This window comes from Callospermophilus lateralis, chromosome 4 (genome assembly GCF_048772815.1).
Source record: "Callospermophilus lateralis isolate mCalLat2 chromosome 4, mCalLat2.hap1, whole genome shotgun sequence".
In the NCBI taxonomy this organism is placed as follows: Eukaryota; Metazoa; Chordata; class Mammalia; order Rodentia; family Sciuridae; genus Callospermophilus; species Callospermophilus lateralis.
Genome location: NC_135308.1, coordinates 96,749,830 through 96,852,589, shown reverse-complemented (window position 1 = coordinate 96,852,589; position 102,760 = coordinate 96,749,830). Strand labels below are relative to the sequence as shown.

General features: G+C 36.1%; 1 protein-coding gene across 2 annotated transcripts; it reads left to right on the top strand.

The window, feature by feature from the left end:
* Positions 1-13,397: 13,397 nt before the first annotated feature.
* On the top strand, positions 13,398-84,759 carry Ipo8 (importin 8). Of its 2 annotated transcripts, none has more exons than XM_076854260.1 (25): positions 13,398-13,617; positions 19,910-19,991; positions 28,189-28,345; positions 32,491-32,649; positions 34,068-34,224; positions 37,372-37,461; positions 38,839-38,933; positions 39,846-39,930; positions 42,036-42,170; positions 44,711-44,810; positions 46,171-46,247; positions 46,625-46,741; positions 47,184-47,273; positions 47,545-47,710; positions 48,702-48,862; positions 49,472-49,597; positions 53,524-53,590; positions 57,948-58,073; positions 58,665-58,762; positions 62,468-62,563; positions 73,710-73,930; positions 76,669-76,874; positions 78,782-78,985; positions 81,372-81,488; positions 82,794-84,759. In XM_076854260.1, the coding sequence occupies exons 1-25, from the start codon at positions 13,534-13,536 to the stop codon at positions 82,889-82,891; spliced, it is 3,114 nt and encodes a 1,037-aa protein (XP_076710375.1). In that variant the 5' UTR covers positions 13,398-13,533; the 3' UTR covers positions 82,892-84,759. The 2 variants fall into 2 exon arrangements, with proteins under 2 accessions (XP_076710375.1, XP_076710376.1); XM_076854261.1 differs by lacking the exon at positions 13,398-13,617 and adding an exon at positions 16,296-16,362.
* The last annotated feature ends 18,001 nt before the right edge of the window (positions 84,760-102,760 follow it).

Below are 102,760 nucleotides of genomic sequence, written 5' to 3'. Positions count from 1 at the left end.
TTAAGCTTTATATCTTTCTCATTAATAATTAATATTTTATTTCTCAATTTTTTTTTTGCATTTAAAAATCATTAAATTAGTTCTATTCACTGAAGCTCTTAGAAGCAGTACTATTTCATTAGCAACAAGCACAGCAAGTACTCAGAACTTGATTTTTTTTTTCCTCCCACATTTTTTATTGGTGCATTAGTTGTACATTGTGATGGGATTTGTTATGCATTTGTACATGCACACATTGCAACAATGTAATTTGATCAGTATCACTCCCCAGGACTTCCCCCCTCCGGCCCTGTTTCCTACCTCTTGGTCCCTTCCTCTACTGATCTTGCTTTGATTTTTAGGAGATCTACTCCCACCTTTCTTTTCCTTTTTCTTCTCTAGCTTCCAATGTGAGAGAAAACATAAGATCCTTGACCTTCTGAGTTTGACTTATTTCATTTAATATAATGGTCTCTGATTCCATCCATTTTCCTGCAGATGCTGTAATTTATTTTTCTTTTTGGCTGAATAAAATTCATCAATACTATTTTGTTGCAATATGGAGAAATAGATGCAAGTCTTCTGCTAAAGCAGAAAGTTGTTTCAATTCTCTTTTCTGAGATGTTGAGTGAACTTGGGAAGCTGGTAAAAGGTTTTATATCTACAAAAGTTATTATTTTTGATCTGGGTCTGGGTTCAGCAGTTAAACCCTGCAGCCATGCAAAACTTTTTTTTATTTTCCAGGGGGGGGTTACTGGGGATTGAACTCGGGGACACTCATCCACTGAGCCACATCCCCAGCTCTGTTTAGTATATTACTTAGAGACAAGGTCTCACAGAGCTACTTAGCACCTTGCTTTTGGTGTGCCACCATTATCCGCTTTCTTTTTTCTTTTTTTTTTTGAGATGGGTTCTCATTGTATTTCCCACATTGGCCTTCAATTTGAACTCAATCCTCAATCCTCCCTCTGAGGTTGCTAGAATTAAAAACCATTCATAGAATATTCCAGCATACACGTGGCTTCTCTTTGTGGTTTTTAAATTTTAGTGTTCTCAGTAGAGAGGATTTGGGGTGAGTCACTATTTAACAGAATTTTTTTCAGTTCATGGTAGATACTTTGTAGGTTAGTATTTCAGTGAAATAAATTAGTTCATGGATTGGCGTTTATATCCAGAACACAAAGTATAATGATTGAAAGCAAAATTTGGTGTATAGGAATAGTGAGTCCTCAAGTTCAACAAGGCCTTTATCCATTATGCTTCCTACTACATTGGGATTTTTAGCTTAGTCTTATTTTTCTCCTGCACACAATAAATGCTTATTTAAATAGTGTGAGCATTTCTTGAGTTTTTAAAAATATAAATCCACCAATGGGGATTCATTAAACGGGATATCATAATATTTGTTTTAGGGGAGTTGTTTTCTTGTTTTGACACTAGGGATTGAACTCAGGTGTGCTTTACCACTGACCCATATGCCCACCTGTCGCAATATGCGTTGGAATCGGGGTCACTCTGGGTGAATTGGGCTGGCAACAAAAAACCACACAAACACAGAAAATGCCTTTTTTTTTTTTTTTTTTTAGAGTTCAGGACAGCTCTACAGCCTCAAGAATCAAGCTCCACACTGGAGGGCATGGGGAGCAAAGGAGGCAAGAGAGTGAGCAAACCTGAAGTACCCCTATTTACTGGGGAGAAACCATTCATAGAATATTCCAAATAAGGCAAGGGATCAGGTTTCAGGGGGTTGAGTCTAGCTTCATGATGTCTTGTGGACAGTAGATTGACATCTTGGCAAGTCACACCCATCTCAGAGAGGTGTGGGACACAGAGCGAGAGGAAAGGGCACGTGTGTGTCGCACAGCCCAAAGAGCACACAACAGCAGCCAGTCCTCTCATGATCAAATGCACATAGCTCATACACACAGCCCATGCATGGCTCGTGACACCCACCCCCTTTTATTATTTTGAGACAGGGTCTTGCTAAATTGGATAGGCTGACCTTGGACAATCCTGTTCTGCCTTATCCTTCCAAGTAGCTGGGATTAGAGGCATGTACTACCACAACTGGAGTTATGGGAGTGTTTGAAATTACTGTTTTGCCAAATATAAAGACTATGAATATAAATTAGACTTATGAAAATGAATGGATATGATCTTTCCTCCTGAAGCAGTATAACTTCTTGCAGTTCTGTGGATTGAACCCAGAACCTTGTGCATGTTCATAAGCAAGTGTTCTACCACTGAATCTAAATCATCAACCCTGCAGTATAAAATTTTAAAGATAGCTTTGGGATGTTTTAGGAGAAGCATAATATCTTACAGGAAGATTTGCATATGTACAGGTTTATACATTTGCAAGAGATGGAGTGAACATCCATAGAAATTGAAAGCCCCTTTAGTGGACCTTTTATAAAGAACTTATATTTTACTGGGAAGATCTTGTAAATAGAACAGAAGTACAAAGGCATTTCATAATTACCGGAACATATAAATGCTTCGTTGTCTTACTGAAGGAAATGGACAGGGTATAGTACATGTTTACCATATTCTCCCCCAAGTTCTTTTCCCTCACTTTAAGTCTTTTTGTTAAATGACTTCTTCTCACATCCACAATTGTTAGTTTTTGCATATTGTCTCTAGATTGGTTTGTGAGTAAATGCAGGCATTTAAAGCAAGAAGCTTAGAGGTTGCAGATTTGTCCCCTTTTTCAACTCCTTAACAGTTATAATCCTTTAACTGTATTTTAATCTTTTCTGATTGCAAATTAAACTTTTTAGCTTAAATGATCTGGTGTTATATTGTGGTCCTTGTGATAAATAGGATAATATCTTAAGTGTTTTAAAAGGTGAAAAAATTTAAATTTGTCTCTTGGTCCTCTACTTGCTACTTTATTTACCTTAGTAAAGGTATCTTTTTGACTACTTTAGTAATGAGGCTACAATGGCTCTGTCCTCATTTTTCAACTTTTGAGGGTTGACAACTGATAGGTACAGCTCATTTACTACCAGTGTATGACACCAAATGCCAGATTATAAAAAATTATCCATTATCAATACCAAGAGGATGTAGGCTCACTAATTCTAAGTTTCTTAATCATTATTGTTTCATTGACTATTTCAATATCATAATTTGCTAATTATTAGTCTTTTAAATATTGGGTAATCTCATTTGTACCTGACTCAGAGACTGCAAAGATGAATGGCAGTTAAATATTCATATACATCAGGTACATCACTTCCACCATGCGACCAGCGCACTGGTTTCATTAAAGAGGTTCTTGGCATAAAAGTTAACTAGTGAGATCGAAATAAACACACAGACTCAGTTACCTTTTTCTATGACCAGGTCCGAGATGGCTCCCCCTCTGGCTCTCACCTCGAACCACCAGTAGGGCAGCAAGGATTACTCAGGGCTAGCAGGAGAGAGAGAGAGGGAGCATGCCAGGGAGTAGCCTTTTATTGGGGAACAAGAAATTCAGGGGAGAATTCCATCCAATGAAGGTTGAGGGGGGCCGCACTCCAAGGTCAGGGTCAGTGATTGGCCCCCTGGGGTCAGTGGTCAGTCACACCCCCACACGGACAGGCTCTCGTACCAGGAAAGGGCTGGGAAAGCTCCGACACAGTTTAGCCAGAGCGCCTCACACCCAAACCGGGAGTTGCCCAGTCACGTGTGAGAATGGCTCCCCACACATCACTTTCTTCTACTGAGCAAATCTCAAGTTATTTCTCTGATTTCTGACACACCTCTTTTATTTAGAAGTGTTACTATTCAAAACTAGACCTCTTTGGACCTTTTGTTTAGAAGTTTCCTTATTGGGAGATTTTATTGATTTTTATATTTCTACCATTTCACAGTATTTTAAATTTCTGCTCACATTTAAAATTTCTAAATACACCTGTTATTAGAATGTTTCTTGTACATATCCTTATTTCACGATTGCATTTTCTCATTACTAAATGGCAAAGGAGTTTTGTTTTTGTTTTTTTTTTCAGGTTTTCTCCTCTCTGTGATCTATTCCTATACTTTTTACATCCACTTTCCTATCATTATATTTGCCCAGAATCTTGGTAGTTGGCTATTGTTCATACGAAGAACACAGTACAAAAAATGCGTTGGAAACTTTGAAACAGAGGTGGGGGCTTGTTGACTTTGGACTTTGTGGTAGTATGATGTTTCTTTTCCCCAGAGAGGAGGAAGAAACACCAATGTGGGGGTATGGAAGAGTTTTCTAAGTAGGACACAAAACCTAAACAGCATAAAGGATGGATCAATTTTTTTTTAATATTTATTTTTTAGTTTTAGGTGGACACAATATATTTTATTTTTATGTGGTGTTGAGGATCAAACCCAGTGCCTCATGCATGCTAGACAAGTGCGCTACCACTTGAGCCACATCCCCAGCCCCAAGGATGGATCAATTTGACACACAGAATTTATTCCCCCAAAACTTCTGTTTTCAGGAAAATATCAATGTCAAAAGATAGAAGACTACCTAGAGTGGGAAAAAATGAATTAAAAAGATGAGGTGAGTCACACACACACACACACACATGCATACTAAAGGTGATTAGTAAGCAAAAGGTAAAACTTTCAAATATGTATTTGAGCAAGCATGAGGGTGAAATGGAGGCTCAGATACAGCAGATGGGAATGAAATTGGCATGTTTTGGGAAGGTAAGTTGGCAGTAGCTGTCAAGATAAAAAAGCACATGCTTTTGACCTAGAAATCCCACTGCTGGAAATTTATTCCACAAATAGTTTTGGAATTATGCCAAGATACATGCACAAAGATATTTTGTACAGCACTAATTATACTAGCAAAAACTAGAGAAACAACACATATGCCCGCTAGTAGGGAATTAAATGAGTCAAAATGGAAGGCACAGATCAAATGCATAATATCTCATTTATGTGACAAAAATATGAAAGCATATATCTGATGACTTGATTTTTAAATTTTTCCCCTAGTAGGATAGACAAAGATTTTGATAGTTTTGGCCTTGTGTAAAGGCTTTGGGAGTTGCAAGTAGGAGGAAAGAAGACTGTTCATTCTGCATCTTACCATAAAAATGTATATCTCACTTTTAAAACACTTAAAAGATAAAATGGTAGATTGTATGCTATTGCCCAGCCTTGTCTTTCCTTTGGTGGAGTTTGGGTATCATCATCCAGCCTGAGATAAAACATGGAGGAGTTTTAACAGAAAAGCTGGAGTACCATCCCCACCCCCACTCTTCTTGCATTTTCCCCCAGGATTTGTCTTGAATACAATCTTATTTGATCCTCACAATGGCGTTGGTGAGATAGATCCTGTGTGGGAAATGAGAAAATGGGCACTCTTAGAGCCTTTGTAAGGGAGCAGAAGCACAGAGCCAATTGTCTCTCCCAAGTCTGAATAGTGCAGTGTTTTCTATCACCATATCTTCCACGGCTGTCTTGCACATGTTTTGGGGCACTGAATTTTCCTATGGCAGGCTACATCCTTCATGAACCACCCGAGCTGGATTCATTTGAGGTTGTCATAAAGTTGTTCTTCATAGGTGCTGAAGCTGAGGCAAGGGACATCTCCTTTCTCACTGTGGAATGAGGAAAGCTTGAGGCAATGAAGAAACAACATTTTGAACAACAACAACAACAACAAAACGACAAAAAAACTTAGTTGAAAATAGATATGTCATCTTTTTGTCCCAGTTAGTACTACTATCTTTAGTTTCAACCTTCCCACCACTACTACCATTGTAGTCTCTGGAAAAGTAAGTTTCTGGCTTCTGTTGAGAAACTGTAATGCTGCCCTACATATGTCACTCATTTTTTTCCTTTTTTTAAAAGTTTTCTTTAACTGGGAGGTTTGTCACATTCTTTTTAGAGAAGTCTACTTGGGTGCTATTTTAAAGGAGATTTCTGTTGACTTCCATTAACAAAATATTGAAGATCTTACATTTTTCAGGAGGTACCTGTGTGCACTTGCATATATGTCAGGTGCTATGACGTGGAGCTACGCCAAGATAGACACCTTGGGAATAGAGATGTTTTAAGAACCAACTTCACAGCACTCCCTTACAAACTGTTTAGTGTGGTCTAAAAGATGAATTATTGAATTTATAGATAGGATTTTTATACATTGTTTTAAAAACTTTTTTTTTTTTGGTAGTGGTGAATGGAGAGCATGCCTGTATTTATTTTTATATGTTGCTAAGGATCAAACCCAGTGCCTCACATGTGCTAGGCAAGTGCTGTGCCACTGAGCTACAGCCCCAGCCCTATGCATTGGTTTTGAACTCCTATTTCTCTTTTACTGTATGGACTAGATTGAAACCTACTAATATAGACCAACGGATGAGCTGCTGCCAGCAGATGGGGAGCACAGCTGTGTGATATTCCATTTAGATGACTAAAATGTTAAATCTCAAAAAAGGCCATAGTGGCTTTGCGTGGACTAACAATTGCTTTCTGTAATTTGAGCTGTAATCATGCCAGTTCTTCTCACGCTATGCTGTATTCTAGGGTAATGCCATCATGTCCTTGATGTCAACTACCCTATGTACACAAATGACTCATGTCTCTCTGTCCCTTTATTTCTTCCTCTTCTCCACCATCATTTCCTTCTTCCTCCCCCAGCTCTTTTATAAGTACAGATGTGGTTTCAGGTTGTTCACTGGAGTTCACCAGCTGTATAAACTATAAGCACTCCTACTTCGTAATGTCTGAAGTTAACCTCATCTTTCCTCCAAAATGTATTTTCCATTTCCCCTGGCTAATGACTTCCATAGGTCATCAAAGCTTAAAACTTTAGCATCATTCTTGACTTCCTTTAGCTTATTTTGTGTACCTAATCAGTCACACATTCTTGTTGATTCTACCTGCAAAGTGTCTCATATTTTTCTTACCGTCATTCCTACCGTGGACATTCTGTTTCAGACACATTGTTATCGCACATGCATGCATTTATGTATTCAACTAGTACTTACTGGTTGTTTATTTTGTGTCAGATAATATGAGGCTGTTTTATGTCGTATTCAGTGAAGTCTGAATAAGATGTCTTTTCTTCTTTTTTTTTGGTACCGGGAATTAAACTCAGGGGCACCACTGAGCCACATCCCCAGCCCTATTTTGTATTTTATTTACAGACATGGTCTTGCTAAGTTGCTTAACGCCTCTTTTTTGCTGAGGCTGGCTTTGAACTAGTGATCCTCCTGTCTCAGCCTCCCACCCTGCTGGGATTATAGGCATGAGCCACTGGACCCAGCATTCTTCCTTCCTTTTAAAGAGATGGCAATAGTGGTTAAGATTTATTGAGCATTTCCCATGGGCAGCAGGACTTAGTCTTCACAATAACTCTTAGAAGCAGATGAGGAAGCAAGTGCCAAGAGATGAGGCATATCTGCAAATTATAACAAGACAATATAGATGACTCAAGGTACTGAGACCAAAGTGAGGTCATCAGGAAATATAGAAATCCTTTCTTGCAAAGTAATACAAAAAGAAAGGACTCAGAACAATGAGCCACATGTAATGGGGAGCAAAACACACGTAAAGAAAATTTAGAGCAGAATCTGAGAGCCTATATCTTTATCCTGATTGATCTTTTCCTATTGCCTTGGTGGCCCTAGTTTTTGTTTGTTTGTTTGTTTGTTTGTTTTTTGGTCTTCACTGAGTGTGCACTAAAGCATAAAAGGTTTTCATGGGATGGCTGGGGCTGTAGTTCAGTGGCAGAATGCGTGCTTGAATGTGTGAGGCACTGGGTTCGATCCTCAGCACCACATAAAAGTAAACAAAAAATAAAGGTATCGTGTCCATCTACAACTACAAAAAATGTTTTTGAAAAGGTTTTCATGGGAACATTGACTTTTTGGTTATGTATTATTTTAATTAATTTAATATTTGAGTTGGGATCAAACTCAGGGCCTTCTGCATGCTAGGCAAGGTCTCTTCCAATAAGCTACATCCCAAGCTCTAGTTAAAAATTTTGTTTTGAGATAATTGAAGGTGCACATTCAGTTGTAGGAAATAATACAAATAGATCTCATGTATCCTTTTTCCAGTTTCTTTCATGGTAATATCTTGCAAAACTATAGTACAATATTACAACCAGGATACTAATAGATATAGTTAAGACACAGAACATGTCATATATAACTAAGAACTAATAAATTAAAAAAAATATACAGAACATTTCTATTATTACAAGAATCTCTCAAGTTGCCCTTCTTTAGTCACACCTACTTTTCTTTTAGCCTCCAGACACTACTGACTTGATCTTTCTATATTTTAACTTTAAGGATTTTATCTAAATGGAATTAGAAAATACACATTATTTTGCCCCCCTTTTTTGTGTGTAGTTCTGGGGATTCAGCTGAGGGCATCTCCTGTTGCTGTCAGTGCTTTACCCTTGAGCTTAATACATATCTTTTCGGCCTCTTTCGCTCAATAAAATTCTCTACAGATCATCCAGGTTGTTGCATGCATCATTCCTGTTTTTTGCTCAGTAGTGTTCCAAGGCATAGATGTATCACAGTTTAACCATTTTCCCATTGAAGGACATCTGGATTGTTTCTAGTTTTTAGCTATAATGAGGAGAACTGCTATTAATAGGTGCTTCTCCCTTCATCCCCCAGTGATTGAACCTAGGGCTTGAGTGTGGGCTCTGCCACTGAGCTACCCCAACTCTCTCAGTGAGATAGGGTCTCACTGTGTTGCCCAGGCTGGCCTCATGATCCTTTTGTCTCAGCCTCCCAACACAGGGCACCATTCCCAGCTTACCTGCAAGCTTTACGGTAGCACAAGCCTTTATTTCTCTGACAAATGCTCAGGAGTGCAATTTCTGGGTCATGTGGAAGTTGCATGTTTAGGTTTTTAATTTTTTTGGTGTGTTTGGGGGTACCAGGAATTGAACTCAGGGGCACTCGACCACTTAGCCACATCCCCAACCCTATTTTGTATTTTATTTAGAGACAGGGTCTCACTGAGTTGCTTAGCACCTCCTTTTTGCTGAGGCTGGTTTTGAACTTGCAATCCTCCTGCCTCAGCCTCCCGAGCAGCTGGGATTACAGGCCTGCACCAGTGCCCCCAACTACCCCCATTTTTTAATGCCAATGACTTTATTGATCTAAAAACTTTACAAGGACAGTGATTTGTGCCATAAAAGGCACCAAATGGAATCAAACAGACCAGAGGTGAAAGTTGGGGTGAGGGAAGGGGCCAGAAGCCCAATTAGAAAAGTTGGTTAACAGTTTCCATGGAACTAGCAGGGGAAGGAGGAAGGCAGATGCATGCAAGAGCAATAATTCCAAAAAGACTGAAATGGTGAGGGGAGAGAACCCTCAGAGACTCTGAAGTATAACAATAGGAATCTTTTCCTTTGTAGAGGACAAGGAACCCCCATTCAGCTGCCAACTCTGGACATTCAATGGGGTTGGGGACTGAGGATTCTCCAGAGCATATCACAAGAAGGCATCACACCATTCTTGAAAGCACCCAAAGCAATCCTGGGACTCTTTTTTGGCCTTGGAGCCCTCCACCATGCGGCCAGTGCAATGGTTTCATTAATGAGGTTCTTGGCATAAAAGTTAGCTAGCAGAGATCGAAATAAAACACACAGACTCAGTTACCTTTTTCTATGACCAGGTCTGAGACGGCTCCCCTCTCTGGTTTTCACCTCTAACCGCCCGGTAGGGCAGCAAGGATTACTCAGGGCTAGCAGGAGAGAGAGAGAGTGAACACGCCAGGGAGTAGCCTTTTATTGGGGAACAAGAAATTCAGGGGATAATTCCATCCAATGAAGGTTGAAGGGGGGCCGCACTCCAAGGTCAGGGTCAGTGATTGGGCCCCCGGGGTCAGTGGTCAGTCACACCCCCACATGGATGGGTTCTCTCATCAGGAGAGGGCCGGGAAAGCTCCACAACAGCCAAAGCACCTCAGACCCAAACTGGGAGTCACCCAGTCACGTGTGAGAATGGCTCCCGACAGAGCCCCGTTTCCTTCAGCCATTCTGGAAGAGATCTTCATCTTTCTTTAGCACCCAAAACTAGGACCACATATGTTTTATGAAAGTCCTTTTCCTCCAGCTTCTTGTCCAGGACTTACTCAATCCTGGCCAGGCTCCCCACTGGCATTCCCTCCATAGACTTTGACATGAAATCTCTGTGCTTTTGTGGTGCTGCCATCCTGATCAGGTTTAATAGGCAGCTCCTGCTCCCATAACGGCCTCTCTTACCACTCGGCTGCTCCAGCCAGTACTTCAAACCACTAGAATTTTTCTGTCTCCTCTCCTTTTATATTGTTGAAATAACTACATCCAGTCTCCCTACTCCCCACCATCTTCTTTAATGGTGTCAAAATTCATTTTCAGACATGGGCCGAAAAATTTTTGAGAGATGACATATCTTGGTATAAATGTAGTAGGCATTTGGATTCATCTAACTTAAAGAAAGAGACATTGGTTAGAACTTTTGTGAACTGTCTCTATTAAGTTTATGGTTAAAGTTATATAAGTAGATGAAATGACTCATGCAGTGTGGGTGGAAGAGAAAGAAAGGAACCGAGTCCAGAGTCCATTCATACTTAAGAGTTGGGTAACTGAGTAATCAAAGGGCTAGGATATACTTTGGAAAGTAAAACAAGAAGTGAGACATTAGCAAAAGAGCATATAATACAGTGTTATATGCCAGATGAGAGACAATTTAATTGGAAGACTAAAAATATATCTTGCATTTGGTAGCTAAAGGGATGAGTGTTCATTTTTGCTTGGCAGTTTCAGTAGAAATGCAGGCAGAAGACCAGGGATACCTACTTGAAGCATGAATGGGAAATAAAGTGGAGGTAATGAATGAAGCGATTCTTTGAATGTAAAGTGAAAAGAACAAGCAATAATTAGAGAGTATTAATGGAAAAAATGATTTTTTAAAAAAAACTGGAGGCCAATGTTTTAGGATAAAGTTGAATTACTGGGGAGAATACCCCAAAAATATAGGAAAAAATCTTATAATTAATTAGTCAACAAAGAGCATGTAATAATACCCCAAATTTATCTTAATGAAAAATTATACAAAAGAAAGGAGAGATTTAGGGAGAAAGGTTCTGGAAGAGATGGGAGAGAGGATTTGGTTCAGACTGGTGGGAGGGAGGTGGAGAGGGGTAAGCTGAGATTAATTTGTGTTTGGTGAGTTCAGCCTAATGGCTTTCCTCATCCTTGGGGTAGGGGGTTTGAGAAGAGTCCTGAGGGTTGGAACAGTCATTGAAGAAATGAGAGATGGTGCTGATTAATCACAAGGAATAGGATTGTTGAGTCTGAGGAAAAAAACACGTGTTTGTAGTGTTGTCAGTTTGTATAGTGGGGCCAGGGTGAGCTTGAGAAATTGAATTGGGAGTTTAATAGCAGAAGAGGATGTGGAGTCAGGAGTGGATAGTCTAAGAGAACTGAAGTAGTGATTGTGAAGCCAGAATTAGACAGGCAATCAACATAGATAGGTAAATTGAGTCAAGTTGCATCAAGGAGGCCAATTTTGAGTGAGTCCAGGAAGTTGGAGACTCCCCTGAAGGATTGAAATGTTAATTCCTACAGAGCCCTTCCATCACCCTTATCTAGAACCTGCCCCTGCTCCAACCTGTTGCCAAGGTAACCGCCCTACAGGGAGCTATAAGGTTGTTAATGTGTCCTCGGTTGCACCATTCTGTCCTTCCCCCTTCATCCCACCTGTTTCCACCTTTTGGCCATCCCACCAAGGATTTCCTAGGCCTAATCCTGTATGCGGAAAGGAGAGGGATAAGGGGAAGAGGGCAGAACAAAGGAAGCCTAGGACTTATAAAAAGGGCTTCCTTTAATTAATCAGCACCATCTCTCATTTCTTCAGATGTTCATCTGGCTTCTGGGGATACCAGGATATCGCTATGGCCCCCTTCTCCCTCCCTATGTTCCTCCTATGTTACCCCTTTCTAAATAAACCCTGCTTTATATGCTTGCCTCCAGAGTGCTTCTCCAATGTTCAAATATCAACATGTGGGGGAGCAGAATTCGTGGCAGATAACCAGTAGTATCAATTGGGTTAGAAAAAAGGTGTAGAATTATTGAGCAAGAGAAACATGGAACAACACTTTCTGACTAGAAAAGATGATATTGGAATTAAGATTTCAGATGTAAAGAAGCTTGAGATAAACATGAGGTCCAAGAGAGAGAGAGAATGCCACAATGAAAGAGATGAAAGCCATTGTTTCAAAGGACCCTGCAGTGTTAAGGAATTTGTTTTTTATCTTAGAATTTATGGAAAGTCAAAGAAGGGATAGGACCATATTAACCTTTCAGAAACCTTACTCTGAAGGTACTGTGGATAATGAATTAAAAGAGGGGCAACACTCAAAGCAATCAGAGACAAGTTCATTACTTCTGCACCCAGCTGAAGGGCCTTGTTTTAGATAAGTTTTCTGCCACATTTTCTACCTTCTTCATTAAACCCAGTTAATTGAACCAATCAATCTTGATTTTGTGCTCCTGGAAAGACCACCATCCCTCAATTGTATTTTGCTCACAGCCACCTTTACTGAATGTAAGTAAAACTCTCTTTTCTGGGCTAATTTCAGGAAAAATTGGCTCTATATTCTTATGTCATTAAAGTTGTGGGACCAGATATGTATGTTGTAATTGGAAATAGTGTCACCCTCTTCTTGCCATTCACTATTTTTCTGAGATCCTCTGGATTTTTTTTTCTGAAAAATCTCAGCCATAGACTTTCCCTGACCTGTGTTTCCTCACGCTGAAAATATACTTTGTATGTTTATATTTGTCTTTCCTAGCAGGTCCTGAATGTCTTTATATTAAACTGTATCGAATGCATCTTGTCATAACGTGGTACTTAGACATCCTAGAATTCTGGATCCGAAATATAAGTTTAACAAATGTTCGGTGAGTGAGTCAATGAATGAATGATGGCTCCCATAATAGACTGGGATGCAACTCTGTCCTCCTGGCGGCTACATAATCTTAAGGTCCCAACAAGTCTGTGATGGAATAGGTTTAGCTGCGATGCCCAAGCAGTTTTCGGAGTAACAGAAAGTGTCACTCTACTAGACCCGCTTCATTTGGAAGCGGCTGTAAGAAGGAAGATACAGGCAAGCTTGTTCCCCCCGACCCAGGCTGTTTTCCGTACAGCAGCATGGCAGCTGCCTTCCTGAACTCGGCCGCACGTTCCCTCTGCGGATAGAAGTCGAAAGCTCTGTCCGTACAGTATCATGGCGCCGCCCGTGGGAGCCGGTCACAGCATCACGCCCGGGGGAAGAGGCCGCCGTAAAGGAGGCGCCGCTTCCTCTTCTTACTTCTCCCGCCTCCCACCGGCTGTCGTAAAAGGGTGAATGGAGAGCGAGTTGTGGGGGGGAAAGAGGGAGGACAGGGGGCGCGGAGTCAGAGTGGCGCAGCAAGTGGCTGCAGGTGGCGACGGTGGCGGGGGTTGGGGAGTGAGGTAGTCTAGGCGTCGCGGAGGAGGAAGGTGAGAGGGTCCAAATAAAACTAAATCTGTAGTCTGGCCTACTGGTCCGGGGGCTGCGGAGCCCCCACCCGGGGAGATGGACCTCAACCGGATCATCCAGGCGCTGAAGGGCACCATCGACCCGAAGCTTCGGATTGCAGCAGAGAACGAGCTCAACCAGGTGAGAGCGGGCCTTCGGCGCCCCGCTGCCGCCGAAGCGGAGCCCCCAGCCGGATTGCCAGCTCTCCCCGCTCGACGCCCTTCGTCTCTACCCCCACCCGGGCTCGGGACCCCGGCGCTCCCTCGGCCTGTCCCGCCCCGGGTCCAGTGGAGCAGCATGGCACTCCCCCCGGGTCTTTGCGGAACAACTCACGCACCTGTTGGTCACCTTTGCATCTTTTCGAGTCGCCTTCCTTCCCAGTGCAGTTTGTCAACCCCACTTGGTCCAAATAGAGAAGCTTTTGCAACCTTTGCCGGTGTCTTCAGGGTGGGAAGCTTTTCTGTAAGCGCTCTGAAATTGGGGACGCGGTTGGGGGAAATTCACTTCATATTCAAAGCCGAGTTAGCTTTTCTCCAGACCCAACCCTTTTTAGGTGTTGCTGTGGGAAACCCTGCCCATCGCCTGCTTCTGTGGGGTTGGCACGGACTCTTTTGACAAAGAGTGGCAAGAGTTTTGTTGGAGCGCTGGGCATTGCTGTCGGGAGAGTGCTCTGGGAAGAAAGGGCAGTTTTCATGTGGTTTACCAAAGGCATATCCCCTAATCGGAGTTTGGAGGGATTTCTTTTAAATGCTAAGATGTGTAAGAATTTCTTCTTTTCGACTTCAGGTGTTCTTCCTACCTAACCAACCTTGGCTTTGTTACAGTGTTATCCCCAGTATTCCAAAAACTTAATGATCCCGGACTCTAACGTATTTCTTCCTTCATACCTGTAACACTGAACCATAGACCTGTTACTAAAAAGTACAAATGATACCTACTCCTCGGATGAGGTGACCATTGTTTGAAGTTCTAACAGTCCTTAAAATATAAAGGAATATTCTCAAATTAATTACTCCCAAGTTATTTACTCAGGACCAGCACATCAACATCCTCTGAGAATTTATTGAAAGTGCAAGTTATGGGGTTTCTTCCCAGACTTAAAGGGAAATTATGGGCGTGGGAACCAATTGTGTTTTAACTAACTCGCCAGGTGATTCTGTTCCTTCTAAAATGTGATAAAGTCTGTCCTAAGTAAATGTTTCTGTTGGGGTTAATTTTAAAAAGCAGATATGAGTTGTGAGTCTTTGAAAGGAATTATCTTAATGGGAAATCTGTGTGGAGTTCTGAGTAGACTGAAACCAGGATTCCCAAGCGATAAAAGGGATTGTGAAAGTACTATGAAGACGAGAGATTGTATTAAAACCCAAAGGGGATGTGTCAGGACCATCACTCAGGATAAAGTTAAAGTCAGCACCTGCTTTGCAGAGTAGAAGGACTGCTTGCTGATTAGCTGGAAGAATACTAATCCAGGGGTTGGTTAGGAAGAACAAAACAAGAGCTGAACTTGCAATTTTCTAATATGAACAGGAGAGTTAGCTTGTTTGTGACCCCCTTCTCCTCATTACAGACCATTTCCAGTGCAACTTCTTAAGGTACCTTATTCATGCTTGAGGCCCTTTGTTCATCCCCAGCACTGCAAAACCACTACCAACAACAAAAAACTCTATAAATAAATAAATAAATGTATGTATGTATGTATGTATGTATGTAGATTATTGCCCTGCCACTCATTTAGCATTTGTTTTGTATGGTGTTTTGCATTGCAATATATCCACACTAAGTTTTTTGGAGTTGTCTTTAAGTAGAAGGCCACCATATAATGTTACTTAACCTTATAGTAAAACACGGTTTAGCTAGACATGGTGACACACATGTGTAATCCCAGCTATTTGGGAGGCTGGGGGCAGAAGGATTGCATGTTTTAGGCCAGCCCGAGCAACTTAGTGAGACCTTGTCTTAAAATAACAAGGACTAGAGATGTAGTGCAGTGGTAGAGAATCCCTGGGTTCAGTCCCCAGTATGGAAAACAAAAACACACATAGTTTATGGTTTTTGGGTTTTGTATGCTTGTCCATTACCACCACTGTAACTTTCTGCTTTGCTGGATAATCTGGTGGGTAATTTATCATAAGTATTTATGGTTCTCCTCTTAAAATTTTGTGTTTTTAAAATTTTTATTTTCATAGTGCTGGGGATCCAACTCGGGGTTCCTGCACATGCTAGACAAATACTCTACCATGGAGCTACATTCTAGTCCCCAGCTCATTAATTTTAGTCTAGACTGCCCCACCTCAGCAAATATGCTTTGCATAGGAAATGGGGGTAGCTTCTACAGTGTGCTGATTGATCTGTCAATTGCTTTAAGAGTAAGTAGCTTCAGCATAACAGCCTAAGGTCTAAGGGATAAATTCTTTTTTTTTTTTAAATTTTTTAATATTTATTTTTCAGTCCTCGGTGGACACAACATCTTTGTTTGTATGTGGTGCTGAGGATCGAACCAGGGCCGCACGCATGCCAGGCGAGCGCGCTGCCGCTTGAGCCATATCCCCAGCCCAAGGGATAAATTCTTATTTGGAAGCTATGTTTTCTTAGGCCAGTTTTTTTCTCTTAGCAGTGACTGGTTCTCTGACTGTCTGTGATATTGTTTCTATGGAAAATGGATTTTTGAATCTTTTTTATTAAAAATGAATACTGTACACCTTCCTCACTGTCTCTCCACCAGAAGTCCCTTTAGCAGCAGCATAGAGGAGTAGCATTGGGTAGATGTCTTGCTTCTGTAACTCATTCAGAAAGATGTCGTCGTCTTTTTTTTTTTTTTTAATATCTTTGTTTTTATTTATTTTTATGTGGTGCTGAGGATCGAATCCAGGGCTTCACACGCGCTAGGTAAGCGCTCTACTGCTGAGCCACAACCCCGGCCCCAAGATGTCTTCTTTTGAACACGAGGCACTGGGTTTGATTCTCAGCACTACATTCAAATAAATAAATAAAATAAAGGTATTGTGTCCATCTATAACTAAACATTTTTTAAAAAGTTGTCTTTTTAAAATTATCCTCCACATATTTTCAATAGGGAAATAAAGATTATTACTTTAATTGCCAAAATTTGGAATCCCCATTTTCCATGGAAGTGTGTGCGTGTGTGCGCGTGCGCGCACGCGAGAGAGACAACCTGCATATTAGTTAATGGGGATCTACACCCAGTAGATCTCCAGTAACTAATCTACACCCAGTAGCTACACCCCTAGCCCTTTTTTTTTTTTTTTTTTTTTTTAAATATTTATTTTTTAGTATTTGGCGGACACAACATCTTTGTTTGTATGTGGTGCTGAGGATCGAACCCGGGCCGCATGCATGCCAGGCAAGCACGCTACCGCTTGAGCCACATCCCCAGCCCCCCTAGCCCATTTTTATTCCCCTTTTAGAGAGTTTGTTTATATGAATGACAGATATATTTATAGAGTTATATTGTAGGCATTGGTATAAGATTCTTCTCCCATGGAGCTTACATGCTAGTGAGAGATACAGGCAAGCAAATAATATAATTTCATGCTACTAAAGCCTGAGAAAGTGTGTTGGAATGTATGCATAGGGTAATCATTCTCTGAGGAATGACATTGAACAGATATAGATGTTGTGAATGAGCGAGCTAAGAGAATTGGGAGAGGAGCAGAGGGAATAGCAAGTTCAGAAAAGGCCCTCAACCTGTCATTTTAGAGGACTTGAAAGGTAAATGTAGTCAGAGCAGTGAATCAGAGAATGGGAAAATCAGGCTTTTGCTTTATAGGAGTTATCATAAAATGCAGAAGATAGGCAAGCAAGAAAACAGTTTTCAGTGAACTTAACAGATTCAAAATAAACATCCTTAAGAAATGGAGAAATCAGTTATCTCATTTATGTATTTATTTATTTAAATATTTATTTATTTTTTAGAAACTTGAAGCCCAAAGGAGGACAAAGAAATTGAGTAATATTTGTGAGGCAAATAGTATGAAAATATACCAGAATTTACTGCTGAATGTTTTATCTGGCCAAATTAACATACATTGAAACAAAACTAAAAGGAGAAGACAAAGTTCCTGAAGTTCTTTAAAATGTAAACAGTTGAAAAAAGAGAAGTTCCAACTGTGGCAACAATGCTGAAATTAATTTCAAATAAGTAGCATTATCTAAGTGTAAAGGTTATGTTGTTTTTATGTGTAGGAAGATTTTTTAAAAAGTAACCAATTAGTTTTATGATTAAAGTAACTGATATAGTTTTTTTTTTTTTTTTTTTGGACTGGGGATTTAACCCAGGGGCACTTAACCACTGGGCCACATCCTAAGCCCTCTTTTTATTTTTCATTTTGAGACAGGGTCTTGCTAAGTTGCTTTAGGGCTTCACTCTCAAAACTTCTGATCCTCCTGCTGTTGCCTCTTGAGCTGCTGGGATTACAGAAGTATGCCACTGTGCCCAGCACAAATGAATTATTTTATAACGTGTATGTAGAGAGATGTAGAAGATGGTGCTAAATCTATATTAATTTTGCCACTTGTAAATTATAGTTAAATATGTTTCTTTAAGAATTGAAATTTTGGGGCTGGCATTGTGGCTCAGTGGTAGTGCGCTTGCCTTGCAAGCACGAGGCCCTGCGTTCGATCCTCAGCACCACATAAAAACAAATAAAGGTAGTGTGTCCAACTACAACTTAAAAAAAAATTGAAATTTTGTAGTTTCAATTATGAAAATGAATTTCCCTTAAGTATGATATATTTAAGATTTTTTAAAAAATTTTTTAGTTATAGATGGACAATACCTTTATTTATTTATAAATCTTTCGAACCCAGTGCCTCTCACAAGCTAGGCAAGCACTCTACCACTGAGCCACAACCCCAACCCCAGATTTAAGATTTTAAAGACTATACAGGAGGGAAGAATAATTATAAGATAATACAAAATTTTACTGAAGTATTTGGGAAAGCACAGAAATGTACTTGAATGGAAAAGATGTTGTTTTTCTCCAAATTTATTTTTAATCATATTTACCTTAAATGCTACTTTATAAACAAAGTAATAGAAAAGGTTATTAAATGAGTGTATGCACAAACCTAGCTGTATCTTCAAAGGGATGATACCAGAGGTTCAGGCTCCCAGGAGAACGTAAGCTAGACAGACTCTCTGGGGCATTGTCTGGTTTGGCTTCAGTGAGAATTTACAAGTCTTTTCTGGGATTGTCAGTGGGCAAATCCATTTATGGGCTCTGGGAATGTACAGGGTTGTGAAGGTCCAGATACTAAACATCTATGTAGAGCATGGCCAGAAGGAACTGGCTGCTCTGTTTCTTTTCTTTGCTTCTAAGGTTACCAAGGCCAAACTCAGGAGCAGATTACTGGTGTAGGGCATGTCTGGGGCGTGAAGTGACTCAAGCAGCAGGGCAGAGAAGAAACTCCATCAGCATAGGCTCCCTTAGGCATTGTTAAGTTTAAAAGATGCTATAGCCGCAGAGGACAGCTGGCAATGACAGCTCTCAACCCTGTCTTGTGAGTCACCCTGTTCCAATCTGGACTGGCTCTTCTCCATAGTTTAGGCATTATTTAACATCGTCTGGTTCATGGTACTGGATATCCAGTTTTCTGTAGCTGATGTTTTCTTGATTTGCGTTTGTCAAAAATAACAAAATTAACGCACAAATAATCTGAGAATAAACACTTGTGATGAGTTATTCAGAGACTTCAAATCCATAAATAGCTTTTAGACTTTATTGAGAAAAAGTGAAAATTTCACCTACAAAAAGATAAATGGAGTAAGGAATTTGTGGAAGCAATTAGCACCCAAACAAAACAATAGCAACCACAAAAAGCCTCTTTAGTAATAGAGGAAATATAACTTAAAGTATTAAAAAGTATTAAAGTTTCAAAGAAATGGTTAATACTGTACCTACATTGCTTACATGGACACTTGTATACAACTGTTGAGTGTGTGATTTTGCATATTCTTTGTGGAAAGCATTTTGGCAGCATATGTCAAAAATCATAAGTGCCTGGCAGGGTGGTGCACATCTGTAATCCCAGTGGCTCGGGAGGCTGAGGCAGGAGGATCTTTAGTTCAAAGCCAGCCTCAGCAAAGGTGAGGCACTAAGCAACTCTGGAAGACCTTATCTCTAAACAAAATACAAAATAGGACTGAGGATGTGGCTCAGTGGCAGAGTGCCCCTAAGTTAAGTACCTAGTTTAAAAAAAAAAATCCTAAGTGTTCACACTTTTATTTATGAGCTTATTCTAAGAAATTGTCTTTTGACTTGAAGTATCTTAATAATCTTCATTTTGCCATGGAGAATTTGTTTTATATTAGCAGTTTTTCTTTTATCTGGATGATAAGGTATTCATTAACAGGTGCTAATAGATATTTATTGACATTTCCCTCTTTTTATAAAACTATTCTTTGTCATTTCAGTCTTACAAGATTATCAATTTTGCCCCCAGTTTACTTCGGATTATAGTCTCTGACCATGTGGAATTTCCAGTACGCCAGGCAGGTGAGTTTTTTTTTTTTTTTTTTTTTTTAAATACTTTATATGTGAAAATAGAATGAGAATTTTATTTTAATTCTAAATATAATTTCTTGAAAAAGTAGGAAGCACATCTACATATTTTTAAGGCATAAAAATTTACCTTTTTTCCCCCTGAAAACTTAAAGGTAAGTACTAAACTCTCAAATAGCTCCCCCAGCCCCTCTTGCTCTACCCATCAGTTCCTTGCCTTTGTTACAATGTCAGTTTCTCACTTAGTTTTCCCAGTTTTAATTGCTTATCTCCCTAATTTCTTATGATTCCTGATAGCCTCACCTTTGGACCCACAGATTAAGACCATGAGTTTATGTATCGGAATTCAAGCTCTAATTATGTGTCAATTGATGGTGGTAATTGTCACACAGATGTTCCTAACCAGATGTTTGGAGAGCTGGACTTTTTGTTTTAAACACAAATTTATTCTTTAGTCTGGGATTTTATGTAATTGCTTAATGCACTTTTTTTTTTTTTTTTTTTTTTTTTAGTGGGCTTATCATTAGAGCTCAAAGGTTAAATATTGAGAAAGCCTTGGAATATCACAAGTCCTTGGAATATCTGGAAAAGATAATAATTATAAATTAACAGGGGTAAAATGACAATAGCTAATTTAAAAAATAAGTGTATTTAAAAGCCTTATGTTAGTGATATATATAGATGTCCCGCCACTAATGATGAATTCCCTTCTGATAAACCTATTATAAGTTGAAAACATTGTTAGTTGAAAAATAATAAGTCAAAATTGCATTTGATTCAGGACATGGTGGTGCATGCCTGAAGTCCCAGTGACTCGGGAGGATGAGGCAGGAGGATCACAGGTTTGAGGCCAGTCTCAGCAACTTAGTGAGGCCCTAAGTAATTTAGTGAGACAATGTCTCAAAATAGAAAATGAAGGTGTCTGGGGATGTGGCTCAGTGGTTGAGCGCCCCTGGGTTCAATCCCTGGTACCAAAAAACAAACAAATTTCATTTGATGCACCTAATCTACTGAACACCATAGCTTAACAACACAGTATACTCTTGAGTTCTGTTGTTTACCCTCATGATCTCTTGACTGTGGTTGCTTAGCATCATGAGAAAGTATCTTGCAACATATTGCTAGCCCCAGAAAATATCAAAATTCAAAATTTCAAGTATGGGTTCTATTGAATGCATACTTCTTTTGCATCATTCTAAAGTTAAATAAGCATGCATCGAACCACGATAAGTCATCTCTATTCATTATAATTGTTCTGAGCAATGAAGAAGAATACAAAGAAGAAAAGTAAAATTATCCAATATTCATCATTCAGAAATGACCCTCATTGACATTAGGTGAACATTAGTCTTACATGTGTTCAGGTACAAGGGTAGAAGAATAGTTTCATAGAAATTGAATTATAATCTACATGCTGATCAAAGTATTTAATTTCACTTGGACAAAGAATAAAGAAGGAATAATTAAATTCTGGGACTGTGTTTATGAAAATATAGTTATGTGTTGCCTGATGATGGGGACATGTTCTGACAAATGTGTAGGCAGGCAAATCAGTGTTCAAATATCATAGCATCTACTTAAATAAACCTGGACAGGATGGCTTCCTACACATCTAGGCTTTGTGGTATTTACCTTTGGAAAAGTGGTTGATTGTCATAATGACTGAAATGTAATTATGTGGAACATAACTCTGTTATGATTTTCTACAAGATTGCTTTGTGGTTTAGATAAAAAAGAAAAACCTATGGAAAAACATTCATGTTGGAATTATTTATTTTAATAAGGTTTATAAGAATTCTGTAAATGCTTTTTGCAATTTTAGATCTCATTTGTTTAATCTTTCACTTTATAAAGTGGGGCTGTTCTAGGGCTGGGGATGTGGCTCAAGCGGTAGCATGCTCGCCTGCCATGAGTGCAGCCCAGGTTCGATCCTCAGCACCACATACAAAGATGTTGTATCCGCCGAAAACTAAAAAAAAATAAATATTAAAATTCTCTTAAAAAAAAAAAATAAAGTGGGTTTGTTCTGAAACAACATTTTACTAAATGAAACCTATTTTAATAATCCAAGTATTTGTAGGGACATTGTGATGTTCTTATGAAGCTTTTTAAGAATATTTTAAAATATATTGTTTTAGAAGATCTTAAAACAATTTATTACATTAATGTGTTGTTTATATAACATACAAACAAAACACAGAACTTTTACATTAGATTACACTTAATACCACTCTCAAAGATAGCTGCCATCAAATTTGGGGCAGTGCTTTAGTTTTTTCCATTTACATTACACATGCTATTTTCAAATTTCCTTTCTTTCATTAAACCATGTACCTTGGAGATTATTCCATGTTTGTGTACACAAGCATTCTTCATTCTTACAGTGATTCAATAGTATTTCATTGTGTAGAACTGTCATGGTTTATTTAAACAATTTGATATTGACAGACATTTCCCTCATTGTCCTTTTTTTGTTGTTAATAGAAGCAGTGCTTAATGAGCATCTTTGGAAATGTACCTCTAGGTATTTGGGAATTTTTATTTTTTAGAATGAATTATTAGGAATGAAATGCTAGGTTAATAGATGTTAAAGATATTAACAGTTATAATTTTGAATCTGATCACAAAATTACTTTTGCTTTCTTTCTTTTTTTAAATATTTATTTTTTAGTTGGATACTTATTCTGTTTATTTTTATGTGGTGCTGAAGATCGAACCCAGGGCCTTGAAAGTGGTAGCCAAGCGCTCTACCATTGAGCCACAGCCCAGCCCTTGCTTACTTTTTCTATCAATGTACCTAACAGGATTGGGTGTGTAGCTCAATGGCAGAGTCCTGGCAGGAGGCCCTGGATTTGATCCCCAGCACTGTGGAGGAAAAAATGTGCCTTAGAATGCTAGGTTCCCCATATCCTCACCAACTGTGTGCAACCTTTTTTTTTTTTGTGGTGCTGAAGATTGAACCCAGGGCCTTGTGCATGCAAGGCAAGCACTCCACCAACTGAGCTATATCCCCAGCCCTGTGTACAACTTTTTTTAAAAAATTATATTTTGTGGTGCTTGGAATCCAACCCAGGGCCTCCTATATATTAGGCAAGTGCTCTACCATTGAGCCATATCTCTAGCTCTACAACTTTGAATCTTAATAACTTAGGTAATGAAGTTTTCATATAAAATATAATCTGTGTGTAAAGGTGCTTGTTTTCTTTATAATGTATGTGAATTTTAAATCTTTTAGCTGCAGGACAGTTTGGCTTGGTGATTGATTATTTCCTAATGTATTGGAACAAACTTTCAATCTTAAAGCATCCATTTTTGACATCGAGTTTGAAATATATTGTATAACATTTTACAGCTATCCTAAAGAATAGTTTATAAATGTTCTTTTCTATTTAGTCTATTATTAAAATACAAGGATGCTTTATCACTTTAAGGTGACATCTAGTTAGCCTGTCATTTCATCATATTAAAAATAGAATGATGTGATCTTTGTTTTAAAGAAAGATCAGCCTATATAAACTGTTAAAATAAACAAACAAAAAGCAAACAACGAACCAACCAAAAAAAGAAAAATTAAGTGGAAAGATATAGCTCTACATAGCCCTGTTTTTGTAAGAAAACAAATTTATTTCCTTATGAATTGGATTAAGATGTTAGTGTTTTGTTTCTTAGTGCTGGAAAATTTTTTAAAAAATATTTATTTTTAAGTTTTAGGTGGATACAACATCTTTATTTTACATTTATGAGGTTCTGAGGATTGAACCCAGTGCCTTGTGCATGCTAGGCGAGCACTTTACCACTGAGCCACAACCCCAGGCCCCTGGGAAATTTTTTTTTTAAATTTTCATCTTTTTGGCAGACAATTCTAAAATATTCTTTCTATTATTAAGTAAACTTAGTAGTAAATGTTTGCTTTTAGCTTACTGTGAATTTTCAAGAAATAGGAAAAAAATTAATATTTTAATATTGCCATGTCAAAATAATTTTGGAGGTTTGCTCTATTGCTTTCCTTTCAAAGTATTGATAAGCATAATAATATTAATAATATAACCAGGTAATATGCAGAGAAGGAAGCCTTTTTTTTTTTTTTTTGGTACTGGGGCATTTGACCCCTGAGCCACTTCCCTATCCCTTTTTTTGTATTTAGAGATAGGGTCTCACTGAGTTGCTGAGGCTGGCTTTCATCTCTCAATCCTCCTGCCTCAGCCTCTCAAGCTGCTGGGATTACAGGAGTGCACCACCTTGCCTGGGAGGAAGCCTATTTTAAATATAGGATATTGAAGTTGTAGTTTGGAATCTTTCAAGACACTTTTGTTTTTAAGTGTTCAACTCCTTGTCTCTGAAGAGAAAGAGACCCTTTAGTAAAGTTCCTCTAGTAAATGTAAACTTGGCTTCAGAATGTACTTTTCTTTAATGCATTTTGCAGTTGCTGTGAGAAGAGTAGTTTGTATTTAAAAGTGGAGGTTGACAGGAATATTATATTGGACCTGAAGAAGTCATCTGCAGTGAATGGTGTAGGACCAATCAATTGAAAAAACAGAAAAAGCTTAACAGGACCTCCCTCCCCCACCTGCCTGGTTTTCATTCTTCTAGGTTGTTTTCCTTTTTGTATGTCAAAGGGATGGGGTGATGATATTACAATTTACAGTTTTTTATGTGTAATTTGTTTGTTAAGACTAAAATGAAGAAGCTAGTGATAAACAGAAAGATAATGTTTATCATTTCAGAAGCATTTCAAAAAGCTCTTTTCTTAAAACTGTTTTATTTGTGGGATGCTTCTCTGCTCTTACTAAAAATCTGTTTGATTTAATTTTATTTATAGCTTATACATTTGTTATCAGATCTAGCCTTTAACAGATTGAAGTAATAACAATGGAGAGAAGGGCTACCAAATTATGATAAAGAATGCAAAGGCTTCGAAAGATCACCTAAAAAGCATGGCATTCTGCCTCACCTAGTTTATAACAGCACTTTGAGGTTGTGGAGCCCAATTTATTTCTGTAGTTGTGTTTCTGAGTAGAGAGTGAAGTTTAAGTGATGATACATTGTGCTTGTGAAAGAGAGAGGCAGGCAACTGAAAGCCACAATTAGATATTATTTCACCCCAGTTAGAATGGTTATCATCAAAAAGACACAAAATGGGCTGGGGACATAGTTCAGTGGTAGAGCCCTTACCTAACCTGTGTGAGGCCTTGTGGGATTGATCCCCAGTATTGCAAACAAAGAATAACTAAAAAAGCAAATGCTTCCTTTTCTCTAAAAGGGAGTTCTTATACACTTTTGGTGGGAATGTAAATTTAGTATAATCACTATGGAAAACAGTATGGAAATTCCTCAGAAAACTAAAAATAGAACTCCATATGATCCAGCACTGTGCTTCTGGGTATATGTCCAAAGGTGATAAAATTCTTATTCCAAAAACATTTGTATTCTCCTGTTTATTTCAGTACTTTTCATAACAGCTAAAATATGAAATCAACTTAGATGCCCTTCAGTGGATGAGTGGATAAAGATCTCCCCCAAATGAAATATTATTCTTCCCTAAAAAGAATGAAATTCTGTCATTTGTAGCTACATGAACAAAACTGGGGGTCATTATGCTAAGTGAAATTAGGCAAACATAGAAGGTCACAAACCATATGTTCTCACTCATTTGTGGTAGTTAATAAGTCAGTTTTGTAGAAGAAGAGAATGGAATAGTGGTCATTAGACTTTTGAAAAGTTAGGGTGAAGGGGGGTTAGAAAGAATTTCATTAAAGGGCACCAAAACAGAGTAGAGGAATTATTTCTGGTTCTTCTTTAGCACAATAAGGTAATGATAGATCAAAACAATCTATGACATATTTCAAAATGATTAGAATAGTACAAAATTCCCAGCACGTAAAAGTGAATGTTTGAAGAGATGGAAATACTTATTAAAACATTATGATTAAGGGGCTGGGATTGTGGCTCAGTGGTAGAGCGCTTGCCTAGCATGGGTGGGACCTGGGTTCAATCCTCAGCACCACATAAAAATAAAGGCATTGTGTTGTGTCCATTAAAAAAATTATGATTAAGACATTACTTCAGTGTTTATAGCAGCAAAATTAAAAATAGTAAACTATGGAATCAACCCAGGTGCCTATAAATAAATGGGTTACTATAGGTATATAGATAGATAATAGACATAGATAGATTAGAGAGATATATAGATATATATATATGTCTATTATCTATCTATATCTATATATCTAGATGTGTGTATATATATATATATATATAGATAATAGATATAGATTGATAGATTAGATAGATAGAGTTCTTCTCAGCAACAATACAGAATGAAATTATGGCATTTGCTGGTAAACTTGTGGAAATGGAGAATATTATGCTAAATGAAATAAGCCAAACTGAGAATCACAAAGATCAAGTGTTTTCTTTCATATGCAGAAACTAGAGTAAAATAAAGGAAGAGGGAGAAAGTGATAGAATAACATAAAGACAATGCAAAGATTAGTAATGTAGAAGGAGATCTACAGAGTGAGAGGATGAATAAGCGGAGGCAATGAAAAATGATTTTAAGAAAATCATTTCATGTACCTATCTAAATATACCACAGGGAATTTCATATTTATAAGTAAAAAGGACCAGTGAAATATGAATAGATGAGTGATAGGAAGTTCAGTGGAGTAGAAGAGGTAGATCATGAAATGAAATCAATTATTGGGGACTAGGGATTTAGCTCAAAAACCAAAGAAACCATGATTGGATTATTAAAGATTGTGTACATGTATATAATATGTGAGTTGAATTACCACAATCATTCAAATATTTGTTCCAACAAAAAATAATTTTAAACTTAAGATACATAAATAGTAAGTGGATTTGGTGAGAAAATGAAGTATAACACTATGAATTAGATTAAGATGATATTAGTCTTTTATTTCTGAGATCTGACCATTAACTATTAAATACTTAAATGATTAAAGGGAGGTTTTAAGATTGTTAATATGAATATCTTTAGTATTTTTCCTTCATTCAGTGTTCAATTGGAACAGTTGGAAAACTTAACATTTTCTCTTAAAATCCCTTGATAGTATTTCATCTTCTTTGAAAAGCTTATTGTAAAAGTTGAGGGTTGTTAAAAAGAATAGGAATAAGTGGTACATACACACAATGGACTATTACTTAGTCATAAAGAAGAATGAAATTATGGCATTTGCTGGTAAATGGTTGGAACTGGAGACTCTCAAGCTAAGTGAAATAAACCAATCCCCAAAAAACAAAGACCAGATGTTCTCTTTGATATATGGATGCTGACTCACAATGGGGTTGAAGGGAGTGGAGGTTCACTGGATTGGAATGGCGACAAAGGAAGGGGGATGGGAATGGGAAAGAATATATGTATTCATATATGAATACATGACCAGTGTAGTCTACATCATGTAAACCACAACAATAGGAAGTTATACTCCAGTATCTATGATAAGTCAAATGCATTCTACGGTGTCATGGATAACTAAAAAGAACAAATAAAGACATCTCTTATTAAAAAAAAAAAAAAAAGAGTGGGAACAAAATAATTGATAGAAATAAATAGAAAAATTTCCTGAGATTTTCCAAAAATATTTGAAAGATAGAAATGATGCCCAATTACCCTATTAGTTATAAGTAATAAATATCTCAAAAGGGTTAAATAAAAATTACCAGTGCTTTAAAAAGCATAAATATTCTAAGATGGTAGTACTAGATAGTAGCCAGTGAAAGAAAATAAACGGAAATACCAGCCTGTGTAAAGGAAAGCAGAGCTTTACCTGTTGTCAGTTCAGTATTAGGCATTATGAAAAGTGTGATTTTGTGATCTTAGTGTGTGTTTTGTATGGCCTCATTTGGACCACTTTGTGTTTTGTCTAAGGAGATACACACACACACACACACACACACACACACACACGATTCCTAGATCATTTTTTTTTCTGGCTTTTAAGCTCTGGAGTTTGATTTGGCAAAATATTTTCTGCTTTGGCTACCTAAAGTGAAACCTTTAAATTCTTACCCATTTCCCCTTCCTAACTTGGCTTTATTCCTGCAAGATTTGCCTTTTCTGCTGAGTGTCACGTTCGGCACTGAAGGGCTTAGCCTTTCATGCCCTATTCAGCTGAATTAAAGCATTTCTTTTGATACTAACACATTAACATTATTTTCCCAAACACAGCTGCCATCTACCTAAAGAATATGGTGACCCAGTATTGGCCAGATCGAGAACCTCCACCAGGAGAAGCAATATTTCCCTTCAATATTCATGAAAATGACCGCCAGCAAATACGTGATAACATTGTGGAAGGGATAATTCGATCACCAGATTTAGTGAGGTATGTTGTGTTTTATCTGTGTAATTACTAGAGAACATGAAATATTTGGATCTGGGGATGAGAGCGGTGAGTTTGTTTTTTTTCTTAAAAAAGGTAAATAAGAAAGGTGGACTCTCAAGGAGCATTATCTAACTTATGTCTTTGCATTTATAATTCTTTGCCTCAAAATATTTTGGAAAAGATTTAGTTGTCGTAAGTTGCCTCAAAAAAAAGTAAGGTAAAAATCAAACTTAACTAAAATGATTGTGTAAATTCTTGTGAAGTAAATAACATATGTTGTTAGTAATAATCTCTTCTTTCTTTTATATTTGCTTTCCTTTTCTTTAATATGAGGGATTGATTCTGGGAATTTTCTTTTTTTCCTTTTCTTTTTGGTACTTGGGATTGAAGCCAGGAGTGCTGAACTACATCCCCAGCTTTTTAAAATATTTTATTTAGAGACAAGATCTCACTAAGTTGCTTAGTGCCTTGCTAAGTTGCTGAGGCTGTCTTTGAATTTGTGATCTTCCTGCCTCAGCCTACCAAGCCGCTGGGGTTACACTGTGCCCAGCCAATTCTGGGAATTTTAATCTACTGTTATTTTAATTCTTTACCTATGTTTTTATTCATGTTTTAAATCAACTAAATGTCTTTTCCTGCAGCAAAGAAAGAATAGTCAATATAAACTACAAAAGTTAATGCCAGTTTTTTAGATTCATAGATTAGTTTAGATGCTGTAGAGAGCACTGCCCAATAGAACTTTCTGTAGTGATAGAAGTGTTCTTTGTCCAAACTTTCCAGTATTTAGCCATGTGACTTGCCTTTTGAGCACTTGAAAATGTGGCTAGTGTAACTGAGGAACTGCATTTTAAATTTCATTTAATTTTGATGCATTTAAAGTGTGTATATGTAGTGACTGTTCTGTTAAGCAACAAAGCCAATGAGTCATACAGATTTTGCAGTCTTAGGTTGAGATTTTTTTCTTTTTTCTTACAGTGCTAGAGATTGAACCCAGAGCCTTGTGCATGCTAACTCTATCACTGAGTTACACTCCCAGCCCCAAGATTTGCAGTCTTAACCCATAAAGTCCCAAGTTTCCAATTCTGCAAATATAGTAAATATTCAAATATCATTTACCATAGTGTTGTATTTGTTGCTGAATTTATTAGTTTTTATAGTTTCACATTTGGAATAATGGAACAAAAATGGATTAAAGTAGTAGAAACAGATTTACTCCAACATATGAGCTGGTTATTTTCTTTTAAAAATGGTGGGCAAGGGGTTGAGATTGTAGCTCAGTGGTAAAGTGCTTGCCTCGCATGTGTGAGGCACTGGGTTCAATTCTCAGTGCCACATAAAAATACATAAAGATACTATGTGTTCATCTACATGTAAATAAATATTAAAAAAAAAAATGTTGGGCAAGCCAGATGTAGTGGTGCATGCCTGTAATCCAAGCTGTTGGGGAGCCTGAGGCAAGAGGATTGTAAGTTTGAGGCCAACCTTGGTCACTTAGAGATTCTATCTCAAAGTGAAAAATAAGGGGTGCAGGTGTAGCTCAGTGGTAAAAGGTTTCTGGGTTCAGTCTCCAGTACAAAAGAGAGAAAAAAAAAAAAAAAAAAAAAAAGAAAAAAAGAAGCAAACAGATTAAACAGTGGTAAGGGAATGAAATTGTTTAATTTTAACTTTAGCCCTGAGCGTCTAACAGAAATTATGATATAGGCAATGGGAAAGGAGGTAAATAAGAGAGTAACAGTAACAGGAAGAACAAAGATTGAACCATTTCTGCAGTTATTTTGTTAAGAGGAGAAAATAGATGTGCTAATTGATGAAAATCATCATGATTCTCACTGGTTGCCAGTCATGGCCCTGATAACCCTGCAGTATCATCACGTATCCTTTTTTTTGTCAAAATGCTTACATTTTCTGATCTACCTGAATCTTCTAATGGTTTTACATAGTAACATGAAGGATGGCCTTTTATAGTCATTCTTTGGCTTGGAATGAGAAAGAACTGAGAGGTCAACCAAAGATGATTTTTTTTTCTTGTTTTGTGGTGTTGCTGGTTGAATCCAGGGCCCTTGCCTGCTAGGCAAGCTCTCTCTCTGAGCTACAACCCCAGCTCTGAAGATGAAATTTTTTGGAGGTGGGGCCGTACCAGGGATTGAACTCAGGGGGTACTCAACCATTGAGCCCCATCCCCAGCCCTATTTTGTATTTTATGAGACAGGGTCCCATTGAGTTGCTTAGTGCCTTGGCTGGCTTTGAACTCAACAATGCTCCTGCCTCAGCCTCCCCAGCTGCTGGGATTACAGGCATGCCCCGTTGTGCCTGGCTCCTTGAAGATGAGATTTTTAAGAAATTAAAAGTGTCAGTTTTATTACATACAAATATGACCTATTTGTAAGGACTGTTGCTGGTGACATGAGAAGACCTCCTGTTATGAAAGTTCTTTGTGGCTTTGCTTTTTCTGTCTTTAAGGCTTAATTGTAATCACCCTGAAGACATATTTTCTTCCAGTTCTCCAGTTTTATTTAAAAGTATTGCAAAGAAAATTTCAAATAGATTTGGTAGCAAAAGAAAAAGCCTTTTTTTGTTTTTTAAATTTACTGGTTTCTAGGAATCCAAGTTAGCAGATATTGAACTGAACATTTTTTCTTTTGTATCATAGAATCCTAATTTGCCAGACCAATTTTTTAACCATTTGCAAATTGTATGTAAGAACAAATTCAGTGATAATGTTGATAGTTTCTAGAAGCCACATTTTTTTCCTTATTTTAAATCTCTATTATGATTGAGAGCCTATTGAGGAAGTGATCACTGAACTAAATGTTGAGACAACATCTTTTATCACTTAACTTTGTGGTTTCATCAAAGGGATAGTCTTTTTTTCTGTTTTGTATCTTTTCTGTTGCTTTCTAAATTTATTTATTTGGAGACGGCTCTTAGCTTTCCTCTTCAGAAATTGCCTGGCTAATGCATGTTTTTTTCTTATACTCAGAGTACAAAAATTAGTATCTCAGCTGCTTTGACGAGTGCAGCACTCACTGCTGGTTGTTAACTGATGAGGGATGAGTGTTCAGTGTTTTGGTTCATTGAGATGCTTCCCATAGTTTTGTAAACCTCCATTTAACTTACTTTTACCGTCTGCAAACTAAGTCTGTCTAGTTGAAATGATGAACTATTTTCTCTCCTCATTTCTTTTAGGATTTGGTAACCAAAATATAAAATACAGCATGCTGAGAAATCTTACAAAGCTGAGGTAGATTCATTGTTTTGAAATTTTTATGAGTTCTTTTTTTTTTTTTTTCTGGTATTGGGATTTAACCCAGGGATACTTTACTACTGAGCTACATACCCAGCCCTTTTTTATTTTTTATTTTGAGGCAGGGTCTCACTAAATTGCTGAGGCTGTTCTCGAACTTGTAATTCCCCTATCTTAGCCTCCTGAGTTGCTGGGATTACAGGCATGTACTACTGTGCTTGGCCTTACAAATTTATTTTTAAGTTCATATTTTAAAAAGCTGTCTTTAAAATAAGACACTTTGAAAGGCTTCATTCATTTTCGTTCTGTTTATTTTTGGTAAATTGAGCTACTGAGGAATTTTTTTTTTTTTAAAAAACAACCCTATTTTATTGATTCTCTGCCAGCACATAGAGTATCTTTTATTTATTATTATTATTTTTTGTTTTAGGTAGACACAGTATCTTTATTTTACATTTATATGGTGCTGAGGATCTAACCCAGTGCCTTGTGCATGCTAGGTGAGCACTCTACCACTGAGCCACAACCCCAGCCCCAGGAATTTTTTTTTTTTTTAAGGACTATTGTTTTCCTTCCTACTCCACATATAATGCAGCCTCATGCCACATTACAGCATTTTGGTCAACCGTATATATGATGATAGGTCCCATAAAATTACATTATCTAGTGATATAGCCGTCTTAAGTTTATAAAAAGTTCACTCTGTGTTGTTCCCAAAGCTGTGAATTTGCTAATTTATGCATTTTTCATAACGTTATCCATGGTGGTAAGTTATGTGTGACTGTGACTACATAATGGGCAAATAGGAGCTGGAGAACTTTTATGTAAAATATTAGCGGTCCTTGATACATTATACTTCTAACTACTTGTATTTTTTACCTTTTTCCCTCTCACCTTACAGAATCCAGTTAACAATGTGTCTCCGTGTCATCATTAAGCATGATTTTCCTGGTCACTGGCCAGCGGTAGTGGACAAGATAAACTTTTACTTACAATCGCAGAACAGTGGAAGCTGGCTTGGCAGTTTGTTATGTCTTTACCAACTGGTGAAGACTTATGAGTAAGTTGATTTCTCTTGGCTGAAGAGAATAGTCTTGTGTCACTTTGGGATTAATTTGCGTAGAGAGGTCTGCTGTGGGTGTTCTGTAAAACCAGGTTAATTTGGAAAATGTTGGGTTAAATATAGTTAAGCATGTTAATTTACTGCAGTTATTCAAAGCCACTTTAGTCTTTTAATGTATATGGCTAATTTCTAATGCAGATATAATATGCAGTGCTTCTCAAACATTTATTAACAGTTTTACTTGGAGACTCTAAATGTTTTACCTTAACATTTGTCTTCTCAGGAGCATATTATGAAATAAGTCAAATCAGATACCTTTTTGGATGTAAGAATGAAAATGTTAAAGTTTTTTTGCTGGAGATATTCTTCTCCCATAAAAGTTGTTTGAGAGGTAGAGGACTAGGATCACATTTAATAGTATTTTCTGATTTAAAAGAGGATTTCTGCTTTTGCATTCAAAATCTTATTATTTCCCTTCTTTTAAAATATTTAATGTGCCTCAACACACAACTAAATCAGTCAGGGTCACTCCAGGTAAATTGGTTTGGCACTGAATAATCCCACAGACACAGAAAGTATGTTTTTCTGATTGCTCCTTGGCCCTAGCTCCCACAGAGGAAGCAATAGAGGCAGACAAAAGAAAGAGAGTACTCCTGAGACCATCCTGTTTATTGAGGGGAAGACAGTCAAGAAAGTTGAACCCAAATAAGGTATGGGATTGGGTTTCAGGAGGTTGCTTGGTGATGTCTTATGGTCAGCAGATTGACATCTTGGAAGACCACACACATGTCAGGTGCTGTGTGGGATCAAAGGCGGAGCAAGTGAAAAGGACACATATGTCACACAACCCATTCAGAACAGCAGCATCAGTCCAGTCCCCTCCAGTGCTCAAATGCTCATAGCTCACATACACAGCCCATGGCTGACTCATGAAATTAGTGCAGACTCTTATTTGTACAATTTTTATAGAATATTTTAGATTTTTAGCAATTAAAGTGAACTAAGAGCAGCTAAATTTGTAAGTTATTTTTACTTCTCAATTTAGGATAATAAGAAAAAATTTCCCCACATTATGAGTGCCTATATAAACTAGCTTTTCAACTTGTATTTTATAGAATTGTGATTTAATAAAAATGGCTGTAGATACTAGAAAAATTTAAGAAAGCTGCAGTCTTGGATGCTTTTATTAAAAATTAGCCTAATTTTTTTTTTAGAAAGATTTTAGGTATTTTGCTTAGAACAGGGACATACTCCCAAAGTTTATTCCAACAATCTGAACAGAAAGTGTAAGCCAAAAAAATTTTGGGGGGAGGGGTTTGTTTTATGTTGTTAACAAATATTTTTCATTCATTGTTTATAGTTCTTTGGGGAAGAGGGGACATTATTTTTCATTCTTTTTGTCTTTGCTCATGTAGATATAAGAAAGCAGAAGAAAGAGAACCTCTTATAGCAGCGATGCAGATATTTCTGCCACGTATTCAGCAGCAAATCATGCAGCTCCTTCCTGATTCCTCCCATTATTCTGTATTACTACAGAAACAGATTCTCAAAATCTTTTATGCTCTTGTTCAGGTAAGTTTCTACTGCAGAAGCCAAAAATGAGGTCTTGTATTTCTTCCTCACGTGTGGAAAATGCTCAGAGTCAGTTATTATTAAAAATTATTATATATTTCTTTTAAAAAGAAATATGAGAAACAGGATCACAGAAGTTAACAGAGGTGAGATTCAGTGTCTGTGCTTCCATTCCAGTGTCTGAAGCTCCAGGTCAGTAAGAACCAACACATTACTTTCCCCGAAACTTTTTTTTTTTTTTTTTTTAAATTAATTTTTATTGTAGGTTGTTCAAAACATTACATAGTTCTTGATATATCATATTTCACACTTTGATTCAAGTGGGATATGAGCTCCCATTTTTACCCCATATACAGATTGCAGAATCACATCAGTTGCACAACCATTGATTTACATATTGCCATTCTGGTGTCTGTTGTATTCTGCTGCCTTTCCTATCCTCTACTATCCCCCCTCCCCCCTCCCCTCCCCTCTTCTCTCAATACCCCCTCTACTGTAATTCATTTCTCCCCCTTATATTTTTCCTCCTTTCCCCTCACTTCCTCAAATATGAGTATTTCTCATGAAAGTGATTAGACTAATTCTTTGGGGGTTTTTTGGGGAGGGAGGGGTACTAAGGATTTAACTCAGGAGCATTCGATCACTGAGCCACATCCCAGCCCTATTTTGCATTTTATTTAGAGACAATGTCTCACTGAGGTGATTAGCACCTCGCTTTTGTTGAGCCTGGCTTTGAACTTGCAGCCCTCCTGCCTCAGCCCCTGGAGCCACTGGGATTACAGGCATGCACCACCACGCCCCGCCCCGCTAGACTAGCTCTGTCCCGAAACTTTTAGTAGACATTTCTGTCCAAAGCATAGTTATGATTATAAGAAAAGAGTAAGGAAAATAAGAATAGGGTCCTTCTTTTATTGGAAAATCATATTTATGATAATTTCTCTGTCTTCTACCAACCTAAAGCTAACCAAGATTTGATGGCTCATTTTTCTTTCTTTCTTTTTTTTTAATATTTATTTTTTAGTTTTCGGCGGACACAACATCTTTGTTTGTATGTGGTGCTGAGGATCGAACCCGGGCCGCACGCATGCCAGGCGAGCACGCTACAGCTTGAGCCATATCCCCAGCCCAAGGCTCATTTTTCTTGATTCAAAATTTTCTTTTTTCATATCTGAAAGCTATAAGGGCTACTAATGTGGGAATGAAAAAAAAATTATAAGACAGACATGTAATGTGTATAAAATATAAAAGTATTTAACAATAAATCCTTGAAAGGCTTGGGTAAATGAGGTCTGGTTGGGGGAAGAATCCTTGTTGTCACCCTAAATAATGTAATGATTAGTGAATTGAAGCTCTAATACATGTTTTTAGTTAAATTCCTCATGATACTAGGATAGTTTTGTTGAACTTGAAAGGCAGGACAGTTTGTTCTTGGCATTGTTTCAGAACATTTCATTTCAATATAGATTTATAGTTATATTGAAGTCTCATCTTTAAAACTGTCTGTGTAGGGGGTATTACTGGCAATTGAACCCAGGACCTTGGGTATGCCAGGCAAGCACTCTACCACTTAGCTACACCCTCAGCCTTACATCTTTTAAACTTTTACTAAAGACAGTCTGAGCCAGACTTTTGTTTTTCAGATCAGCCTTTTTGAGGGATTGAGAGAGGAGAGAAAAGGAGGGAAATCTGAGAAGAGAGAAAAACTAGAATATTAGAAAAGTATATTCCTCTACCTTTTTTTTTTAATAGAATAGGGAAGGAAGATGCATGATGCCTCTACTTATCGAAGCACTGTTTAGAAATCTTCCTCAGGAGGATCACTTTACTTTGAGGCAAATTTTTTGTTCAGTGAGACATTTTAGATTTGGTAATAACCCTTTTGTTTAGGACCAGACTTGACTTTCTTATTGGGAGAAACATAGCTAGGAATTAAGCAGTAAGATAAAGACTGACCAAATCATTTTTTTTTTGAGGCCTGTTGTTATTGTTGATTTGCCAATGGGGCAAAATCTAAATTTTTTTTCTCTCAACCTATACATGCTAAAAACCTAAAAAATAGGTAAATACCCTCAACACTTTTAACCATTTTGGTAATCTGTTAATGTACTAATATAATATATTCCTTTGAAAGCAAAAAATTTCAAAGCATTGAGGGACACAGTTGCAATAATAATTGCAATGTAACTAAAAAGTGACTGACAATATGGAAAGAGGCAGAGGAATATTTTTTAAAAGTCTGTACAATGAGATTGATTTTGTCTGAGTAGCATTTATTTGTATGGGTATTTGGATATTTCATACATTCCAGAGAAATCACCATTCTTTGCTTAACTCTCAGCCTGGTCCTCGTCTGCACCCTAATTCAAGTCTGAATGCATCACCAGGGCATTTTGAATAAAGTGTGAACTGATGTAGCCTATAAAACTTATCATCCCTCCACCTTTATCTTTACCACTTCTGTGTGTATGTGTGTGTGTGTGTGTGTGTGTGTGTGTGTGTGTGTTTACTCCAATTAGACTGTAAGCTTGTGAAGGCAATGACTATCTTACTTACTATGTCCTTAGCACATTTTGGAATAAACATAGAGGCATTGTCCCTCCTCTTCTACAGCTCACAATGTAGCAGGAAGACAAGTGCTTGCTTCAAAGTGGACTGTGGTTATTATGTCACAGTGTAGATGAGAGTAACTAAAAAATAGTTTCATGAGTGTTCAGTAAGGTAAAGATTATCATTAAAGTGGTTGAAATTAAAAGTTTGACATGCAAAGGGATAAACAGTAAAAATCACTTACCTGGAATATCAATTTGAAATGATATAGTGTTGCTGAATAAATAAGAGCTTAATTAAAATTTTTTTCAAAATTATACATAATTTAAAAGTTTACTTTTTCTTTTTGCTGGTGCTGGGTATTGAACCCAGGGCCTTTTGCATGCTAGTCAAGCACTCTACCAACTGAGCTATATCCCTAGCCTAGACATATACTTACACATCTAATTCAAGTTAATTTTAGGTTGAATCATATGAAATTGCTATTTTAATGCTTAAAAATTAGCTATTTTACATATTTTAACCTTTTAGAATAGATAAAATTGCTGATTTTTATGGTAAATGGGAATTCTTCTTTATGTTGTTGTTCTGTTTTTCCAGTATGCATTGCCTCTTCAGTTGGTGAATAACCAAACCATGACAACATGGATGGAGATCTTCCGAACTATTATTGACAGGACAGTCCCTCCTGTAAGATAGGGGTGTTCTGAGAAAAAAATGGGCAATCTTGGGTTTGGAGTACTTGTGTTGGGCTAATTCATTATCCTATCCTGCTATTTGAAAAAAGAAAATTGCTACTGTAATAATATTAATTAATAAAATAATTCATAATCACTTTTAGAAAGCTCAGAAGCAAAAATAATGAAATAGCTAATTCTACTAAATATGGTAAAAACCATTTTTAAAACTCTGTATTCCTCTAGCCTTTTTTCTCTGCATCTATATACAATAGTTTATGAATAAAAAATAGTACTTGTATATACTATTTTGAAGTTCATTTTGGCCTAAAATTTAATATATATATATATATTTTGATTATGAATGTTTTATACTTCATTTTTGTCAGATGCTTTTAGTGTTTTAAATATGAGAACACAGTTAAATTTTTGTGCACGTGCACAATTATTTTCTCTAGAAAAATTTCTAAAAGTGTTTAGGCTTTTGACACATCTTACGGAATGATTTCCAGAAAGGGCACCCTGATTTATACTTTAATAAACAGTGGCTGAAGATGCCTATTATGAGTATACACTGAATTCTAAGTTTGCCTATTTCATATGTCTCTTCTTTTGATCTGCAGTGAGAGTATTTCTGCATCTGTCAAATTAATCCCTCACTCCCCAATATATATATATATATATTTTTTGCTGTTCTTAGGGTTGAACTCAGGGGTCCTTTACAGTGAGACACATCCCCAGCCCTTTTTAAATTTTGAAACAAGGTCTCACTAAGTTGCCTAGGCTGGCCTCAAACTTGTGATACTTCTGCCTTAGCTTCCTGAGTTGCTGGGATTACTATATTTGGCTTAACTTTTTGTATTTTTACATTTAAGCTGGTCTTAAAGTGTACAATATTCTTTCCATTGTTCTTATCTTTGTGTATGTGTGTGCTAGGAATAAACGTAGGTCTTACACATGCTAAGTATACTTTCTACCACTAAGCTATATCCCTAGTTTTATTCTCTTTAATTTGAAACATAGTATATAAAGGTTTAATGTACACATATAGATGCTCAAAATTTAGTATGTAAAATTTTGTGAGCATCACTCAGATTAAAGTGTAGAGGCTTTTTGTTATCTCAAGAGTTTTATCAAGGGATCATGATGTTTATATTTTGTTGTCTACTTTTTTGGCCCTATTGAAGATAGTAGATAATGTGAACAATGGCATTGACTATGAAATTTGCTTATTTAATTCCTACCTAGCAATCTATAAAGAATGCTTGTAGAGCAATCTAACTACACATTTAATATGATTTAATCTATACAAGACTTATTCTGTTTTTGTTAATCACATAAATCCTTCTATTATGCAGACATTTAATCTGGATGATTTTTGCCCTCTTAGGAGACTCTGCAAATTGATGAAGATGATAGACCAGAACTAGTATGGTGGAAGTGTAAAAAGTGGGCTCTGCATATTGTAGCTCGTCTCTTTGAACGGTAATTCTCTGTTTATTACATTTAGCTTGTACAGTCAGTATAATAAAAGTGGATACTTCCCTTCTTGCTCTGCAGTTTATAATTATATGTCTTCAAAACCACAGAGGGCAAAAAGTCACCCTTGGTTTAAAGTGGCTTAATTGCGATCATTGGCTTTGAGATCATAATGAGGTAGGGAGCCTTCTCTGGCTCTTTTCTTTTATTCTGTGAAAAACATGGAAAAATAACATTATTCAGTCCATTAGAAATATCCAGGAATTATGTAAGAAGGTGCATGGCTATCAACTTCCATTAGAAAGTAAAATTTAATTTTAAGAGCATTTATTGGGGAGATAGGGAAGAATGAAGGAACTTTGGATTGTGCAGAGGGCAATGAGGGGAGGGAAAGGACTGTGGGGATGGGAAGGATGGTGTAATGAGATGGACATTATTACCGTACATACATGTATGATTACACTACTGGAGTGACTCTGCACCATGTACAGCCAGACGGATGAAAAGTTGTACTTCATTTGTGTACAGTGTGTCAAAATGCATTCTACTGTAATGTATAAATCATTAGAACAAATTAAAAAATTTTTAAAAAAGAACATTTATTGAGAGAAATTTATTACATGTCAGATAAACATTTTATGGAAAGAAAATTATTACACGTCAGATAAGCATTTTTTAGTCTTACCATTAGCTCTGTAAGAACTCTTTTGATTTAGAAAGTAAAAGCTTACATGTGAAATCTTAAGTATGGCTCAGAGTTTGAGCACAGCTCTTTGATTTCATTTTGTGCCTTCTGAAAAAGAGGAATGTGTTAGTTTTGTTACAATATAATGCATCTTTCAATGACTATATTTAAGCTAGTGAGCTTGCTTTGTTTTTAAACTTCATAGTATTTGAAAATTTTCTTTGAATTTTAAGGTATGGAAGCCCAGGAAATGTCACAAAGGAATATTTTGAATTTTCTGAATTCTTCTTGAAAACCTATGCAGTGGGAATTCAGCAGGTAATAAGCCTTCACTTTTAAAACAGAAAATTATTTCCATCTACTCAAAGGTGAATTATAGACATACTAATTCATTACATTATTTTTATGGTAGTGGGGATTGAAGCTAGGGTGCTCTACCACTGAGCTGCATTTTTCTTAAAATAGAAGTCTTAATTTATTTCAAAGAGTCAACAGTGGAATAGAAATTAGACTTAGTCTGAGTATTTCTGCAGGTTAGAAGTAGGACGAATGCCTGGGAGTCACAGCAAGTCAGCCTTTGATTCAGTGTAACGCGGATGTAACTAATAATTATAACTGCCTATGTGAGCTTTCTCACAAAATATTGATTTCCTCCTAAATCTATTATTTTTAATCTTTATGTATTTTGGATTTTGTTATGCCTAAAGTGCCCCATCTCTTTTAATTTTAAAGTTGTTTTCCCATATATTTTTTTTATTAGTTGTTCAAAACATTACATAATTCTTGACACATCATATTTCATACATTTGATTCAAGCGGATTATGAACTCCCATTTTTACCCTATATACATAATGCAGATTCACATTGGTTACACATCCACTTTTTTACCTACTGCCATACTAGTGTATGTTGTATTCTGCTGCCTTTCCTAACCTCTACTATCCCCCCTCCCCTTCCCTTCCCTCCCCTCCCATGCCCTTCCTTCCCGTCTTCTTTCCCTACCCCATCTGCTGTAATTCATTTCTCTTGTTTTTTTTCCCCCCTTTCCCCTCACTTCCTCTTATATGTAATTTTGTGTAACAATGAGGGTCTTCCTCCTTTACCATGCAATTTCCCTTCTCTCTCTCTTTCCCTCCCCCCCTCTCATCCCTGTTTAGTGGTGATCTTCTCATGCTCTTCCTCTCTATTCTGTTCTTAGTTGCTCTCCTTATATAAAAGAAGACATTTGGCATTTATTTTTTAGGAATTGGCTAGCTTCACTTAGCATAATCTGCTCTAGTGCCATCCATTTCCCTGCAGATTCCATGATTTTATCATTTTTTAGTGCAGAGTAATACTCCATTGTGTATAAATGCCACATTTTTTTTTATCCATTCATCTGTTGAAGGGCATCTAGGTTGGTTCCACAGTCTAGCTATTGTGAATTGTGCTGCTATGAACATTGTTGTAGCAGTGTCCCTATAGCATGCTCTTTTAAGGTCTTTAGGGAATAGTCCAAGAAGGGGAATAGCTGGGTCAAATGGTGGTTCCATTCCCAGTTTTCCCAGGAATCTCCATACTGCTTTCCAAATTGGCTGCACCAATTTGCAGTCCCACCAGCAATGTACAAGTGTACCCTTTTCCCCACATCCTCGCCAGCACTTGTTGTTGTTTGACTTCATAATGGCTGCCAATCTTACTGGAGTGAGATGGTATCTTAGAGTGGTTTTGATTTGCATATCTCTGACTGCTAGAGATGGTGAGCATTTTTTCATGTACTTGTTGATTAATTGTGTGTCCTTCTCTGAGAAGTGTCTGTTCAGGTCCTTGGCCCATTTGTTGATTGGGTTATTTGTTATCTTATTGTTTAACTTTTTGAGTTCTTTGTATACTCTGGATATTAGGGCTCTATCTGAAGTGTGAAGAGTAAAGATTTGTTCCCAGGATGTAGGCTCTCTATTTACCTCTCTTATTGTTTCTCTTGCTGAGAAAAAACTTTTTAGTTTAAGTAAGTCCCATTTGTTGATTCTAGTTATTAACTCTTGTGCTATGGGTGTCCTATTAAGAAATTTGGAGCCCGACCCCACAGTCTGTAGGTCGGAGCCAACTTTTTCTTCTATCAGATGCAGAGTCTCTGATTTGATATTGAGCTCCTTGATCCATTTTGAGTTAACTTTTGTGCATGGTGAGAGAAAGGGACTCAGTTTCATTTTGTTGCATATGGATTTCCAGTTTTCCCAGCACCATTTGTTGAAGATGCTATCCTTTGTTCATTGCATGCTTTTAGCTCCTTTATCAAATATAAGATAGTTGTAACTTTGTGGATTAGTTTCTGTGTCCTCTATTCTGTACCATTGGTCCACCCTCCTGTTTTGGTACCAGTACCATGCTGTTTTTGTTACTATTGCTCTGTACCATATTTTCTCTTCCTATTTTCCTGTAGGTACTACTAAAAATTTTAGATCAATATAGACAGAAAGAGTATGTAGCCCCTCGTATTCTTCAGCAAGCATTCAACTATCTCAACCAAGGCGTTGTTCATTCTGTAACCTGGAAGCAAATGAAGCCACACATACAGGTAAGTGTCATAGAGCAGCTCTCCAGAATCGTTCTCCAGTAAACTTAGGTTTCCCAGGTAAAATTAGTGTTATTAATCCTGTATTTATATTTAGTATCTATTTCCATTAATAACTTCTAATAAGCACAATCTTACATCTGTTATGGACTTGAAAAATTTAGTCATTTGAAAAGAGCGAGGCCTTTCATTTTGAGAGTTGAAAGACTTGGATTGAAAGTTGACTTTGTTTAAAATCTCATTTATCTTAGTTTCTCTTCTGTTGAGGCTCATAACATTTCTTATCTAAAGGTTACTAGGATCAAATGAGGCATTTTGTGAGAAAGTATTTTGAAAACTCAGTTGGGCTCTACTAAGACAGTATTATTTTATAGAAAATAAAATCTGATATGTGGACCGTTTTTCTTTTATAGGTCTGAGCAGAAAAGTTTTTTATTTTCTTTAGATTAAGTTCTTCAATAGAAGTTAACATTTTCTGTTTTTATACCAATTGTTTACTTCAGGTAGAATTCAGCATTATTACTTAAACTACAAACGAGAATAAAACATTATGGGCCATTAATAAATAACTCACACATAAATAATCCTGGCTAATTCAAAAACATTAGGAGCTGAATCACCACTTCCCAACTATGAGTTCTTAAGTTCTGTAAGTTGGTATGTAATAAGAAAATAAATTATTTCACTTTTCCTTTGTGTCCAGCATAGGATTTGGTTAGCATTCTGTTACTACTAGTTTTAAAAATATAGTATCTTGGGGCTGGGATTGTGGCTAAGTGGCAGAGTGCTTGCCTAGCATGTGTGAGGCACTGGGTTCGATCCTCAGCACCATATATAAATAAACAAAATAGATGTCCATTGAGAACTGAGAAGTACTTTTAAAAAAATATATAGTATCTTGTAGAACTTGGCTGAGGATCTGTTTTGTCCTGGGCTTTTCTTGATTGGTAGGCTTTTGATGGCATTTTCTATTTCTTTTTTTTTTTTTTAAACTATTTTTTTTTTTTTGGTTGATGAACCTTCATTATTTATTTATTTATAAGTGGTGCTGAGAATTGAACCCAGTGCCTCACACATGCTTGGCAATTGCTCTACCACTGAGCTACAACCCCAGCCTGAGCTACAGCCCCAGCCTGGCATTTTCTAATTCATTACTTGTAATTGATCCTTGATTTAAATTGTGTATGTTCTACTGATTCAGTTTGGGTAGGTCTCTAGAAATTTGTCGATTGTCGATGTCTTCTAAGTTTTCTATTTTATTGGAGTATAAATTTCAAAATAGTTTCTAATTATCTTCTGTATTTTAGTTGTGTTTGTTGTGATATTTCTTTTTTCCTCATATGTTTAGTAATTTGAGTTTTCTCTCTTTTTCTCTTTATTTTTTCAAAGAACCAACTTTTTGTTTTTTCAGTTTTTTCAATTGTTTCTTTCGTTTCAATTTCATTATTTTTTGCTCTGATTTTAGTTACTTTCCTGTCTTCTATTTTTGGTGTTGAATTGTTCTTTTTCTGTGGCTTTGAGTTGTAATGTTAGGTAATTTATATGTTGACTTATTATTCTTTTAATGAATGAGCTCAATGCAATGAACTTTCCTCTTAGTACTGCCTTCATGGTGTCCCAGAGATTTTGATACATTGTATTACTATTCTTATTTACCGCTAAGTATTTTTTAATTTCATCTCTGATTTCTGCTATTATCCATTCATCATTCAATAGCATATTATTTAGTCTCCAGGTATTACAGTAGCTTCTATTTTTTATTCTATCATTGATTTCTAATTTTTTCCATTATGATCTGATAGGATGCAGGTTATTACCTTTATTCTTCGTATTTGGTAACAGTTGCCTTATGGCATAAGATATGGTCTGTTTTAGAGAAGGATCCATTCTTGAATTATTCAGTTTTGTATAAGTAGTTGTTAGAGCAGTGCAAGAGAGACCGCTAGTTTAGGCCTAACACTAAACATGCCATTTTTTTTGTGGGAAAGGTACTGGGGATTGAACCCAGGGCCTTGTGCATGCAAGGCAAGCACTCTACCAGCTTAGCTATATTCCCAGCCGTAAACATGCAGTTTTGAGGTTGAAAATTAGTCTTTTGAAAGTGGAAGAAAAAAAAGAAAATTATAATATTGTTGATCAGTGGACCATTTAGGACCAATGTGGAAATGTTAAGAATTTCAACATAAGAAATAGAAATATATCCCTGACTTGACATTTTTCTTCCTTAAAGAAATCAAAGTCTGTTTAATGTCAATTTGTTAGTAAAATTTCATTGTCCCTGTTGTTGCTTCAAAGAGTAGTTTATATTTGTTTCTTTCTCTGTGTTTTTACTCGTTGTTCAAAAGCAATCTTACCTGTAATTCTAACCCCTATGCCTGTTTGGGGACTTTTGCTTACTTGCTTTCACCATAGTGAATGCAGGCTTAAAAGAAGAATTACTATAATTGGAAGAATACTATCATAGAGACTGTCAATGAATACACTATTGGTATTCCCCAAATTTGAATAGCCCATACCCATTTGTTGCTTTGTTTGTTTCTCAGAATATCTCTGAAGATGTGATTTTTTCTGTGATGTGCTATAAAGATGAGGATGAAGAGCTGTGGCAAGAAGATCCATATGAGTATATAAGGATGAAATTTGGTACTTGAGATATTTTTTCCTTAATAGTTCCTGGATATGTAAAATAATATAACTATATTTACATTTTAAGCAGTTTTTTTTTTAAATCACTTTGTTAAATTCCCAAAGTTTCACTTTGTTTGTTTAACTGAAGCTCATGAGAGTTTGGTGTCCTTTTGAACAAGAGAATTTGAGGCCTTTGGGTGTGGGAGATGAAAATCCTCTGTATTTCTCTTAGGAGTGCTGAAATACTCATGAAGCCATCTATTACTTAGGCTGTGTCCCGTGGATTTGCAGGGACCATCTTTTTCTTTGTTCTCACCTATGGATTGGGTTGTTCTCAACTCTGAGACAGCCTTTAGATTTCTGCATGTTTTGGGGGCACCGTATTTCACCTGTCTCCTTTCCCTATGACTAAGTACTCCACAGGGAATAGGATTTCTTTTAGACATACTGCATGTGCACAATTCTCTGGGGTTCTTTTCAATTTGATCTTCCTGGAAGCTGTTGAACTGTGTAGGTTGCCTAAGTTGTTTCCCTTTATCCTCCTTTAAGCACTTAACATAGTAAAATATTAATTTGTGTGTTTCTGTCTCTCCCACAAGTTAGAAGCTATCTGAAGTCAGGAGCTTTGTCTTATTTGTTTTATTTTATACTTTTTATCCTTTCTTCTTCTGTATTCCTCTACTAGTGTGTGGCCTTAATATGTCTTCAGTAAATGTTGAAATCAACTACTAGAACTAACACAAAGATGCCAAATGTGCCATGACAAAGCTGTACTGTCATCTGTTCAGCCAGGTGTCTCTAGCTATCTGAGTTAAACTTACTGGTATGAGCATTAGATTATCAGACTCTGGTGTTTTTACAGGGCTTTGTAAGTGAGGAGGCACTTTTTCTCTTGGAGACAAAGTTCAGGAAGAGCAAATGAAACATTTACCACCTGCTTTGTTTCTTTGTTTTTTTGAAACTCATGTGTAGAATTTATTACTTCCCCTTCCTTATGTATTTGTTTTCCTAGTTTGCTTTGACAAAATGATTAGCTAATTTTCTCTTCTTTTTTTCCCCCCGACTTGGTACCAGGGATTGAACCCTAGGGTGTTTTACCACTGAGCTATACTCCTAAGCCCTTTTTGTTGAGATGGGATCTCACTAAGTTGCTGAGGCTGATGTCAAACTCGTGTTCCTCCTGCCTCAGTCTCTACAGTTGCTGGGATTATAGGCGTGTACTACTGCACCTGTTCTTCTTAGCTTCTTTATGCTGTGAATGGCATTATGTGGATTATTTTATTTTCTGGTCTGAATTATTGGTTCGTCAGATTTAAAATCTGTATCATAAGTCACTACATTTTTACTAATATGGTTTGACCTTTTGAAATCTTAGATATTTTCGAAGATTATGCTTCTCCTACCACAGCAGCCCAGACTCTCTTATATACTGCTGCAAAGAAAAGGAAAGAGGTATATAATTATTCTTTTTAATGTACCCATTGTATTTTAAAATTATCTTGCATTAGTTATAACCTAGTTTAAGAATATTTTTGCTCTAGTAAGGAAAAAGTATATTCTAATATACCCCTAGTATTCAAAAATAATATTATCATTAGTTGTAACTTGTCAGTTTAAGAATATTCTTTGTTCTAGTAGGGGAAAAGAGTGAAGTACTTTGCTTAGGTTTTTTTTTTTTTTAATAAATTGTACCTTTCTTATTGAGCTTAAGGTTATTTGGTAAAACACAATAAAATGGCTTTTATTTTTGAAAATTTATATCATATTTAATACTTTATTAAGATAATGAAAGTTCTTGTAGACTAAAATGGATTCTTCTGTTTCTTTAGGTGTTGCCAAAAATGATGGCATTCTGTTATCAAATCCTAACAGACCCGAACTTTGACCCTAGGAAGAAAGATGGAGCCCTGCATGTGATTGGTTCCCTAGCTGAGATTTTATTGAAGGTTAAGATTATCAAAATTTAATTTACTTAATAAAATTGCAAAGCACAGACTAATAAGATAGTATGAAAGTTATGGATAATTTAAAAATTATGACTTCCTCTGGGTGATTGAGTCAACGATACAGATCCTTCTTTTTGTAACCTATTTCTTTATTAAGAGAAAATTTGACTTTCGTCAGTTTTTCCTTATGAAACTGCTCTATAAAAAAGGATACGAAGTGATTTTAGTGTTATTATTTCTACAAAAATCCATCAATATCTAATTGACCTAAAGTACTATTATTGTGTTTTAAAATATGCAGTATGTAGGTCAGACAATTTTACAAAATTGTGAATAGAAGTGTATACATGCAAGTCATAATAAACATGCTTTATCAGGAAGTGATTCTTACATATGAGAAAAGCCACTGATAAATTGAAATTTAATTTCTATTTCCTAACAGAAGAGTTTATTCAAGGACCAAATCGAGCTATTCCTACAGAATCATGTATTTCCTTTATTATTGTCTAACCTGGGATATCTTCGAGCTAGAGTAAGTTTTCTGTGTATCTATTTTATACCTTAAAATCCTCGTCTGTAAGAAAATTATTGAAATAAATGTGATATTTTAATAAGAAGTTCTTGTGTGAGGGATGCAGGTGTAGCTTATAGTTATAGTGCCTGCCTAGCATGTGTGAGACCTTGGATTCAATCCCTAGCACCACCACCAAAAAAAAAAAAAAAAAAAGTTCTTGTGTATGTGACATTATTGCTCAGTGCCATAATCCTAATAGCTTTCTGTTTACTTTCTGCTCATACTATAGTCATGTTGGGTGCTTCATGCATTTAGTTCTTTGAAGTTTCACAATGAACTCAACCTCAGAAATGCAGTTGAATTAGCAAAGAAGAGCCTGATTGAAGATAAGGAGATGCCAGTCAAAGTTGAAGCTGCCCTTGCTCTTCAGTCATTAATTTCTAATCAGATACAAGGTAAAACCAAAAATGCCTTTTAGAAGGGTAATTTTTCATTCACTTCCTTCCCTAATAAAGGGGGTTCTTTAGGTTCCAGGGGTTCAGAGTTTGGATTACTGGGCTTTTGCTCCCTCAGAATTTTGTAGGGGATTATTCTTGTCCCTTTTTTAGGAGTTCCTATTGATTGTGGTTTCTGGAAAAGTTTTACATGAGGAACAAGTTAATAATTGCTGGGCACTAAGGTAGACTGGGAAGAGAGGCTTGGGTTCAGTTTTGATTTTGCTACTAACTTGTCGTGGAAAGCTGGGTGAGACATATGATCTGTCAAGGCTTAGATTCCACATATTTAAACTTGAGGGGGTTAGATTAGATGGCTTCAGGATTTTTTTCAACTTTAGAATTCTTTGGTTCTACCAGTTCTAGCAAGTAATATTTCTAGGGAGTGATAAAACAAATATTTCATTAGTTTGTTTAGAAGAATGTTCTGTTCAAAGTTCAAATAAACCTTTACAAATTCAGCTTTATGAAAAACATGAACCTTGTTTACCTTTATTTAACGTGTTTTAATAGGAGGACTGGATTTTGTATGAGGATTTTCCAGAGATCTGGGGGTAGAAATGGATTAGGGTAGGGAATGGGCCCCATCAGTGTTGGGATAGTCTTTATGTACATGAGTTTTTATACTTGACATCAAGACTGGTGTAATATTTATGTTCTCCAAGTTATGCTGATGACAATATGTGTAGTTAGAATTTTTCAGTGGGAACTATTAGCATTTGGAATAGGACAGTCCTTTCTTATGTAGAACTGCTTATCCCTTTTATATTCTTGAAGTTGGTATAGTGGTGAACATTATTTGATTCAACTCTGTAACTTATTCACCATAGAGCATGAGTGCATCTAGAACCTTATCTAGGTATTACCTTGTGTCACTTGACCTATTACCAAGTTAATTCCTTTTACTATCTGTGAATGGCTAACTTTTACTAATTTTGTTTTGTTGCATTAGCTAAGGAATATATGAAGCCACATGTGAGGCCTATTATGCAGGAGCTGTTGCACATTGTTAGAGAGACAGAAAATGATGATGTTACTAATGTAATCCAGAAGATGATATGTGAATACAGTCAAGAGGTAGCCTCGATTGCTATTGATATGACCCAACACTTGGTAAGACGTGACAGTTTTTTGTTAGTTTGGCTTGGAATCCTTGAGTAATCTAAATTAAACCCCATAATTTCAAGTTCAGTTTTATTTGTAACTGAAATACTAATATAAAAATATTTGCTCTGATAATTCTGATATTCCTTCAAGCAGACTTGAAGCTAATAACATGTAGGATAATCTCTCTTCATCTGTAGTATCCTGAGATTTCGTAATGTGCCTTGATGTGAACATTCTAAATTTTTACTTTCTTAACTTTGATTCTGGTATCTCAATTCCTTTACATTGGGGCATTTTTGTTTTTGTTTTACCACTTGGATAAATTTCTCTGTTTTTTTAAAGTCATTTTGCTTAATGACAACCAATAAAATTAGTTAACGGTTGTAATGGCTAATGAATATTCCACATTGATAACTATATGGGGGAAATGGCTATATTTAAAATATGACAGATTATATTTTTGTAAGAAAAAAGGTGATTTATTCACAAAGTGCAGAAATTAACGTTTGAGTGATGCTGATATTTTAATGTGTGACATTACCCTTTTGCTAATTTTTATAATGAGGGGAGTTGTAACAGTACCAACTGTTGAATATTTTAATATGTTTTTCCTAGGCTGAGATATTTGGCAAAGTTCTTCAAAGTGATGAATATGAAGAAGTTGAAGACAAAACAGTAATGGCTATGGGAATTTTACATACTATTGATACTATCTTAACAGTTGTAGAAGATCATAAAGAGGTGGGATTTCTTTGTGTTTTATTATGACATAATAGTGACTGAAATTTTTATGACTGGTGGGCATGAGTTTTAAAGTCTTGACCTTGAAGTTGCTATTTAGTTATGTTGCTAGGCTTTAAAAATTGCCCTCAAATTTTAAAGAAACATTGAGAGGAACTATTACCTGTGCACTTAAAGTATATAGTATATCTCTCTGTATTAAAGAGTTTAGTTCATCATATCTGCTATGTGCCAGGCTAGGTTTTGTATAAGACATGAGCCCTGTTTTCTGGGAACCCACAGTTCGGTCATTGTGGTAGAGAAAAACAGATAGCTATTCAATCACAGTGGCAAATGTTAAGTAAAGGAATAGAATTCTGATGTTACTAGTATTGTAAGAATAGAAGAGTGACAAGAACTTAGACATTTTTCATAAATCAATTTCTAGAATAGTATTGGGATAAGAATTTACAAAGACATGTATCCCGTGTCTTCATATCATTAGCTCTTGTAGTCTTATTGATGCCATGTGAGAGAGAGAGAAAGAGAGAGAGCAGGTGTTGGTAATCTCTTTTTGCTGAAACAGGACAACAAGTTCAGGTAGGTTCAGGAGACTTGTTCATGGTTACAGAGCTAATAAGTTGTGCATTTAGGTTTGTAGTCAGATCATTCTGATAATGTATTGTTTTTTCCCCACCACTTAAAACCTGCAGTTCTCCTTCTGAATTATAATGTGGACTCACCTCAAATTAGATTTTTACTCATTATTTCTGTGAGCACAAGTTGATTGGTTTGTCAGGGATGGAGCTCTTGTTTTATACAGTGAGGACTTAGGGAGTAGGTGCCAGTTCTTTAAATAGCATGTTTTAGTCAGCTTTTTTTTTTTTTTTTTTTTTTTGCTGCTGTGACTACAATACCTGCCAAAAACAGTTTTGGGGAGGAAAAGTTTATTTATGGGTTCAGTTTCAGAGGTCTCAGTCCATAGACAGTTGGCTCCATTCCTTGGGGCTTGAGTTGAGGCAGAACAACATGGCAGAAGAGTGTGTTGGAGTGAAGCAGCTGACATGATGATTAGAAAACAGAGACTCTACTCATCAGATACAAAAACGTATACCCCAAAGTCACGCCCCTGCCCTCAGGGACCTACCTCCTCCAGACACACCCAACCCACCTTCAGTTACCATTCAGTTAATCCCATTAGGGGAATTAATTCACTGATTGGGTTAAGGCTCCTTTTTTCTCTAAACCTTCTTGCATTGTCTCACGTTTGAGCTTTTGGGGGACACCTCACATCTAAACCATAACAGCATTATTATTGTTAAACCTTGTGACTGTTGATTTATCCTGTGTTTATCAGATATTAATGAGAGCTTGCTAGTGTCTTAAAAATGGTTCAGTATTCTCTCTTGGATGCATCTTCTTAATTGAAGGGCTTAATGTGAATTTTTATTTTCATATTCATCATTTTATTTTTTTGTTCATGTTGAAACTCTATGGTCCTCTTGTAACAGTGAGATATTCCAAGTTAAGTTACAATATGTATTGTAAAGATAGTTTTTTCATCATAAATTTGGAACTTATGCTTTAAATTTTAAGAGACCTTAGAAATCACCTATTCCAGTTTTTCTGAGTGTGGGTGAGGGTGTAAGAAGTAGGAGAATTAGCTTTAGGATTAGTTTGAAAACAAAATAGCATTTTGTCTTTTTGTTTTAATTTTTCACTATTGATATTAAATTTATTTTGAATTTGAAATAATGTTAAAGGAGCTGTGAACTCTGGTTTTCAAAGGAAGAGTGGGTTAAAACTGAGAAACATAAATCTAACTTCCTTACCTATCCTATAGAGCAAAGCCTTAATGATTTAGCTAAATGGCTTTACTGAGGTCATGGGTAGTTAGAGACAAAACACCAACTGAAATCTTGGTCTCTAGGTCACTTGCCCTTTAATTTTGAACTTTGCCTTGTTAAAAGCAAACTTTGAAAGCAGTATTTCCTTAAAAGGGAAAAACTCATATCTGTACAAATACTTAATGCATGAAGAGCAAAATTGGAAATCTGAAATAGGTGCTTAAGCATGTACATTTTTATTTAATGGTTTTAAGTATATTGGCAACTTTTAAACTGGGACATTTTGGATCATTTGAACTTTAGATAATAGTTTAACATGTATCGGGTTACTAAACTGTATCCCACAAAAATGCACCATTATTATGTGAAAATTAAAAATAAAAACACAGCTGGATGTAGTGGTATAGATCTATAATCCCAGCTACTTGGGAAGTTGAGGCAGGAGGATTAGAAGGCCAGCCTAGCTAACTTAGACTATCTCAAAACAAAAACAAACAAACAAAAAAACTGGGAATATAGGGCAGTGCTAGAGCATTCTTGGGTTCAGGAGTTTAATCTGTGTTCAATCCCCAATACTTCACAAACAACAATGAAGAAAATAATTGAGTATTAGAAAGTGCTTAAAAGATGAAATTGTATATTTACAGTAAAAATCTAACATGATGGATTTTAATTGTAACTTATTTAAAAAATATTTAAAACAAATATGTTCAATGATTTAAAAGGTCTGAAAAGATTACTCAGTGAAATTTTAATTTCTTACTCAGTTCTCTAGTTGTCTTAATTTTATCCCTTGCAGAAGATAGCAAAGTTTTTTCAGGTTTTTTTGGTATTCTTCCAGAGGTTTTTCTACTGTCATACAAACAAAAAGTGTACATATTTTTTTCTTTTATGAACACAGTAACATACTATGCACAATTTTTAGCTACCATTTTCTATTTAATTCATCTTGGTGATCCTTCTATACCAGTCAGTAAACTTACACATTTTTAATGGTTGCCTACTATTCTCTTGTATGATGTGTCAAATTTATATAACAGATTTCTAGTTAATAGAAATAATTTAGATGTCCCTTGTTTAAATGAACATTGGTGAGAAATCACAAATATTGTTGCAATGAATGCTTTTTGCATGTCATTTTGTGCACATAACAATGTCTGGAGGGTAATTTCTTGACGTGGAATTGTTGGGTTAAATGGTATGTATATGAGTTAGTTCTAAGGATGTTGCTAATTTGTCCTAAATAGAGTGTGCCCATTTATAGTGCACGAATCAATGTATCACAATGTCTTTCTTTCCAGTCTCATACTTTTTGATCATTGGCAGTCTGATAGGTCAAAAGTATTAATACTGCACTTTGAATTTATAATTTTCTCATATATTAAACATCTTTTTTTAATAAGCTTAAGGCTTGTTTAGATTTATTTTTCATAACCTTTGCCTGTTTTTCTGTTGATTTCATATAATGGGAATTTGATTTTTGTAATACCATTTGATAGTATTTCACTCAAATTTTTATTTTTGGCTCCATGCAGAAAATTTTAATTTTTGCAATCAGATGGTTCAGCTTTTTTTTTTTTTTTTTTTTAAATTTCTGGGCTTTGATTCACTTTCCCACTTCAGGATTACATGAGAATTCTTTTTTTTTATTCTAGTATTTTTGTTTGTTTGTTTTAATTCTTTGCATCTGAAATCTTTATCCATTATAAATTTATTTTGGTATAAAACAGGTAAGGAACTAATCTAATTCACAGATTTACTATGGATTTATTCTTATCCCCATCTTTGGTCTACTTTTTGGAATTTCCTTGCATTTTTTAAAAATTTATTTTTTAGTTGGACACAATACCTTTATTTTATTTATATGTGTTGCTGAGGGCCTTGGACGTGCTAGGTGAGCACTCTACTGCTGAGCCACAACCCCATTCCCTTCCTTGCATTTTTGCATGGTTAATTTTTCACATGAAAATTAGAATTAATTTATCAAGTTCCCCTCAGAAATGTCTTATAGGTATTTTTATTGGGATAATATTAATTTATATATTAACTTAAAGGTTATCATGATGAATTTTAAAGTAAACATTTAAAATTTGTTTTCAGATCACACAGCAATTAGAGAATATCTGTCTACGGATCATTGACCTTGTTTTACAGAAGCATGTAATTGGTAAGTTCAGAGTTAAATAAAAATCGGCAGTGGTGGTGTATGCCTGTAATCCCAGCGGCTCAGGAGGCTGATGCAGGAGGATCGAGAGTTCAAAGCCTGCCTCGGCAACTTAGTGACGCCCTAAGCAACTCAGTGAAATCCTGTCTCTAATTAAATATAAAAACAGTCCGGGGATATAGCTTAGCCGTTAAGTGTCCCTGGGATCAATTCCCTGTACCACCACCCCACTCCCAAAAAAGGTTAGTTGAAGATTGAGGATATAACTTAATGGTAGAGCACTTGCCTAGCATGTGCAAGGCCCTAGGTTCAAAACCCCTTCCCCCCAAAGAAAGATAATCGAGACTTTATTTTTTCAATTTGATGAACTTAAAGTACATTTTTAGCCCTTCAATTTGACAGATGGACAATTTAGAGAGGGAGTAACTTATATAATATATCCAGTGAGAATTTTTGGCTTTGAAAAGTATAAAGGACTGAGAATGTTGTATTTTACATTTTCAGAAATGAACTGAGGTGAGGTTTTGGTGAGATTCTTTAATCTGGGATTGAAAAATGTTTAAAAATAGAAATATTTATTACTGGCAGTGTGAATGGTCCTGTTTTCTGTTAAAAGTGCCTGACTTGTGAGTAGAATCAGTAACTGATGCTAGATATTATGAGCTGATGGGTATTTTTGATAGAGGAGGCTACTTTCTGTAGTTTCAAGCATTTTGAAGATGCCAATGCCAAGACATGTGGGCATGAGAAAGACACAAGTTATTTAGTACTGACGTAGAAAGATGTAAGAAAAGTATGTTATGGCTTAAGAGTAGTTGTCTCCAAACTTTTTATTGTTTACTAATTAGTAAAAAATTGAGCATGCATGTCTAATATATATTAATAGTATTTGAGATTATTTATTCAATAAGTATTGGTCTCACTCAAATACTTATAGCATTTGAGATTATTTGAATAAAATGAATAAAATATGATACATGTACATACACACACAGTATTTACACAGCCTTTAAAAAGAAGGAACTTTGGTCATTTGCAAAAATGTGGATGAACCTAAAGGAAATTATATGAAGTGAAATATATCGTGGGTGCCAGCTCCTCACCAGGAAACCCTTTTCTGCTCAGAGGGATAAGCCTCTAAAGAACTTAAAGTCTGAAATAATTAGTAAAGAACAAAATACAGAGACAGAATTATAGTTTTGAAGGATGGAGGATCTGATAGGTTCAGCCCTCACAGGAGCTGGAGCTGGACAATTAGAAAATGGTTCCCGTGGTTTATCTAAGGGGGTATATATCAAAGGCAGTGATAAGGTTTTGAGGGTGGAATCTTGCTTTTGATGTCTTGCAGTCAACAGGTTGGCATCTTGGCAGGTTTTACCCATCTCTGAGAGGCTGTGGTGACAATAGCAGGTCACCCCATCTCTGGTGCTGTATGAGACCTTTTTGAGCAGAGCTGAGAGGGAGTTCACATGTATTTGGGTGATCTTACTCTGTGGGATTGCCACGGGAAGTTCCCAATACCAGACTTTCCCACTCCCTGGCTGCAATGCTGAACATACAGTTCAAGGATGGCTGTCGATAGAAATAAGTCAGAAACAGACAAGTACTGTGAGATCTCATGTGAAATCTAAAAAACGTTGAACTCTTGGAAAGAGACACTAGAATGGTGGTTTCTAAGGGTGGGAGTGGATTGAGATGTGGAGATGTTGGTCAAAATGGTGACTATAGTTAATGTATTATATACTTGGAAATTGCTAAGAGAGTCGTTTTTGTGTTTTCACAACAAAAAATAAGTATGTGAAGTAATGGATACCTTAATTAGATGATTTAACTATTCCAGAAAACATGTATATTTCAAAACATTTTGTTGTACACTATAAAATGCACATTTTTAATTTGGCCAATTAAAAAATACGTAAAAGATAATTTTTAAAAAGTATGTGTTTCAGTAAAATGATCAATACTTGCTAGGGGCTAGGAATGGGAGAAAGGGAAGGATGAATATGTGGGAGTATGGGATGTTTAGGACATTGAAACTCTTCTGCATGATACAGTATTGATAGACATATGTCATTATATACATTTGTCAAAATGCATAGAATGTGCAGTATAAAGAATTAACTCTAAATATTTGTAATAGTAGTAGTAGTAGTAGTACTACTACTACTACTAATAGAATAGAATTTCCAAAATACTGGATAGTATTCTATCCTGGATATGTACCACATTTTCTTTATTTATTCATCTGTCAATGGGCACTTAGCTTTTTCATTTCTAACTATTACATCTCTTCAAGATCCTGATTTCAGTTCCTTTGGATATGTATCCATTAGTGGTTTTGCTGAATCATATGGTAGTTCTGGTTTTTCTTTTTTGAGGAACCTCTACATTGTTGTCCATGTGGCTGCATGACTAACAGATGTTTGCTCAACATCCTCTCCAGCATTTATCTTTTTGATAATAAACGTTCTAACAGATGTGAGTTTTAATCTGCTTTAATATGCATTTCCCTGATGATTAGTTATACTGAGCATTTTTTTCATATACTTATGGGCCATTTACATGTTTTCTTTTGAAAATATCTATTCTTCTTTTTATTTTTTGAGATGAGGGTCTAACTGTGGCTTGGACTGAAGCAATCATCTTGCCTAAGCCTCCTGAGTAGCTTGGACTATGGGAACATGCCAGATTGCCTGATTCCAGTTTTAAAATTATATTTTGTATTTTCTTGCTGTTGAATTAAGTTCCTAATGTATTTTGGATAGTAATTCTTTATTAGACATATGATTTTTTCCCTCAGATGTATGGTGTACAAATATTGTCTTGCATTCTGTAGATTGTCTCCTCACTCTATTGTTTCCTTTGCTATGCAGAAAAATTTTAGGTTGACATAATTCTGTTTGTCTATTTTTTGCTTTTGTTTTCTGTACTTTTGGGATCATAAAAAAATTGCTCCCCAGAGCAATGGCACAGAACTTTTCCTTCTGTTTTCTTCTAGTAGTGTTATAATTTCAGGTCTTAATGTTCAAGTGTTTAATTCATTTTGAGTTGATTTTTGTATATGGTATGAGATGAAGATCTAATTTCATTTTTCAGTATGTGGATATCCAGTTTTATCAGCACCATTTATTGAAGAGACTGTCTTTTTCCCTATATGTGTTCTTGTGCTTTTTTTTTTTGTAGAAAATGAATTGAATGTGAATACATGGATTTATTTCTAGGTTTTCCATTCTATTTTACTGATTTTATGCCATGTTGAAACTTTCAGAAATCCTTTATTCAGACAATTTGTTGGTTTTCAAGTGATTACCTTATATAGCAGATTATTTCCCAAAATTTATACTTTCTATCTTATTTTACTTTTAATAAGGCAAATGTCTGTTTTAGTAGCTTCTGAATATGTTCTTTTAAGTAAGACAAAGAATATATTATTCAGGCTTTCAGGGTAAGTATTAGTTATCTTTCTGAGACAAAAATAAAACTTTCTAGTTAGACTTCTTGGCTCAGTGACATGGTAGGAATTATTTGAAACTTACAGTGAGGCTTGTCTTTTCTGATTATATATTTAGCTATAATTTACTTTTGATTGAGGGTGATGGTATTAAATATGTGTGAATGTAAGAACATTTCTTTTGGACTCTTCTACTTTACAGTGGGTATAAATTTTTTTTTTTTTGTACTGGGGATTGAACTCAGGCACTCGACCACTGAGTGATATCCCAGCCCTATTTTGTGTTTTATTTAGAGACAGGGTCTTACTGAGTTGCTTAGCACCTCACCTTTGCTGAGGCTGGCTTTGAACTCAAGATCCTCCTGCCTCAGCCTCCTGAGCCACTGGGATTACAGGTGTGTGCTACTGTGCCCCGTGGGTATAATTGTTTTGAGGTAAATTGAAGAATACTGTGCAAATCTTTAAGTTTTATGGATTGAAAAATACTGGTAGCAACAATTGCTTTTAAAAATATAAATGTGAAATAGGTAGATATTTTAATCCCTATGTAATTAAGCTCTTCAAAGAATATTATTATTTGTAAGTTTAAAATCCTCTACGTGAAAGAGGTATGATAATCTATTCCTTTTCTCATGCATTCTAATATAACTTTATAAAAATAAATTATATTTTGTTATAAAATAGAAAAACTTATATTTTTTCCAGTATTAAAAGAAAGTTTAGTAAAAACAAATTTTTGCCTTGCCTCAAGTTGAGGACAAGTCTTGAAGGGTGAAAGTGCTGATGCTGAGAAAGGGATGCTGGTAAGCACATTAGATATAGGAAGAACATGTGTTGCTCCTCTGCGTGGTCTTTGCGTTTAATTTTTGCTATTTCTGATATTCTAATGAGAGATTTTCTTCCTTCTAGAATTCTATGAAGAAATTCTTTCACTGGCATATAGTTTAACCTGTCACACAATTTCCCCTCAAATGTGGCAACTTCTAGGTATTTTATATGAAGTTTTCCAGCAGGATTGCTTTGAATACTTTACAGGTAAGGCTTTGACCGTATAGCCTTTTAACTTTCTGGTTCAGGATATTTATTCCTTTGACACTTCAAATATCACACATGATTCTAGCACTAATTAGAAAATGTTCTTATTTTTCTGTCATGAATAGGGTGGAGCTGTTGTAGCAGTGTTTTATATAATCAAAAGAATTAGGCTGTGTTTCTTGTTGTGTTAAGTTACTTTGCAACCAGAGCACATGTCCTTATGTTAATTCAATAAATATTTTCTGAATGTCAGCTATGTTCCATATGGTCTTCTAAACTCAGTAATATGGCAGTGAACTTCAGAAACCCTTTTGAAGCTTGCATTCTGGTGGGGAATGGGAGAGGGCAGGGAAGTATTCAGGTGAATAAGCAAAAATTCAGGACAATCACTACAATAAATGGTAAGCATCTTAATCTTTCAAATTCACATTTTCTTCATTTACAAAAAGGGCAGACCACCTTCATTTCTAGCATTTTGTAGTTGCTAGGTAAAAGAGTTATATTGGGCATTACGGAAGTGTGGTTTCACTAGGAATAATTATTTCTACTCCTGTTGCTCAAATCTCATTGGGATTTTGAATTTTTTCTTAGACATGATGCCTCTCCTGCATAATTATGTGACAATAGATACAAATACTTTACTATCAAATCCAAAGCATTTAGAAGTACTTTTTACAATGTGTAGAAAGGTAAGCATATCCTAATCAATTGTCAGTGTTTCTTACTAATACTTGAATATTTATATCCTTTATCAACATGTATTTGTCAATTTGCATTTTCAAAATGAATTTGGGATTGTTGTAATTTGAAAGTTTCATGATATATGTTGTGCTTTACTACTTTAATATCTACATTATAATTTTAAAGATAAATATAGTTGTTCCTTAGAATTAAAAAAAAAATATTTTTAGCAGTAGATGAACAACTTTATTTTTATGTGATGCTGAGGATCGAACCCAGTGCCTCCCATATGCTAGGCAAGTGCTCTACCACTGAGCCATAACCCCAGCCCTGTTCCTTAGTATTAATGAAGAATTGATTTCATGATCCCCGTGGATGCCAAACTCCACGAATGCTCAAGCCCATTGAGTAATGGGGCATAGTATTTGCATATGATCTATGCACATACTTTCTATATACTTTAAGTCATCTCTACTTATAATAACTGATACAATGTAAATATTGTATAAATAATTGTTATATGATAAGTCATCTCTACTTATAATAACTGATACAATGTAAATATTGTATAAATAATTGTTATATGATAAGACTATGTATGTGTTCAATACAGATGTAGTTCTTCTAAAAAGTATTTTTGATATTTTGGTTGAATCTGGATAGGTAACCTATGGAGGACCAACCGTACTTCTCTACTTTTTTCTTCCTAAAATATAAACTCATTACTTAATTAAAGAAATGTGCTAAGAAAAGCTAGGAAAACTGGCCACACAATTTCCCATTCTGTCATTGATCTTTTCTCTTTTGATTGAATGTGTATATTGGAAATCACTAGGTATAGGTAATTTGAACACAAACAATATAAGACATATATATATATATTTTTTAAGCAGTACTTGGAATTGAATCTAGGACCTCATGTATGCTAGACAAGAGCTCTACCACTTAGCTCTAAACGCAGCCCCAAACAATTATAGTAGTTAGAAAAACAGCATCATTTAGCTCAGGACAAGATAATTTATAATCCCTATAATGGCAATCCTTTTTTTTTTTCCTTATTTTTTCTTTTATTTGTTTATTTATGTGGTGTTGAGGATGGAACCCAGTGCCTCACATGTGCTAGCCAAGTACTCTACCACTGAACCACAGCCCCTGTGTCCTAATTTATTCTTTATTTTATTATTATTTTTTATAGCTATTCTTATCTTTATGCACAAACATGATTGTCTACTGTGTTGTCTTTATAGATTAGATTTAGGCCTCTGTTGGTTATGTCTTGGAATCTTTAATGGCTAAATAATGTTTTCCTTCTCATTTAGATAATTATTGGCATATATATAAATTTAAAACTATATTGCTTAAAGCCATCAGGCAGATTTTAGAAAGCTTAACTAGCCTGAAAACAAAAAGTTTGATTCTGGAGTAGGGAATAAAATAGCAAGTGTGTAATCTCACTGAAAGAGATGTGTACCAGAATCTGGTAAGAGCTGTGAACTGAAAATCAGTCTGTCTCTTTTAGGTTCCAGTTCATTATTAAAAGCCTGGGAGATTTTGGGAAGTCATTAAACTTCACATCTAAGCTGTGATATTTAAAAACCTCAGTTAGCACTGCGATAGCCCATCTTGTTAAATCAAAATCACTGGCATCTTCAGTTTTCCCATTATGGAGACAGAAAGGGAGAAAGAAAACAAGTAGAAAACAGCAATCCTGTATGTTCCATTAGTAACTCAGGTGATCTGTGTTAAAGCATGTACACTAAAACTGATACTCATAATGTCCTTATACTTACCAAGTAGTTAAAATATATTTCATATTCTTGATTTTAATATCAAATTATATTTACTTAATTCTCAATATATCAGGTATTTTCTGAGCACTTTATACGTATTGACTTTTTAAATCTTTGTAATATTATGAAGAAGGTGTCACATTTTTATTAATGAGAGAACTAGAGCATAATTTAATTTCTTTTGCTGTGGCTAGAGTTTAGTAAATTGTTTTAAATCAGATAGCTACTATGTGTTGGAGGCAGATTTGAAGCCCAGGTAGTCTAGTTCCAGAGCCCTCTCTACCTGTTTAGTGGTTCTGGGGAGTGACTCTAGTGGCACTCTCCCATCAACATACACCCTCTTCCTTTAAAAATTTTTTTTTGAGACAGGACTTCACTAAGTTGCTGAGGCTGGCCTAAAACTTGCCATCCTCCTGCCTCAGCCTCCTGAGTTGCTGAGATTACAGGTGTGTGCTACCATTCCTTGCCTCCATTTTTAAAATTACAGGATGTATCTTGTTTCTTTCCCTTTGAGAAAACAGAAATCAATTAAGCAAACAAGTTTCCATGTGAGTGCAATTTTGGGAAATGTTTTTTTTTTTTTTTTTTTTCCCATATCATACAAATCCCTGAGGTAGGTACTATTATTATCCTCATTTTATAGCTGGAAAGTAAGACACAGGGGTTAAGTGGCTTTTAAAAGTACAAGTAATGAGTGGCAGAGCTGTACTTGTTCCAGAGCTGTTTTAGAAGCTGGATTTTGTACATTGTCCTGGAGGGAGAGATTTAAACTTATGTAAGTAGCCCTCACTCTTAGCTCTGCTGTCATCTGCTTATGAATCAGCTCACTATTTTCCAGCTTCCAAAATTTTTACTGGTGTATCTTTCCTTTTCTCTTTGTTGAATATATTAAAAACTCTTCACTGTTACTTTAGTAACCTCTTGGGAGGGAATGCAATTAAATAGGAATGTTCCTTCTGTGGTCTTTCTCAAATCAGTTTTTTAAAATTGTATTTTTCTAGGAAATAATTCAATTTGTTTAGATTTTCAAATATGGAAATAGTGTTCCCCATATTCTTATTTCTTATTTCTCTTTTATATTTGTCTTACATTTCTAATATATTTAAGTTTTTGCTTTGTAAACATTTGGCAAAAATTGTCTACTTAGTCTTTTTTTTCTTAGTGAATCTGCTTTTGGTTTCTCTTTGTAATCTCTTTGTATTTTAATTTTCTGCTCTCATTTTTTTTCTATTTTTTTTTGGTTAAGTCAGTTCATTTTCTTATGTTTTGTGTTTGGACTCATTATTATTTTTTGTCTTAATTTCTAATATAAGCATGTTCTACTCTAAGAACTTCTAGGGATCATAAGAAAATTATATTCCATATTTTACATATGAACATGTTTATTATAGAATCATTTATAATAGCAAAAATACAGAATTGACAATAGAGGAACAGTTTAGTAACTTTGTTATATTCATGTACTATGTCCTACGATATGTAACATAAATAGTTATAATAGCCAACAAAAATATTCTAATTATGAATTCCAGGTGGGAAAATTAAAAAATGTATAGTATCAAATTACAGTTATGAAAAAAATGGGCAAAAGAGACAGAAAAATAGTTTGCTTGAAAAGTTATTTTCTTTTCATTCCTTTGCTGCTTTAAAAGGGAATCTTTATTTATCTGGATAGTTAATGCAAATAGCTTACTTTATTAATTTACAGTCAAATCAGTGAATTATTATGCCTTATAAGGAATTAGAGTGGTACTAGAGAAGATAGATGGACTTTATTTTGACCTTTCCTTCTTTGGGTTGATAAGTAAACTTGGAAAGCTATAATCCCTATGATTGAGTTTGTATAGAATATTTAATTCAAGTGGTCTTGATTAATTTGCATGCAATACCACTCACTACTGAGGTAAATTGTAATTGCTGTAGGTACTATGTGGAGATGGAGGAGAAGATGCAGAATGTCATGCAGCCAAACTTCTTGAAGTCATTATTCTTCAGTGCAAAGGAAGGGGAATTGATCAGGTAATACAATTCTGAAAAGTGTCTAAACATTCAAATTTAAAATTTATATGCCTGATTGACATTTTTTTTTGATGCAAAATTTAAAAGATAGCCTATAATTTGTGCTTGTGGGTGCAAATTTTATTTAAATAACCAAACAATCATGCATTTTGGAGATTGTACCTTGCATCCTAGCTGAGAAGGATGCATAATAAATATATAATAATTTAAGTAGCTATGAAATAATGAAAGAAATAAGTGTGTAAGTAAATTTTACTTATTTGGAGCCCTAGTGTTTGCATGTTTCTCTTTCAGTTTTTGGCAGTGCTGAGGATTAAACTCAGGGCATCCCACACGCAAGCACTCAACCGCCGTGCTCTCTAGTACATTTCTTTGTTTTTGTGTATACTGTTTAAATACTCACCAAATATCTTTTCTAAATAGAAATGAAGATACTATGAAAAAATGAAAAGGAGAAAGTTTCTCTTGATAAATTTTAAAATTATAAATTTATATTTTCTTTTTTATAAGATAAATTTATAAATTTTCAATGAGATATTTTTTGGTACTATTATGATATTTAATGATTAAGTATACATATGGAGGCATTTGAGTAAAATTGTGAATTTCTCTTTAGTTTTGTATTTTTCTTTTATTTGTTATAATAGTAGTATGGATATAATTCACTTGATATACATTTTACCCATTTAAAGTGTACACCTTGATGATTTTCATTGTATTCACAGAATTGTGTATCTCTTGCCATGATTTTATAATGTTTCATCATCTGCCCCACCCAAAAAGAGTAACCCTTTCGTTTTCATGGGCAATCACTTTTCTCCAACACTCCTCTCACTCCCTCCAGCCCATGCAATCACTACTGTATTTCCCATCTTTATAGACTGGCCTATTCTGAACACTTCATGCAAATGGAATCACATTATATGTAATCCCATTATATGATACTTTGTAGCCTTCTTTCACTTAAGGTTCTCAAGGTTAATCCAAGTGGTAGTATATCAGTTCTTTATTTCTTTTTGTTGCCAAATAATATTCTATCATGTAGAAATATCACATTTTTCATTCATTCACCAATTGTTCATCATCTGAGTTATTTCCCTGTTGTGGTTATGATGAGTATGCTGTTATGAATGATTGTGTATATGTTTTTATGTGGACATATTTTCATTTCCTATGAGTGGAATTGCTGGATCATGTGGAATTCAGAGTTTAATCATTTGAGGAATTGTCAAACTGTTTCTATTCCCCAAAGGAGTGAAGGCGGTTTTCCATTTCTTCAAGTCCTTGACAACACTTGTTTCATCTTTTTGTGATAGTCATTGTAGTAGGTATTAAGTAGTGTCTCATTTTAGGTTTTTTTTTTAGTTGTAGATGGACACAATACCTTTCTTTTATTTTTTGTGTAGTGCTGAGAATTGAATCCAGTGCCTCGCTCTAGTTTTTTTTTTCTCTGATAGTTAAGGATGTTGAAGATCTTTTCAAGGATAATTGACTTTGTATACTTATTTTTTTTTTTTTTTTGAGAAATGTCTAATCAGATTCCACACTTATTTTTAATTTTTAATTTCGTTGTTTCTTTATTATGGAATTGTTAGAATTCATTATATATTCTAGATACAAGTCCCTTGCAGATAAATGATTTGCACAAATTTTCTCTCAATTTGTAGGCTGTCTTTTAACTTTCTTGATCATATCCTTTGAAGCACATCAGTTTTTAATTTTGATGCTGTTCAGTTTATTTTTTCTTTTATTGCCTGTGGTTGGTGTCATATGTAAGAAAAATTTCTAAATCCAAGATCACAAAGGTTTACCTGTTTCCTTCTAATAATTTTATAGTTTTAGCTCTTATACTTGGATCTTTGCTCCATTTTGAGTTAATTTCTTGCATATGAAGTGAGAGGAGCTCTAAATTACTCATTGCATGTGGATATTAAGTTGTTTCAGCACAGTATACTGAAAAGACTTTTCCCCCATTGAGTTTTCTTGGCATCCTTGTCAAATCAATTGACCTTAAATGTGAGGGTATTTTTTCTGGGCTGTCACTGTGATTTACTTATTTATCTGTTTTTGCTAGTAACTGCTCTATCTTTATTCCTGTAGCTTTGTGGTAAGTTTTGAAATCAGGAAATTTGAATCTTCCAACTTTATTGTTTTGCAATATCATTTTGGCGATTCAGGATCCCCTAAATTTCCACGTATAAATTTTAGAATCAGCTGACCAATTTTAGTAAAGAACCCAGCAAGGATTGGGATAGGCCTTGTTTGGAATTTGTAGATCAATTTGGGAGGTATTGCCATTTTAAGAATATTTAGTATTTTAATCCCTAAACATGGTATGTCTTTACTTTTATTAGATCATCTTTATGTTCTTTCAATATTTGATAGTTGTCAGAGTATATGCTTTACAATTCTATTCTTAAAATATTTCTATGTATTTTATTCTTTTTGATACTATTATAAGTAGAATTGTTTTCATATTTTTATTTTTAGATTCATTGCCTGTGTATAGAAAAACAAATGTGTTTTGTATGTTTATCTTCTACTACCTTGCTAAACTCATTTGTTTTAGTAATTAGGATGTTTTATATAAAAGATCATATCATCTACAAATAGTTTTACCTTTCTAATTTGGATGCTTTTTATTTCTTTCTCTTGACTAATTGCCTGACTAGAACTTTGTATCCTATGTTGACTGCCTTTGGTGGGAGGTGACATCTTGTCTTGTTCCTGGTCTTAGGAAGAGAAAACATCCTGTCTTTTACCATTAGATCTAGTGTTAATTGGGGTTTTTCAAAGATGCCCTTTATCAAGTTGAGGGAGGTTCTTGACTATTGCTAGTTATTGAATATTTTTATCATGAAGGGGGTTTGAATTTTTGTCAAATGCTTTTTTTTGGAGTCTATTGAGATGATGTGGTTTCCTCCCCTTCTTTCAGTTTTCAGATGTTAAATCAACTTTACAGCCCTGGTACAAACTTGGGCATAGAGTATAATTCATTTTATGTATTTCTAGACAAAGTTTGTTGATTTCCTCCCTCCCTCCCTCTCTTCCTTCCTTACTTTTTTTTTTTTCTCTTTTTCCCTTCAACTGGGATTATAGGTATGCACCATTATGTCTGGCTGTGTCTGTATTCAAAAGAGAGATTAATATAGAATTTTCATTTCTTGTGATGTCTTTGGCTGGCTTTGGTATCAGAGTAATGTTGGCCTCAGAAATTTGGAAGTTCTCCCTTATTCTCTTCTTTCCAAGAGTTTGTGAAGGATTGGTATTCTTCTATGTTTGGTAGACTTCAGTGGTTAGTTTTAAACTTACTATCACAGTCTCTTCATTTATTAGTCTATTAATATTTCCAATTTTTTTTGAAATCAATTTCATTATCTAGCATCTTTCTGGAATTTGGCCATTTCATCAAAGTTGTCTAGTTTGTTGACATGTGGTTGCTTATAGTGATTCTGTACAATTCTTTTTTTTTCTATAGGAGTGGCAATAATGACCTTATTTTGTTTCTGATTTTAGCAGTCTTCTCTTTTTTTTTTCCTTCAGTAATTGACTTAATGGTTTTGTCAATTTTGTCCATCTTTGGTTTCATTCTTTATTTTCTGTTTTCCATTTTTTAGTCTCCCCTCTAATCTTTATTTTTTTCTCCTTTGTTGATTTGTTATTCTTTTTCTAGTGTTTTAAGGTGGAAGTTTAGGTTATCAATTTGAGATCTTTCTTCTTTTTTAATATAAGAACCTACAGCTATAGATTTTCCTCTCAGCACTGATTTAGATAAATTCCATAAATTTTGATATGTGCTTGTTTTATTATCTCAAAATGTTTTCTAGTTTCCCTTGTGATTTATTCTGGACCCACCAATCATTTAGAAGTATTTCTTTTTTAATTTTTGTGAATTTGTAGATTTTCAGAAATTTCTGACTTCATTTTGAGTGGAGAACACATTTTGTGTGATCTCACTCCTTTTTAAGACCTTGGGGGTTGTTTTATGCTTCTCATCTAGTCTGTCTTAGTGTTCTGTGTGCACTTGTGAATAATGTATATTCTGCTGTTCTTTGATGTGTTCCGTAGGTGTTTGTTAGGTCTAGTTGTTGGTTTATAATGTTAAGTCCTGTATATCTTGATGGTCTGCCTACTTGATCTGTCCATTATTGAAAGTGAAGTATTTAAGTCGCCTGCAACTATTGTTGGATTGTCTACTTCTCTAATTTCTGTTCATTTTTGCTTCATAATTTTTTTGGCTCTGTTGTTAGGTTTGTGTATATTTATAATGGTTTTAGCTTTCTGATGGATTGACTCATTAGTCAAAATTTCTATTTCTAGAAACTGTTTTAATGTCTATTTTGTCTGATATTATCTTTTTTCATAGTTGTGTTCCCTGATATATTTTTTTCCTCTGGTTTTGCTTTTAATCTATTGTGTGTCTTGAATCTAAAGTGTTTTCTGTATATAGTTTATAATTGGATCTTGTTTTTTTAATCCAATCTGACATCCTGACATTCTCTGTTATTGTTACATGTGGATTTAGTCAATTTTTTATGTCTCATGTGTTTTTGTTCCCATTATTTAATCCTTTATCTGCTTTATTTTGATTAAGTAAATATGTTCCAATGTCACATCTTAGTTTCTGTAATTATTTTTTTTCACTATACTTTTTTGTTCTCTTAGTGGTTACTCTATATTTTTTCACTATTTAAATTTTTTGGATGTTAAAAAATTTAAAGACATGACTAAAGTAGTGTTTGATATAAATAGTGATTGTTCATTTGATTCACAGAGAAGCCCAGTGAGAGATTCCATCTGAAATGGAAGTACGCATAGGCCAAGAAATTGGACAGAGAAACCTAAGGCCAAATCTGTCAGCCTAAATATTTTCTCTTCCTGATCCCCCTTTATCATGGGTTTACAGCAAATAATCATGGCCAGGATCGTATAGTTTAAGGAACTCAAGAGTTGTTGGTATAGCTGAAGATTTTAAAGAATCTGACATAGGCTTATAAACTTTTTCATTTTAATAAATTTTTCTGGTGATTTATAGAATCCACTTAATATTAATTTCAGAAAGATAACAGAAATAGTCTGATATAACTCTTTCCTCTTCTCTCTTTGCACTGTTCTTATACATATTATGTTTATGTTACAAATCCAATAATACATTATTAATAATTATCACTTTTTTTAACTTTGCATCTGTTAAAGAAATTGAAGAGAGAGAGGAGAGATAACCAAGTATGTATGCACAAAGTTGTTCTTGGTTTGTGGAATAGGGTTTTTTTTATATTAGCCTTCTTATTTAACCATCTCTGATTCCTTTACTTGTTCCTGTGGACTTAAATTACCATCTGGTGTTATTTCCTTGCTTCAAGATTACCTTGCTCCTCCTACCTCTTCTGTATTATTACATTGCTTTATGTCATAGGCCCAACAGTACAATTGTGGTATACTTTGTATTATGTAGTTGCTTTTTAAAACAGTAAAGAAAACAAAGTCAAAGAAATATTGTGTATGCTGTCTTTACTGGTGCCTGTGTGTATGTGTATGAGTGTGTGTGTGTAACGTTTAATTGCCATCTGGGTCATTTGCTTTCACAGCCCAAAGAACTTCCTTTAGTACTTATTATAATGCAGCTGTGTTAGCAATGGATTCTCTTTTTTTTTTTTGGTGGTGGTGCTGGGGATTGAACTCAGGGCCTTGTACATGTGAGGCAAGCACTCTACCACGTGAGCCATATCCCCAGCCCCTCTCTGGTTTTCTTTATCTGAGTATGCCTTTATCTTATCTTCATATTTTTATAGCTTTATTTTATTCATTTATTTTTATGTGGTGCTTAGGATTGAACCCAGGGCCTCACTCATGCTAAGCAAGCACTCTACCACTAAGCTGCAACTCAAGCCCCTTGTATTTGTTTTTTAAAGGGATATTTATTTTTTTTTAATATTTTAATTGGTATATTGTAGTTGTACATAATGGAGGGATTTGTTTTTAAATATTTATACATGCACACAATATAACAATATAATTTGGCCGATACCATTTCCCAGTATTTCTCCTTTACCTCCCCTCCTCCCACTCCCTGTTCCCTTTCCTCTACTCTACTAATGTCCCTTCAATTTTCATGAGATCCACCCCCACCTTTTCTTTTTATCTTTCTAGCTTCTGCATATTAGAGAAAACGCATGACCCTTGACTTTCTGAATTTGGCTAATTTTGCTAAACATAATGGTCTCATATTCCACCCATTTTCCTGCAAATGACATAATTTTGTTCGTTATGGCTGAAAGAAACTTCATTGTGTGTACATACCACATTTTCTTTGTTCATTCATTCACTGAGAGACACGTCGGTTTGCTTCCATAGTTTGGATATTATGAGTTGTGCTACTATAAAGTGGTATGCATGTATCACTATAGTATGATAACTTATTCTTTTGTATAAATAAGAGTAGTATAGCTGGGTCATATGGAAATTTCATTCCTTGTTTTTTGAAGAACCTTCATACTGTAGTTGTACTGATTTACATTCTTGCCAACAATGTACAAGTTTAACTTTTTTCCCATATCCTCTTCAGCATTTATTATTGTTCATACTCTTTTGGTACCAGGGATTGAACCCAGGGTTGCATAAATACAGAGCCCTATTCCCAGGCCTTTTTGTTTTTCATTTTGAGACAGGGTCTCATGAAGTTGATTAGGGCCTTGCTAAATTGCTGAGATTGGTTTTGAATTTGTGATCCTCCTGCCTCAGCCTCCTGAGCTGAGAATTATAGGCATATGTCACCACGCCTGGATGTCATTTGTATTCTTGATGGTTGCCATTCTAACAAATAAGATGAAATCTCAGTATAGTTTTGATTTGCTTTTCTGTAATTGCTAAAGATGTTGAACTTTTAATATATTTTTTGGACATTTGTATTTCTTCTTTTGAGAAGTGTCTAATTCATTTTCCCATTTATCATTTGGGTTATCTGATTTTTGGTGGGTTTTTTTTTTTTTTTGGTGTTTTTTTTTTTGAGTTCTTTATATATTCTGCATATTAATCCTCTGTCAGAAGTGTAGCTAGAAAAGATTTGCCTTCATATTTGAAAGGTAGTTTTGGTAGATTTTTGGTGAACAACTTTTTCAAAATTTTACCTATGCTATGACATTGCCTTTTGGCCTCCATTATTTCTGGGAAGAAACATTGTTTATTTCTGGGAAGAAATAAACTGTCGAGATTGTGTCTTTCAGCATTTTTACTATGATGTGGATGTGTGTGGTTCTCTTTGTGTTTATCTTAATTGAAATTTGTGAGCTTCTTAAATGTTCAGATTATTTTTGTCAAACTTAGGAAGTTTTCAACCTGTTTCTGTATTTCCCCCCCTTTCTGTCCTGTTTTTTTTTTTTTTTTTTTTTTTTCTGGTACTCTTGTTATTCGTATACTAGTGTGCTTAATTATGTTCCACATTTCCTTGAGGTTGTGGACATTTTTCTTTATTCTCTTTTTTCTTCTGGTCTTTGGAATTCATAGTCTTTATTGCTTGTCTTTTAAGTATGTTAATTCTCTCTTCTGCCATTTTAAACCTTTGGCCAGTGGAGCTTCTTTAGTGAATTTTTCATTTTGTTCATAGTATTTAAGTTCAAAATTTTTGTTTGTTTTTTTTTATAATGTTTGTTTTTATTGTTATTTTATATTTGAGGTATTGTAATCAAAGTTTCCTTTAAGAATAGTTTCCTCTTCCTTCATGGTGGTTGAACCCAGGGGCTTCACCTGCTAGGCAAGCACTCTAGACTCATCTATATCCCAGCCCTCCTTTATTCTTGAAGCATTTGTAATGACTGATTTTTTGTTTTCAGGTTCTTCTGAGGTTTGTCTTGTCCCCGTGAGGGTTGTTCTTGTTCACCAGGAAAGTTGTTCTTGGCTGTCTCCTTCCTTGGCTTTCTCTGGTGAACTACTGGCCTATCTTGGCTTTGTTTATCAGCAAATTAGGAAGAATTGTAAAAGTGCAAAAAATTGAAATTTCAGTTTGGAGCAATATGGTAGGTAATCAAGAGTTGAATAAGAGGATTGTTTTTTATCTGTGTAGATTCATTTAAAGTCAGCAACCAAATCTCTAAAGTGATATAGTCAATTTCTACTCCTAAAACTGGGTGGTAGAAGGATCTGGGAAGATAGTATTAGAAAATTTTTAATCAGAAAGATGAGGACTTAAGAGGATTTTTAATGGTTGCGAATACATAGTGCATTCACTATCTATTAAGGAACACATTACCTTGGCATTCCATTTCTCTAAATTTCCTGTCACATGGTAGTTAAATTTAGAGATTGGGTTAGACTCAGGTTTTACTTTTTTGGCAAGAACAAGTTATGGGTGATGATGTGTATTTCTCCCAGGAAGCACAGTGTATCTAGTTGTCTCCTATCCTCTGAGGTTAGTGGTATTGAAAGTGATATTCTAATTACCATTCCTTCTTCATTTATTATATGAAATATTTCTGTAAAACGAAATGTTTTCTCATAAATTATCAGATTATCCTGAGAAAGTTTGAGTATTTAAGTATGTTAATTCTCTCTTCTGCCATGATTCAAAATAATGCTTTTTATCTTGGGTACTAGGGATTGAACTCTGTGGCACTTGACCACTGAGCCACATCCCTGGCCCTATTTTGTAGTTTATTTAAAGACAGAGTCTCACTGAATTGCTTAGTGCCTTGCTGTTTCTGAGGCTGGCTTTGAATTCACGATCCTCCTGCCTCAGCCTTCCGAGCTGCTGGGATTATAGGTGTGCGCCACTGTGCCCAGCAAGATAATACATTTGTTTCTTGACGTCTTCCAGAGATGACCAATGAAGTGTTTTATTATGTTGTTTTTGTTTCATTCTGTTGATTTGTATCATTATGAACTTATGGATTCAAATTGGTTGAGGTATTTGAATATATTCCAAGTATACAAAGATACGTCATCTTTGGCCAGTGGGAATCTCTTGAATTTGTCTTATGAGTCCTTTTTTTTTTTTTTTTCATTTTTTTAAAAGTTGTTGATGGACTTTATTTTATTTATTTATATGCAGTGCTGAGAATCAAACCCAGTGTCTTACACATACTAGACAGGCACTCTACCACTGAGCTGTAACCCCAGCCCTTATGAATCCTTTTGACTTAACTTTGATAGTCGTTGGTAGTTTTCCTATTATCTGGTAGGACTAGCTGTTCCAGGATCATTGTATAGATTTCCTGTCCTAGACTGCCCTACCCTGGGAAATGGTATTTCAAGACTATAAGCTGGGCATAAGTGATATTTATTATGCATGCACGAACGCACATTTTCTCTCTATGTAGATGTAGTATATCATTAATATATTAGTATGTTGATGATGTAATATGCATCAATTATATATTAACATTTCATATATAATATATATTTTACTGCTATTTATGTATAGTCATCAATATTGAGTTGGTCATTGTTTCTATGAAGAAGAGCTGAAATACCTTTTTCTTTTTTTAGTCTGTGCATCATTAGTACACATAGATATATGTAGATGTTTCTAATTTCCAATTAAAATTCAGGGCTTCTTTATTTTTAGTTAACTATAATTTTTGGTGTAGGAGGTAGGATCAATTAGGTTAACATCATAATTACTTATGTGCTTTATTCCACTAATATAAACAATAGTCTCAGAATAATTATATCATTATTATCATCAATATGTGATTACTTTTGGGCTGGGGATGTGACTCACGCAGTAGCACGCTCGCCTGGTATGCGCAGGGCGCTGGGTTCGATCCTCAGCACCACATAAAAATAAAATAAAGATGTTGTGTCCACCAAAACCTAAAAAATAAATATTAAAAAATTCTCTCTGTCTCTGTCTCTCTTTAAAAAAAAGATTACTATTAACAGTTCAAGATTTTTTGGTAGCTCTTTTCACCCAAGGTATGTCCATACTCTAGGAGTATATAAATATATACATGTAGTTAATATGCAGTCAAATCACTAAATTTAAAGTCGCTAAAATAATCCCTGTTTGGCTTATTCATTTACCTCAATTAATCTGAATTTTTAGGGATTGCTTTTTTTAAAAAATATAACGAATATAGAACATATACATAGTTCTAAAATCTAACTTAATAAACAAGGTGTATTCAGAGGAGTCTAGCCTCCATCGCTGATCCTTTTACCTTTACTGCAATTCCCTACTTCCCTCCATTTTAAATTCATTCTTTCCTTGCTTAGATACACAGCAGTGTACTCTACCTATGTTTTTCGCCATTCTTCTCTTGGCGACCACCCTCCACAGTGGTACGCGCAGCTCTCCTGCACTGCTCTTGTAGTTGCACCATGCTTTATTTGTGGATTTGTGTAACTTGTCCAACCTGTCTCCATAATCAGTTTTGTCTTAATATACTGTAAAGGGGATAGTTTTAGTGTTACTAGTTTAAAACTTAGATTCCTTTGGTTCCTCTTGGCTTTGTATGTATTAGTAAAAATTAATTTAAAAAATTTAATTAAAATTAAAATTTACTTTTAAAACCTCTCAAAAAGAGCTCTTCAGGCTTGTTTTCCATTGTGACTTCACTGATTCTCAACAAGTTATTTGGCCAGGATAATAATTTTTAATGTATTTTAAAATCATATGTGTTGTGCTATTAGAACCAGGAGTATTCTGCATCTGAGTAAGAAACAGAGTTAGCATTGGAATTAGATCATTTTACTTTAATGTGTGGGGTTTACCACTTCTTTTTCATCTTTCATGTAAAATTGTTTTCAAGAGACATACTGAGACTATCATACTTATTTTTAGTCCCAATCATTTATTTTCAATTTGATTAATCAAAGAAAAATCCACCTTCATCATTTTATCTAGCTGAGTTCACCAATGGGTTATTGTCACCATTTGAGTGTGGACTCTACTGGACAGTCTTACATGAACTCCAGTGTTCACTTAAAAAAGCAGATTTCCTAGTATTGCTGAAGAACTGTTGTTTTGTTTACTTAATTTCTGTGAATTTTATGAACATATAAATCGTGTAAATATTTAAAAACAATTTAAGCAAAAATTTTATTGTCATTTTATTGACTTTTTGATACTACTCTTTGCCAGCATTAGCTTTCTGTAAGTTACTTGGTTGCTCTGTGTATGGTTGACTCTTCTTTTCTTTTTACTCTTTAGTGCATTCCTCTCTTTGTTCAACTTGTTTTGGAGAGATTAACTCGAGGGGTCAAAACTAGTGAACTCCGTACGATGTGTCTTCAGGTTGCAATTGCTGCCTTGTACTATAACCCTGATTTGCTGCTACATACTTTAGAGCGAATTCAGTTGCCTCACAACCCTGGACCTATCACTGTACAGTTTATAAACCAGTGGATGAACGATACAGATTATTTTCTTGGGTATGTGTGCCTTTTGGACTTCATATTGACTTTGTGTTTCTGGGAAGTTTACTTCATATATGTGTGTGTGTGTGTGTGTGTGTGTGTGTGTATATATATATATATATATATATATATATATATATATATGTAGGATACCATGTACAAAATCAATTTTCATATCATTGGAGCTATTTTTGGTATATTAGTAACATGATGTTTAATTTTTAGAGAATTATGAATGTGTTTCAACAGTACAATCTAGTGAAAAGAATTCAAGCCTCTTCCCATTTAAAAAAGTTTTTTTTAAATACTTGTAGATGGACAGAATGCCTTTATTTTGTTTATTTTTATGTAGGCTAAGGATTAAACCCAGTGCCTCAACATGTGCTAGGCAAGTGCTCTGCCACTGAGCTGCATCCCCAACCTCTTCCCATTTGTTTTTGATTATTGTGTGTCATTATTATCTTAGGCAGCAAAAATTAAGGGTCTAAATGCTATGACTATTATGTGTCTGTGGGCAGACATTCTAGGGGCAATCAGGTTTCTAAGAAGGATACCAGTCTGCCAAGATGTTACATACTGTCCTGGGATGTTTAGCTCTTTGCAGCTCTCAAAGGAGCCTGTTCTCAAATGTGGTCAGAAAGATTATTAATTTTAGCTTAGAGATTGCCTCTGTAGAAGAGTTTGGCTTTCTGTGAATCACTCTCCTAGTTTTTAAACATAGGAGATGGAAATGGAGCTCAGTGGTAAAGCATTTGCCAAGCATGTACGAGGTCTTGGGTTCATTCCCTAGTGCCACAAAGAAAAAAAACACACAAATTATGTCTGGGGATATAGCTAAGGTAAAGTGCTTGTGTAGCATGCATGAGGCCTTGGGTTTGATCCCCAGTATTGTAAGAAAAAAAAAAAAAAGGCAGGGGGCATGGTTCAAACACAGGAAAAGTAAGGTCCTACATTGTTATATGCCCATCTCAAGTCACCCAACACATGTTGATGGCCATATTATGTTAGAATTTGAGCTTGCTTGCTGTCTTAATTTGGGAACATTTTTTAAGTTTTGTAAGATATTACAAAATTTGCTGAAGGGAGTAGACACTTGGGTAGAAATGTTCAGTACACTACCATGTCTGTGGGTGATGGTGAAGGCCTAGGTTAGGATGGTAGAATAGGACTGAGTGAACACACTTACAGGATGCTCTGCCTGTTTTCTACTTGTAGAAGCCTGGAATTTGTCCCTCACTTATATTTGTTTATAAAACTTTCAAGGGAAAAACATTCTTCAAAGCTAGCCTCAACAACAGCAAGGTGCTAAGCAACTCAGTGAGACCCTGTCTCTAAATAAAATACAAAATAGGGCTGGGGATGTGGCTCAGTGTTTGAGTGTCCCTGAGTTCAATCCCCGGTAGCCCCCCCCCCCAAAAAAAAAAGTGTGCTTAAAGTTATCTCTGATAACGATTTAGAGTAGAGATTTGTTCATGCAAAGTTATGTAGTTGGTATTCTTATATCTTTGTCAACATGAATAAGCAGTTTTTCAAAGACAGTCTTTTTTAGCTTTCATACACTGGGCATCCTTGGAGAGTGGTTCCTTAGATTATTTAGAGACCCACTGGTTATCTTTCCTGCTATGATCCACTTGACTGGTATGCACTACTAGTTTGATACTATGAGAATGAGAAAGCCTTCGGTCAAGTACAACTCCTCTTATGTCATACGACTTGGCCATTAGTAACTCAAATGAAGCAAGCAATGCAAATAATGAGGAATAACAGAAGCTTGTAAACTATTCATGAGGTTGTTGTATTATAATCTCATTTTAAATGAATTGAACCACTGCAAGTGATTTTTTTTTTGTTCATGCTTGCAATTTTAAGTGGTTATACTAATATAATAGTCTTTTAGTTCTTAGTATCTTTAAACAATTTAAAGGGAATATATAGAAAAATATGACTAATATAAATTGGTCAAACATCTTTTCCTTCAGAATTAAATTTTCCTGGTGTGGTGCGGAGCATGGGAGGAATGGAGACACTTTAGATAGAAAAGGGAGGGAGGGGAAGGGAGGAGGCAAGAGGGTAGGAATGATGGTGGAATGAGTTAGACAGCATTACCCTCAGTACGCGTATGAATACATGAATGGTGGGAAAATACTTTGTGTACAATCAGTGACTTGAAAAATTGTGCTTCATATGTGTAATATGAAATGAATTGCATTCTGCCATTGTGTATAACAAATTAGAATAAAAATTTAATAAAAAGAGATCCTTAACCATGTTATAGCAGAGGATGCTAGTATATTTACTTAGATCTATTAAGCTCAGCTTATTGGATGTAGAGTTTTTTAAACAGCTTTTGGCATCTGATGGTAGTGTACAGCACCTGTGCCAAGAAAACTTGAGGACTAGTCTAACGGGAAGAGTCTGGGGAACTCTCCATGTTTTCCATTGTATAAGAATTTTCTGCTTTAACAAAACCCACTATGCCAACACTAAAATGTAGCATTTATATTAGTCATAAGTTGGTATTACAGCAAGATTCACCATGCTAATTGCAGACTCCCACGGGTCTTTAATGATAGTGATTTATAAAACTTTTTTTAATGTAAGATTTCATATAGCAGAAAACTGGAGATATATCTGTACAATCCCAATGAATAAATCCTAGAGTTTGCCTTGAACATTTCTTTTTGTAATTTCTCTGGGTTTTGTCCTTTATTGCACTTCTCATGTCTACATTTTTTTCCCTTCAAATTTTGCAGGCATCATGATCGGAAGATGTGTATAATAGGACTGAGTATCCTTTTTGAATTGCAAAATCGACCTCCTGCAGTAGATGCTGTGGTGGGACAGATTGTCCCTTCTATACTTTTCCTTTTCCTTGGCCTAAAGCAGGTCTGTGCCACTAGGCAACTGGTAAACCGGGAAGATCGCTCAAAAGCAGAGAAAGTTGACATAGAAGAAAATGGTAAAGTCTTATACGGTGCTAGAATTGATTGTGATTTGAGCATTGTTTTCTTTGACTTTTAGTCTGTTTGGCTTCATTAAACAGATTTACATTCTTTGGCTTGCTGAACATTTAACAAATATCTTGGAGTTGATTGAGTTGTTAATTGTATCATGTGGGATAACAGATTTGTGTACTTCTTGAAACTGTAAACTGAATTATTTTTAAACCTAAGCCTAATGGATGTTTTTATACCTGGTAAATATATTTGTAACAGAATCATATGGTCTTGCTACACATTAACAACTTAGTATTTTATTTTCTTGTTAATGCTAATAGACTCAATGAAGGCAGCAGCCATGAATTAAATGAAACACTAGATTAAAAACAGTGGAGATTGATTTAAAAAAAAAAAAAAAAAAAGGATTGGTAGGTGATTCATCTTCCAAAATTATTAATGAGAAGATGTATTTGTGGTCTAAATATACATTTAGAATAAGGTTCAGAAATGAAGATGATTTGCTTAATCTAAAGTCAGAATAAGATTGTCAATATCAAGAATATTAGACATTTAATAATGAGATTGTAAAGCTACTTGCTAGGGCCCAGGAAGTAGCACTATTTAATTCTGAGTGGAGGTTTTCCTTTTCTGGTTAAAAACAGACATTTATCTTTAGCTAAGAAAAATCAGAATTCTTGCCAGGAAACAAAAACAAACCAACAAAAAAACCAAACTATTTTTTGATGCTAAACTTTGTGATTTCAGCAGGTATAGATTTAAAACACTTTTTGTTTTAACTGGTATATAAGGAATTTTAAGCTACCCTTCCCTGCTCTTACCACAAAAGTTTCTGATTTTTCTGATTTCTGAGTAGATCTAGAAAGAAACTATTTCAAAAGAAGTTACTTTTTTTCCCGTCTTTTTTTTTTTGGAGGGGGTTAAGCATATTCCAAGAATTACAAATTATTTTTTCATTTTGTTATGATCTCTTTCTAACTTCATGTTTTGCTGGTTTTTGGCTTATAAATAATACGGCTTGAAATAATTTTTTTCTAGTAATATTCCAAGACTTGCTGAATTTTCTACCAAAGTGTAGAATTATTAACTAGCAAAAGTGTTTCTTGCTATCTTTGTAATTGTACCTTTGCCACTTTCCCCCCACTACATGTCTGGTCCCAAACTATGGTTTCTTGTTTTATCTCTGTCTTTTAGTTTAATCCACCTGTTTCAGTGTGGTGTGTTTTATGGAACTAGTTTTAGATCGATGTTGCCTGGTTTACTCTAGGTTTTTCCTTTTAAGTTGATTTTTATTCTGCATTTGCTGCCTTCTAGTTACAATATTCCAGTTATAATATTCATCTAACCACTTGGAACAGAGCAGCACTGAAAATAGGTCATGTGTAACTTGGCTTATAACTTTTCAAGCCACATGTAGTTGACTACTTTATTATTATTTACATTTTTTGCATTTTTACTATTTCTATTAAAGGAAATTACCTCCTCATTTTGGTACTTCTGAACACTTGGTAATCTGTTTAATCAATGAGAAACCTGAATTCTCAATGGGAGGTCATTGTTATCTAAAACGTGTACTGATTACAAAATCATTTGATGTCTTTTTATTTTTTTTAACAAAAATTATGGGAAATCTGCAGTTAAATAGTATTCTCAAGTTAATGAGTTCAGCTATAGTATAACATTAGCAATGTTCAGGTAACCCACAGATCTAGGGAAATTGTTTTCAGTGAGAAGGATAAAGCCATTCTCAATTTATTAAACTGTAGAGTAGGCATAAGGTTTATTTTTATGTATTTATGTAAAATTGTTGTTTTTCCATTTCTACATTTTTTAAATAGTCTTTTTCATGGAATTTGATCTATTACACTTGCATATTTTGATTCCTTTTAAATAATTAATGGATCCACAGAGGAGATTTCCAGTGATGAGGAGGATACAAACATTGCTGCTCAAGCCATGCAGGCAAATAACGGGAGAGGTGGAGACGAGGAGGAAGAGGAGGATGACTGGGATGAAGAAGTGCTGGAAGAAACTGCCCTTGAGGGGTTCAGCACTCCACTTGACCTTGACAATAGTGTGGATGAATATCAGTTCTTTACACAAGCTCTGTTAAGTATGTCTTTACTCCCTGAATTTTTTTTTCATTCCTTTCTGTTACTTGTTTTGGGATCTGACTAAAAATTGGTATAGACACTTAAAATTTTAATTTTTTGTTACAGAAATATCCATACATATACAAAATGAAAGGCATTAGCATAAAGAAACTCTCATCACCCAGTCCTAGCATCTTTCATCATTTTAAAGCAATAGGGTGAGCCTGAAGGTTATCCTCACGAAAGCAATTCCAGGCAAATGTGTTGTTGATCCTTTAGGCAAAAAGCGAGCAAGCATTTACAGAAAAGAATGAAGTATTTCAGATGTATGTTACTTAAAAATGATGGTGTAAACCTTTTAGTTATTCACAGTCCCTGAGGGAAGGAACAGAGGGTAGCTCTTTACTTCTTAAACAGTTTACCAATTTTGTACAGCAAGACACATAAATATAATTAAAAGACTCATTGAAGATTGGGAGAGAAGACTTGCTAAATCTATCATATTATGATGTACAACATCCAAAATCCTTCTACAAATGAGTAAGACCAATGAACTAGTATAAAAATGGGAAATAGAAATTTTACAGAATAAAAATAAATGAACCAGGCATAGTGGTGCACGCCTGTAATCCTAGTAGCTCTGGAGACTGAGGCAGGAGGATTGCAAGCTCAAAACCAGACTCAGCAAAAGTGAGGTATTAAGCAACTCAGTGAGACCCTGTTTCTAAATAAAATACAAAATAGGGCTGGGGATGTGGCTCAGTGGTTGGGTGCCCCTGAGTTCAGTCCCTCCTGCAAAAGAAATGATAAACCAATGATAATAATTAGAAAATTATTAAAGAAATTATAATGAAAAAAAATCCCACTAATGTATATTCTGTTATGGTTAGATGGTATTTCTGTGATTGTATCATAATATAACTTATTTTTATTGTTGGACATTTAGGATTATTTCTAGTTTTTTGTTATTATAAGTGATATTAAAGTGAATATGCTTCTGTATAAAATATTTTTACTGACAGGGACAATATTAGCATAATTTTGGCATCATTTAGTGTTGTTGCAAATACCATTGATGAAGATTAAAAACTACCTAAATATTTTTATTGAAATTTCACAGGAATTAAAGAGAGTACAAGGAATGTCATTACAGAACAATAGGAAAATAAAAGCGTAAATGTGGAGATGGAAATATGATGTGTACCAAGATAGTTTTTTCCAGACATGGGTGTGCACCCTAGTCACCAATGAAACTTTTAGGTATTGAGTGGAGTCTCAAAAGATATAGTTCATTTTTAAATTTTTCAGTAATGGGGATTGACTCTAGAGGTGATTTACCACTGAGCTATACTCCCACCCCTTTTTTATTTTAGGTACTGGAGAATGAACTCAGGGGTGTTTAGCCACTGAACCCTATCTCCAGTCCTTTTGATTTTTTATTTTAAGATAGGGTCTTGCTAAATTGCAGAGGCTGGCCTGAAACTTGTGATCCTCCTACCTCAGGCTCCTGAGTAGCTGGAATTATAGGTGTGTGCCTCTGTGCCCAGCACGTATGGTATTATGAAAATGCTCCTCAAGTGATAGTTAGGCACCCAGCTCTGGACCAGTTTATAATGACCACTGCTGAAAGCCTCAGTGAAGGAAGGAAATAGGACGAGATTGTAGCAGCTTTGAGTTCTGGTTGCCATTCCCCAGTAGAGTGTAGAGTGTTTTCTGTAAGGGCATGTGGTAGTTTACCTTCAGGGAGTTTCCAGGTGTTCAGTGTGTAAAAAGAGCTGAGGGAACCAAGCATTCTGAGATTATTTTGTTAATGTAGAAGTAATAAGGTCCTGGAGTAGAGAATGGGATTTAATGGAAAGAATCATATGGGTAGAAAACATCAAGTCTCAGAGGATTGGACATGAAGAGAATGTGGCCAGAGGTGGTAAGGGCTTGGGATGGGTGCCTGGGAGACTAATAGAACCAGTGATAGAAATAGGGAGATAAATAGAGTTTGGGAGGAAAGTGCTGAATTTGGTTTTATTGTGTAGAATTTGAGTTGAGCTATCTAAGTGGGAAAGTCCAGTAGGCTAAGGGGAAGACTTTGCCTAAATGCACACAGATGTGGGTCCTTGTTGTGGAAACAATGCTGAAGCTGCATTTTCCTCTAGAAAACTCTAGAGGAAAATGGTAACAAGTGAGTACAGGTGTACGTCCCATGATCTGGATTTTAGGGAACATTTATAGATGGTAAAATTTAGAAAGAAGAACAATTTATTCCTTGGTTAAGTTTCATCATCCTGTCCCTTATTATCTGAAGTAATTTCATTGTAATTTGACCATGCCACTCGTTTTTCTCTGAGGTAATAGTTGTTATTGGACTCTTATCTTTTTCTCCTTTTTCTATACACCCCTGAAATGCAACAGCTGTGCAGAATCGGGATGCTGCCTGGTACCAGTTGCTGTTAGCCCCTCTCAGTGAGGACCAGAAGAGAACACTGCAGGAGGTGTACACATTGGCAGAGCACCGAAGAACGGTGGCAGGTCAGCCACTCACTTTCACATGTGTCAGACTGCTGGCAGCCAGACTTTTTCTGTGTCCTAGGGGGCACCTAAATATGCTTTTTAAATTTTTAGAGATCAACCCTTTATGATAATGAGGAGTTGTCATCATTGAATGGTTGTTCTTTTTAATCATTTCCAATATCTTAGATTTGCAGAAATCTGTCCATTATGTGTTTATTAGTGGTATTCCCATTCAGATCCTTACATTATTTTGGAGGTATAGGTAAAAAGTAAGGGTAGGCATGAATCTTGCTGAGGGAGAATTAATCAGATGGACACCTACCTAAACATCTTAACCACAGGTAGACCAAAGTCTCTTTATGAATTCTTGCAAGGAGCTTGTATTCCTGGAAATGAAATACTACATTAGTCATCTCTCTGTTGCTGTGACAAAATGTCTGAGAAAATTAACTTATAAGGAAGGAAAGTTTATTTTGGCTTCTAGTCTCAGAGGCTTCAATCCATGGTCACTTGGCCCTATTTTTAGGCCTGTGGTACGGCTGAACATCATGTAGGAGTTTGTGGTGGAGGAAACCTGCTCATCGAGGTGGCTGGGAAACAGGAAGGAAGGAGCCAAGGCCCAGTGTTCCCTTAAAGGGCATGCCCCTGTTGACCTGACTTCCCGTAACTAGGCCCCACCTCTTGAAGGTTTCATCCCCTCCTAGGAGTGCCAAAGCTGGCAACCAAGCCTTTGGCATGTAGGCTTTGGGGGCATATTTACAATCCAAACTGTAACAAATGCTCTCCATTTATATTTGTTGGGCTTTTTGTGTTGGTGACTCATGTTGATTTTCAGTTTTTAAGCTAAAGAAATTATTTTATTTTTATGTTGAGATTGTTATGGTCATTCTTAGATTAACAGTGGAAAAGACTTTGTGATCACAAAAATATTTTGGTAGAAAACATTGTGGATGGGTGTCTAGAGTTGAGAACTCTGGTTCTTTACAGACTTAGGTCTTCGGATTTGGTATCAACTCTCCTGCTATGAGAAGCCTGGTGCCTTTTCAGCAGTAGAGACAGTGAAGCTATTGGAATTTAGCTTGAGACTTGTTTTCATTTCACTTACTGTAGTAATGTTTTTCTGTGATAGTAAACATAATTACTTATTGATGTGCTCCTGCTAAAGGCTGGCATTCAATTTGGCCAAGTAACAAATACCATAAGTCACGGTTCTTCAGTTCTAAGTATGCAAAGAATCTGGCTCTTTTGAGATTCTTTCCAACTTTGTGCCTTATGGACTCTTCTGTTTTCTTCCTCTTTTTTTTTTTTTTTTGAAAATGCTAGAGGCAAAGAAGAAGATTGAACAACAGGGAGGCTTCACGTTTGAAAACAAAGGAGTTCTCTCTGCCTTTAACTTTGGGACTGTGCCGGGCAACAACTGAAGGAAGGACATCAGCTGACCAGACATCTTCGCTGTGTTTTATCTCACAATTTCACAAAGGGAGTGTGAGAGTCAAGGGGAGAAATTAGGGGGCTGCTTTTCAGGGCCCTCCTGCTGCACCAGTTATCATCTGGCATTAGGCAGTACTTTTATCCACTCTCCCTTTCCCCTTTGACCTTTCTCACCCTGAAATGTATATTTTCAACAGCTACTGTAATGTATGAAATTAAAGAAAAACAGAATCATTGTATTGAAAACGACAAACCATACGCTCCAAAGGCTGACAGCCTACGGTGGTTTTTAAAGGATTGGATTGACTTGCAGGTCTCAGGTTTTTGCCATGCAGAATCCATGGATTTATGCGGATAACAGTGCCTTCTGTTGTACATGACTTATCAGAAAAATTTTTTTGGAGTGCATTGCAATTTTTTTAAAGCATAAAACATATTTCTAGATATAATGTAAACCTTGGTTATATGTCGACTTATTCGAATTTAATAAGTGAATTTACTGTTAGGCAGTTAGCTGCAAGTCACTCTGGTTTCAAAAACATCACTGCTCCCTTTGCCCACCCTACTACGGGGGCTTTCTTCAGGGGTTGTAAAATATGCACTGGCTCTGGTTTTTCATAAGTTGTTTTGTGGCTTTCCTAAGAAGTGTCTTATTCCCTCTTCCATCATATTTTTCTGCCTTGAAAGGGGTGGGATTTCTTTCAGGATCAACAAATATGCATATCGATTTTATTCAGAACCTGATACGTTCAGGACTCAGCAGCTTCTTGGAAGCAAGTGGCAGAGGCTCATTATTCACTGGAGTTAACAGCAAGTCTGAAGATATCCTGAATCATGTACTTAATTATGCAGTGAAGTAATGATTTTACCTAAAGCACATTGAACTTGTAGGAGAAAGATGCTGCGTAGCACAGTGTCTTTCTGGATGGGAGTTTGTGTCTTCAGTAACTCATCATTCCAGCTGTGTTGGACCAGGGTCTGAACCATTTTATAATGAAATTGTTTATTTAGTCACACGACTTAAACAAGTCTAACTTGCTTTCCCACACTTCTGATTTTTCTCCTACATATCTTGTTTTCGTTTTTATCATAGCTCAGTTTGTAAGGGTTGGGTATATTGGTCAGTTGTATTTTTAGATGGGTAATGATCTAGGATGGCTTTTAGTAAATATTGCAGATGGAGGATTTTTCTGAACTGTTCAAGACCAGAACATGGATCATAGTGTGTTCATTCAGTAAAATGAAAATGTATCTTGAGAATTTACATATTACTGGATGTGATACAGATTTTCCATTTTTGTGAAATGTCAGCAGTTTAAATTTCCCATCAGTGACTGGTGGAATTTTTTTCCCAGGTGCTTCCTATATTACTATCCCTTATTCATATTAACTCTTTACAATTTTAGATTATTTAAATAATTTTCACAGAAGTAGCCTGAAAAGCCATGAGTTTCAGAATTAAATAATACTCTGCTTTCCCATCCCTCACTTCCCAAGGCATTGAAGCTGAATCTTATCCTTGTCGGTTAAGAGAAAGATGGCATTGTTGGAAATGTTAGGGAACTTTGGAACTCTTATTCTGCCCATGTTCCACATGGCTTAATTTTAACATAAAATGCCTTCACACTGGATTGTAAAAGGCATGTGATTTTTGTGTGTGTGATGTATTATCTTCTGCAGTATTAAAGGGAAAGAAGTATTAATGTGCATTGCCCTATCTTGTTTTTGAAGCCAGGGAAATTGTATGATTTTGTTACCAGCAGTGCTAACCTGAATGTGATCTGGTTATCTTGGAAATGCAGGAACTTACACGAATGTACTGTAAAATAAAATGCGGACTGATTCCCAGGATTCTGAACTCTTCTGTGTGAAATGTTTTCCAAAATGTGCAGGTGCTTTAGGCAGATGATAACAAACTATCAGTACCTTTTTCTGACACCTGCAGCAAGGTTACTTGGTCTGGAAGGTACCAGGGACTCATCTGGGCCAACAGAAGGTCTCATCAGGAACAGCCAAAGTATGGGGAGTGGTAGGAAGCCAGCCCTCTATCTCTCTCTCTCTCTCTCAAATATATTTTGTTGTAGATATATAAATAAAGGTGTTGAGTCTATTTTATCTGGTGCTGAGAATTGAACCCAGTGCCCCACACAGTGATAGGCAAGTACTCTACCACTGAGCCTCAGTCACATATCCAAATGAGAGTGACAGAGCTCTGGAAAAGCAAGGTCGTTTACCTACATCAGGAAGGGAAGGTGAAAGGGAAGGAAGAGAAAAGGTGACTAAAATGGAACAATCTTATTATCAAATTCGGAGTGGTCATAACTGGTTGGATATATGCTAGCCTTTATATTCTTAGTGCTTCCCTTTCTTGACAATAAAAACTTCACCTCCAAATTATTTTAAGACTATACTGAATCAATACACTGGAAGTTAGTGAACGTTTCTAAGATAAATGATGATTTTTAAATAATTGTTTTCTAAGTGATAGAGTGAATTACATATAGTGTAGTTTTCAGTAAAGGGGACTGAAAATCCAGGGAAACTTGGCCTAGTATTAGGAACCATCTCTGTGTGCATGCACACATATGTCATCTGTTAAAAATTATTCAGGTGTGCTGTAGATGACAACCCTTCCTGTCCTTACTCCATTGTCTGCATTGGGACAAGTGTACAGTGCTGACTCTGGGAGGGTTGTGAGCTTTTGGGTACTCTGCTGATAAGTCTGCAAAATCAAGAGAGTGGCTTCTCTCTTTGTGCATGGACTGTGCTTGAGGAAGAAGCATAGGGCAAACAGTTGATTCTGTAGCTAAGACAGCAGAAGTATATAATCAACAGCATGTGTTTGGAGAGGCTGGGCAAGACAGTAGTGCTGGTAGAGGAAGGAGAGGAGTGTGCTCCGGAGAGAGAGGATGCAAACTGTACCATCAGGGAGGAAGAGGGAGTGGGTTCACATGCTCCTAGCAGGCCACATGAGAAGAAATTCATCTTGGAGGTTGCCGAACTTGAAAAAGATTTTGCAAGTAGATGGGGGTGTCTTAAGACTTTCACAAGGATTTGGAATGTACAGGAGCTAAGATCTATTTGGAGAAGAATATCTTCAGGAAACTTTTCCTCCAAAGAACCTACCTAGGCATGGAAGAAAAACCTGGGAGGAACGGGAACTTCCCCACAAGGCCTCATGTGTACCTTTCAGCTGTGTCTCGGCGTCAAATACACTGCTTTTGTAAATTTAGAATGATTCTCCAGTTCTGCTGCCTAGAAGGTGAGGACTGTGCCCTCAGTTTCTTTTCCTTGCCAGTCATTCTGTCCTGGAGACATGTTCTGTAGCTGGGTCTTCCCTCCTACTAATTTCCATATAGTCTGACTCCACTAGTCTTATGTCCTTAAGCATGGCAATGAACGAGAACTGTGTTCCTGTCACTTGTGTTTTATTGCCTTGTCTTGAATTACACCATTGATGATAGGCTTGAGGGAGGAGACTGCTTTATATAGTACTTTGTCTTATTTGGGCTGGGGATATAGCCCAGTTGGTAAGAGTGCTTGCCTTACATGCACAAGGCCCTGGGTTCAATCCCAGCTCCACAAATAAAATAAATAAAAACATCTTGTCATATTTATGATGTGCTGCACCTGGTGGCTAAGCATGGCTGATAGAATGAATGAATATTTGAGGTTCTACCAATGAGCTTGGAACTTAGAAATATCTCAGAGGCCACAAAAAAGGGCTTAGAGACAGAGGTTCCTGTGGAGGCACCTGGCTTTTAGAAGGAGAAAACAAAAATGCAGTATCAGCAGCAGCCCCTTTATAAGAAAAATTGACTTGTGCCAGTGAAAGCGAGATGTTTTGTCAATCACTGTGGCTGTACTTCCTGTACTTTCTACACCCAGTGCACAATTTTTTAAAATATATTTTTTCAGCTGTTAATAGATCTTTATTTATATGTGGTGCTGAGAATCGAACCCAGTGCCTCACACATGCCAGGCAGCTGTGCTACCACTGAGCCACAGCCCCAGCCCCTAGTGCACAGTTTTTATGTGCAGTAGTGAGCAGTGTTCAAAATAGGTTCCTCCCCCTATTTTTTTTTTTTCTCAGACCTCTCAAGAGCTTCCTTTCTCCTAACTCCAACATGTTTTTTCCCCCCTTTATGGAGTCATTATCCTCTGTGTAACTTCGCATAACAGAATGGCCCTGTTATCAGAACCAGATAAGAATATAATAACTCCCACTGTTTCACATCACCCTGCAAACACAATGTCTCAACTAATTCCTTCTTTGAAATACATTTTGAATCTGTTTACTTCTTCCTATATCACTTTTTCTTCCTATATCTCAAACCTGAGATCATCTACCTGCTCCTGTGACCCACCTCACTGTCCTTTCCCATTGTTCACAGAGTAGACAGAGTGATTTTTCAAAATCCTAATCTTGATGGTATCACAAACCTAAGACGTATTCAATGGCTTTGGATAAAGAGAAATTCTTTAATGTGATGTATAATGTCCAAAGTAATCTGGCTGTTCCTCACCCTCTGTAGCCTTTAGCTGCCTGTTTTCACTGTTTCCAATTCATGTGTTTCTTCTAGTTGGTTCCTGGCCTTTTCTTTGTTGGAAGTTCTAAAATTCCGAACTCGGTCCCATTTGTTTTTGTTCTGCTTGGGCTTACTGTTTCATCTTGATTTAATCTTGGTATGTTATTTAATCTTATATGTTTAATATATATAAGATTGATTATTTAATCTTATATGTTTCTATTAATTTATTCATTTCTTCTAGGTTGTGAAATTTGTTGGCCTGTAATTGTTCATAAATAGTCCCTTATGATCTTTTTAAAAGAATTTCTGTGGCATTGCTTGTAATGTACCCTCTTCTGTGAAGAAAATCTCTCTTGATGACTTTACAGCTGAATTTTACCAAAAATTTAAAGCACAACTAACACCAATTCTCAAAATCTCCCCCCAAAAAAATTAAAGGAGAAGGGGGTACTTTCAAACTCCTTCTATGAGGCCAGAATGGCCCTGTTATCAGAACCAGATAAAAATATAATAACAATAAGATTATGGACTAATAATATCCCTGGTGAATATATACGCAAAAATTCCCAATAAAATACTAGCAGACTGCATCCAACAGCTCTTCAAAAAAGATTATACAGGGGCTGGGGATGTGGCTCAAGCGGTAGCACGCTCGCCTGGCATGCATGCGGCCCAGGTTCGATCCTCAGCACCACATACAACAAAGATGTTGTGTCCGCCGATAACTAAAAAATAAATATTAAAAAATTATCTCTCCCTAAAAAAAAAAAAAAAAGATTATACCCCATAATTAAGTGGGTTTATCTCAGGAATGCAAGGATGGTTCAACATATGCATATTAAACATCAAAAGGACAAAAACCATGTGATCATCTCAATAGACATGAAGAGTATTTGATAAAATTCAATATTCCTTCATGATAAAATGTCTTATCAGATACAGACAGAATATAATTTCTTAGCTCTTTATGATGAATTAACAGCTAACATCATATAAAATGGGGAAGAGTTGAAAACATTCTGTAAAATCTAGAACAAGACAAGGAAGCTCAGTTTTGTCACTCTTATTCAACACAATTTGGAAGTCATGGCCAGAGCAGTTAGGCAAGAAAAATAAAGGGCATCCAAATAGAAAGGGGAAGTCAAATTATCCTTGTTTGCAAATGGCATTATAAATAGAAGAACCTAAAGACTTCATCAAAATACTTAAAACTGATAAATTAGAGATTTGTGGACATAAGATAAACATACAAAAATTAACATTTCAATTCGCCAACAATGAATTAGCTGAAAAAGAAATCAAGGATGTAATTCCATTAACAATAGTTACAAAAATAAAACCTAGGAATAAATTTAACCAAGGAGATTAAAAAAACTCTACAATGAAAACTATAAATTGCTGATGAATGAAGCAGAAGAGGACACACACACACACACACACACACACACACAAAATGTTTGTGGATTGGAGGAATTAATACTGTTAAAATGTCTATAGTGCCTTAAGAGATCTATAGACTAATGACACTCCCTATCAAAATGTCAATGATATTCTTTACAGAAATAGAAAAAACAATCCTAAAATTTGTTTGAAACTGCAAGACACTTCAAAGAACCAAAGCAGTTCTGAGCAAAAAGAACAATGCTGGAGGTATCACAATACTGAAAACACAATACAAAGATAGAGTAATTACAACAGCATGAAACACAAATAGTGGAAAAGGATAGAGAACCAGAAATAAACCCATGTATTTGTAGCCAGCTAATTTTAAAAATTTGTTCTTTTTAGTTATACATGACAATAGAATGTATTTTAACATATCACACATACATAGAGTGTAACTTCCCACTTTCATGGTTGTACACAATGTGGAGTTACAATGGTTGTGTATTCATATATGAACATAAGAAAGTTATGTCTGATCCATTCTACTGTCTTTCCTGTTCCCATTCTCTGCCCCTCTTTTGCCCATACTCCCTCCAATTTGGTGAACTGCTCCCCACCCTCTGTTTATTGTGAGTCTGTCTGCATAACAGAGAGATTTTGGGGATTAGCTTATTTTACTTAGCATGATAGTCTCTAGTTTCATCCATTTACCAGTAAATGCCATATTTCATTCTTTATGGCTGAGTAATAGTCCATTGTGTATATGTACCACATTTTCTTTATCCATTCATCTGTTGAAGGGTACCTAGGTTGGTTCCATAGCTTAGCTATTATGAATTGAGCTGCTATAAACATTGATGTGGCTTTTTTGCTGTAGTATGCTGATTTTAAGTCCTTTGGTTATAACCGAGGAGTGGGATAACTGGATCAAATGGTGGTTCCATTCCAAGTTTTCTGAGGAATCTGCATACTGCTTTCCAGAGTGGTTGCACCATTTTGCATTCCCACCAGCAATTTATGAGTGAATCTTTTTCTCCACATCCTCACCAACATTTATTGTATTAACTTGTATTCTGAGTCATTGCCATTCTGACTAGTGTGAGATGAATTCTCAGTGTAGTTTTAATTTGCTAGAGATGTTCAATTTTTTTATATATATATTTGTTGAGTGATCGTATTTCTTCTGTGATGTGTCTGTTCAGTTTCTTGGCCCATTTATTGATTGGGTTATTTGTTTTTTTGGTGTTAAGGTTTTAGTTCTTTTTTTTTTTTTTTTACCAGGGATTGAACTCAGGGGCACTTGACATCCGAGCCACATCCCCAGTCCCATTTTGTCTTTTATTTAGAGACAGGGTCTCACTGAATTGCTTAGTGCCTCGCTTTTGCTGAGGCTGGATTTGAACTCATGATCCTCCTGCTTCAGCCTCCTGAGCCTCTGGGATTACAGGTGTGTGCCACCACGCCTGGGTTTTTGAGTTCTTTATAAATCTTGGAAATTAATACTGTATCGGAGGTGCAGGTGGCAAAGATTTTCTCCTACTCTGTAGGCTCTCTCTTCATGTACTTGTTTCCTTTGCTGTGAAGAAGTTTTTAGGTTGATATTTGATACTATGCCATTTATTGATTTTTGATTTTATTTTTTGCACTTTAGGAGTCTTGTTGAGGAATCGGTTCCTAAACCTTCATAATGGAAATTTGGGCCTACTTTTTCTTCTAATAAGCACAGGTTCTCTGGTCTATTGCCTAGGTCCTTGATCCACATTGAGCTGAGTTCTGTGCAGGGTGAGAGAGAGAGTAGTTTAATTTCATTTTGTTACATATGGATTTCCAATTTTCCCAGCACCATTTACTGAAGAGGCTACTTTTTCTTCAATGTATTTGAGAACTGTATTTATGTGGGTTTGTCTCTGTGTTTTCTGTTCTGTACCATTGGTGTTCATGTCTGTTTTGGTGCCAATACCATGCTGTTTTTGTTACGATAGCTCTGTAGTCTAATTTAGGTTATGGTTAATTTTGATGCCTCTTGCTTCACTTTTCCTGCAAAGGATTGCTTTTTCTATTGTGGGTCTCTTATTTTTCCAAATGAATTTCGTGACTGCTTTTTTCTATTTATATGAAGAACATCATTAGACCCTTAATAGGAATTACATTAAATCTGTATAGTGCTTTTGGTAGTATGGCCATTTTGACAGTATTAATTCTGCCTATTCAAGAACATGGGAGATCTTTCCATCTTCTAAGGTTTTCTTCAATTTCTTTTTAAAGAGATCTGTAGTTTTCATTGTACAGATCTTTTACCTCTTTTGATAGATTGATTCCCAAACATTTTATTTTCTTTGAGGCTCTTGTGAATGGGATAGTTTTCCTAATTTTTCTTCCACTGGATTCATCACTGATATATAGGAATGCAGTTGATTCACGGGTGTTAATTTTATATCCAGCTACTTTATTAAATTTATATATGAGTTCTAGAAGTTTTCTGGTGGAGTGTTTTGGGTCTTCTAAATATAGAATCATGTCATAGGGGTAGTTTGAGTTCTTCTTTTCCTATTGGTATCCATTTGATTTCTTTCTTATGTCTAATTGCTGTGGCTAGAGTTTCCAGGATTGTTTAATAGAAGTAGTAAAAGAGGGGGATATCCCTGTCTTGTTCCAGGTTTTAAAGGGAATGCTTTTGATTTTTCTCCATTTAATATAGTGTTGGCCTTGGATTTAACTTAGGTAGCTTTTACAATGTTGAGGTAAGTTCTTACTATTCCCAGTTTTTCTAGTTGTTTGAACATGGATGGATGCTGTATTTTGTCAAATGCCTTTTCTACATCTATTGAGATAATAATGTAATTCTTGTCTTTAAGTCAATGGATGTGATGAATTACATTTATTGATTTCTGTATGTCGAACCAACCTTGCATCCCCGGGATGAACCCCACTTAATCACTGTGCACTATCTTTTAAATATGTTTTTGTATGCAATTTGCCAGTATTTAATTAAGAATTTTTGCATCTATGTTCATCAGGAATATTCTGAAATTTTCTTTCCTTGATGTGTCTCTTTATGATTTTGGTGTCAGGGTGATCCTAGCTTCAGAGAATGATTTTGGAAGAGTTCCCTCCTTTTCTATTTCATGGCATAATTTGAGGAGGATTAGTGTTTGTTCTTCTTTGAAGGTCTTGTAGAATGTGACTGAGAATCCATCTGGGCCTAGGCTTTTCTTTATTGGTAGGCTTTTAATGGCATATTCAATATCATTGCTTAAAACTTATCTGCTTAAATTTTCTAAGTCTTCCCGATGCAATTTTAGTAGGTCATAGATTTCTAGAAATTTGTCAATGTCTTCAAGATTTTCTATTTTTTGAAATATTTTTAGTTGTTGATAGGCATTTTATTTTTAATATTTATTTATTTCTTAGGTGTAGATGGACACAACACAATGCCTTTATTTTTATGTGGTGCTAGGATTGACCCCGGTCCCGCCCTTGCGAAGCAAGCGCTGTATCACTGAGCTGCAATCCCAGCCCACATTTTATTTATTTAGTTATTTTTATGTGGTGCTGAGGATTGAACCCAGTGCCTCACAAATGCTAGGCAAGTGCTTTGCCATTGAACCACAACTCCAGCCCAAGATTTGCTATTTTATTAGAGAATAAAATTTCAAAATTGTTTCTGATTATTGTCTGTATTTCAGCTGTATCTGTTGTGATATTTCCTTTTTCATCATGAATTTTGCTGATTTTTCTCTCTGTTTATTTTCATTAGCTTGGCAAAGGTTTATCCATCTTATTTATTGTTTTGAAGAATCAGCTTTTTGTTTTGTCTATATTATTATTATTTTTTTTCATTTCAATTTTATTGATTTTAGCTCTGATTTTAATTATTTTTCCTGTCTTCTACTGCTTTTGGTGTTGGGAGTGGTGATTTGAATTACTCTCTGACTCTCTGGCAACAGGAGCATGCCTCTGCTGGGAACTCCTTGTGGAAAGGCACAGATTGAGATTGTCCAGTTGCTATGGTGATGCCCTGTACAAAGGAGGTTTCATGCTAGTCATGGGACTATCAGTCTTGACACTGAGTACAGACACCAGCTTCTGGGGGTAAAGAATTATGAGCACAAGTTGATAATTATAATTAGGCTGCCCAGACGTTCATCCTTTACCCTGCCTGCTTTGGAGAAACTTTCCCAGAAAAAAATCCTTTTGATCTTAAATCCTATATAATAAATGTGCTGAGCTACCTCTGGGTCATTATATCTCCATCAGAGTATGACGATCCACCTGGTTTCAGCTTTTTCTCTCTTTACATGTCTGTCTGTCTTTTCCAGGCCACCATCACCCTTTGTTGGGTTTCTGAATTAATGGCTGTGCAGGTTGCAGCATTTTGGTGTTGATTTGTTCTTTTTCTAGGGCTTTGAGATGTAATGTTAGGTTATTTATTTGTTGACTCTCTATCCTGTTAGTGAATGAGCTTAATGCAATGAACTTTTGCCGCAGTCTGGCTGGGCACAATTCAGGAGCCACTTGTCAAAAGAAACAAACTTTATTTTTAGAACCACACACACTGCACCACACAGCTCCTCAGGAAAAACCCCCAGAGCCCAACTGCCATCACCGGCTTCCCACAAGCCTCTCAACCTCCCCCCACTCCTCCTGCTCTTGAGGCGGATTGGCTGGGTCGCATGGGCAGAGCCAAAAAAAGTCCCCCAGTGAGCATCTCTGTGGTCTGAAAAGGTGGGGAAACAGCCCAATGAGCATCACCACAGAGGAGCCAATCAGTTGGCAGCTAGAAGTTTGCTGGGGCCACTGTGAGCCAATCATCAGCTGGCAGCTGGAAGTTTGCTGGCAGCTGGAAGTTTGCTGGGGCCCCTTCAGCTGTGGCTCTCAACAAACTTTTGTCTTAGCACTGCCTTCAAAATGTCCCAGAGATTTTGATATGATGTATTCCTGTTCTCATTTACTTCTAAGTTTTTTATTTTTTAAAATTTCATCCCTGATTTCTTCTGCTATCCATTGGTCATTCATATCGTATTATTTAGTCTCCAAGTTTTAGAGTAGCTTCTATTTTTAATTTTCTCATTGATTTTTAATTTCATTCCATTATGGTCTGATAGAATACAAGGTATTATCTCTATTTTTTTTATTTGCTAAAAGTTGCTTTGTGGCGTAACATAGGGTCTATTTTAGAGAAGGATCTGTGTGCTGCTGAGAAGAAAGTGTATTCAGTCATTGATGGATGAAATATTCGAATATGTCTCTTAAATCTAAATTATAAATTGTAGTTTTTAGTTGTATCACTTCTTTTTTTAGTGTTTGTTTGGAGGACTTATCCCATGATGAGAGAGATGTTTTAAAGTCAACCAGTATTATTTGTGTTGTGATCTATTTGATTCTTGAAATTGAGAAGTGTTTGTTTGATGTATGTAGATGCTCCATTTTTGGGGGCATAAATGTTTATAATTGTTATGTCTTGTTGATATATAATTCCCTTAAGCAAATGTACTTTGTCCCTTCTGATTAGCTTTGGCTTGAAGTCCACTTTATGTGATAGAAACTCCTGCATGTTTACAAGATACATGTGAGTGATATGTATTTTCCCATACTTTTATCTTTTGTCTGTGGATGTCTTTGCTAAGAGGTAAATCTCTTGGAGACAGAATATTGTTTTTTTTTTTTAATATTTTTTAGTTGTTGATGGACCTCTATTTATTTATTTTTATGTGGTGCTGAGGATCAAACCCAGTGCCTCACACATGCTAGGCAAGCACTCTGCCACTGAGCCACAATCTCAGTCCAGGTCTTGTTTTTTAATCCAACCTGCCAGTCTATGTCTTTTGATTGATGAGTTTAGGTCATTTACATTCATGTTATTGAGAAATAATTTTTATTTCCTGTCACTTTTATTTATTTCTGGTTTTTAATTTGAATTAATTTCTCCATTGATTTACTCTTCTTTTCGTGTAGTATGTTTTATAGAGCAGGATTTCTAATTGTGAATTCTTTTAACTTTTATTTATCATGGAATGTTTTTATTTCATTGTCAATTCTGAAGCTATATTGCTGGGTGTAGTATTCTCAGCTGACATCCATTTTCTTTCAGATATATATATATATATATATATATATATATATATATATATATATATATATATATCTATCTTCAAGGCTTCCTAGCTCTGAGGGTATGAGTTGAGAAATCAGCTGAGATCTGCGTTGATTTCCCTCTAAACGTGACTTGTTAGTTTTCTCTAGCAGCCTTTAAAATTTTATTCTCATTCTGTATGTTAGGCATTTTCATAATAACATGCCTTGGTGTGGGTATGTTGTGATTTTGTATTTTTGGGGTGCTGTAGGCCTCCTGTGTTTGATTTTCCATTTCATTCTTTAGGTTTGGGGAATTTTCTGATATTATCATTGAAAAGATTGTGCATTCCTTTCATTTTTATCTCTGAGCCTTTGTCTATCCCAATAAATATTAAGTGTGGTCTTTTAGGTTATCTCATATTTCTTGGAAGTCCTGTTCATGGTCTTTTAACATGTTTTCTCCATGGTCAGCTTTGTTTTCAAGAATATATTTTTGCCTTCATTGCCTGAAATTCTGTCTTCCAAGTTGTCTAGCCTGTTGGTGATGCTTTCAATTGAGTTCTTAATTTGGTTTATTGATTCCTTCATTTTGAGGATTTCTGCTTTTTTGTTATTGTTGTTGTTCAGAATCTTCGTCTCTCTGTTGAAGTGATCTTTCACCTCCTATATTTTCTCTCTGATTTCACTCCTTATATCATTGTTTTCTTCAAAGATCAGTTTAACTATGTACATTCTAAACTCCTTCTCTGACATTTCTTCCACTGTGCTGGTGATGGATTCTGTTATTGAAGTATTTTGGTTTGTTTGGTACATTTTGTTCCCTTGCTTTTTCATGTTATTTGTGTATCTACCCATCTAACAATATGAATTCGAGGCAGTAGAGTTTCTCCCCTTTGAACTTATAGTTTCCCTGAAGACTTCACTATCTAGGGGAGAGACAAATGATAACAACAACCAATGATAACAATATACAGCATTAAACCAAAGAGCCCCTGCTATGATGTCTACAATGTTGTCACAATAAACAGAAATTAAGTGATCAGTTATTGCCTATAGTAAAAACAGTCAGTTTGCAATAGGGTTTACAGTTCAAATGGTGCACAGGGAGAGAAAAGAAATGATGTAGAATGTAATGATTAAAGGAAGGAGGGAAGAGAATAGAAGTAAAAAATTAAAGGAAGAATGAAAGAACAATAGTGATTGGCTGTTAGCAGAAGAAAAGAGAGAAAAAGATTCAAGGGAAATAGATAAGTGAAAGAAAAAATATATAAAGTAAAAATTTGAGAAATAAAAAAATAAAAGAATACAAAACAAAACTGAAATATAACAATCAAAACTAACTCGAGAAAAGAAAAAGGGGGAAAAAGATCTCAATGAGAAGTTAAAGAATTGTTTCTATTGGAGTTCAAAAGATTCTCAGCTTTCCTTCTCAATAGTTTGGTGGGGTTTTCTGCAGCGTGATGCTTGCTACACCCTTAGTGTGGAGTTGCTAGGGTGAGAGAGGTAATCCCATAGGCAGGACTTCTGAAGGCAGGATTTAGGCTTAAATAGGCTGCAGGCTCTTGGCTGAATGCCAGTTGGTCTGGAGATTTTAAATCAATGCACTTCCAGGGCCTGGCAATTGCAGGTCCAAGCTGGAAGCCTGCACCCCAGGGATCTCCTCTGGGTTCCACTCTTGTGGTGGAGGAGCGAATTCTTAGTCCACTATGTCACCTGTGGGCCCCACATTTCCTGGTTTCGGGTTCACTCTCCAAACTCAATTTCTCCCTCCTTGGCCTTTTAAAATTCCTGGTCAGGCGTGTCTCTCCCAGGAGGTCCTGCAAGCAGCCTGATCGGAAAGGGAGAAGGATAGCCATGTGGGTTTCCATGACCAGCTGTCTCCTGTGTAAACCTCTTTCCAGGTTTGATATTCTTAGGCACACTATGTTGTGCAGTGTAGGTTTGCCAGGCCTGTGTTTTGGGCCAGATTTGTGTCAGCCAGGAAGTGGCTCCCTCTGCTGCTAGTCCCTACATGCAGCTTCAAATGGCTTCTTCCTCTGTCCTCTACACACCTCCAGGAGAGGTGTGGTTTCTTTCCCATACAAGGCTGTTATGAAGCACCTCTTTCAGCTTAGTCAGGCAAGTGTCTTTGATCTGTAAGCTCTCTGTACCCAGACCCGCCCCAATTCTCCTAAATATGCAGGTACCTCTAATTCTCTTATCCCTCCACTGTGTTCATAGAGGGACCGCTTTGGCTGGTGCCTCTAGCAGAAGCTGAGATTGTGGTGCTGGAGATTTCTTCCTTATTTTTTTTAATATCCAACCTCCTGAGTCCCTAATCTGCTTTGAGTGTCCAGTACTAAATTCTGTTTCTCCAGTGAGTCCCTCTCACATTGCTCTGCGGCTGGACTTCAGGGTAATAGTATGCAGGAGAAGTTATGTATGGTGTGTCATTTCCAAGATTAGGTTATTAAGAGCTGTGACTTTGTCTCAGGTGCTCTCTCTCCCTGTCTCTCTGCTATATCATTGACTCTGGAGGAAGCCACATTATGAGCAGTCCTGTGGAGAGATCTGCATGGTTTGGAACTGAAGCCTCCTGCCAAAAGACATGAGTGAACCTGGAGGTAGATACTTCAACCCTTTGGAGTCTTCAGAATCTTCAGCCTGGCTGACAGCTTGACTATAACTCCTGAGAGCCTGGATTCTGACCTTTCAGCAATAATTGTTTTGAGCTGCTACATTTGAGGACATTTTGTTATGTGCTATAAATAACTAATACATTGTTCATACCCAGAATTGAGAGGGGACAAGGCAGAAAAAAGGATGGAGCATTTTTAATGTTTCTAAAAAGCAATTTTAGGGGCTGGAGATGTGGCTCAAGCGGTAGCGTGCTTGCCTGGCATGCATGCGGCCCAGGTTCGATCCTCAGCACCACATACAAAACAAAGATGTTGTGCCCGCCGAAAACTAAAAAATACATATTAAAATTCTCTCTCTCTCTCTCTCTCTCTCTCTCTCTCTCTTTAAAAAATAAACAAAAAATAAAAAGCAATTTTAGACACATTGTAAAATTTACGTAGATTGATCAGATAATCTGCATCTTGTTGAGGCTAAATAATGATGGCAGAGACTTGGGAATTAGACAATTTAAGAAGGGGATTTAAAATTAGTTAGCTACCTATTCCAAAACTGCATTTTGTTATATACTGTTTCAGTTTTGCTGTGTAACAAACCACCCCCAAGATTTGTTGGCTTAAAAAATAAGTTTCCCTCACACTATTCTGTGCATGTTTTTGGTTACATTCTCAGGACTCACTCATGCAACTGCATTTAGCTGCTTGATTGCCTGTGGGGGTGCTCACCTGAGCAAATGAGGCCTCTTTCATCCTGGAGCTGGAAGGCCAAAGTTTTTCACATGATACAGTATGAATGGAAGCTGCATGGTCTAAGAGCCTTTGAAGTCACAGAATCACTTAGGCTGCATTTTATTGTATAAAACAAGTCCTTATCAGATTAAAATGATAGTGTAAAGGTTAAATTTAAGTTTTGCTCTCCTGTTAAGTTTTGCTTTTCTGTAAGTTTAAGTTCTGTTTCCTTGGAACTCGAAACTTATGTTAAAAACAGTTACTTATGTCAAAATGTACCCTGACCCAACACCCCCTGACAAAACCATGATTATTCTGTAACGGTTATTTTGTAACAATCCCAACCTGGCACCCTAACTGCCATATGAACTTCCCTGTTTGAACACTGCATAAAAACTCTGCTTAAGCTGTGCTCGGGGGCCCAACTTCTCTCAGGAGAACTCTGAGCCCCAGCATGCTGGTCTAATAAACCCTTTGCTTTTGCATGAGATAGTCTCTTGGTGGTCTTCCTCCGACGTTTGCCCGACCCTAACAATAGAAACAGATTAGTTCTTGATGAGTGGATTGGCAAAATCACATTACAAAAGAGTGTGGCCATAGGGTGCTATAATTCATTGGAAGCCATTATAGTAAGAACCTGCCGCTTCTGCAATCTTTCCCAGTAATTCAAATTCCTTCTACATGCAAAATACATTCAGCTCTTCTCAAGATCCCTGAAGTCTTATCCAGTTATTGCATTGGTCTCAAAGTCCATTATTTTATAATCTGCATTAGGTCCAAGTGGTTTAGTCTCCATGGGTGTAGCTCCTCCTGATGCAGAGAACTGAGATCTCAAAGGTTTTCTTCCCTCCTCACCCAATGCACATACAAAGGTGAGACAGGAAGAGGATGTCCACAGAACACTCTCAAGGAAAAATATGAGAAATGGGAGGTACTTGATAGTGACTAGTTAACAGGAATTTTGAAAAGTGGCTGGCTGGATTCATCTTGCCAGGACCCACTTCTTTGGTAGCAGGGAATGATTAACAAGCACCTAGTTCTAGTCCCTTAGAGTGATTGTCTTATCCTACTTGATCCCTGGCTCTTCGCTTTGCAGTGGGATCTTGGTAACCTTTAGGCCCTCAGTTGTGCTTTCTGAGATATTTTTCCTTTTTGGTTAAAAATGTCCCATGTTTGTAGAAGAGTAACTTTCTTATCCTATTTTCCAACTGTAGAAAAATTTAAGCCCCGACTCTCCATTTTTAACTGTCTCTGTCTCTTCTATTCTAAACTAGTGGCGTCCTTACCAATATAATTCTCTCAGAAACTTTGTGGATTTGTTATGTGTCTTATTGGGGTTTCTTTCATAATCCAAAGCCACATGCATTATTCTTTTGAGACAGACCTAATTTGTCCCACAACTGAGACAATGTTTTTAAGATTCCTAGGAGGCCCTTTATCCTGCTAAGCAATGTCTACTAGATGCTGCCTTACATCTTTCTGAAGTCTCAACAAAAAATGATCTTATAGCCACATCTTTGATTCTACACCAAAGTCTTCTCTTATTTTGATGTTTTTTGCTGATTGGAAATATTAGAAATGCTTAACAGTTTATTTCCTGATATAAAATATCCTGAATCTTCTATACCTCCTCCAAATTTGACTTGAAAACTGAACAAATCTTTTTAGTTTTCTTTTCATGCTATATCATGTAGAGTTAAAAAAGAAAAAAAGCCCACTGATTTTTACAAAATTCGCCTCTAAATATCCTTAATCAGATACACAGTTTTATTAGGTACATTTTAAAAATAACTCTCTTGAGTTACCTTGGGCAACAGTTTTACCGATGTTTCCACCAGTACAGAGCATGCATGTTATGGTTTAGACATGAGGTGTCCCTCCAAAAGCTCATGTGTGAGACTATGCAAGAAAATTTGGAGGTGAAATGATTGGTTTATGAGAGCCTTAACCTAACCAGTGCATTAATTCTCTGATAGGGATTAACTGGTAACTGAAGGCAGGCAAGTAGAGTGTGGCTAGAGGAGTTGGGTCATTGGGGTGTCAGCTGCGCGACCAGCACGCTGACTTCATACAAGAGGTTCGTAGCATAGAAGCTAACTAGTGAGATCAAAATAAACACACAAAACTCAATTAACTTTTTCTTTGACCAGGTCTGAGACGGCCCTCCCTCTGGCTCCTGCCTTGAACCACCTGGTGGGGTAGCAAGGCTTACTCAGGACTAGCAGGAGAGAGAGAGATAGCATGCCAGAGGATGGCCTTTTATTGGGGAACAAGAAATTCAGGGGAAAATTCCATCCAATGAAGGTCGAGGAGGACAGAATTCCAAGGTCAGGGTCAGTGATTGGTCTCAGGGTCAATGGTCAGTCACACCCCCACAGGGAAGGGCTCTCGAACCTGGAGAGGGTGGGGATTAGTTTGACACAGTTTAGCCAGAACGCCTCACACCCAATCAGGGAGGTGCCCAATCACATGCGAGAATGGCTTCCCACAGGGGTGTGCCTTTGGGCTCTATATTTTATCCTGCCTCATCTTAGGCCCAAGCAATTGAGTCAGCCATCTATGGACTGAGACCTCTGAAACTGTGAACCTCAAATAAACTTTTCCTTCTCTAAAATTGTTCTTGTCGGATCTATTGGTCACAGCAGTGAAAAACTGACTAAGACAATGGGTCATGATTTCTCCAGAATCTAATAGTGGTTACCCCACTTTTTATCTTCAGTGTTTCATCTGCTTCAAAGGCTAATGCTGTGTGTTTTAGGTTTTTGTTATGGCATCCCCCCTCGCCCCCTTTTCAGTTGGCCTTTGTTACCGAGCCACTCCCAAATTCACAGCTTAAAACAACAATTTGTTATTTCTCAGTATTTTGTAAGTTGGTTGGTTGCTGCTCCGCTGGGCTCACCATTTGGCAAGTCAGCTGAGGACTGGGCTCCCCTGGGATAGTTGGGCCTCTCCATTTGAACTTGCAGCTTTAAGGAAGCAAGACTGTGTTCCTTTGTATGGAATTGTTTTAAGAAAGTAGAAAGCTTCTTGCTGTCCAACCTCAGAAGTCCCACAGTGCCACTTCTGCATCCTTTTGGCCAAGGTGAGTCATACTCAGGCCCTGATTATAAAGGAGGGGAGAGAGATCTCTCCTTCTCCTTCTCCTTCTCCTTCTCCTTCTGGTGGTGCTGTGGATTGAATCCAGGGCCTTGTGCATGTGAGGCAAACACTCTACCATCTGAGCTATATCCCTAGCCCAACAGATTATTTCTTTTTTAATATAATTTTTTAGTTATAGATGGACACAATACCTTTATTTTATTTGTTTACTTTTATGTGGTGCCTGGGATTGAACCCAGTGCCTCATATGTGCTAGGTAAGTGCTCTATCACTGAGCTACAATCCTGGCCCCTCTCCAACAGACCACTTCTTGATAAGATGTGTCATCTGGGCTAGCAACTTGGGAAGACAGATTTTATAATCTGCTGAACTCATAGATCTTGTGGTATAGAAATCATCTTGGAATTTGATGTTTCAAATTCACTAAAAGCAGCTAATTTCAAGGAAGCCCCTTTTATCTTTCTCTGCATTTCCTGAAGTCTGTCAGCAAATAAAAACCCATATGCTTTCTAACATCACTTCTATGATTGCTATTTATTTACCCATGGAAGTGACCAATTAAAGACATGTATCCCTTGTAAAGAGCTCTGATTTTTGTAAAATATTGTATGGAGCTCAGAAACACTTTTCCCCCTAGTGATTTGGAGTGAATAGGATAAACCTAAAATGGTTTAGATTGTCTACTTTCAAACTAAGGTATACCTGAAAACAGCTTAGATTCAGTTTGAACCTGTTTACAGATGCTAGGCATTATTTATTTATTTTTAATATTTATTTTTTAGGTGTAGATGAAACAACACAATGCCTTTATTTTTATGTGGTGCTAAGGATCTAACCCAGGTCCCGCCCATGCTAGGCAAGCACTCTATCACTGAGCCACAATCCCAGCCCATGAGCCACAATCCCAGCCCAAGGCATTATTTCTTAAGGACTATCATTTGTTTTAATGTTTAGCCAACTTTCTTTTTTAAAAAATATTTATTTTTTAGTTATAGTTGGACACAACACCTTTATTTTGTTTATTTTCATGTGGTGCCGAGGATCAAACCCAGGGCCTTGCACATGCTAGGCAAGCGTGAGCCACAACCCCAGCTCCCAACTTTATTTTCTAATATGCAAAACTTTCTACAAGTGACAAGACATGATCTAATTTATAGTTTCCATTTATATGGCCATAAAATCCTATTTGCAACCATGGCTGATTTTTCATGTATTCAGGCTTCATACAAGTTATAGTCCTTTGTGGGAAGCCACTCCTGAGCTGCTTAGTATCTTCACTGTTGAATAGCCCTCCTGCCCTTGCTCTTTAAAACTATTTTCTGTGTTGTGTGACTTTTTGCAAATATCTCAGCCAGCTCACTCCACGCAAGGGAACCCAGCTTCTGTTGCCTGCATGGGCTGTGGGCGAGACTCCTTAATGTAC

Excerpts from the sequence above, each read along its gene's own strand:
- Ipo8 (XM_076854260.1), top strand. The coding sequence starts at position 13,534 with ATGGACCTCAACCGGATCATCCAGGCGCTGAAGGGCACCATCGACCCG. Across the intron at positions 42,171-44,710 it reads AAATGAAGCCACACATACAG|AATATCTCTGAAGATGTGAT; the intron begins GTAAGTGTCATA and ends TTTGTTTCTCAG. Across the intron at positions 48,863-49,471 it reads TTGATATGACCCAACACTTG|GCTGAGATATTTGGCAAAGT; the intron begins GTAAGACGTGAC and ends TGTTTTTCCTAG.